This window comes from Carettochelys insculpta, chromosome 4 (genome assembly GCF_033958435.1).
Source record: "Carettochelys insculpta isolate YL-2023 chromosome 4, ASM3395843v1, whole genome shotgun sequence".
NCBI classification, from domain to species: domain Eukaryota; kingdom Metazoa; phylum Chordata; order Testudines; family Carettochelyidae; genus Carettochelys; species Carettochelys insculpta.
Window position 1 is genome coordinate 70,611,112 of NC_134140.1, and position 126,160 is coordinate 70,737,271.

Below are 126,160 nucleotides of genomic sequence, written 5' to 3' on the forward strand. Positions count from 1 at the left end.
TTGAATGTCTCCATGTAGGCCCCCCATGCCTCTTGGTGCCAGGCCAGCGCCCGCTCCTGCAGGTGGAGGCAGCGTTGCTCCACCCGCAGCTGCTGCTCCGTGACCTCCACCTGCCGGCAGTGGAGGGCCAGCAGCTGGGGGTCCGTTGCCAGCAGCTGCTGCTGCTGGGTCCACCATCTTGCCCGCCGTGGGGCCGGTCGTTGCTCCACCGAGGGGCTGGCCTGGAGCGATGGCCCCGGAGGGGATTCCTTGACCACTGAAGCCTCGCCGGCGCTCTCAGGTCCTTCCGATGGTGCAGCTGCGGAACACAGGAGGGGGGGAGGAAGAGTGGAGACAGGCGTTAGTGTGGGCCCCAAGCCGTGGCCCTTGTTCCCCCACCCCTCTGCTGCAGGTTCCCCATCCCTGTCCCCGGGAGATGCTGCTGTGATGAGGTTCAAGGGTCCCCCTGCACTGCACCCCGTCCCCTGGCGGGAGTGACACTCACTTCACTCAGCAGGTGTGACAGGAGAGGTTTCTTAGGCCACAGATGCCCAGTTTCTCCCAGAAGTGACAGTACAGCAGTCAGAGACAGTCCTTCCAACCCGTCCTGGGGAGAAGATCCCAAGGGGTGCCCCTCTGGGGTGTAGTTTTCCCCCCCCCTCAGGCAGACAGCCTTCTAGCTCTCCCTTCCCCTAGCCTCTAACTGCAGCCCCCGATTCAAACCCAGCTCGGCTCCTCCCTCCTCTTTGTTCAGGGCAGAGGTGTAACCTGCCAGTTGTAGCCCCAGGATCATGCTTAGCCACTGGGAGCTATTCATCTTGTTGCTCATATCTAGCCTGAGTCTCGCATTTGCACTCCCCCCACTCCATCACATGCTGCTGCTGCTGCTGCTGGGTGTTCCACTCCCTCCCCCCAGGGGACCCTAGAGGTTCCGCTCCCCCCTGCCCCGGGAATGGGGCATGGCACTGTCGTGCTGGGGGGGGCAGGGGCTGATGTACTCCTGTGAGGGACATGCCACTGCTGTCCTTGGGGCCATGGTCATCTGGGCATGTGGAGGGCCCTGGCCATATCTATTACCCCTGCCCCTCAACCCCGGGGGGGGTGCACTGGGGGGGTACATACCTGACAGTCCACTCCTATGGTCAGGGGACACCCAGGGGGCGGACACCCGGCTGCTGTTCAGGGATGGCAGAAGGAGGATCTGGAGGCCGGTGTCGGTGGAGGAGGAGTCCCCCTCCTCCTCCTCCTCCTGCCCCGGTGCCCCGGGGGGCCCTCGGGGTGCGGGGCTTGCCTCCGGGGCGGACTCCGCCTCCGGGGCCTGCTGGGGCTCCTCAGCCAAGGTGTCAAGCGTGGCTGGAGGGGAGGAGGTGTGCTGGGGGCCCAGGATGTCCCTGAGCTCCCTGTAAAAGGGGCAAGTGACGGGGGCAGCCCGAGATCGGCCGGCCGCATCCCGGGCCTGGGCGTAACCCTGCCGCAGCTCCTTCACTTTACTCTGGACACGGTCCGGAGTGCAAGCAGGGTGACCCCGTGCGGCCAGGCCCTCGGCCAGCTGAGCAAACACATCCACATTCCGCCTCTTGCTCCCCATTACCTGGAGCACCTCCTCCTCGCTCCAGAGCCCCAGCAGGTCCCGAAGCTCGGCCTCCGTCCAGGATGGGCCCCGTTGCCGCTTCCCGGGCTGGCTCCTGCCCTGGGAACCCTGGCTCCCCTTCGGGGGGGTTCCCTGAGGGCGCTGGGGGGGCTGCTGGGCAGCCATCAGGTCGGTTGGGGGTGTGGGTGGGTGAAGAAGAGCGTGCAGGCTGGCCGCGTGTTATTGCTGCTTCCTGCACGCTCTCTCAGCTTCCTGCACAGAAAGGGAGAGGGTGGGAACCTTTAAGGGGCTGCTCCATGCGGCCACCATTGAGCTGAGGGGCTGGAGAGAGCGTCTCTCAACCCCTCAGCTGATGGCCGCCATGGAGGACCCCGCAATTTCGAAGTTGCAGGACGCGCGACGACTACACGGTCCCTACTTCGATGTTGAATGTCGAAGTAGGGCGCTATTCCCATCCCCTCATGGGGTTAGCGGCTTCGATGTCTAGCCGCCTAACGTCGATGTTAACATCGAAATAGCGCCCAACACGTGTAGCGGAATCCGCACTGCGATTCGGGGTGCACCCTCTCGGCAATCTTCTGGAGTCTGCCAAGGATGACGTGAGCGAACAGTTTACCAGTGACAGAAGATGGGGTGCTGGGCAGTTGTGGGAAGAGACGTGAGGGGGCTCTGGGCGGTGGGGGGTCTGTTACTCCAGGGCAGGGAGGTGGTGTGGTGGACATACTGGCAGTGGAGGACTGGGGTGGGCACGGGAGGGTGGGAAGAGCAGGGGTTGGAGGTGAGGGCTGCACTGTGCAGAGCTGGGGGAAGGGGGCAAAACGCAGGGCTGGAGGACGGCGAGGCAGGGGCAGCAGGGGGTGCCCCCGCGGGCAAGGGAAATGGGGAGCGCCCCGCGGGGGAAGGCACCGAAACTCACGCTGGCCCCGGAGGTCCGTTTCCCCTGCGGGGGGTGGGAGGCGACACCGCACTAAGCGCCTGTACCTGCGCGCGTGCCGCAGGCGGGCTCCTGGTACCCCGCCGGGCAGCCCTGACCCGCTCCCGCCAGCCCGCGGAGGAGCCGCGCTTACGTGTGGCCAGAGAATCGAAACTTACCCGGGAGCCGGAGGAGGCGCCTCGCGCGCCGCGCCCGCCCGGCACAAGCTCCGCAGCCGCCGCCGCGGCTCCCAGCGCTCTGCCCGCCGCGTTCGCCTCCGGGCCGGGTAGGCGCCGCACAGCATCCCCGGGGCGCGCGGCAGGAGGGCCGGGCGGGGAGGCGGCGGAGCGGCAGCGGCTCTGGGCTGGGCGGAGTGAGGGGCTGAGGCAGGTTGGCGGAGAGGGAGCGGGGGGTCCTGGCGGCTGGGACGGGCAGGGACCGGACGGGACGGCGCGGGGCGCGAGGGGCTCGGTGGGAGGTAGTTTACAAGCCCTCAGCCAGTGCCTACCCCGCAGCACGCGCTATCTGCTCTCTCGCGGACTGCCTGCCCGGCAGGGCACTTCATTCTCCCTGGTGCAAGCCCCCTTCGTTCCGTACAGCGGAACCGAGAGGAGACTTTCATCAGTCAGTGGCTGGTGCTCCGTTGCGGGGGGGCGGGGGTCTAACATTGGCTTTCACGCTTAGTGCATCAGAAGGAACATCGATCAATTCTTTCTCTAATAGCTATTAAAGCCCTTCTCAGCTCTATCTTCTCTGTTGTTTCTGGGTCAGGTCCTCCGCCCGCTCCCACAATTCAGCATGTTGATGTAAGTTTCATTCTCAAACAACATCTGATTCTGCGTTGAGCGCCTGGGAATATTTAAACGCAAGGGTCTTGTTATGGCTCAAATTCTTGTTGGATTCAATGAAACATAGTATTGTGATGTGTACCCTTCCTTGTAGGTGTCAGGTACTGTTCTTTACGAAGCAGGCGCACCGGATTACCTTCAAGGAGATCCTGATAAATCTTAGGTTGTGTTTAGCAGATGCTTAATAATGCCATAAAATCAGGTTAGTATCAAAGGGTAACTTTCTGGTTTTCACCTGAAGGTTGTAAGCCAATGTAGAAAATGTGGTGTAAGTGTTAACACTTACTGGGGGTAAAAATTGTCAGTGCACTTAATTTCTTTATTTTACTCTGTATACTGTTGATGCAAAGAATCTTGGCTTTTAGTTTGTTGGAAGCAAGAAAAAAGTAAATTCTTCATTTGCTATTCTGAGATGCCCCCACACTTGAAACCCATTTTATATTCTGACATGGTAATTTATTATATTCTGGTCTTAAAATGATGGCATTGCTATCTTGCTGGATTTTCATTTGAAGTCACAAAGAGGAGAGATTTTGGCAAATGTCTTAATGAACTTTATGAATTCAGTAACAGTGAAAAAGAAACTGTTACTGGTGACAGTTAGATGATACAATGATTCTGCTCTTCAGTACTGGAGAGAACAGAGTCTGAGGTCCCCAGTGCACATTAATTTGAAATTCTTTTCTTTGTCACTAGCGGACAGTTAAGTCTCCATCATAAAACTACTGAGTAACTGGCAGATGAAGGGAATGAATTTCAGGATTGGAAGAACTGGGGTAGAATTTTGAAACAGAAGTAAAGTGGCAACAGAGATCCTATGATCTCTAGGAACTTGGAGCAATCATGAGGATTTTAAAAAGTGCAGTGTTCCTAAAATAAAAATATCTTTTACAATCACTTTCAATAAGTGGCATTTTTAGCCACTGTCTTGGAATCTGTTCCAGGAGATTTTACAGGAGCTTTCAACATTCCCTGCTGAGTAGTCTTCTTTATTTACACATGGTCATCTGATTAGTAAACAATAATATCATTAAGAGGCAGTTATATCTGCGGACAGCTATCCTGAATATAGTTTATTCATGGTACAGTATCAGATGTAGTCACAGTATTACAGGTAAGTAATAAGAGGATTTGATGGGAATTGTATGCAGTCTTTTTTTTTTAAGCAGAACTGTATAGTTTTGAACACATGTTCAATAGTGGAATTGTTATCTATAAACTAATAATTTTGGTTTAATTATCTTGGTTTTTATAATGTATACTTTCCTTCTTTTGTCCTATATCTAATATTTTATTTTCTTATGTTTAATATATGAAGTAGCTGAGTTAATATTGTTGGCTTGAGCTCATCACATTTTAATGTCCTCTTCCAAAAAGTTCAATGATTCTATAGAAATGTGTGCAGTTAATAAAGACAAAAATTTTTCCCTTTATGGAGAAATGTATGTTTCTTAACAGGTGTTTTGAAGCATACGTAAACTGAAGACTGACAGTGTAGAGTCATCATAAAGCTATCATGGCTTCTGGAGGGACTGATCAAGATTTCAGTGATGATGATGATGATCTCATAGCCCAAAACGATGAAGAAAAGTCCATGTCTTTTGAAGATCAAGTAGAAAATAAAAGTGGTTTCAGTGACTTTTCAAATGCATTTTTCTGGGAAACGGATAAACAGCACATTTCAAGAGCCAATGATTATAGCAGAAAAGACAGCTACGATTTCAGAAATCCAGGTGAGAAGACACCTTCATTTTTGTTCATGACCATATTGCTAGATCACATGGTATCAATAGGACACTTCATTTAAGATCCCATCATTTTCCAAGATAAGCACTCATTATGCATTTCTATGGTTATTTCTATGACTTACACTAGAGTGCATGATCCTGAGCTGTTTCTCAACATTAGAACAAAGTTCAGTCGTATGTTTATTTTACAACCTCCCTATTTGTTTCTAGCAGAGGCAAAATTAGAAGGAGGATATTTAAATGTGACAGGGTACATTTGAAGTAGAGAAGTACTAAATCCTCTCCACTTCTTTGGAAATTTACCATATTTTTTTTTCTTCTAATGCTTATGTCGCTATTGAGGCAGAATGGAAATCATCTTACATTCTCTGACACTCAGCTTGGTAGGATAAATAAATTATGTCACTCATTTGACACTACTATGATGTGTAGAATTCATGTCTAAGGTTTAAGAATAATTATATTAATCAAATACTTCAAGTTTGGGTTAAGTGGTAATAAAGAGCCCAGGGGATCTTTCAGATGAATGGTACTAACTCAAATATAAAATATTAACATTCTTGATTCTTGGGTCTGGCCAAGCCATATGCCACGAAGTTACATCCCTGTGGTACTCTGGGCACTTCATGATGCAGGTTAGGCCAGCCTCAGGTCTGGCTGAGGATCATTTATCATAGTTGTCTCTGGTTATGCCTGTTTTTGTTGCTGGCAGACTCACAAAGTGCTCCCCTATGCTGGCTTTACACCATGTCCACAGGCGTCAATCCAGATGCTGTATTAGTGCAGCTTTTTGGCCCCTTGTTGCCACTGGAGGATCTGACTTCAGCTGTTCAGGCAGAAATTTTCTATGCTTGGTGCCTACTTCAAACTGAACTCTTTTTTTCAAAGTTTCATGACTATAACAGCATAAAACTGCTCAATTATGGGATTAACTCAAGTGGAAGAGGTCTGTGCTGTGTACCTAAATGTCCCAGCTTTGCTGGTGATTTATAGTCCATCAATTTATTTCCATATGAAGAAATTTCTGTTTTTGCATTTTTTTAAACTTGGGAGATAACATTTAAGAACATTTACATTAAAAGAACTTCAAGTTTTAAAAATTGAGAGCACAAGACACAGAAAATGCCAGAATTAAGGTTGCCTCCCACCCCTTGTGCATATGCGTTATGATACAGTTTTTAATTACATGATTAAATGCTATTTTTCCTATGAAAAAACCTTAATTTGTGTATTTCTTAACTTCTGAGTGCTTGATTTGCAATTATAATGCTCTATTAACAGGATTTTTATGTGTAATACAATGGAATGATAAAGTGTTTAGATATAGGCTGACTCTCTGATTATATAATTCTTGCAACTGATTGTTAAGCCAAGTGTTTTATTAATTTTTTAGAACAAAAATATACAGGAATTCTGGAGGAAATATCTGACTTAATTTTAAGTGACATACCAAGAGCTCAGTAAGTATGGTGGCTATTACTTGAAATTAAAAAAAAAAAAAAATTATCAGTATGACTCAGATGATAGTAGTGCTACTGCACATGTTAGCTGCGTCTACACGTGCACGCTACTTCGAAGTAGCGGCAGTAACTTCGAAATAGCGCCCGTCACGTCTACACGTGTTGGGCGCTATTTCGAAGTTGAAATCGACGTTAGGCGGCGAGACGTCGAAGTCGCTAACCCCATGAGGGGATGGGAATAGCGCCCTACTTCGACGTTCAACATCGAAGTAGGGACGTGTAGACGATCCGCGTCCCGCAACATCGAAATAGCGGGGTCCTCCATGGCGGCCATCAGCTGGGGGGTTGAGAGATACTCTCTCTCCAGCCCTTGCGGGGCTCTGTGGTCACCGTGGGCAGCAGCCCTTAGCCCAGGGCTTCTGGCTGCTGCTGCTGCAGCTGGGGGTCCGTGCTGCATATACAGGGTCTGCAACTAGTTGTTGGCTCTGTGTATCTTGCACTGTTTAATGAAAGTGTGTCTGGGAGGGGCCCTTTAAGGGAGCGACTTGCTGTTGAGTCCGCCCCGTGACCCTGTCTGCAGCTGTGCCTAGCTCCCTTATTTCGATGTGTGCTACTTTGGCGTGTAGACGTTCCCTCGCTGTGCCTATTTCGATGTTGGGCTGAGCAACGTCGAAGTTGAACATCGACGTTGCCAGCCCTGGAGGACGTGTAGACGTTATTCATCGAAATAGACTATTTCGATGTCGCAACATCGAAATAAGCTATTTCGAAGTTGGGTGCACGTGTAGACGTAGCCGTTATGAGCTAGGCTGTGTGCGGCCAGAGGTCAAAGTTGGGTAGTGAGCCCATGTGCTACTCCAGTAAGAAAGGGATCAGTGCGTGCGAGGGTATTCCATAGCAAGTGGTGATATGCACTTCCAGCCAGGCTCCCACCAGCTTCTGAGGCTCGTCCCTCCATGCCATATTAAGCAGCTCACAATGAGGTTCCTAGTGGGGCATTCATGTTCCAGCCTGTCCTGCTGCCCCTCTCACTATGCTGGCTGGAAGCTGGGCAGTGCAGGCACTTGCCATCCCTGTGGTGACCACTGCTGTGGTCCCTCAGAGGAAGGTGAAGAGACTGATGCCTCTGCTGCTTGTTTGCTTGCATACAGTAGGTGCCCCCACACAGCCACAGTTCCCTTGGTGGGAACAGAAGCAGTGTGGGTAGGGACCACCGGGTAATCTGCAACTGGTATTGTATCAGGCCAACCCTGAGCTCCACAACCAGGAGTAGCTCTCCTCGGTACTCTCTCTTACACATACACACACAAAGCCCCTGCACTGACCTTCCACCCAAGCCCATGCCCTGAACCCTTTGCACTGCACTCCACACTTAAATTTCTCACGGGTAGTGTTATATTGCAAATGCCCACCCCAACTCCTTGTCTTGAGGTCTCGCCCAGGAAGGGTTGCAAGAAGACAGTGTGTATGAGAAATTTAAGTCACTTTCACCCTGGCATGGATGATGTCCATAGCCCGTTTGCCAGAAACTGGGAACAAGAAATAGGGAATGGATCACTTGATATTTACCTGTTCTGTTAATTCCTTCTGGAGTGTTTGGTGTTGACCACTGTCAGAAACAGGATACAGTTCTTATGTTCTTATATTCACTATGTACAGTCCAGAATGCTATATTTAGATAGTAGCACCCAAATTTGTAGGTCTGAGCACTGTATTAGACACCTGCTTTGTGTTCAGGGGCTGCACCTAGCTTTTCTATGTCTGATCTACAAACATCCTACATACTACTTTCCCTCAGATTATACCAACAAATCCCTAGACTATGATTCCAAGTAGAGCTAGATGATAATTTTCAAACTGATAGTTTTTCCATTAAAAAATGTAGATTTTTTTTAATTGAAACATTCTGTGGGAACATGTCAATTTCAACAATGTTTTGTTTAGAAAAATCTTAACTTATAGATTATGAAAGGAAAATAAAATATAATGTATACAAACATGAAATATTAAATGAAATATAAAAATAAAAAGTAACAAATGATAAATATATAGAAAATGAAAATACACGTCGAAGTCAAAGTCAAAATTAAATGTTTAGTTTGACTCAAAACAGTTTTTTAAAAATTGGAGTTACTAGCATGTGAAAAAAATCATTTTGATTTTGAAATAAACAAATTTTGATCTAAAAAAATTCAACAGAAAGAGAACTTCTGGTACTTGGCAGTGTTTCCTGTAAGCTGAGCACTTGGGCAGTCACCCAGCAGAGATTCAGGTGCTACCAGGTGATTAGCAGAGCACCCACAGCCACCCACAGTGGGTAGCCGTGTTTCTATTGGTGATGAACCACTGATAGAAACATATATTGCCACTGTGGACGGCTGTGGGTGCTCTGCTAATTAAGTCAGATGCCTTGGTGCACATAAACTTTATTCTGCCCACGAAAGAAAAAAAATAGAGGGAACACTGGTCCTCAGCCATCTCTTTTCATTGGTCATGTGACCGATGAAGCAACCTGCCTGCTGAATGGAAGAAATATCAGTCAGCAACAAATTAATCTGGCAGGGTCATTGAATATGGGCTCAGGGCTTTATTAATATACCTCCCTCCCAGATGAAAGAAAGGGCACATACTGCCTTGTGCAGAAATCTTTTGGAAATGCTGAGGACTTTATCACACTATCAATGCATTTGTAATCTCAAACCTGCTGCAATGCATTCTGGATAGGGTAGCATGTATAGAGCAAACAGGGAGCTACCTCTCTTGAGTAAAATGGACCCCTGTAAGCAAGCAATACCAGTGGTCTGAAATATGATGTGATACAAATAGCTTAAATAGGTGGATTAATTAGGTAGCTTTGGCATTGTAAAAGAAAAAGATTTCATTACTGTTGTGCTAGACACTTCAAATGGGGCCCTATGAAAATTAAATTTAGGGTACTTTGGAAACCTGGTTTTTAGAAGCAGGCATTTAAATTGTATCTTCAGCTCCTGTATTTGCATATAAAATAGTTTTGCTTTCAGTTATATGGCTGTAATGAAACAGTACGTTTTTCAAGCAAATATTGGCTATATGTAAGTGGCTCATGTGATTCACTTTTCTAAATTACCCCACGCTCTTCATCTTTTTAGCTTTATGTGAGTCACTCAGTTGATGATCTGGAAAATTCATAGGGCTGACGATGACATTTTCTGCTCTTTACAATTGTATAAGGTGTGTAGAAATACATAATCCCTATACATTCCTTATAGCAGCCAATAGAGATGTTGTTATAATTGGAAACAACATGGTGACACTGTTTTCACCAAGTTACTGATTTTTTTTTCTCATAGAGAACTGAAGTATTTTGTTTGTTGAAGGCTTTTCTAAGCAATGTTCCTTTTACATTTACTCAAGCACATGGTTTCTATTAATTGATGTTAAATTGTACTGTTTGTTGCCATATGCATTCTTTATTCTAGGTATGTCAGCTTACTTAATGATTATGTAGAGTCTGAGTTTTTTTTGATTGACGGAGATTCATTGTTCATCACTTGCGTAAGTGAACAGACATTACAGCTGGGACAGAACCTGCACTTCTTTTACCTGATAGAACGCTTTCTACTGGATTTATCAAACAAAGGCGCAAAATATGTTCTTGTTTTCTTCAAGGTAACAAATGCATAAGCTTTGCAATGAATAGCTGAATTGTTGAATGTTTCCACTGTATTTCTTCAGTAGAGGAAATTGTTAGTTCATAATATATTAGGTATTCTTTAACCAATAAGACATTAATGGCCAAGTTCAGACATGTAGCCAATATCATCCCTAAAAAGTGCACAATTAGTCAGGTAAAAGTAGTTGTTAGACTTTGTTGGAAGTTTTCTATTAAACAGTTCTTGATCAGACAATGCCAATTCATCAAAACCAAAACTGTTTTCCTATATGTACCAGATTTGATGAAAATTTTGTTAGGGAAGATTTCTTAGGTCCAGGATGGAGTGCCTGCATGAGCCTTTACCAGAAGAACCAGATGGGCTGGGTACTTACTTGAGATGTGGGAGGCGGAGATTCCATTCCCAGCTTTGCTGATTCAAATGAGAGACTTGCACCTTGGTCTCCCACATCTCGATTAGGCACCTAATTGCCAGCACACTGGCTATTTTGGAAGGTAAGTCTCTGGCTTTTGATGAAAAACTTCAAAAAGACTTGGTTTCTGATTTAGGACTGTAAACCATTTCCTGCTCAGCCCTAATATTTTTATTGTTAGCTTGAGTATGTACCCATTCAGATTACTCATAAGAAATGCATCTATGACTACGTCTGCACTACAGAAACCTTTCGAAAGAAGCTCTTCCAGAAGATCTCTTCCGAAAGAACTTCTTTTGAAAGAGTGCGACCACCCACAAAAAAAGTGGATCAAAAGAGCAACCTGCTATTTTGAAAGAGAGCCCCCACACTGTCCCTTTACTCTTTCAAAAGAATGGACCAGGGATTGAAAATGAAGACCGTTCTTTCGAAAGAAGGGCCCTTTGGAGCGTCTACACATGTATTCTTTCAAAAGAAGCTTTCGAAAGGGGCCGCTGTTCCTGAAATGGGAAAGGAAGAGTGATTTTGCAAAGAGCGCAACATTCTTTTGATTTTACTTTCAAAAGAATACTTTTTGTGTGTAGACGCTCCATTGGCTCTTTTGAAAGAGCCCCCTTCTTTCGAAAAATCTTTCGAAAGAACTTGCTAGTGTAGATGCAACTTATATGCCTAGCAGGGAGTTCCTAGATGAGAACAGGAGAATGTGATAAAATACATAAACTACTCCCAATCCCTGCTATTAAATATTCTCATGGTCCTCAGTCTTTATGAGGTCCATATATTTATGGGCAAGCAATTGTGGACAGATTTAGTTCTGAATTTGGGCCTGCAAATATTCTTTCTGGTGTTCAATTAGTCTATTGTTTCTTGTTTCTTACTTTTTCCGTAAGGGATTTGGTTCAGGTTAGTTTTAGTTTTCTGTGTTTTCCAGGGGTTGAAATGAAACATATGTACAAAATGGAGTACTGAACAATGATAACTGTTCATTTCTGCTTCTTGTGTGGACTTTGTTTTTTTTTTTAAGAATTTTTGAGAACCATATCCTATTTCCAGCCCATGGCAACAAAAATAACATGGCAAGATTAAGACAGATTGGAAACTAATCCTCTTCTCAGGAAGTATCAGTCTGAGTTAACTGGAATTATAGCTAAAAAAGGCATATTGTAAAAAGTGGAAGTTAAATCCTATTGCGGGAAATATAAAGGAGTATAAACTCTGGCAAATGAAGGCCAAAAAAGAATTTGAAGAACAGCTAGCCAGAGACTCAAAATGCGATAGAATACATCAGAAACAGGAAGCCTGCTAACCAATCAGTGGGGCCACTAGATGATCCTGAAATGCTAAAGGAGCACTCCAGAATAATAATATTGCCGAGAAGCAAACTGAATTTTCTGCATCTGTCTTCATGGCTGAGGATGTGAGGAAAAGTCATGAACCTGAGCCATTCTTTTTACATGACAAATCTGAGGAATTGGCATAGATTGAAGTGTCATTAGAAGAGGTGTTGGAACAAATTGATAAACTAGACAGCACTGAGTCACCAAGATCGATCCTATTCACCCAAGACTTCTGAAGAAATGCAAATGTGAAATTGCAGAATTACTAACTGTAGTTTATAATCTACAATTTAAATCAGCTTCTTTACCAAATGACTGGAGCTTAGGGCTAATGTGATGATAATTTTTAAAAAGGGCTCCAGGGGTGATCTCAGAAATGACAAGCCTTTAAGCCTGTCTTAAGTAGTGGCTGAAGTGGTTAAAATGATAATAACGAAAAAAAAAATTCAGATACAGAGATGAATATCATTTGCCTGGGAAGAATCAGCTTCATATTTGTAAAGGGAAATCATGCCTCACCAATCTTCTCTGAAGGGCTCAACAATCATGTGGACAAGGGAGAGCCAGTAGATATAGGCTATGTCTACATTACCACCTTCCTTTGAAGGAAGCATGGTAATGAAGCTGTTAGGAGTTTACTAATGAAGTGCTGCTGTGCATAGGCAGCACTTCGTTAAGCAAATTCCCCCCTGCCCTCCATGGCAACTCCGAAGTTTTAAACTTCCAAGCAGTGGCAAGCGTCTAGCTGTGGCGCACCTGCTGGTACTTCGAAGTGCCAGGGCATCTTCAAAGTCCACTTACTCATCAAAATTTTGAGGGGTGTACTTAGATTTTCAAAGTCTTCAATGAGGTCCTTCATCAAAGGCTCTTAAGCTGTCAAGTAATAAGAGAGAAGGTCATATCTTGGATTGGTAACTGGTTAAAAGATAGGAATAAAGGGTAGGAATAAATGGTCAATTTTCAGAATGGAGAAAGGTAACTAGTGGTATCACACTGGGATCCCACTCAACATATTTAACATTTTCATAAATCATTGGGAAAAAGGGTAAACAATGAGATGGCAAAATTTGCAGGTGATGCAAAACTACTCCAGATAGTTTACTCCCAAGTGGACTGTGAAGAGTTACAAAAGAATCTCACAAAGCTGTGTGACTGGGCAACAAAGTAACAAAAGAAATTCAGTGTTGCTAAATGCTTTGTAAACCCCTTTGGAAAAAGTAATCCCAACTTTAAATGTAAAATGGGAGGGTAACATTAGCTGTTACCATTCAAGAAAGAGATCTCGGGGTCATTGTGGATAGATTTCTGAATTCATCCACTCAATGTTCAGCAGTCACAAGAGCTCACAGAATGTTGTGAATTGTTAACAAAGGGTTATATAATAAGACAGAAATTACCATATTGCCTCTATATAAATTCATTGTGCTCCCACATCTTAAATACTGCCTGCAGACCTGGTCACCTCATCTCAAAAAGATATACTGGAATTGGAAAAGATACATAAAAGGACAACAGAAGTAATTAGGTGTACAGAATGACTTCCATATGAGGAAAGATTAACAAGACTGGACTTTTCATCTGGGAAAAGAGTCAATAAGAGGTGGCGAGGGGGATATGATAGAGGTCTGTAAAACCATGATTGGTATGGAAAATAGTAAATAAGGAAGTATTATTTATGAATTCTCATAATACAAGAACAAGGGGTCACCAAATGAAATTAATAAGGAAATATTTCTCCACACAATCCACAGTCAACTTGTGGAACTCCTTGCCAGAGGATGCCATGAAAGCCAAGATTATTACAAAGGTACAAACAAAAATTAGATAAGTTCATGGAGGATAGGCCCATCAATGGCTATTGGCCAGGATAGGCAGGGATGGTGTCTGCCACAAGCTGGAAATGGAATAAAGGGGATGCATCAGTGGATGATTTCCTGTTCTGTTGATTCCCTTTGGGGCACCTGGCATTGGCTGCTGTCACAAGACAGGATATTGGGTTGGATGGACTGATGGCCTGACTCAATATGGCCATCCTTATGTTCTTACATTATCCTTGGTGGGATTTAGGAATCTCAGTAGTTTGACAGTGTCCTAATGTTTTCGCTGAATAGATTTGCTAACAAAATATTTTTCTTTCTCTATCAAGATTCTTAAATGGTAAATTAATGATATTTTAAATTAATTTATTTCTCCTGTTCAACCTAATATATTTTATGTTTGATTATAAAGTTAGAAAAACTTGCTGTAAAACTAAAGCTTATATATCATATTGACTTGCTCACATAGGTCCTAGAAATCCCTCTCCATGAAATCTGAAAAATATTATGTGTACATTATAGTGCAAAATTGGATTAACAAAAAATAAAACCTGTAGAGTGTAGGCCAATTACTCTTCCAACTGTGAATCTGTAATTAATTTCTTTAGTCAGCATCAAAATGAAAATTGATGAATGGTAAAATTCATGTGCTCTTTTTCTAGCCTCTGTACAGAGAAACCAAGAGCTTTGAGTATTCTAATTCTACTGAAATATTGTACATCAGGTTATATTATAGAGAAAGCACAATTTTAAAGTAAATTAAAAAGGGGGTGAGGATAATGGTAAGAGACCCATGAAATGAGGAATAAAATAATGAAGCATCTACTACTGGTCATCATTCAAGATAAGACAATGAGCTAGAGTGGCCTCTGTTCTGATCCATCTTGGCAATGTCTAAGTTTTTACCTGTAGTGTGTATATTTCTAATTTATGTACATTTGGGGGATATACTGACTCTGCACCAATATACTGATGTTTTGGTAATGTGAATAAAAGGAAGAGAATCCAATTCTTGAATATGAGTGGTGTGGTTTCCACCACTGTCCCTGCTTCAAAACAGATTTAACCTCTATAATTCAGGCTCGTGGAAGATCTCCCAAGTATGGGTTTGCGCTGGTGCAGAGGCTCTCAGCCTTTCAAGACTACTACTCTATGTTTTCAGGAATCTGATTTGTCTTGTGTACTTGAAGTTTCACCTCACTTAAAACTACTTGCTTATGAAATCTGATATAAAATACAAGTGTTGTATCACACTGTTATTGAAAAATTCCTTATTTTCTCACTTCTACTATATAACTATAAAATAAATCAACTGGAATATTGTAGTTAGAATTCAATGTACAGCATAAATGAGTCATTGTGTGAATTTTAGTTTGCACTAACTTTGTTAGTCCTTTTTATGTAGCCTGATGTAAAATTAGGCAAATATCTGGATGAAAAATCCTAGCTGAATACTAATGCTCTAGTGGCGTCTGTTTTAGCATCTACAGCTTACGTAGTGGGAAGGGTGTGTGGCCAAGAAATACTTGCGCTCCAGTGATCCCCAGAACAAACCTGGCCAATGTACACCCAGCCTGAGGAACTGGCTCCAATGACTCACAGATAAATCCCCAGCTGCACCAGTTCCTCATTTGGCACAACCAAGAGTCTGGCCCACAAGCTTTTTCTTCCACTCTGTGGCTAAGTCTAGATTGTTGAGAATTGTTGGCAAAAGATATGCAAATTGTGCAACGTGTTTGCCTATCTCCTGCTCACAGTTCTGTTGGGAGAGGCTTTCCCGACATCTGGCCTCTCCACATGTGGCCAGATGTTGTGAAAAGCCCCTCTGCCAACACACCCCTTCTTCCTTGTGGAATGAGGGAGACTGGGAGTTTGGCAGAAGGTTCTGACAAGGCAGATTTCTGACAGAAGCCTGCAATTTGGACATAGCCTGTATGTCAGCAGAATCTTGTAAAGTCTCGTTATATCACCTAACTAGGAACTGATCCTGCCAATGCTTATCCACACAAGTAACCTTCCTGAGCAAGTTACCTCAGGGGCACAGAGGTAAACCCAGAGTAACTCCATAGCTGTGCTTAAGCAAATGGAGATTCTATGGATTTACACTAATGTAAGTGAGGGCATGAATGATCCAAGAAGATTATTTGTGTGGCTAAAGGCTAGCAGCACTGTGCCACCAACGTACAATATTTGGAAGTTACTAAAATTACATAATATAAAGCAGTGCTCAGCAATCTTTATCACCTCATGGAACACTTCACTACTCGTTATAATATCATGACACACCCAATGTAAGTAACCCAGTCCCCTCCAACTCCCCCAGAGCCAGGCACCCCCAGCTCCCCACTGTAACTCAACCCCCATCCCCTTCTCTAGCATCAGGCACCCCCAGCGTCCCTGCTTCAACCCAATCGCCCACCCCCCCATCAGAGCCAGGCACCCCCAGCCCTCATCCCTGCTCTAACTCAGTGCTGGCGACTCAGCAGAGCTGGCACCACCATTGCCACTGCCAAAAAAACGCCGCTGCCACTGCCCTAGAGCTGGCACAGCTGCTGCCATCAAGCGCTTTGCCCACCAAGCAGTAGGGTGCGTGCGCAGAGTGGCAGACGGCATGTGGCTCTGAGACACAATAAGTGCAGAGCACCAATGTAAAGAGTTATTTTTATGTTCTGTTAATTCAAAAGAATTGCTCCAAAGCAGAATCTATGAAGATGTACATGCAAAATATCAGAGAGGTAGCCGTGTTAGTCATGCATCTGATGAAGAAGGTCTTTGCCCACGAAAGCTTATGCTCCAAAATATCTGTTGGTCTGTAAGGTGCCACAGGACTGCTTGTTCTCATACAAAATATGTCATTATTAAGAATGAACATATTAATTTACTTGCAGCTAAATTAAATGGATAATCTGTATAAAAGTATGACAGAATTTGACATTTTTTTTGCAGGATGCAGAGCATGCATATTTCAGACATCCCACCCTCCTGTCTTTACGTACTGCATTGATTCTCCATCTTCAGCACAATACTGATGTTGTCATTCACACTGAATTTTCCAACTTTTTAGAAGGGAAGTGGCAATCTTTCCTGCAAGAAAGCTACCCTTATTTTATAATGATCTCTGATGAAGGACTGACTGAATTACAGACAAACTTTCTCAATTTACTTACCATTCATGCCTTGTCAAAACGAATCAATGTTGTACTTACTTCTGGACAAGAATCAGATATGATCAGAGTTTATGGATATCACATCCACAGCATGTACAAGCACAAGACATTTTTTTTTCAGGTAAACAATATAGGAAAATTTTATTGATATTGAACAGAAAAAAATAATGTTTAAGAGGTGCAGATCTTGCCTGAAAATGACAGGAAGCTAAGCCCTTGTCTATATTTGGAAAATTATAATAATGTAATGAAATATTGATTTAGCGATAGACTGTAAACAATCTGGGACAGAGACTAAGCTGCATATGCACACAGAACAGGACATTACATAAATACCAAATGAGCTGAAATGAGTGCATGATTAGATTATGGCATAGCAAAAATAATATTGTGTGTATCGTGTGATTTATGATTTATTCTTTCTTCTGTTTTGCATTATTAGTATTATTATTATTATTATTATTATTTTATACTTTGCCATTTGTAGGATTGCACGGGAAGAGAAGTTGTGAGAAGGGATTGAAGACACTATATTGCATGAAGGTTCAATGAGGATTTCCTTGGGAGCAGAGGGCACTGTGGGCTAAGGCAGGAAAAAGGAGACTGTGTGGGGGACACAAGGGGGTGGGCAATAGTCGACATCTAGAAGAATGGAAAAGGCAAAGCATGGAAGCTGACTGGTAGAGTGGCAGCTGAAAGGTGAAGAACTCAAGGCTGGGGCAAAGCGTCTACGTTCAGTAGAAAAAGCTACCTTTATACAATATAATGCCCCACATATGTGGAAAGCCCTTTTTTGAGCTCATCCACAAGGCGTCAACCCTCTCCATATTTAAGCACCTCTGAAAGTTCTATTTGTTGTTAATGCCTGTACAGAATGTACTGACAGACAACACCATATCTGAAGAGTAGTTTGTTTTTAATGTTTGTTAGCTAAATGTGTGGCACTTTTGCCTGCTCTTTGTGTTTAGATTGTGAGCCAGTTAGAGTAAGGATTGTTCTTTCTTTCTTCACAATAAATTGCTCACTTATGAGCTATGGGTCAAGAAATACCATATATCAATTCTCACATATTTGTGAATACATTTGAGTAAATCACAGTCTCTTCACAGAACATTCAAGAACAGAAAAAGGTGAAATTCATCAAGCACATTTTATATTACAAATAATTCACATCCCTTCTGCACTCTGAATACTGAGTTCTATAATATATGCATATTATAACTTTTTTGGCATGAACTGTATCAGTACCCAAATTGGTATCAATGTGTGTATTTTCCATTTCAGCCTTACTGAATGAGCAAAAAAATCATAATATTCCAATAGCATGCATATTGAAAAATAAAATGGCTGAGTTTAGAAGATTAAAAAACTTGATTTAAAATAATCTCTCTCTCTATTTTTAAGCACCAAGCAGAGGTAGAGTGTGTTTTCCACACACTAGTTAAAGACCTGCAGAAATTGAGTACAGCTGGATTACTTTTTCTTCCTGGACATTCAAGTTTGAAGGATATAGAAAAAGAGGTATTTCATTTTGTTACTTCTGTCAAAAACTTGAAAGAATTTCTATCAAAATCCTTCCTTCCTTCTAGTTCCTATAGAAGACATATAATTCTGGAAAATATTTTAGGAGTTTTGTAATTTGAAAAAAGTGAAAAAAATCCATTATGAGGCTTCCACTTTCAAAATAAACTGTAATGTATAAAAATGCACACAGTTATATTCAGTGAAAGATCTAAGTAGATCCCCTTAACAGCTTCAAAACTGAATGTATTTTATACCTTCAAATTTGCCCTGCTCTAAAACTGCAATATGTAGTATGGTATTGCTATTTTTACTAAAAATCTTTTTATGATTGGCATGTCATTATTTATTATTAAATACTACATATATCTTATTTAACATATATGAACATTTCCTGAGAGACATATCATTGCTAATGAGGATGTTTGATTTCTTTTTCTGTATTTGGAGAAACTACAGGTTGAACCTCTCTATTCCGGGACTCTCTTGTCTGGCAAACTCTGTAATCTGGCATGATTTTAGTTAGCTGAAAGCCATTTGTGATGAGCATGGCTAAGTACCTGTGGTCCCATAAAGTTTTTTTACAGCCACTTGTCCTGGCTCTCAGTGTTCTGTGCTGTTATTTAGCTGTAATTTACTCCTAAATGTCTTCTGAGAACCCAGTAAGCAGTGAAAGTGCTGGTAATGTGCTAGAAAATATTGACCTCCTGTCATCCAGCGAATTCTCTTGTCTGGCATCAGTTAGGTCCCAAAGGTGCCAGACTAGAGAGGTTCAACCCATACAAATGTAGATCCCAATCTTTTAAATATATAAGTATGCTAATAACTCTGCCTAAAGTTAAGCACATGGATAAGTCTTTACAGGTTTAGTGGAATCACTCCCATTGACTTCACTGGCATTTGAATTGGGTTGGATAATATGTGCATCTGATTAATAATATGATAATGATTCAATAAAAGTTGCTAGATCACAGCACTTTTAGACATTAGGCCTTAAAATCAAATGAGTAAATCTGGACTCTCCAACACTTAGAAATGCCTTTCCTCTCTCTCTCTCTATTCCTTTAAATTCCTTTCCTTGGTTAAGAACTCCTCATTCTTGCTTCAACCACGACACTTAGGCTATGTTTACACTACAAGATAGTATTGATTTTAAGACATATAGGCCATGTCTACACTAGCCCCAAACTTCAAAATGGCTATGTAAATGGCCATTTCGAAGTTTACTAATGAAGTGCTGAAATACATATTCAGCGCCTCATTAGCATGCGGGCGGCTGCAGCACTTTGAAATTGACGCGGCTCACTGCTGCGCGGCTCGTCCCGACGGGGCTCCTTTTCGAAAGGACCCTGCCTACTTCGAAGTCCCCTTATTCCCATCTGCTCACAGGAATAAGGGGACTTCCAAGTAGGCGGGGTCCTTTTGAAAAGGAGCCCCATCAAGATGAGCCGCGCGGCCATTTCCAAGTTTGGGGCTAGTGTAGACATAGCCATAGTGCGATTTTATCAAGTGTGTGTCTTCACTGTAAATTCCATTAGCTCAATTTATGGAGCACTAAAATTGACATAATAGCAATATCATAAAATTGTCATAATCTGGTGGGTGTAGCATTCAGTTTGAATCTAAAATTAATCTGAATGAAAGGTAGTAGGGAAGCGCCATGTCTGTAATTCAAATCCATTAGCCTCCAGAGATGTCCTGTATGTGCCTCACAATGCCCCACAACTCTCCGCTCTAGCCTCTTCCATCTCCACTGCTCTCAGGTGCGCAGGAATTAGGCAACAGGAAGACTATTTCAATTCAGCACCTGGAAGCCTGTGGCTGTAGGGTCATGCTTGTATGAGAGGCTTAAAAAATCTTCTTTCTTTTTCTTTGCTATTAGCGTGACTGTGGGGTCTGTGCTTCTGTGTCTACCTCTGCTAGCTGCCTTTTTTTTCTGTGTTGCCTGGCGCCAGCAGCTGCTCCCTCCCGCCCCCCGTTCTTTCCCCTTGGGGCAGCTAGGCTGTGAGTGGGGGTTGTGCTTGTACGATAGGATGAGAAACTTCTTTTCTGCCATTTACATTTTGTCCTGCCCCCAGCAACCCCTCCCTTCCCTCCCCTGGAGGCGCCACACAGCCTGGAACTTTTCCACGCCCAACTGCATCATGTGGCTTGACCCTGAACCAATAAAAGGATGTGCTGAACATGCTGCCAGGCATCTTGTGTGTGGCGAGGGTCCTGGAGCCACCTGGAAGAAGTCTCCCTTGGTGGCTAAAGTTACTTGGGGCTGGCAGCTATTCAGGGGCCTTGCAGCCGCTGAGGAGAAGTCTGCCACAGAATGTCGGTGAGCAACCAAAGCAGCCGTAACTGATTCAATGATCCATTGCATTTTCAGTGTAGTGCCCGTGTCTACTTACACATATATTTCAGGTGCAATTTCTTGTTCGGAAGATCTCCTTTGCCAGAAGGTCTAAACCCAGATCCAAGCCAACCATACTATGTATTCCTACATTGCTGGTACGGCTTGTGCTTCTTCTTTCCTTGTTTAGTTATTCCACTCATTGTCTAACCTCTCCCCTGTCACATTATGATGAGCAATATGTGTAGTGTAGATCTCAGTACTGAAATGGGGTTTGCAAATCATCCTATACCTCTGCAGGGAAGCATCAGTTGTATTTCCTTAAACCTGGTGACTAAATATTTCATTCGTATGATTTTGTTCCTTGTTAACTTCTTTACCTATTATGTTTTTAAAAGGTGAATAAACTCTTCTTTTAAAATCCTCCTCATATATTTAATGATGTATTTATGATACCAGATTTGTGAGACATTATCACAGCTCAAACATGTTTGGCCAGAAGTATCTGATATTCGACACATTGTCTGTGTTGTCACATGTGCAGTGGGACTGAGACTATACAGTAGGTTACAAGAGAAGCACCAGGCCACCATTCCAAAAAAGGTAGGATTTCATTTCACACAAATTCTTGGTTTTTTTCCTTTTCCTTCCATCACTTCTACAGGTGTGCTATTTTAACGGTATGCATTTTCCTTAAGGCATATATTCACTGTGTTATCCATTTACTCCTATAAAAATTATTATGAAATATTTCTATATAACAAAACTGGTAGAACAAAAAATATTTCCAGGAAAAGCAGCAATTGACCTACATAGAAATAAATATCACTGGCGCAATTTCAAATACAGAACTAGCCTGTTATAACAGGGGTAGCCGTGTTAGTCTGTATCCGCGAAAACAACAAGAAGTCCTGTGGCACCTTATAGACAAACAGATATTTTGGAGCATAAGCTTTTGTGGGCAAAAACCCGGTTTGTCAGCTACAACCTGATGAAGCGGGTCTTTGCCCATGAAAGCTTCTGCTCCAAAGGCTGTGGATACACTGCCCCTCCCTTTCAGAAGGGGTGTGCGAATGTAGTTGATTGGAAATGCAAATGAGGCACAGATTTAAATATCTCACACCTCATTTGCATACTCACAGGATCTCGATTCTGGAAGAGCTGTTTCTGAAAGCTAAGATAACAGCTGTGTAAACGGGATTCTTTCGAAAGGAAACCCCACTTTTGAAAGACTCTTCTTCCTAGTTTTTTTCAGGAAGAAGGGTGCTTTTGAAAGTGGGGTTTCCTTTCGAATGAACCCTGTTTATATGTCTGTTTTGGCTTTCAAAATCAGCTCTTCTAGAATCAAGATCCTGTGCAAGTATGCAAATGAGGCACAAGATATTTAAATCTGCTACTCACTTGCATTTCCTATCGGTTGCATTTGCATACGCTTCTGAAAGGGCAGGGCAGAGTAGCCACAGCCAAAATACCTGTTAGTCTATAAGGTGCCACAGCACTCCTTGCTGTTTTTGCAGAACTTGATTGCTGTATTCCATATAGGATGTGGAGCTATGTGCGATTACATATGTGCCTTTTTAACATTAAATTAATTGAGTCAGTACATTTAGTAAATGTTGCCAAATCTCACATTTTTATGGTTCTCATACTATCTGATGCTTTGCTTAAAAGTCTGAACTTTTGAAGGCAATGATTATGAGAGCTCTCTTTCAAAGCAAAGTGAGTTTCTAGCCCTCATGGTTTTATAGAAAGATTTAAAAATGAGACCAAAAAGTACAGTCTGAAAGCTCTAAAATTAGAAAGCAAATAAGAATCCAATATTTATTAAAATGAGGAGTCTTGTGGCACTTTAAAGACTAATAGATTTATTTGGACATAAGCTTTCATGGGTAAAACCTCCTTCTTGCATGCATCTGATGAAGTGTGTTTTATACAGAAAAGCTTATGCCCAAATAATCTGTTAGTCTTTAAAGTGTCACAGGACTCCTTGTTGTTTTTGCAGATACAGAATAACATGGTTGCCCTTCTGAGACTTCTCACCAATATGTACTAGTATTTAAAAATCTGATGTTTTTTCAGCCTATCTCTTGATTTTAGGATCTTAATTTTTGAGCATTTATGCATTAATAGTACTTTTATCCTGAGCAATGTGTATCACAGGGCAGTCGCAGCAATCTTAACTGTGCTCCAATGTATACATCTGGGGTAAGAAGTGCTGTAAGTCTGGCCTCGTAGGGGCAGAGTTAAAGTAGCAATGTGTGATTTATTATGTATGCTGGTTGTGTTGTTCATAAAGTCAGTCTCTTCTGGCAGAGTAGACAACTAGATTTCTTCACTTTTAATGTTCTTTTTTATGTCAGATAGGTTATGTATAGTAGTAGTAGGCATCCGTCAGTCCCAGAGGACTATGGTGTGTTGTTGCACCCGGGGTTGGATCGACAGCAGCATCTAGTGTGGCTGTAAAGTCCGATTCTTGAGTGACAGTCTTTTCCGCACAGGGTACAGGAGAACACTGAGCCCTAGTTGATGGACTGGGGGCGGGACTTCCTCAGGGTTCTTTTCTCTTCTGCTTGTTGCCTGAGGTTGTCTTCATACTGGGACAGTCCTTTTTTCACCCATTGCTTCCACAGGCATCTATCAGTGGTGAGTGTCTCCCAGGTGGCAGTGCTGATGTTAGCAGCCTTTGAGTCACGCTCGCACATATCTTTGTAGCGGAGATGAGGTCTTCGCTATGTATAGACCATCCTTTACTTATATATAATATGGTCTTGTGAACACCTACCTTTAACAAATACCTGAAAAAAATTCTCTTTAACCTCTGAGTATAGGACAAGAAGTAATGGGCTTAAACTGCAACAAGGGAAGTTTATGTTAGACATTAGAAAAAAATTCCTAACTGTCAGGGTGGTTAAGCACGAGAATAAATTGCCTAGGGAGGTTGTGGAATCTCCATCACTGGAGATATTTAAGAGCAGGTTAGACAAACACCTGTCAGGGATGGCTTAGATGGTGCTTGGTACTGCCCCGAGTGTAGGGGACTGGACTTTATGATCTTTCTAGGTGCCTTTCTTGTCTATGATTCTATGATTTTAAGTACTGGCTAAAGCTACATGGGTGGCCTTGCATTTTGCACTCACTCATTTTAGTCACAAGTAATTAGAGACAATGTTGTAGATGCAAAATACTTGTGAAGGGAACTGACCTCATTCATAAGTGCAGCTACTTGACATGCGTATAGATGAAGTCAAAAAGATTGAGTGCCCTCACAAATCAGAGGCTGTGTCTAGACTAGCCCCCATCTTCGAAGAGGGCATGGTAATTAGGGTGTTGGGAGATTACTAATGAAGTGCTATGGTGTATATGCAGCACTTCATTAGGCTAAATCTCCTCCAAGGCAACTTTGAAGTGCCAAAACTTCAAAGTGCTGGCTTGCATGTAGCTGCCAGTAAGGGACTTTGAAGTAGTGTGGGCACTTTGAAGTACCCGTGGCTACACGCAAGCTGGCACTTCGAAGTTTGACACTTTGAAGTTGCCGTGGGGAAGATTTAGCGCAATGAAGTGCTACATATGTGCTGCAGCACTTCATTAGTAGTCTCCCAACACCCTAATTATAATGTCCCCTTCGAAGTTGGGGGCTAGTCTAGAAACAGCCAGATAGTCTAAAAGATCAGTTCTACATGTCTCTAATTATGTCTGCAAAACAGCAGGCGCAAAATGGAAAGTTAGATGCAAGCTCTTTTTGAAATATGATTTGCAAAATAGGTTGTATGTAGGCATGATACTTTTTGTTTGTATTTCTACAGAAGAGGAATAGGAAAGTAACATCAGCAGAGGCTGAAGACCTAATCAGGATGTATTGCCTCAGTGTGGTTCTTCTGTCCCATGTACCTCTTCAACAACGAGCTCATACTAGATTAATCAGTAACAACTGGAGTAAACATGTTATCACATTTATAGAAACGGTAGGCATTTCATTTTCATAATTTCTGCTTTTAGTTGTTGTATATTAACAGAAGACACAAAGGCTGGAATTCATGAAAGGACTTAGGTGTTGTAACACTGAGAGTCATGATACTTAACTTTTAGCTGCCTAGAAAATCACAGGAACACCTCGGAGATCCACAGAGCTGAGTTTGGTATTATATTTCCAATAAAATAAATGGAGAAAGTGATGAGTTTAAAAATGTGATCCCCGAAAGCCAACTTGCTAGGTATGGAGACATGACAGATGCAGATGAGAGGGGTGTGTGCTAAGACTTGCCTCTCTCTCAAAGAGAGGTACCTAAGTCCAGACTGCAGGGACGTACCCAGCTTTGTTTACTGATCACTGAAAAGAAAACTGCTGCCTGGAATCAGGCAACTTAGATGCTTCAGATACTTACTGAGAGACAGACTGGGGTGCCTGCCTTATGCCACACAATATGGGGGATGGGAGAAAGAGGCCACCTTACAACTTTTAGCTCAGTTATGAGAATGCTTTTCTAGGTTCAGTTTCCCCCATGCTGTCAAATGGGGAGAAGAGGTTTTGAACAAGATTTTCTCACTGTTCACAAGAGTGGTCTAACCCCTAATCTGTGCAGGCCTGTTGACAGGGGGTGGGTGGACAGAGGGGGCAGTTACCCTGAGGCCTGGCATTTCAAAGGGGTCCAGAGCTCCAGCCTCTGCCACTAGTACTTTGGCAGTGGTGTCTGCTGGAGCTCCAGGCCCCTTTGAAGTGCCACGGCAAAGCTGCTCTGGCTGATGAAGTATGGGGGGACACAGCACCATATCTGGGCATCACTGACAGCTGACTGTCCTTAGCCCCTCCCCTTATGTTCTTGGCCCTGTACCTTGCAGGGCGCTGAGCCAGGCCCCTGCCACCTTGCCCCAAGGCCTGGGGTGGCAGTTGGTGTTGCTGGATCTGTGAGATAGTTTGAGGAGATGCTCTGTCAGTCTTTCCTGTAGAAGCTGAACCGTGATGGAGAAGCAATGAAAGACTGGATCCCGAGCCTCCCACCTCCCAAGTTGGGCTCCATTCTTTCACTCTTTTCTTGGTCTGTGCTTCTTTCCTACTGCTCTGCTTTACACTTACTTGTTTGTCCAAGCGGACTAAGTGCATGGATTTAACAGATATGCAGACTTTTATAATCATCAAAAAATCGTGTTGGGTAATTAAGAAAAAAACTTCAAGATTTTCCTTCTGCTGAGTACCTTTCACAGATGTTAATTTAATGTATTCATCCTATTTCCTTTTTCCTTGTAGCATAAAGTTTGTGAATTTTTTCTTCTGAAACACCTGACAACAGCAGAAAAGTTTTGCGAAGTGGATTTTGCTCACTTGCCTGATTTAAGTGATGACCTTTTATGGAGGAATGTTGTGTACTACTATGAAGTAGAAAATAAGCAAGGTATTACATTCATATTTCTTTCTTCACTTACTAGTTTTTAAACGTAAACTAAGTGTTACTGTACCATATTACTATAATTAATATTAGAATTTGTCAGCTATATGTCTCACAATTCCTCCAATGCATCTTCCTCATTCCTGGGGTAGATGAGTGGTGGGATACAAGTTCATTACTACCTAGAACAGCAGTAAACTACTGTCCTTGCCCCTACTCCCATCCTCTTACACTGATTAAGCAGTTCCTGCAAGCTACTGTTGGATTTAGTCATGATTCCCCTCTTCCCCTCCCCTCCCCTTGTCTACTCCCCATCTTCCTGATTCAAGAAGAAATAACTGGGCAAGTCATCCTGCTTGCTTCTAAATGCTTGCACAAGGCTTGGAAGCTTGTGTGAATGTGTATTTTGAGTGAGTATCTCGCCCCCTGGTGTTATTCTGTGAAGGCATGTCTATACCAGGCAACTAAAATCAAATGAGTGACTTCCAGAATAACTAAATCAAAATAGCATGTCAACACTATGGAGAAGAATCAAAATAAGGTAGAACTATTCCAAAATAGTGCATCCACACTGAATAGAGTCTTCTTCAGACTTGCAGCCCCATGAAGCTCTCTGGGGAGGGCACCAGAGGAGTGGATACTTCCTGTGGCTGCTGGGTTAGGCAAGCTGCAATGCATGCTGCCAAGAGCTCCTGTCCAAGGCTGTATTGCACAAGCCACACCACGCGTGCTTCCCTCCGTGGGACATCAAAGGACCACGGTGGGCACACACATCCCTGTGCTCCGGTTGCCCTTGCAGATGTCACTGTACATAAGACATGGAGCTAGAGCTGCAGCACGGCATTATCACTTTCATGGGCCACATGCTGCACCTCATGGCGCAGTACCACCAAGCTGCCCGCAAGTTGCTGCAGCAGGATGAACCTCAGCATGGTCTGCAAGCTCTGCTCATCCAGGTCCTGGCACTCCTGTTGGTGAGTGTGCCTCCCAATCCCCTGGACACCATGGAACACCCCTATTGGTGGTGTGAGATGAGCTCAGATTGGTGGGACCACATCACTTTGCAGGTATGGGAGGATCAGCTGTGGCTGTGCAACTTCTGGATCTGGAAGGCCACCTTCCTGGAGCTCTGCAAGTGGTTGCCTCTACCCTCAGCTGACAGGACAACTACATGAGACCCACCATTCCCATGCAAAAGTGCATGGTTATTGCCCTATGGAAGCATACCATATTACAGATCTACATCTCAGTTGGCAATCAGTTTGACATAGGGAAATCTACAGTCAAGGCTGTGCTCCTGAAGGTGCCCAAGGCCATCAACCACATGCTGGTTGATGGGTCGTCACTCCAGGAAATGTGGGTGCCATAGTGGACAGCTTCACCTCCATGGGCTTTCCGAACTGAGGAGGTTGGGGGATGACAGGAAGAGGAGGAAGACATAGATGGGATGCACATGCCTGTCCTGGTCCCTGACCACTGGGCCACAGACTACATCAATAGGAAGAGGTACTGCCAGCCCTTGTGGGTCACAAGAAACACTTCACTGACATCAATGTTGGATAGTCAGGAAAGGTGAATGATACCCACATCCTTCTTCCCTGACTGCACCATCAGTGTCAGAGAGGTGGACATGCCCTTCATCATCCTGGGTGATGCTGCCTTCCCCTTGCACCCAAGCTCAGGAAGCCATATACAGGCAGCCTGGACCCCAGCAAGGAGCAGTTCAACAGCAAGCTGAGAAAGTGCTGCATTGTGGTGGAAGGTGTGTTTGGTGGTTTGAAGGCGAGGTTCAGGTGTCTGCTCACCTGCCTGTAAGTAAACAAGTGCACCATCCCCTTCATGGTGGTGGCCCGTTGTGTGCTCCACAGCATATGCAAGAGCAAGGGGAAGGTGTTCCTTCCAAGGCTAGGGGATGAGGCTGACCATCTACCCAGGGAGTATGAGCACTCAGTGCTATCTGGAGAGCACATTGAGGGGCCATACTCATCAGAGAGGGCCTGAGTGAGGGTTTCATGTGAGACCAGTTCTCAGACCCTCCCCCGTTCTGCTCCACAAGGGGCCCTGCTTTACCTGTGCATGCCTGTCACCCCCACCCCTCCCTTCCCAGGCTCTCCCTTACCACCTTTCCTCCTCCCCAGCAGATCAAACAATAAAGCCAGAAGGTGTGGAACAAGAGGACTTTTTATTGGTGGGGGATGTACAAGCAGGGAGAGAATAGGGAGAGAACCTGGAACAGGGGAGGGGAAGGGGCCTCAGGGATGGGGTTGGAGGTGGCACCCACCCTGTGAGACAATGGAAGGCATCAGCTTCCCTAGGGATCCCACCGCCCCATGTTCTGGACCCCAGCAGGGGTCTAGGAGGGGAAGCTAGAGGATTGTCAGAGACAGTAACTGGTGTCCCACTGCATGCAAGCTGTCAGGTGCTTCAGCAATGTGGTGTAGCTGGAGCACATGGAGTTTTGCTGGCACACCAGCTCAGCCCAGGTGCATGCCCTCTGCTCCTAATTGGTGACCTGCTCCTGGCACTCTTCCTCGAGTCCCTGGACAAGGACTACAGGGAGGCCATCCGCTCATGCATCAGGTTGTCCTTGGTGAGTTTCAGTCTATGTATCTCTCATGCCTGGATAGGTGGCATGGGAACTGGGTGATGTGCCAAGGTTACAGATTGCACAGCTGTGAAGAAAGGTTACAACAGCCCTCATCACTGATGACACTGTATGATGATGACCTGATCTCCAAGAAGACACCATGGGCCTCAGTGCAGAGAATAGCACTGTGCTTTGGGCAAAGAATAGGTTGCCTAAACAGTGGGCATTGTCAGTGGGTCACAGATGTCCCAGGGGAACATCACAGCACCAACAGCCCAGGGATGGAACAGCATGGGAGAATGCCAGCCAGGCCAGATGTATGCAGGCAGGAAGTGGGTATGGGGCAACATGGTGTCCTTCTGTGTCTTGTGAGTGATGGACCCATCCCTTGCAGTGTACCACAGGGAGAGAACCGCCATCTCTGCCTACTGGGTGGGTGGGATGGGGTAGGGTGAGGTTTAAGGGAGAAGTGTGTGAGTGGCAGAGTCTACTTGCTGCAGGTGAGGCTAACAGGTTCCCCTCTGCTACCTCCCCTGCAGCAGGTTGCTGGGCACAAGATTGGTTGCCTCCGCATCACCGTGCTTGACCATGAGTGAATGCTGTCCTGGTACAGGCATGACCCTAGGCCATAGGCAGCACTGCTGTGTGGTTCCATAACCCCAAACTTCTAAGTGGTGGCTTGCAGTGAGACAGTGTCCCACCACGGAGGGTGGGATGGGACAGGTCCCTCCACGTACCCCATGGGGTGGACCAAGGGGTCCGCATGTGAGAACATCAGAGAGATGAACACTCTATGTGCAGACAGGTAGATGAGCAGTTTCGTGACCCTGTGGCTAGGTGGGCCTGGAGTGGTGTGTACTCCCTCCTGTGGCCCATCACCTGCCCCCACTTGTGGATAGGAAAAGTCATGGAACTCACCTGAGGTGGCCTCCCCTCGTCTTTGGCGTTAGGAAGGCTGGCAGTGTCCTGGGGGCAGAGGCCAGCTCCAGCATCAGGAGTGCCTTCTGGCTGGCAGGAAGGGTTGCCTGGCTGGCCTTGTCTTCATCATCATCTGCTATTCTGCCCTCCTGTAGACTGACACTGGGCATGTCCTGGCTGGACTTGATGATAGTGCGGGAGGCAGCTGGCCTTTTTCTCAGGTAGACATTGAGATGGTGGTAATTGCAGCATGTGGTGCCACCTCAGAGTAACCGCTCTGCTCTCTGGCCCTGTGGTAGGCTTGCCATAGCTCTTTCATTTTGAGATGGCCCTGGTCCAGGGTCTGGGTGTACCCCTTCTCAGCCAGGCTGCTGGCGATATGTCCATAGATGGCCGCCTTCCTCTTCTTGGTGAGGAGATCCAGAAGTTAGTCTTCTCCCCGCAGATCTTGATGAGGTCCAGAATCTCTGCACCTGCTCAGGCTGAGGCACTCCTGAATCCCTGGGCAGTGGCTGCCATGGGAGCTGCAAGACTGCTAGCAGCCATTGGGGGTCTGGAGGTGTGTGGAATGGGGTCAGTCATGCTGGCTCTGGGTAGTGGTGTCCTGCACAGGGCCATCACAGCTGGACACATTGTCTGAGGCCTTCTTCTCTTGGAGCCTTTTGGAGTTCCACAGGAGGAGGGGACCAGTGAAGTTGCCTGGTGCGTCTAGAGCAGTCAGGTCTGCAGCTGTGAGGGGCCTCTAGAGGCCAATTAGTTCAAATGAACAGCAAAAAGTGTTACTCCTCATGGGAAGCAGGAGTCCCAATTTAGAAATAAGCAGACCTTTGTTTCAAAATAACAGGCATGGCAGACTACCTTTGCACTACAGCCATCCTTTGAAAGAAGTTCTTCCGGAAGAGCTCTTCTGAAAAAACTTCTTTAGAAAACATGCCTCCATGCACAAAGAAGTGGATTGAAAAAGCAATCCGCTCTTTCGATAGAGAGCATCCACACAGCTCCTGCTCTTTAGAAAGAACAGACCAAGGATCGAAAAATCCAGCACCATGAGGGCTGTTCTTCCAAAAAAAAAAGAGTCCAAGGATTCTCTACACAAGCTTTCTTTTGAAAGAAGCTTTCTAAAGAAGGTGGTCCTCCTGGTCTGGGAGCGGAAGAGGGCTTCCAGAAGAAGAGCTGCGTTCTTTCGATTTTGAATCGAAAGAGCACATTTTGTGTGTAGACACTCCACATATTTTTTTCAAAAAAGGGCCAGGTTTTCCAAAAGGACCTGCTAGTATAGACGCAGCTGTAGTGTGGTTGCTCACCTTGTTATTTCAAAATAGGGCCTTATTTCAAAATTAAGCCCTCATATAGACCAGGCCAAACACACATAACCTCATTTGCTTTTGTCACTTTGATTCTGTCTTGTACTGTATTTACAAAAGTCCTCAATTCTGTCACTTATACTGAAGTGTGCAAAAAAATTCAAGAAAGCTAGTTTTAAAATAAATATTTTCTAGGAACATATTAGTTCCTACTCTACCTTTCTTCTTAGGGTTAAATTTGGAAATGGGTGAAAAAATTAAGAAAGAGTACGAATGCCTGTGGAGTACCATATCAAAACTAGCTGGAAAGGATGATGATGGAAAGTCTTTGCCTCTGAGGAGAAATTCTACATATTTTCTTGACCAAAAAAAAGGAAAGACCACTTCACCAACTAAAGGTACCATAGTAACAATCTTCAATGTATACTATGTTATGACTTTAACTTGTGCTTGTAAAATTGTATTTATTAAACATAAATAAAAATATGTCACAAGATTAAGAAGGCTGTTCTCTTCTGTAGAAAACATATGATTCCTGCATGAACAGAACAGCCTGCTTAATCCTGTGAACATACTTGGAAGAAATAATACCCATTAGAGGAAAATACTGAGTTGATTAAGCTGTTGCCTATATTTAACCAGAAGCATAATGAGACTTGGTATGGAGGATTCCATACATAGCTGGACAAGGGGCAGCCTCCTTGCAGGAAGGAGCCAGAGCGGGGACAGTCCCCAGAGCCTTCCCCCCAAACACCCCAGACAGCCACTGGACAGCCAGCAGACTGTGGAGGTGTAGTTGGCTGGAGAGGGGAAGCAGGAAAAGGGACAGCCTCCTGCAGCCTGGTCCAGCCCAGACAGCCTGCAGAACTCGGGGGCCAGCTAGAGAAGGGGCAGCCCCTGGAAGCCTGCAGACTACGGGATGGATCATTAGAGGCAGTGGGAAGCCCCTGGAACGTGGCCCTACCTGGACAGCCTGCAGGCTATTGGGAGGCTGCTGGAGGGTGGGAAAGTTGGAGAGGGGGCATTCCCTAGAGCCTGGTCCACCCAGACAGCCTGCAGACCACAGGGGGTGGGGGCAGCTGGTGGTCAGCATATCACCAAAGCCTGCCTCATTGACAGCCTGCAGACCATGGGAGTCAGCTGGAGTGGGGAAAGCCCCTTGGAGCCTGGACCCCCCCACCAGACAGCCTGCATACTGTGGGAAGCTGCTGGCGGGATGCAGTCCCATGGAACCTGGCTCCCTCCCACAGCCTGCAGGCCATGGGGGGCAATCCCTGAAGCCTGGCACCTCCCTAGACAACCTGCAGGAGGAGTAAAATTTTGAGGAGTAAGGGGACCTCGACGTAGCGCGGCAACTTCAAAGTGCCCACAGCTACACGTATGCTGGCACTTCAAAGTTTGATGCTTCGAAGTTGCCGCAGGGGAAAATTAGCCTAATAAGGTGCTCCGTATTCACCACGGCACTTCATTAGTAATCTCCTGTGGCCCTGATTACCATGCCCTCTTCGAAGTTGGGGGTCAAATGTAGACACAGCTTCTGTGTTCAATCAAGCAAGTGTAAATGATAGAGGACAACATTTTCAAACCTGAGTATCTAAAATTAGGCTCCTAAATTAAATAAAATAAAATAAAATAAAATTAACACAATAAAAATAGCCCAAAATTCTAAGAAGAGCAAAATGCCTTGATTATCAAAAGTGATAGCATCTACAACTCCCATGGCAAGCCAAGTCACTTTTATTTGGGAGCCCCAGTATGGACGTAAAAGTCTTATTTTGGATGCTTAGGTTTCAAAAAAACAACAAGTCCTGTGGCAACTTATAGACCAGCAGATATTTTGAAGCATAAGCTTTTGTGGGCAAAGACCCACTTGCACATGCATCTGATAAAGTGTGTCTTTGCCCACGAAAGCTTATGCTCCAAAAAGTCTGTTAGTCTATAAGGCGCCACAGTATCATTGTTTTTGCAGGTACAGACTAACACAGCTACCCCTCTGATACTTGGGTTTGAAAGTTTTGGCTGGAAGGAATGAGCTTTATACACTATAGAATCTTTTGTTAACTAGTTTCACAGAGAAATAATATTAACCAAAATTCCTCCTGGATAATTTGTTCAATAAATCTGAGTTATCAGTAGAAGCTTATTTTTAGTACTGCTTTCCCTTGCATGAAGGGCATTGTGACTGTGCTCTACTGAAATTGCATTTGAATATTATTCTAAAATGTTGAGGTAAAAGTGTTATTGCAGTTGACTTTTGAAGAACTGTCTTTTTTCATATTGAAAAGAACCCAAGAAGATTCCAAATGTAGGTCTTATACCCATGACTTCCAAGGTGGTGGATACATTTGCTGGAGATATTTTAAGTGACCTACCATTCTTAAAAAGGTATGTGTTTGTTTTACCACTTTCTTTTTCTGAATACGTACCTAAGATTAAATCATTGGGTATCATGGTTTTGTCATGTTATAGGAATTTTCATTGTGATGACTATTTTTGTCTCCATAATTTTGTCTGAAACAACTCAAGCAACATTTTCAAAACTCTAATTTAAAATATAAGGAATTATGAAGTGAAAATAGTATGTATTCAAGTGTAAAAACAAACAGAACAACCAACCATATTGATATACCAGAGTAGCTCATAGTGGCATTTCTGTATATTACAGTATAGTACAGGATGCTCTCCCTATTTATTTGTATCAAGTTATTTCATAAATAATTTTGAGTTTTATGTCTCTCACACACCCACACCCTCCTTCCACCCACCAATTTATAATATATACCCAAAATCTTTGGGATGAAGACCAGGATCAACAATTCTGCTCTTTAGGCATATTGGAATGTTCTACAACAAAGGCACAGCTTGTCTGTACAGAAGATGGAGCTTTGTTAGGGACTGACCTGAAACTGTGGAATGAATTCCCACAGAAATGAAGGGCCATCAGAAATTTCACCAACTTCCACTCCAAATACAAGACATATTCTTTGATCTGCCTTCTCTGCTATAAACACAAGTGCATTAAGCCCCTTCAAACTCTCCAAACAATAAAAACCACCCCTCCAAACCTTTCCAGAACAAATCACATAAATTACCCCAAGTGGGGACCATATGAGAAAGGGAACAAACCACAACTGGCAAATATTAGTCATGTCACTTAACACACTACTGGAAGATGCTCAGATACTGTAGTGATGAGTGTGATATAAAAACTGATATAGAACTACGTTACTAAAATGTGACACACAACAGGACCAGAGTCATTCATCCGCTGACCACCCAAGACACTCACTCAATTCAGTGTGGATTCAAAAACTGTCCAGTCAGGTTGCCCATGTAAACCACATTGGGACCTTTGGCTTGTTGCTCACATTTGCTCCCAAGAAGATACTATGGACGATGCCAGTGGCCAAAATCGTGTTTATAGTTGGACTCCCGTTGCTTCAAACATCAGTCTTTTTAAACAAAAGTTATCAACAAAAGGAACATTTTCTAAATATAAACAGATCTTGAGACCACCTGGTATCAGAAAGAGGCCGTTGGTGGTATGCAATAATATGTGTGGCACCATCACACTGGGGTGAATTTCACACATAAGAGGGATATGGAATCACCCTATTCAGGTGCTGATTAACATAAGCATATGGTTATGGATCTTTGTTTCATTGAAACTACAGAGGGAAGTCCTGGCCCCACTGAAGTCACTGGGAGTTTTTCCTTAGCTTCCTCAACTTCACCAAGATTGGGATTTTACCTACAGACTTAAGTACTTTATACTTTCACAACTGCATGTTCAAAATTTGATATTATTCCCATATGTTCTATCAGATCAGCAACCTACAAATGTGACGTATTTTAAAACCTGTATTTCTGAAAAATATATTACAAATAGTATTCATTATCAATGCTGTATCTTTTGTTTTTTAGTGATGACTCTGTTATTATTTCACTTATTAAACAAAAAGAATTTGATGAAATTCGACACTGGCATTCAGGAAAGCTTCTTAGTGATGATTATGACAGAACGAAGTCCAGCTCTCAAGGTAAAATATAAGACATCATGCAGATAAAGCTGGTGTATTCAGTATGAATAATTTTATAGTTTCATAAAATGATTTAAAATTTCACTAATCACTAATATAATGAAATAATGTGCATTGGGTAAAGGATAGGCTTTTCAAAGTGTATAGTATTTAACTCACTAAGGTTCCAGTCCCTGAGTGGAGCACACTGGTGCTATTGTAATAAAAACAGTGATAATTAATATAAAAAAGTGACTTGTGTTTGAAGTACTCTTTTCTCCATTCAGAAATAGTGGGGATTGCTGAGATTATTTTAGTAGGATTACTCATATGCCTTATGTTGAACATATCTTTAGTTGTTTATGGGATCAATACCATAGTTAATGAGCACTAAAAAAAATAAAATAAAAGTAACCATTACATAAAACTGTACATATTAGAAATTAAGCAACAGCTAAACACTTTTCTTCATATGCAAGGCAATCAATATTTGATTGACAAAATTTATTATTTTTGCATGAAAAGACATCATTATGTATGCAGACTTTGAGAAAAATTCTGCAGTATATTATTAATATAACTTTTTTCTGCCTTTTTTGTTTCCATTATGGCAAATAATTATTCTGAGTTCATCTTAATTTAAGGCTAAATTATGGCTGCTACTGCATAGGCATGCTAGAGGAAAGGCCTCAACAGGACTTTTGTGTCCAGCTGCGAGCACCACATTTCAGGAAAGTTGTGGACAAACTAGAGGAAGTCCAGCTAACAGCAACAACAACAATTAAGCACTAGAATAAATTTCCAAAGGAAGTTGTGGAAGTACTATCACTGGAGATTTTAAAACAAAAAGCAGTCAAGTAGAACTTTAAAGACTAGCAAAATGGTTTATTAGGTGAGCTTTCGTGGGACAGACCCACTTCTTCAGACCATAGCTAGTGTATAGACTAGCACGGCTTCCTCTTTGTTACTATTCAACATGCAAGGCACTACATTTGTAGATTTTAAGAGTAGGTTGCACAGGCACCTCTCAGGGATGGTCTTAGTCCCACCATGGCTGTGGCCACACTAGACCCCTCCTTTTGGAAGAGGCATGTTAGTGAGGGATTTCAGAAAATGCTAATGAGGCACTGCATATTCATGTCAGCACCTCATTAGCATCTTCCGAAATCTCTCATTAACATGCCCCTTCCAAAAGGAGGGGGCTAGTACAGCCACAGCTGTGGTGGGATTAAGACCATCCCTGAGGGGTGCCTGCCTACTGACATGAATATGCAGTGCCTCATTAGCATAATGACAGCCACCCACGATTCGAAAGTGCCACTTTCGAAACACACCCCTGCCCATGTAGCTGGCGGCCTTTCTAAAGGACCCCCTGATTTTGAAAGCCCCTTCTTCCTGTTAGCATCTTCCAAAATCCCTCATTAAAATGCCCCTTCCGGAAAGAAGGGGTGGTGTGCCCACAGCCCATTAGTACAGAAGACTTGGACAGAAAATCTCTCAAGGTCTTTTCCAGTCCTATTAGTCTGTGATCTTGACTCAACTGCAAACCTGTGGCTACTTGGAGGGAAAGCAGAGCAATGAATGCTGCTGCTTCACACCCAAGCTCTCTAGAACCTGGACTGTCCTGCTTCCTCCCTGAATTTTTGTGAAGCACCATCAGAAGAGGAAGTCTGCATACTCATAACCTTCTGAGGAGGACTCCTTGTAATCTTTCAAGTGATGATGTAACAAATTGTGACTTAGAGTGATGATATGCAAGGCTTGTATCTGCAAACATGACAGTACAACAGAGCCTTGGCACTTCTTATATGGTCCATTTGCTTTAAAGTGGCCTTATTGCTGCTCTGAAATGCTGAATAGGTTAAAAACAAATCCTCCATCAGAACCATCTATTTCTAGATAGCATCATTAGTTCTCTTTCTGGCAATTCCAAAGAACTGCTAGTGTCATTAGAAGCAGATGGCACCAAATGGCATGACATTTCAAAACACTTTTGCAGGGTAAGACAAAGCCTCCATACCTCACAATGCAAAAACTGAAAGGGAGATATGTAGGCAGGGAGATGAAGGATATTAAAATCATGTATGTGTGTATAACATCATTTGTGTACTTTGAAGCAATGTGCAAAGATCCATGGGCCCTTCGAAGCAATCAAAAGTTGCAGTCTTTTCTACGGTTTTATGGAGCATCACTGGAAGGCAACATTTCGAAAACAATTGTAACCCAACCGGATACTCCAAAGAAGGCTTATTCTGACATGAAAACCAGCAAAAAAAATCATGTAAGACCTATAAAGTATCTCCATGAGATCAGTCTATCTACTCTTTTATGCATATAGTGCACAGTAATGATTTTTTAAATTATGCTTTAAATTATGTAGTAAAGGAATTCCTACCATTCTTTTTCTGCCATTGTAAGAGTTCTGATTTGGGAGTTCCTTTTTTCCCCAGTAATTAAGGTTTCTAGATTTTCTCTTTTCTTACTGAAGGAGTTCTCTTGCTTCAGTTCTTTGTTCATCTTTCCATTTATTAATGGCATGATCTTGGTGCTACTGCAGTAAGCTGAGTTTTGCTGTTGATTTCCCAATCCTGCATTGAGCTCTCTTTGGCCTACAGCAGGATAAGAGACTAAGTAAAAAACTGGTAAGGAAAGACCAAATTTTGTCTTATTAAAAATGGATTATTTTACATTGTTGAAATTCTGCTCTCTGCAAAGGCCATAACAGATAGGTTTATAACAGGAGACAGATCCACTTGTGATCTCTGAATCAAATCAAAGTAACATTTATCCCACCGGAAGTACAGGCAGTAGGGAACATTAATATTTTTGAACAAGGAATCACACACGCAACCAGGACAAGAAGCAAGGGCAATATTGAAATAAAAATTTGAATGCAATAAATAATGGATGCTTGGGCAGGAGGTGGGTTGAATGTCTAAGGAATATGAACGAGTTAATAGCATATTATTAGTATATTATAGATTTTATTCTTTTACAAGATTGTTTACTCTGAACATTGTGAGGCTCCTAGAACTCTGGATAAATGCTGTAAAATATTCAAATCAATTAATAAATGAATAAGATACGCTTTTTTTTAAAAAAGATTTAATGGCATCATAGGAAAGCATGGAGAGGGTCTGATAGGGTGAGGAGTTGGAGCATAACAGATTTTTGGTACAAGTCTATTTAGTGGCCAGCAGGTCACTGGGGCTTGCCTGTTGGCATATCTGCCTACTGTGAAGAACTTGCACAGCCAGCAGACAGAACAGAAATCAAGTGCCTTACAACACTGGAAACATTTTCAGCTTTGGATCAAGATTAATCTTTTCAGACCATCACATATTAACTAAGGTGTAGCTGCACTGACTTCAGTGGAGCGAGGTCCATTTACACCAGCTAAAAATCTGACCTCCAGTCTTTAAATAATTACTTCAAGTGCAATCCTGGCTTCACAAAGCCATCAGAGAAACTCTCATTGTTTCTTTGGGGATGGGATTAACTGCAGGATATAATGTTGCAACTTTTACACAAAAGGTGTACTACTATCCACATTGTAATGAGTGCAGGTAAATGTATATCTAAAAATGAATGATATAGTCTGTAATCCCATGCAGTTCAGAGATACCAAAATAAAAAATAGTGGCTACTACTTTTTGCCCTACCTTGCTATTTTAGAGCCTGAATCGCACTCTTTGCATTCAGCAGAAATTTAGACACAGGTGTAATCCTGGTGTCTTCAATTAAAATATGGCAATGGTGTGATTTTATTGCCTTGCATCTTGTGTAGTTATCTATATCTGTGCAAAATGGGTGTAATATACTACTGTTCTGATCTGTTAGCATTACATTCACTTTCCCTTCAATGGAAAAACTGTCAGATTGCAAACTTTTTATGGATCCTGTCACAGGATTGGGGCCTTACGTGCTATGGCAATACAAATAAATAAATAGCTACATAAATTAACAAAAGAGCTGAGAATCAAGCAATGTGTTTGGTGTTCATGGCAATTGAAATACTAATATTTCCCCATATATATTAACTGTTAAAATCACTTTAAAATCATAGTGTGAAAAAATACCCATCCGATAAAGCTACTGATGATATCAAAAGATAAACTGAGCAACCAGAAAAAAAAAGTTATGCAATTTCCATGAGTCCACTGACTACTGATTTAGTTTGAAGAGGTTTTATATAAAAGCCAACTTATAGATGAATAATGGGTAATAAATAGTATTAAGCAGTGAAAACAAAAAGCAGTCAAGTAGCACTTTAAAGACTAGCAAAATAGTTTATTAGGTGAGCTTTCGTGGGACAGACCCACTTCTTCAGATCATAGCCAGACCAGAACAGACTCAATATTGATAATATTGATAAAATTGATAATATTGAGTCTGTTCTGGTCTAGCTATGGTCTGAAGAAGTGGGTCTGTCCCACGAAAGCTCACCTAATAAGCTATTTTGCTAGTCTTTAAAGTGCTACTTGACTGCTTTTTGTTTTGAAAGTGTATAGACTAGCACGGCTTACTCTCTGTTACTATTAAGCAGTGAGTTACTTAATGGTGGATACACATCAATGTTTGTTGTATTGTCAGACATTATGATTTGTTCTTTAAAATTTCACAAAATTGTAAAGTTTTATGTATGTAGTATATTTATTTAATTGACAGAAGACTAAAGCAGAAATAATTATTGAGGAAAACCAAAAAAGAATGAAAGCTGAAGAGGAAATAAAAGAAAAGAAACAATGGGACGCTCTTGCCATTGAAAAGTTAATGCAAGAAAATTTTAACTCTGGAATAAGTAAACTAGAGGATTTTCTGAAGAAGTGTCACAGTGATTCTGTGAAATGTACTGCAGAAATGGCAGTAATGAATATCTGTTTTGAAGTATGGCTAGAACAATGCAAAGAGCAAGGTATGTGAAAGTATGTTTAAGTCATTTGGAAGGGTTTGGTATGCATTATTTAACTGTAGCAAGACTGCAGAAGAAAATCCTAATAAACTTTACCTATCATAGTATTATTGGGCTTTTATTTTACGAGCACACAGCTAGCTGGTGTATGTGTTCAGGGAAGAGAGTGCAAGAAAACTGCCTGCAACCTTCTAGCACAATAAATATGTGCAACTGGAGTTTCTTTTAGGGGATTCATCTGGCGATGCAGAAGGGAGTATGTACTTGACATGTGGCATCTTAACTCATCATTTTGGTGTCTTTTTATATTATAATAATCTTCCATAATGAGAGTATTCCAGATTTTGTTAAATCAGTTTTGTAGCAGAGAGCACTGGGTCACCAGCTGGCTGTTGTTTCCAGTCAGATAAAGGCACAAAGGAATTGTATGAGTTTTGTGTTTTGTGTACCAAGCTGGGACTGCTGTCTGGCTTCCATTCTCTCATACCCTAGTGTGAATGCTAAACTTCAAATACACTGCAGTATTATATCCCCCTATCATATAGTGCAAGACCTGGACACCGGAAGAATATAGTAAACTCTTTCATATCTGCCAACCCTGGGACCTTGAGGTTCCTGGATAATAAAAAATGCACTTGATAGAGAGGCGTTTGCGGGATCCCTGGCCCGGAAATAGGGGTCCCCACCAGCCCCACAGCTGGGAGCTGGCTGGGGGAACAGCCCCTCCAGCAGCACCAGCCCCAGGGAGCAGGTGGGATGATGGTTTGGGGGAACTCAAAAAGCCCAGGAGTGGGAGAACTCCACGGGTGCACAGAACTCTGCCGGCATGTGGGGCAATGTTGAGGCATGGGGCTCTGCCATCTGGCCCAGGAGCTTCAGGCACATGGGGCTCTGCCAGCACATGGGGCAACCCCAGGGCACCAGGGCTCAGTCGGTGGCCCCAGGCTCTACTGGCACATTGGGCTCTGCCAGTGTGAAGGGCAATGCCAACAGCTCTGGGCTCTGTTGGTGCACAGAGCTCTGCTGGTGGCCTGGCGCACGGAGCTCTGCCGCTGTGCAGGGCTCTACCAGCGGCCCTGGGGCATGTGGCTCTACAAGAGTGTGAGGGTCTTCTGGTGGCCCGGTGTGTGGGGCTGTGCTGGTGGGCGGGGCAATGTTGGTGCATGGGCCAATTCCAGTGGCCCAGGGCATAGGGCTCTGCCAGTGGCCTCAGGGCATGGGGGAACTCCGTTGGGGAGTTGAGCTCTGCCAGGGCTGGGGGAACCCTGGCAGCCCAGGGGCTGAGAACTGTGAGCTCCAGCCCCGGCCAAGAAAACCCAGGGGTGGAGCCAGCATGGGCTGGTGCCTATTATCTGAGAGTTCCGGTTTCACAAATACCAGATAAGAAGGAGTATCCTGCATATTTTTAGAGCAATGCACATGTCCTAGAATATTAATAAGGTGTAAACAGCAAAGCATTTTTTTTTAAATTTCCAAAGCACCACCTACAAGCATCCTCCATGAAAGGAGGCAAATGTGTAAAGGCTCTGGGCATATTTTTGTGCATTTTGATTCATACATAACATTTATAAAAACCCATTCAGAACTCTACACAATTTTGCTTTATATTTAAAATATATATTAAAGTAATACAAACAAAAATATGTCATTTCCTCCCCTAATTCATCCCCTAAAAAAGGAACACTTTAGCCATAGATCACAACTCTCAGAGCCCAAGCCTCAGCTATCAATTCATATGTATCTGCATAAAAATATGGCAAGAAGTGGGCTTTGCATCACATCCTGAAGGTCCATAAAGTTGAACTATTTCGTATGTGTCCTTCATCCAGAGAGCCTGAAATTAAAACAAATCATACGGTGTCTGCAACAGTAACCCTTGATAGGACTGCTTCTTAGTTAGATATTTCATTCCGTTGCGTCCCAGAACAGTTCTACAATGTGGCTTTATGTTGTTAGCTTTTATTGGGAATTTGCTGCTACGTGGCTTTTCAAACTTACAACAAAATGAGAATCATTTCACATGGTCCCATAGGGTAAAACTACATTGTTATAAAAAGCTGAAGCTGGCCTGGACCAGCTGTTTCAGGCTTGCAGGGTTCAGGCGTTGCAGTGTTGATGTCTGGGCTTGAGCCTGAGATGTGGGACCTTCCCTCCACTTTGGACAGAGCCTGTGCATCTGTGATGATCATTTGGCCCTTGTGTGGAGGGTTTTGCCACTTCTCAAATGAACAAAAATATATTTTGAAATTAAAAATGAGGTTATCAAGATGGCTGAATATTTTGTTTTTCAAGGAAAGCAAGTAAAAGATATAAATACAGCTGTTGAAGTAATGAGAAGAATCCATTCCTTGCTGAACAAATATAAAAACATATTGGAGAAGACAGATTATCAAAAGATTGCAAAATGTCTTAGATACTTTGGATTTGACAATTTAGCATCGACTTTAGATTCTACTCAGGTAATGTCTGTGTAACGATTTTACTACTCAACATACTTATAACTTAATCTCTGCTGCAGTTTTTGTCATACAATTAGTATTTTTTCAAAATGTCTAAAATTGCATACAAAAACAATGTTAAAAATATCATTTAGATTGCAAAGTCAATTATTTCAAATGCAGGAGATACCAGCCATATGATTGCCCTGAAATCTTATTTCTGGCCCCCTGCATGTACGTCTTGTTCATCTAAGTAAAGCAGAGGCCCTAGGGGAAAAAATATGTGATCGTGTAAAGGCTGCATTCTGAGATACATATCCAGAATAGGGCCAAATTAAGATTGCACAGTCAACTGTAAATCTGTCATTTCCTGACTTTTAAGTGCTTGATTTTGCCACCTGAATACATTTTGAAAAATATTATTTCAAGTGTGTTTTTTAATGAAAAAGGTAAGGACAAACTCTATTATGAGCAACTGGAAGAAGTACAGTATTGTGAGTCATCAGTTCATATCTGAACTTTCAGCACAGCAGCATACTTCTACTACTTAACCTACAGGTAGAACCTTGCAAATCCATGGATTTATATCCATGGATGTGTGTCTATATCTTTATATCCACAGGTTTCTGCATCCACAGATGTGGATGCAGATTCTGTGGCCTGTTTTTGTGGATTCAGGTACAATTTTGCAGATACTAACCCTAACCCCGCTAATGTGCAACTATCTGCTTTATATCCATGAGTATCAGTGCAGGGCTCTACCCACAGGAATCCAAAATTATCTGGCAGTTGGAGAAGACAGTTTTGTCAGAGGGAGTTTGGATTTCCAGCGTGATCATGGAGGGAGCACTCTCATTTCTTCCTTTGTCCAAGAGTGGAAGAAGCTCTTGAGCTAGGTTCCAGTCTTCAGAAAGGATGAACTGCAAGGACTAAGGGTTAGGACCTAGGGGACCTATGGGTGAGGGGACCTCACTTAATTTTCTCCTCTCCCCCTACATCCACTACAAGGTGCTAGGTCTGGAAGGAGGAGTGAAGCCTGGCTATGTTCATCACCTACACCTGCTCCAACAGCACTTCAGCCACGCTCTAATTGCTTCCTTGCCCTAGAATGTTCATGTTTAATTGTTTTTCAGACTGACACAATTTTCCTGAGGTACAAATATGGGAAAAGGGAATTTCAGATTTTTAAGAGATTATATCTCAGCAAAAGTGGAAGCTTAATTGGCAAAAAAAGACATTTCTGCTCAACAGATCACCCATTGTATTATACCAAACCGTACTGCAGACAAAGCAAGTGTTAGAGATTCTCAAATATCTCAAGAGTCTTTCATAAAGAGAAATGTTAGACCACCTAAATATAGGACCTGCTACTGGCTCTCCCCTAATAAAACCAAGGCTAATAAAAGAGGAGTAAGAAGGGGAGCAATATTTTGTAATCAACAAGTTAAACCTTTAAAACAAAATTTAGAAACTTTAGTGCCATGTTATAAAATCTAGAACATCGCTCCTACTGTTGTTCCATGCATTGCCTTTGTCTGAGTGATGGTGAAGCATCTGATGAAGTGAGTCTTTGCTCACGAAAGCTCAGGCTCAAAACTTTTCTGTTAGTCTATAAGGTGCCACAGAACCCTTCATTGCTGTTACAGATACAGACTAACACAGCTATCCCTCTGAGGCTTGTTCTTGTGTGGCACTGGGTGCCTTTTGCATTCAGCACTATTTTCACCACCTCCTGAACTCTTGATTACTATTCAAACAATGTCGAAAAGAGTTTTGGGTGTCTTGATGCTACTGTTTAAGGTCCTGATCCTGCCATCACCTGGAGATTTCTCAACTCCTTGCTACTCTAAGACCATAATAATTTGATGCTTAGCTAGAAAAAGAAACTTCACATATTTTATGTTCATCCTTTACTGTAGGAAATGAATAACTAGATAGATTATTGATATTTGTCTGTGAAGTGAAAAAAATGTCCTTAATATAAAAAACAAGCTATGTGAAAAATTCTAAATGTTTACAGGTTCCGGGGGGTGACAGAAAAGAGAAGGCAAAGATTTCTAAGTATGCTGTTGGCATGGGAGCAGCTCGGTTTCAGCTACAGTACATGGGTCATTGCCTCTTACGGGACGAGAGAACAGATCGAGATCCCAGGATCCAGCATTTTATCCCAGATACGTGGCAGGTAATACTGTGAAGTCTGACTTAGTGTTTTCATAGGTAATCCTTGTGAGAAGTGCAAACATTCAAATATAACATGAAATTCTACCGAACCGCATATAAAAACCCCAAAAGATAAAAACCAAAAACAAAACAAATACTATTCACAGCCTCTTTGAAAAAAAGATTTGGGAACTTAATTTTCAGGGACCTCCAATTTCATCTACAGGGCTGTGTGAGGAGAATAATTTATATCAGGGATGTGCAAATTTTTTGATGGTGGTTTTCCAAAGGCTTTGTAGAAAGGTGTCACAAGATAGAGTGAGAAAACTTCATACCCAAAAGAATCACCTTTTGGGACCACAAGCCACCCGAAGCAAGAATGACATTGCAGAATCTCATCTTTTGGAGGTGAAGTGACAACAATGAGCATGTTACTCTACCTTTTCACCTGTGTCTCCATGAACCCAAAGAATTTCCACTACTGAGAAGTACTGAGCTAGCAGGAAGTGACTATATGTTCCTTGCTTCCAGTTCTAGCTCCTAGTCTACTATTTCTCCACAAAATTCTCTGGGTATGGAGGAGGAGTTTGTTCAGGAGGAAAAGGCCCTTACTGGGATGAGACAGAGGTCTATGTGAAAGCATGGCTGTAGGGAAGAAGGCACTGGAGTGAAGCACGTTATTTCCATAGCAGGGATGCATCAAATAATGCAGGGATAAAAAGAAAAGATGATTGTGTGCTGGTGAACTTAAATGGGTCTAATTTTATCATAATATATTAAAAAGTTTGAAAAAGATGTTGTCTTGACTTATAGCCCATGCCTCTCTTTATCTGCAGAGAGACCTTCTTGATGTTGTGGATAATAATGAATCTGCAGTAATCGTAGCCCCTACTTCATCAGGGAAGACATATGCCTCTTACTACTGCATGGAAAAAGTCCTGAAAGAAAGTAATGAAGGGGTGGTTGTGTATGTTGCTCCAACAAAGGTATGGCTTAAATGAGTAGATGGCAAAGTTTAATGAAAAGTGATGTACAGCAAAATAAAATCATATTTCAATCAAATCCTCAAAACATGAGCTACACTGACTTTGCTGGAGTCACTGATTTGCACCTGCTGAGGATCTGGCCCAAGTCAGCTAAAACCTTAAGCAACTAGTCAATGTTAAAATCAGTGGTTTGCTTAAGCGGACTTCAGAATTTAGCTTATTTGATGTTGTCTTCGTTACACCTGACACTATTTTTGTATGATGTTTACAGCTTTATACCTCGTACTGTGTCTGAGTCTATCATAATACTTGGTAATAAATATTCACTGTAGTTTGAATTCAGGTTCACGTTAATGAATGTGCACTGACACAAAGTCAGAATAACACAATGGTGAATTATGTTGTTTATAGTGTATATTTTCTTAGTTATCAAAATTTTATTAACATGTTACTGATGTGTTGCTTTTCTTTCATAATCAGGCTCTTGTTAACCAAGTATGGGCAACTGTTCATAATCGATTTAACAAGACGTTGCCTGATGGCATGGTAGTAAGTGGTGTCTTCACAAGAGATTACCGCCATGATGCTCTGAACTGTCAGGTATATCTATTATTTCAGATTTGTTTTTATTATATGCTACATTTCTTTATGTAATTCAAGTTTGAACTTCTGGAAGCCTGCACCTCAGAAAGTTCATCATAGTACTATTTTTTAAAGTATGAACTTCCAAAGAGATCAGAATATAATAGAAGAAAAATCTAATATTGTAGAAATCATCACAAACAGGTCTTTCCTAATGTCTGAATTTCACTCCATTTTATATGAAGTTCCAACGGAGATGATAGATCTTGTGTGTACAACAAACTGGTTTGTTTACTCGCCAATTTTGTAAATCAGAGTGTAATAATATACCCTGAAGTTAAGAATCTACACCACCCTTCCCCTGACCTTTTTTAACAAGTATGTTCTCAGATTCGTGTCTCTCTCTCAAGGTGTAAAGCCAATAAGCAGCTTAATTTAGAACTGCTCCTTCTGCAGCTGCTCCTACAAACCAGAGCCTCTGGTGCCTTCCTCTCTGCAGTTTTTTTCCCCCAAGGCCACATAGTGTGGGGAGGAAAGGCAGCATCTGGGACCTAATTTCCCAAAATGGGGGCTGGGCATCTGCCTTGCACAGTTCTGGATCTAGGAGGATACTGGGGTGGGGGAGAGGTGACAAGACCCCATTTTACCTCCTCCCTTCCCTACAACTGTCCCTGCTTTGTCTGTCTCTGAAGCTGCTGATACCATCTACAAACTCTGGAGTCTTGAACTATTTTCTGAAGTAAACTTACATCTCACACTTAAAACATAAGTGTATTAAGTGTTAATCACCAGACTAGCTTACTTTCTAAACATTGGAACAACAAGAAGTCCTGTAGCACCTTACAGACTAACAGATGTTTTGGAGCATAAGCTTTCGTGGGCAAAGACCTGCTATCAGATGCAACATACTAAACATAGGAATTCATTCCTAGCACAAAAGAGTAATTTAGTTTTGGCTCTTAATAGATAAGATTAATAGAATGTGCAAGAATGGGGATTTGTACTGTGGGGCCATGTACTCTGCAGCCTGGGGCTTTTCGGAGGAGATTGGGCACAGAATTCAAATAGAAAGTGAATAGGATGTATAATGGGTTAGCTCGTTCAGCTAATATTTAGATCATCTGACATTTTGGATTCTTATCTGGGACATACCCAGAATCCGCACCTTTGGCTATTCAGCCACCTCTAGCTGTTACACACTGAAAATAAAAAGTGTTTGTTATATGCTTTATTTGTCCATGGTATCCAGTACTTTTGCCACTTACCACATGTGGCAATTAGTACACTGCATTGTGGCGAATGCATGCATACCTAACTCATAAGAAATAATAATTCTTCAAATTTGTCACACATGCTCAAGATGATTAGTACTGGCGTGAAGTGGCAGGCAGCTTGCCAGCCGGCAGGGAACCCCTGCAGGCGCTAATGGCACCAGCTCTGAAAGGGAGCACTGCAGGGCATGGCAAGGATGAGGGTTTGGTATCATATCCTCTAAGGTGTTGGGGCAGCGCCACTGTCTGCATGCTACTCACAGGGAACAGCTGGAGCCATGGAACTTGCAGCCACACCAGGGGGTGGTTGTTGCAGGCTATGTGGGGTTCAAAGCCCTTCTGTAGTCAGCCTTTCTTTGCTTCAATGAGTTGTGTTGCCGTACTTGCGTCTGCGATTATTGTGTTGTATCAGTTTTGTGCAGATTCAAAGACCAAAAGGTATTTATTTTTCTAATATTATTTAATAAAGTTTTGTATAATATAATGTGGTGAATATGGAAAGATGACAATCACACAATCACAGCCCTGACTTCCTTTCCACTGCTTCTTTATGTTATAAAGCTATGTTTTAAAACAAAGGCATCTGTCAGCAGGTTTCAAATAACGGGCTGCAAATGTTTTTCAGGTACTAGTGACGGTGCCTCAGTGCTTTGAAATCCTGATGCTGTCACCTCACCGCCAGCAATGGCTCAAGCGGATCAGATATGTTATATTTGATGAGGTAGATTTTTACTCTCCTTCGCTTCTACCGGATTTATTAAAGAACGGTTAATTAAAATGCCAGTAGCTAAGTAAGTGTGACATATTTACATACACATATTCTAGCTACTTCAAAGAAGCTCCACTCCCTCTGCCAGTGGCACTTGGTGAGCTATCCATGCACCTTTTTCGTTTGATGCTGCCATGCTGCTCCCTCACTTTTTCAAAGTCTCCTGTTCATGTCGGTATGACAGTTCTCTGCTGGTCTGAACCACAGGAATTTCTTTCTCTCCAGGTCTTAAGCAAAGGCCATTTGTGATTCCAGGTATAAGAAATATTGCAAGTACAATATTAAGCTACCTTCTTTCACATGGACTCGGGCTGTGGTGTCCAATACATTCGCTACTTGCCACATGTGGCCAATAGGAAACTGCATTGTGGTGAATGCACGCAGGCGAGGTAGCCTGCCAGCCAGTGGGAAACCCCTGCAGGCACTGATGCCACCCGCGCTGAAAGGGAGCACTGTAGGGCATGGCAAGTATGGGGCTTAGGTATCACACCCTCTAATGCGTGAGGGCAGTGCCGCTGTCTGTACATTACTTGCAAGGAACAGCTGTAGCTGCACCACTCCCAGCTGCACCAGAGGGGAGAGTGGTTGTTACAGGCTGCATGGGGTTTAAAGCCATTTCGCAATTAGCATTTCTTTGCTGCAGCTTGTGTCTGTTGCCGTACTTGCGTCTGTGATTATTAAGTCATCTCACAGTTTTGTGCAAATTCAAAGGCCAGAAGGTATTTATATTTCTAATTACTTGTCTTCTTCAGTTCATACATAGGTAATAATTATTTACTTGCAATGTTATGTAATAAGTATGAAATACCTACCAATATTCTTGTGTTATTTAATAAAGTTTTGCATAACATAATGTGGCAAATATGGAAAGACAACAACCACAAGTGTGACAAGCTTTGAATACCTATTGGACATTGCTATACCAGTGTTCTGCTCACAGAGGAATCAGGAGCACATTGTATCTTGCTGTCTGGAATGGCTCACAACCGTGAGTGCTAACATCAGGGTAGATCGTCAGAAAACAAGGATAGAAACCCCAGTGTGGTGATTGTTCTATAATCAGGTTTCAACAAAGCAGTACTACATGTGAACTAGTGGATCACTAGACAATTTCTATCAGTGACAAAGGCATTTTCCTTAGGCCAAGGGTGGGCAGCCAGGAATAGTGGGTGGGCTGCATGAATGGGCTTCTATCAGCTCAGTGGGTCACAGCAGCCAATGCCTACTGGGGTTCCTCTTGTGCCCTTCAGCCCCCTGTCTGCCCTCCCTCCCCCATGTTCCTCTTGTGCACTGAGATACCAGAACCCTGCACTTCTTATGCTCTTCCCCTCCCTTCCAACATTTTGTGAGCACTCAAATTTCCTGATTCGCACTATGTCCTTTCTCGCGGAGCTGGAATGCTGCAAACCCATGATTCCTGGCACTCCAGCTCTGGAAGGGAGAGGGAGAAGTGGGGACGGAGCACAAATCAGGTGATTTGCACACTCTGAAAGTGCTAGGAGGGAGGGGGAGGCGTAAGTAGTGAGGGGCTCCAGTGCCTCAGTGTGTGAGAGGCAGATAGGGGAAGGAGCAACCAGGGACCCGGGGGTCACAGGTGGAGCCCCAGTGGTGCACAGGTGGCCCATTGGCTGCAGGTTGCCCATCACTGCCTTAGATTCTACCTTGCCACCCAGACAAACTGTGGTTTGTGATGACGGTCCCTTAAATAAAAAATCACACCACATCAGGTTTTTCCTAGTCACTTACCCCAGGTTAATTGGTACTTCAGATCTGACACCAAAGATTGCTGGCAGCCAATTCCATAGCAAACTAAGTACAGGTTTATTAGCTAAGAAAAGGAAATGAGACTTATTGAGGGGTCAAAGCAGGAAAAATGTATTAGCAGGTGAATCACAGTTTGTCAGTGCAAATTGTATCAGAGATGCAATAATCCAGATTTATAATATATTCCCACAGAAAGCAAGCTGAGGGTGTGTCTGCCCACATGGACTGCTCCTTTGATAACCATGAGTGAGGAACCCATTTTGATTCTCTGACCTCAGGTCACCACCATTAATGCCATGTGATTTGGAATTAACTGCTTCTGTTGAAGCCCTCAAGTCCTCTGTTAGCATTTCATAAGCTTTCTTTGGTGGGTTATTTAGTCACAGGGTATATAAACATTTGCTGTTACATTACAACCAGTGAAAACAATACAAGTAATTTTATACTGGTTTTCATGAAGTTTAAACATCTGAATATATATGTATATCCTAATTGCTTTGATCTACGCTAATACACAAGCAAATTGTCCTATGGCCAGGGCCTGACCTTGTCTATCAGCATCAAACCCTGTCTCTAAATAATATTTATCATGCAGAACTTTATGGAAGTACAATATGCTGCTGTTTCTCCATTTGTGGGCTGGAGGTGTCAATTTACTGTGTTGGGATTTGGAAAGCTGGAAGGACAGTGGGGAAAATACTGTAAATCTACTACATAGCATAGAAAGTAAAATTATGTTTATTCTAATGTTTAAAATCCATATTAAAAGATAAATATTATGTTCAATAACAGGTTCATTGTCTCGGTGGTGAAATTGGAGCCGAAGTTTGGGAGCACCTTCTAGTTATGATTCAATGTCCATTTTTGGCTCTCTCTGCAACTATTAGCAATCCAGAACATCTTACTGAGTAAATATTATTTTTCATTAAAGTGCAAAATTAGTCATCTCATTTGATTTTAATTTCTTTATTTTTTTAATCTCTGCATTTTGAAAACACACCTTTGGGGTGTTACCAAACTGTCAAGCATTTTACATGGTTTGAGCTGCATACCCTGCCCTCTCCATAGTGCCACACCACTTTTCACTAGAGGAAAATAGCAGAGGAGTTTTGCATATTGGATGTGGTTTCTGCAGTAACTTTCCACATCCTGGGTTATGTCATGGGAGGGGATGATTTAGGTGGTTTGCATTTATAAAAGGGCATATCCTTGAACGTACTGAATAAACTAAGAAAAGAGGTTATCTGGGTCAAAGAAGACTGAATTCACACAGCTGACCCTGGAGAAGCTTGAGAACTACTCTCCAGCTGCTGCATAGGCATTTAGTCTGTGCATCTCTTCTTCTTCTTCTTCCTCTCATCTGGCCAATATCCCATTTGCCAGGGCACAGGGAGTCCCTACAGAGGTCCTAGCCTATATTATGTGTTAAGACCTTAACTGTAGGCTTCCCCCTGCCTACCATCCAACAGAGTGATACTGCATTCAAGGCTTTCCTGACGCATAGGCTACGGTTACACTACAGTGATCTGTCAAAAGAAGTCACTGTCGGAAGAGATTTCCTGACAAAACTTCTGTCGACAGAGTGTTGCCACACACCAAAGCCAATCAGGGGAATGCTCCACTCTGTTGACAGAGTGGCCGGACTGCCTGGCTGCTCTCTCAACAAAACAGGCACCCAGAAGCAAGCAGACAGGGCTGCCCATTGTTCTGGATGCCCTGTCTGTTGAGAGAAGGTCCCCCAGAGCGTCCATACAACTTTTTTGTCGAAGGAATCTGTTGACAGCAATGTTATGCCCTCAAGGCTGAGAGGCAGAACGCTGCTGGCAAAAGTGTTGAGTTTTGTGGACAATCTGTCAACAAAATGCATTTTGTTGACAAACTGTTGACAAAACGCATTATGTGTGTAGACATTCCACACGTTTTGTCAACAAAACCAGGGTTTTGTCAGTAAAACTCGCTAGTGTACCATAGCCATAGGGAATTTAAAAGGGAAGAATGTATTCCATAATGACAAAATGTATTCTTGGTACTGTTTTACAAAAAAGGATATTTTTCATAGAATTTCCAGAGTATCAGAAAAGTTTGCAGCTTGTTTTTGCTAGATTTAAAAGTTTATTATAAGTGGTTTATTAGAACATCAAAAAAGAATAATTTATGCATGTATGTTACATTGCACTGCTTTTCCAGCAAAGGTGATTTTTGTTTTTGTTTTTGTGTTTAGGTGGCTACAATCAGTAAAAAGGTACTGGCAGGGTGTTGACAGCATAACAAAAGAAAGTCCTGGTTCTTCTACAACTACCAAGAAAGTCACTAAAAAACAAAAAAATATCAAGACAGTAAATAAATCATATAAAGTTAAATTGGGTAGGTATCAGCATGCAACTTCAAAAATATCAACTTTATATCTGATTTTAAAAAGCATATTATGAAAATTATCAAATATAAGTGTCTAATAAATTGAGATTTTTCTAGGTTTCTGAGTATCCACAACCTCTCCTGACTACAGTGACAATTGAAAGTGCTTGTCTTTGATGATAAGATGGTTTACTTAGGTGCATAAATTTAGGTACTTATATTTTGTTTTTAGTTTTCAATTGTTATGAGATAATTTGCTTTAGTTTTATAAACCTACTGCTCTCTTTACAGTGCTTTATGGAGAGAGATACAATGATTTGGAAAAATACGTGTGTTCCCTAGAGAAAGGTGACTTCAAAATTCACCACTATCACCCATGTGCTGCACTAACTGTGGACCATGTAAGTTTAATGGCATAGTTAACAGAACAGTTTTTAAATGAACCATACAATTGTTTAAAAATACCTTAAGGTCACCTTGGAAGAGATGCAGTTTCCCTGCCGAGGTTACAAAAAAAGGCAGGGATGATGCAGAAACAGGGATTGAACTCCTGTGGAAAGAACCATGTTGTGTCATTTTTGCATTGGTCACGTTCAGAAAGAAATTTTGTCCTGTCTTTTCTAAGCAATAGCTGCTGCAACACGAGATCCTAAGGAAAGGCAATGTAGAATAAGATGGGTAACAGCTGTCCAAATTTGAAAAGGGCAAAACCTCCTGACTCACAAACAAACCATAATATCTTCTCTGCTTTCCTTTTTCTGGTATGACAGATAGATAAATATGGCTTCCCTTCAGACTTGGCTTTTTCTCCACGAGAAAGTGTTTCACTGTATGACACCATGGTAAAAGTCTGGGAAAACTGGCCAAGAGCTGATGTAAGCACTCACCACAAATATTTTTTCATAACTAATCCGAGCTGTTGCTTGTTTGCCAGATGACATTGTACATATTTTGTAACAATTTAGTTTTTCTGTTACCTGTTTTTAAGGAACTAGATCCTGAGAAATTTGAACATTTTAAAAATAAAATTGTAATCACAAAAGCAGATGCAAGAAAATATGAAGAAGAATTGAAGAAAGAGTTAAAAAATTGGCTTGTACATGACAGCCAAAAGGAGGTAACTACCATGATCAAGTTATGTTATATTCTTCTCAGGTATGACTAGAAACTTAGATTTAATACAAAGAAGTTATAGCTCCTTCCATTAGAGAATTAATGCATATAACTTTTAAAGCAGTTTTAGTGTTCAAGCATTCTAAAAATATGAATATGACTGCAATTTTTTAGGTTTGTAACCTCCAGGTATCATATTTAGGTTTTTCTGAACGTGATGACTTGATCTTAATCTAAGGCTGTGTCTACACTACAAAAATAACCTCAAACTAGCTACACACACCCTACTTCGAAGTTAAACTTTGAAGCAGGGCACGACTCCGTCCCCAGGAATAGAGTAAGGGCTTTGAAGTTGGGCTCACTACTTCAAAGTGAGGGAAAATGTGTGTAGACTCTGCTGGCTACTTCGAAGTAGGGCCTAATTTCGAAGTTAACTTTGAAGTTAGTTCCTAGTGTAGATGCACCCCAAGTATCTGACAAGTTATGGACTAGAATTTATAGAAATATTGATCAATGATGATCTTGATGGTCCTCTAGGTTTTAGAATAATCTCAGGGTTTACATTAACACTAAACATGGTTATCAGGAGACTTCTTGGCAAAAACTCAGGAAAATGTATAACACAGTAGAGTAGAATAAAACATTCTGGGCTTGTCTACACTTGCCCCCAACTTTGAAGGGGATATGTTAATCAGCGCAATGGGAGATTACTAATGAAGTGCTGCGGTGAACATGCAGCATTTCATTAGGCTAATTCTCCCTCGTGACAACTTCGAAGTGTCAAACTTCAAAGTGCTGGTATGCTTGTAGCCACGGGTATTTTGAAGTGCCCCTGCTACTTCAAAGTGCCTTTACTCCTCAAAATTGTGAAGTTTTGTAGTTGCCGTGGGGGAGATTTAGCCTAATGAAGTGTTGCATATTCACTGCAGCACTTCATTAGTAATCTCTTGTCACTCTAATTAACATGCCCCCTTCGAAGCTGGGGGCAAGTGTAGACCCATCCTCTCTGTGTACTAGTTGGTAGATTTGAGAGGCAGTTATAATTTTGTTTATTTTGAAGAATTGCGGTAATTACTTTGTTGACAAGGTCTGTACAATAAAAGCTTGGTACAAATCATACTTATATTTGTGGTTTTTAAGGTGCTTCTGATTAACTTGCATAATTACGTATCTTCCTCCTACCTTCCAGTTCTCTTTTTTTTTAAATATTTCAAAATTTCTCTTTTTAACAAAAAGAAATATAGTAATATGCAGTCTGTTATCACACCTACAACATGCTGAGGATGCAATGTAATACTACTACTTACTGAAGGCAAGTTTGTGATCAGAATAGAGCTGATAATCATTTTAAATAAGAGAAATTTGTAGCCTTATCAAAAAGATACTCCAGAATGAACTTTGTGTACTCTTTTTCTAATCTAATCTAATCTAATCTAATCATTGGCTCTGTTTCTAGGCTAACATGGTGCTGAAGTTACTCAAACCCCATCTTACCAGTTGTTCAGAAGAAAAGATGAAGGACAATTTTCCACGTTTTGTTGAGAAACTAAGGCAGATGGATAAATTGCCTGCATTGTTTTTTATGTAAGTCACACAAGTGGAATAAAAAAAAGTAGTTAGCTTAAATGGGTCAGGAAATCTCATAGCCTATGCAACATCATGCTTTGAAACTGCACTGATGTATGAATTTCTGCATACATTCAGTGTTTTGGGAATTTTTTGTATGTCTGCCACCAGATCTCAAAACGTTGTTGTTTTGAATAGATTTCCAACATTACTGTTTTCAAGCTCTTACTTTTCTCTTTCAGATTTTCACTTGGATATTTCAAAATATTAAAAGGAGAAAAAATGTTTTTGGTTTTGCTGGCTCCCTAGACAGTCGTACAGTCAAAATGGTTAATGACATGTTGGGTTATAAATTCAGCTTATGTCCTCACAGGATCTTTCTCCTGAAAAAGGTGTATGTTGGTGTAGGATGAAAAAAAGACACACTGATAAAGAGAGCTTGTTCATTACCTATCTGAATATGGTGACCATGGCAATATTCAGTCTTCACAGTCAGGATGCATAAGACAGATGGCAAAAGTTCTCTTAAAATAGAAATAGGTCTTGACTTTTATTCACAAAGCCTTGACTTTCATTCTTATTGTGGGTGACTTTGGCTTTATTGCCTTCTTGGTTTTCTGAACTGTTGTCTCAGATAATATGATCAAATATGTATCTGCCCTACCAGTTCTGAGACACAGAAAAGAGAATGAAAGGGTTTTTGCATCTAAAGACTCAGCCATTGAGATCCAGTTTCAAGGCAGCCTGTGTGCATCTATGGAGCAGCAGCTTTCACTGCTATCACTCCTAGTATCACCACTTTCAGTTTTGAGGTCATACCCTGGCACTGCGGTCTAGACCAGCACTCTGCAACTGGTGTGCTGCAAAGCAGTGCTTAGTGTGCCATCAAATTTTGAGAAAAATATTTAATATTAATTGCATAAATCAGGGTGGCCAACAAAGAGCTCTTGAAATGCATGAGGCTCTTTGAGCCATTAAATGTGGCTGGCCGCCACTCTGTGCACGCGCCCCACTGCTTCCTGAGAGGTGCATGTGGTATCTGGTTGTGGCACCTTAGGGGTAGCAGCAGCTCAAGTGAGTCACTGGCATTGAGTTAGAGTGGTGAGGGCTGGGAGTGCCTGGCTCTGTGGGAAGGGAGGTGAATTGGGTTGTAGTGGAGTGGGGGCTGGAGGTGCCTGGCTCTGGGGGAGGGGGTAGGATTAGGTTATATATATTGGATGGGCTGTGAAATTCTAATGAGTGCTGAAGTGTTCTATAAGGTGATAAAGGTTGCTGAGCACTGGTCTAGACACATGGCTTCTGTGAGGAGGGGAGGGTCTACAAATGCCCACAAAACATAGGCAGGAAAGGACTGAGAATCCTCCCTGTCTGCAGAACCAAACTAGTCATTCCTCTGCTCAGCTGTGAAAAAGTGTTAGTTACGGGAGGAAATACCAACAAATGTGATGGCTAATGATGGCAAACCCATAGCATGAAACTGCCTCTGAGAGACTGGTAACACCTACAGAAGAGCAAGGGAGGTGTAGAGATTAAAGCTGTGAGCATCTTTCAACAATTTTTTATGTTGCCTTTGCCTTTTCCTTGATTATTTGATTTGAATTATTGTTGTCTAGGTGAAAGAGTGACAAGGTCGCCTGAATTGGGCTTTCATTACAGATCACCACCCCCCTCCAAATTAAGCTCTTCATTTGTTTGGAAATCACTGCATATCTTGGAAAGCCACATAGATACATAATAAAGACTTTCTGTGCAAGTAATAACTATTACACTTTGCCCCTCTAGGGTTTCATTTTTAACAAGAAAATTATTAATTTGACGAGTTTCATCAAGTATTCAAACAGCCAAATCCTCAAGTTGCAGCTGAACTGCATGAGCCAAGGTTTGGTGGCAGTAGCAAAGAAAGCTAAAAGCCATCTTTTTAATGCCAAGAAGCCAGGACTTGCTGGGGAGTAATTCCCGCTGTCCAGAATCCTTCTCACTTCATCAGGCACCTGGAGACTTGTAGCTCTTCAGCCTCCATTCCCAGACTCCCCACTCCTACAAACTCATCACTCTGCCAGTTCCCCTAGAAGGCACCAGTAGTGACGCCCTGTCTTCAGTCTGCAGCGCAAAGAGCTTCCTCTGGGTTCTCTCCATTAACCACCCTTGAGTGGACTGTGCTTCATGATTAGGACTAGTTTTTTCAAGGAGGACATGAAAGTCACAGAATCACAGACTTCAAGTTACCTATATGAATTTAACCACAGACGATGGGAGCTGCAGCTCCCCACCCTCACTTTCCCCGGGAGCTCCTGGCCACTGCAGGTGACAGGGGAACCCCCAGAGCTCAGAGGAAGCTCCCACAGCAGTCCAGCCTCTGCCAAACTCCTTGTTTTGTCATGGATATCTTTAGGAAACATACAGACAAATCATGGGTACAGATAGAGCATGAGCTTCCATGAGTTTTTTCTTTATTGCCCGTTATCTGTCAGTGAATTTTACTAAAAATATCCATTACAGCATCTTAGCCTCATGACGTATCCCCACTTTCCAGGATGACTCAACTTTGGAACTACGGTATTTTTTCACCATTCCTCTGGCAGGGGGATAGATTCCTTAGCAGATTACATAAATTGAAGAGTCCAAGACTAACATGATTAGTATAATTGGTACAGCTGTCCAGTGGTGTGACACATCAAATCTCTAAAGTATACTTAGCATGCTAGTTGTACCATGATTCAAAGGACACATGCGTAAGTGAAAGATGGTGTTCTGGGGTTGGCAGAAAGTGGAAGGTAGCTAAAATCCCAGAGACAGGTGTTAAAAAGTTGGAATTTAAAGTAATCCAGGGGAGAGTGATGGGAATAGTAATTTCCTGTTTAGCAGGCTCATCCTAATGTGGATAGCATGTTCATCAAATAGAACTGCTTAGACACTGATATGTCTGTCTTACAGACAAAGGTCAAGTGCCACTATTTCTGTGCAGACATTGGCCTGGGTTAGAAGCCTGTTTCTTTCTACGGAAGATATTCCTTACATTTTCCTCTCGTCTCTTTCTTTCTTGAATGTCAGCAATTAAGGATTTAGATTGTGTGTGATTTTCAAGACATACCCAGTGCAGAATGTGTAGTGAGGTTGCACAACATTTAATACCTTCACATTAACCCAGCACTTTTATTTGATTTGGAAGCTTATACCAGACACCCTTCTCAGGGAGGTGTAGTGGATTGCCTTTTCTGTTTATTCCAAAGGTGCAGATCTCTGGCAGCTGTTCATAGTGAGAAAACTAACATGGTTTACCTACAAGTATTTGGTATTCTCTGGGTATGTTTCATTTACAGATTCATACTTACCGTTCCTCCTCTCTGTATGTGTCAGAATCTAAATTCTGGGTTGACAGATAAGAAATCGAGGTGGCAGGTGGTCGATCTTGCATCTCATTATAACCTTGTTCTGAGTATGGATTTGCACATATGACTCTATCCAAGATAGCTGATCATCTTTATATATTAAGAAGTGGAAACAGTATAAAGATGTGCATGAATGAAAAGTATGGTATGTAGAGGCAATATATGTGAGACTGGTTTTAGTTACTAGTAAATTACCTAGAGTTTAAATTCTTTTTTTAAGATTTGACATTAAAAAAGTGGAAAAATGGGCTGAAAATATAAAAACCTGTCTGGAACAGAAGCAAAAGAGCCAACAAATACAGAAAACTGAAAAGCAAATATTTTTGTTAACAAATAAACTGAAAAAAATTGAAAAGTCCATGCAGAAGAAGCAGACTGTGTAAGTATTAACTCCATTTGTTTCTAGTGCAATTATTTATATTAGGTACATTGTTTAACTGTTTATACCGTATCTTTATGAAAGAAACCTTTCTAAAGTAAAAATACTTGATTTTTCTCTTACACTCCCTTCTTCCTGTAGTCTTTCTCTATAGCTACGTCTACACGTGAATAAAGTCTACATGTCCTCCAGGGCTGGCAACGTCGATGTTGCACGTCGACTTTGGGCAGCACCACATTGAAATAGGTGCTGCGAGGGAACATCTACATGCCAAAGTAGCACACAACGAAATAAGGGTGCCAGGAACAGCTGCAGACAGGGTCACAGGGCGGACTCAACAGCAAGCCACTCCCTTAAAGGGCCCCTCCCAGACACACTTGCACTAAACAGCACAAGATACACAGAGCCGACAACTAGTTGCAGACCCTGTGCATGCAGCATGGATCCCCAGCTGCAGCAGCAGCAGCCAGAAGCCCTGGGCTAAGGGCTGCTGCACACGGTGACCATAGAGCCCCACAGGGGCTGGAGAGAGAGCGTCTCTCAACCCCTCAGCTGATGGCCGCCATGGAGGACCCCGCTATTTCGATGTTGCGGGACGCGAATGGTCTACACGTTCCCTACTTCGACGTTGAACATCGAAGTAGGGCGCTATTCCCATCCCCTCATGGGGTTAGCGACTTCGACGTCTCGCCGCCTAATGTCGAAGTTAACTTTGAAATAGCGCCCAACACATGTAGCCATGACGGGCGCTATTTCAAAGTTGGCGCCACTATTTCGAAGTAGCGTGCACGTGTAGATGCGGCTTATGACTGTCAAAAGAAAAGTTAGCCAAGGTTTCCAAGAAAATTCTTTAAAGAAAAGGTTACTTGCCTACTTCTCCAGAGAAACTATGAGCACAGCCTAATTCCCTGATTGTGGAAAAAATACGTTTTTATATTTTTCCTGGAATGCCTTGCTAAGGTTAGGACTATAGTCTATCTGATCTAATGCACTAAATATGCCAGGTTCAGAGAGAGAAAGTGGGATGGAGAGGTGGGAACTACCAAGAGGCTGTTGGAGCCAGTCTGATCCCTCATCATTAGGGCTACACAGTGCTTAATTTGTAATGAAAGATGGGCCCCGGCTCCAGCCAGGGCTCAATCACCATATGAGTAGCAGTGTAACCTTTCAGGGATGTTCCTCTGGCAGCTCTGACATTTGAGTAGAAGCAGAGTGTTGTGCTCCTGCTTTAATTTCTGCATGAATAAAGGAACTGATGTGGCAAGCGATGCTGGGGCTATGAACAGCAAAGCCCAGACATTAGGCACGGAACATGTGTCTACCCTACAAGAGTAGAGGGTAGATCTAAAGTAGGGAACTAAGTTGACCTCAGATACACAATTCTAGGAGTGCCGTTAGCGTAGCTAGCATTGACATACCAGAATCGACTTTCTGCTCTAGTGTAGTCCAGGGCTCTTCAGGCTCATGTCGATGTCCCTTACTACACGTGATAGCTTGGAGTACAGTGGTTGATGGCCAAACCCAGAGAGGTCGATTTTGCTGCATCTTTACAAATGCAGCAAAATTGAACTCCGGAATATTGACCACAGCGTGTTGATCATCCAATAAGTACAGATCAACTTGTAGTTACAGTTCTACCATTGTAATCTGGTAGAATCTTCCTTCATTGATGAAAGTTGTTTTTCTGACAGTGTAGTTAATCCACCTCTCGTTGAGGTGGCACAGGTTGAACCTCCTTGTTCTAGCACCCTTGGGACCTAACTGATCCTGAACCAGGGGATTTGCTGGATCAAGAGAGGTCAGTGTCAGCCCCTTTGCTGCCATGGGCTGCAACAGAGCGGGGGTAGGGGATGCTCAGGGGAAGGTGGCTATCAAGGCTCATGGCTGGCTGCAGAACCTTGCTGCCATTTGACTGTGCTGCACTCCCAGACTCCACTGCTGGTCACGGGTCTGTGTCATCACCTGCAGAGCTCCACTCCTGTCCCCCAGCCATGAGGCTGCACAGATGCCCTACCTCTTCCTCCAAGCACTCCCCTTCCCCACTCCTCCTGCTCCCTCTCTGGGTTTGAACACTGCGAATCAGCTGTCTGTGGTACTCTGGAAGCTTTGGAAGGTTGGGGGAGGAGTTGCTGACTGCTGAGCACCTGACTTTTCCCATAAGTGCTTCAGCCCCAGACCACCCATGGATATTGGACAATGGAAGTCTGGATTACAGAGGTTCATACTGTAGTTAGGATAACAGAAAACTTTTTTCCATTTACTTAGCTGTAGAAGTTAGATTGACTTATCTGTGTTGCACAGGGCATGACATTTTTCACAGCCTTGAGTTATGTACCTAGCATAATGTAATTTTTACATATAAACTAGCCCTAACAAAAGAGAAGACTAAAGTTCCAGCTCACCCTACTCTGAGCTCTGTTCTTGGTCCCTAAACCAGAGCTAGTAGTTTAGATTTTCTCAGACTCCATGATATGTGTATTATGATGGCATATTATGTATAATCCAGCAGAAGGACTGGTCTGGTCAGAATATCTCAGAGCGAAAACTAATAATAAAATATAGTGAACTTTTAAAATGTTGATGGTAGATTTCCTTAAATAAAGGATCAAACTAATAATTAAATCTGTTGTTTTTGTAGTGGCATGAAAATCACATCAAATAAAACTGATAAAATGATACTTGAGGAGGCTGAGCATGGTGATTTGACGGAGAAACTTGCAAAGGCTTCTGAAATCCCTCCAGATTGCACCTATGCCAATAGCCAAGCTGTTGATTCAGAGGTGAGAAAAACAGCAAAAGTCTCCATTCCAATAATAAATGCTGGGCCTTGAGATGAAACTTATTCTGTAAAAGGCTTTTCTATTGCTCTCCTCAGCGTGGAATGTAAGCACCCTGGAGTAATTCTTAAGAGATGTGACTAATATCTATTATGTGTGATTGGCTCTCTCTTTCATTGTCTTCCCGGGAGAAACTGTGCACAGTGTAACATTTGAACTTAGGTTTCTTTAAATGTACCTGCTGCTGTGTGTTTGCTAGTGAAGACAAGGTGAAAGCAGTTCACCTTGCACTTGGAATGGAATGCAATGAGGTTTGTGATAGCCCATAGCAACCTTTGAGAGTGTGTTCCATAATCTCAGACTGGCTTCTGAGAAGGTTCCATGTCCCACACAAATCAGCTTTATCCTCATGTTAGAAAGTTCTATTTGCCTTAGACCCAAAGCTATGAGCCATGGTCCTTATCATGAAGATTTAGATGATTTTTTGGATCTCAGGTCTAGATTATTCCACTAATGATTAGCACTGAGACCTTAAATTTGGCTTGATAGTCTATGGAAAGCTAATGTAGAATGTGGAAGGCAGGTCTCACTTGCTCAGAGTAGCCCATGTGGCTGATATTTTCTACTAGTTGGAGTTTTCTGTGGATGATAGCAACATGTCCAAATATATTACATTGCTGCCTTACATTTATTGTAAAACTGTCACTAAATATTAACCAAAATGAAATACTGTACCTAAGATCAATTGCCCCTTTTACTTTGAAGATTAATATGTTTTAGAGTTAGGTTTATATTTCAGAAATACATCCCAGGCTGTGAAATTCTTTCCACCATTAATTACTAACATTAAAATCAATCTGTCTTGATTGCTATTAGATAATAGCTTCATTAGACTTGAAAAATATCTACTTACTTTAACATTATATATATATTTGCCTCTCAGGGACATCTACTTATCTCCAAGTTGGTTTCTTGCAGACCATGATTTCATTTCAGGGGCTAAAGTTTGACTCTTTTCCAGATACTTGTTACCTTAACTCTGGTCCAATTTTCAGATATCCATATCCATGTTGGGTAGCATTGTACATTCTTGTAGTTTTAGTGGCACTAGCAGAGGAGTAAGGTACAGTTCAAATGAATAAAAATGGCAGGATGTAGCTTTTTATCTCTGTTATTTCTTGATTTTCTGTGCTGGAAAAATTTTAGAAATTTGTTCGACTTTTACTCACATCAAATAATACCTGAAATCAATTAAAATTTCTCAGTTAAGTTTTACTCCATGTAAAGGTGAAAGAATCAACTGCTTGAACTGCAAGAAAACTTATGACTAAATTCAATTAATCACATCTCAAAAAACAGAGATGAGTCTTTTGGTTTGAAAGGTGTGCCTGACAGCACACAGTATTAGCTCACAGACCACACAGTGTTTTAGGCTAGGTCTGTACTTTCAGCACATTGGTGGTAATACACTCCCCACTGACAGCACTGTTGGGCCAAACCAGAAACTTTTAAGACAATGCATTAGTCAGTTATAGCCCATGCTGGCATTATCGTAAATTAATAAAAATAAAAATATCTAAAATTCTTCATTTCGTTAGACTTTGCAGAAAGTAGTTGATCGAGTAAAGTTCATGAAGACAAATACATCACTGAAAACACTGGCACTGAGAGGAATTGGATATCATCATGCTTCTGTGTCATACAAAGGAAGACAGTTTGTGGAAATGCTCTTCAGGATGGGATTTATCCAGGTTCCTCATTTTTCATAGATTTTTTAAAAAGTATAAAATATTAACTGCTTTGAAAATTAAATAATTTTAGTATGTAATGGTCTCCTTTTAGCATGTGTTCACTTATTGAAGGTAAATTTAAATGCAGGCGCCAACCCCACAAAATGTACATTGAATGCATGGCCTATCTATGCAGTTTACCAAACTGACAACATTTTAGAATGTCTAAGAGGGAATACAATAGAAACTTAGGCCCTAGTCTTGCAAATATTTACATATTTACATGCCTTTGTGCATATGAATAAAGTTAAGCAAAAGTATGAAAGTTGACGTGATTAGCACCCCGTTTTGCATGTCTTTCTGTATAAATTGTTTAAAATGCAGTGTTTAATAATAAAAATAATAAATAAATAATGGATCTTCCATACAAATTTATTTAAAAATCCCAAACTACTACTATAAAATATTTTAAGCTAAAGATAAGCAAGACTGGGGTATCGATAGTCCATGTCTACACATGCCCCTCCCTTTTGGAAGGGGCATGTTAATGAGGCCCTTTGGAACAGGTTAATGAGGCTCTGACATGCATATTCAGCACTGCATTAGTATAATGGTGGCCAGTCACACTTCAAAAGTACTGCTTTCAAAACACAGACTGCCTGTATAGATGCGGTTGCTTCAAAATAGGTGCCACACTTCAAAATTCCCTTATTCACAAAACAAATTGGGAGTAAGGGAATTTCAAAGTGTGGTACTTATTTCAATGCACCCGCATCTATACAGCCTGTCTGTGTATCAAAGCAGAACTTTTGAAGCGCAACCGGCTGCCATTATACTAATGAGGTGCTGAATATGCATGTCAGTGCCTTATTAACATACTCCTTCCAAAAGGGAGGGGCACGTGTAGACACGGCCATATAGAAAAGCCAGTTGACTTGCTGTGAAAGCCAGGACAATTCTTCCCTACCTCACCCTACAAAACAAACAAACAAACAAAACCAAAACCAAACCAAAAACAGTTCACCAGTCAGGGTAATTTCTCTTCCTTTCTTTTGTTGAGCTACAGCTTGTATCTGTTTTACAGTACTTTGTTTATAATTCCATCATTTCAAGTGTAGAGTTTGTTATCTTCTGTGCCTGGAAGTAATAAAGTATTTTGTTTATTTAGCATTCCTATCCTTAAGACTATCAGAATGGAAACACGTTTATAATTTTCAATACACTTGTATTTATTTTCCTAGGTAGTTACAGCTACTGGAACACTGGCTTTAGGAATCAACATGCCATGTAAATCGGTTGTCTTCACAGAGAATTCTGTGTATTTGGATGCTCTGAACTACAGACAGGTATTAAAACACACAGACTGTTCAACTAACACACGTGCATATATTTAGCATGCATATGCATACATTTTGTCAGAAAAATTTTGGCCAGCCATATGTATCTATATCTAAAAGGATGGCCAAAGTATTTCTGTGTACATGGTCATAAAACCCCTGCAGCTTCCCAGTGTCAGCTGATTGATCTCAATCAATCCACTCTGTATTTTCTACATAATACAACTTATGTGGCCCCCATCAATATAGTCTAAGTGCCTCACAATTTGCAACACCTGGGACAGTTAGGGAAGATGGAGAAATTAGGCACATGCCTATGTCTGCACTGCAAATAAACACTTGTGGCTGGCCCATGAGAGCTGACATGGGCTCAGTCTATGGAGCCATTTAATTGTGGTGTAAATGTTCAGGCTTCAGTCGGAGACTGGGCTCTGAGACTCTTCCCCCATGCAGAGTTCCAGAGCTCAGGCTCCAGCCCACACCCAAATATATCTACACTTCAGCTAGGCGGCACTGTAGCTCAGAACCTGCAAGCCTGAGTCAGCTCACACAGGCCAGCTGCAGGGTTTTTACATCCCCAGCTATGGCAGTGTAGACATACCCTGTCCGGCTTCCCTAATATCACACAGGAAGCCAGTGGTGGAGCCGGGATTTTTACATGGTTCTCCCAAGTTCTAGGTTAGTGCCTCAAACATTGGACCATCCTCCTTCTCCTTTGACACCCTATCTACCATCTGTTCCCTACTTTATTTCCCTCTAGATGTCTGGACGTGCTGGACGACGTGGTCAAGACTTGCTGGGAAATGTATTTTTCTATGACGTCCCACTGCCAAAAATAGACAAGCTTATAAAATCCAATGTACCTCAGCTGAGAGGCCAGTTCCCTCTGAGTATTTCCCTGGTACTGAGACTTATGTTGTTGGCTGGAAAAGCTGATGATACAAAGGATGCAGAAGCAAAGGTATATTATGAAATTGTAGGCTATCAGTACTTGGGTAGATAATGGAATCTGTGATGTATTTTTAGATCACATATTGAAGAACTTTTGGTTTGACACTGCATTACTAAATATATATATTTTTGCTAACCTGAAAAGTCATGTTTCTACTAAATGGGGGCATGTTAGATGTCTAATACAAGTTAAATGATACAAATATTTATAAAGTTTTCTTTTCCCTACACTCTTCCCATTGTTTTCAGTGGAATCCAGTTTTATTAAGATACATATGTATTTGGATCAATTATATATGCAATGAGCTCTTTCATAGATCTTACCATTACAGAAATTAGATGGACAGTCTCTACGAAATCCTCCAGTACATTTATAGTATTTTGTGTAATTTAGCTTTAAATACATCAAACAACGATCTTAATAGATCTCAGTGTCATGTTTTCCTGATAGTAATTCTAAATTTTCCTTTTGTTAGTTTTGGCCTATTATTTGCAGGAAACACTTTGTGCTAAACTCAGCAATTCCTTTCCCTTGTTTGTGTTTACACCATTCAGATATTTGCAGATTATTACATTGTTTCACCTTTGTCTTCCCTTAGGCAAGCTATTTTATTTAGTCCCTTTAATCTTTCATTCTCAGTTGATTCCTCTAGCTCTGACAAAATTTGTGGGAGTTTAGAGACGATTAAAAAAATTAATCTGTCTCTGAGTGAGGTATTCAGAAATAAATTCAATAGGAACAAACCTGCACAAAGGGGCAAGGACAGATTTAAGGGATGACAGGACAGCCAGGCTACATCTACACTTAGGAAAAACTTTGAAATGGCCATGCTAACAGCCAAATTGAAGAATACTAATGAGGCATTGACATGAATATTCAGCACCTCATTAGCATGCCGCCGGCCACAGCACTTAGGAAGTGCCGTGTTTTGCTTGTACAGCTGATAGGAATAAGGACATTTTGCTGTTGGCAGGGTCCTTTCAAAAAGGACCCCCATATAGATGAGCCAAGCGTGACCGAAATGCGGCACTTTCGAAGTGCCATGGCCGGCAGTGTGCTAATGAGGTGCTGAACATTTCAGCGCCTCATTAATATTCTTCAGTTTGGCCATTAGCATGGCCATTTCGAAGTTTTTCGTAGTGCAGACACAGCTCAAATGTCATTGCTTCTTCCGCCAGTGTTCCTGGCATGGTTTAACCAAAAACCAGTCTCTGAAATTAGTGAGAAGGTAGAGAGAAGGGGGCTCTCCTGCCAAGGAGGAAAGGAGTAAAAAGAGGACTCAGCTGACCTGGGAGATGAAGTAGGGTGGCCATTCTCTCCAACTGGCTGGGAGTACACCAAAGCAGCATTGATATCTGACTATTGAAAGCAATCAGGGAGATTGTTAGGCTGCTGAAATTCCCGTCCGGGGCTCCCTACTTGCCCTTGCTTCCAGAAGCAGCCAGCATGTTCAGCTCCCTAGACACAGGGGTAAACAAGGGATCTCTGTGCATTGTCCCAGCCCTGAGCATCAGCTCTGCAGCTCTGACTGTCCAGGAACCATGGCCAGTGGGAGTTGTGGAGATGGCACCTGCAAACGGGGGCAATGTGCAGAGCTACCCGGCCACCCCTGAGCCAAGGAGAGAGATGTATGTGCTGGTCACTTCTGGGAGATGCCTGAAGCAAACTCTGCCTGGCTGGAGCCCACACTGAAATACACTGCCCCCACCTGGAGCCCCCTCCTGAACCCAAACCCCTCATTACTTGCCCCATTCCAGACCCTACACACACATCTAGAGCCCTTATTTCCTCCCACACTCAAGCCCCTGTCCCAGCCTAGAGTCCCCTCCCTCACCTTAAACCTGTTTCTGGCCCCAGCCGGGAGCCTGCCCAGCAGTAGATCTCACCCCCTCCTGCATCCCAAGCTGCTGCCCCAGCCCAATGAAAGTGAGTGAGAATGAGCAACAGAGGGGTGGGGATGGAGTGAGCAGAGGGCGAGCCTCAGAGAAAGGGTGTGGCAGGAGCATGATATCAAAGAAAGGGCAGGGCAGGGAGTGGGGCAAAGGTGCTCAGTTTTGTGTGATTAGGAAGCTGGCAACCCTAAGAGGAAGTTTATCTTATTGTCTTTATAAAGAGACCTTCACCTCTTCTTTCCTTTTCTCTTTCTTATATATATTGCATCCAAGAGTAATTTTGTCCCCAAAGTACAATGGAGAATGAACACACAGCTTCTGCCCCTGGTACTCTGAGGCCCCCTAGTAGAATAATCCCCCACAGTATTATTGCATCATAAGCAAAGTATTCCCTAGCAAGTCACCAATTTAGATAATTTAGCGATTGATAAACTAAAGTATTTTTCTTCCTAAGGTTTTGTCGCTGTTGAATCATTCGCTTCTCTCCTTCAAGAAGCCAAGAACTGTGAAGATGTTAAAGCTCTACTTTTTATTTTCTTTGCAATTTCTTATCAAGGAGGTAAGATTCCACCTTGTCTTTCTGTTAATGAAATGGTTTGTCTCTACATTTAGCCTTTGGCCTTGATCCTGCAGAGAGAGAGGGATCCATATAAACTCATGGACACACTAATGAACTGTCCTTGCCACTACAGTTGTCCTTGGCATTACTGCATGTGCTGCACATGTACTTCAGTTCTTCTAAACAAACCTGAGGTTTTCACTGAACATTACACATATATAAAAAATGCTGAATCATTCTTTAAGAAAAAGCCGATTGTGGAAAAAAAGACATTTTACATGATTCCATCTTTCTTTTTTTGAAGTGGGGGGAATCTTTATCTCATTTGAGATATTTATTACATCATACATCATTTGAAGGAGGCTCTCATATTTTGCCATTGATAGGTTGAGAACTGAGCCTAATAGTCAGTAGGTAGGTAACACATCCGATGCCACTGTACTTAACAAATGCATCCCAGTACAGCTGATACACTCCTCTGATTTTACTTCTTATCACAGTTTTAAAGGGCAGTATCTCGTAGTTATAAATGCTCCATTGTAATTACGTTTGTATTACAGATAACTCTCAAAATGTGCGATTTTGACTTGTGCTTAACTTGCATTAAGCAACTCAAAATCCTGCGCCCTCTGGCTCTGGCTCAACCCCTCCCCCTGACTCCATGTGGCTCCAGTTCAACCCCCCATGGCCCAGCTCACCACCCACGCGTGGGTCTGGCTCAGCCCCTACTTGGTACACAGCCCCCAGTCACACCCCTGCCCAGGCTCAACCCCCCCCGTGTGTAGCTCTGGCTCAATCCCCCCACCCCAGTTTGACCTGCCCCCCCATGGTGCGCGGCTCTGACTCACCACCACCCCTGGCCCTGTTTCAAATCCCACGTGGCACGGCTCACCACCTGTGCATGTGGCTCCAGCTCAACACCACCCCTCAACCCCCTGCAGCCCTAACCCACACCAGCTTAAACCCATCCTCCTCCTCCCATGGCTCCAGCCCATTGCCAGGCTTAACCCTCCCCAACTGACTCCCCCAGGACTCACCATTTCACTGGGGAAAAAGCTGCCCTCCGATTGATGCAAAATTTGAGTTATGTGAGAGTGAGTGAGAATGCAACCCTCATGTAACTCGAAGGGCTACTGTATATTGCACACTGCCAGAATCTTCTGCCATACTGCAAGGCATGGAACAGAGGAGAATGATTTCCCAAGTAACTCACCCAGTCACAGAACACTCCATAATGCTGGCAAGAGCAATATTTAATGTTGAACAATATCATGGTCCAGTACAGATCACAGAAATGACAGTCATAGATTGCTCAATTGTTTAATTCTTTAGGGATATTTGGATCAAGAAGGCAATACCATGGGATTTGCTGGACTTGTAACCCACCTGCATTATCACGAACCTTCCAATCTTGTCCTAGTCAGCTTTCTTGTGAAGGGCTTGTTCCACAGACTGTGTCAGCCAAGTAGGAAAGGTAAGGTCACGTTCACTATCTTTTTGTGCAATTAAGAAACTGACACTAACTTTAAAAATAATTGTTAAAGTGTAGAAGATAAGCAACTTGTGACAGGTTATCCCTGTGACTGGGCTACCACTGCCTGGGTTCTACTCACACTGTGCTCTTGTGAAACTTGGAAAGCCCTCCGAGCTTGCACTTGCACCTGTATTCATACAGGTATGGGCACACGCAGCTGCAGTTGCATGAAAGCTTTCTGACCCTGCAGGCTCCCAGCCTGACCCCAGAGCAGTACCATTCTGTCCTGGTGAGGAAAAGGCTTAAATACTTCAGTAAGGAGAGGACCGTACAAACTTGTGGTAACCAAGCTGAGATTTTTGTCCCTAGACACTTTAGTCAAACACATAGGCCATGTCTACACATGCCCCCTCTTTCCCAAAACAAATTGGGAATACTGGAATTTCAAAGTGTGGGGTTTATTTTGAAGCGCCTACGCCTATACAGCCAGTCTGTGTTTTGAAAGCAGCACTTTCGGAGTGTGCCTGGCAGCTGTTATGCTAATGAGGCACTGTATATGCATGTTCTGACTGCATGAGGTTTCTGTTTTGAATAGGCTCTAAGGCATTTTCTGAGGAAGTGATGGAAAAGCTAGTACTAGTACTAGCAAATCTGTTTGGAAGAAGATACATCCCAGCCAGTATTATTAAATCTAAACAGAAATTTTACCAATCAAAGGTAAGGTGAAAACTCTTCTTGTATTTAATAATATTTAGCAAAGAATGATAAAATAAAACAGAAGTAGGCTGAGTGGTTTTGACAATTTGAACAACAGATGTGCAGGAGAGCTAAGCTCTCTTTTGATGTTAGAGCAGAACATTATGGCTGTGTCTACACTAGCAAGTTCTTTCGAAAGATTTTTCAAAAGAAGGGTGCTCTTTCAAAAGATCCCTCGGAGCGTATACACACACAAAGTGTTCTTTGGAAAGTAAATAGAAAGAAAATGGCACTGCTTTCAAAAGCACACTTCTACTCCCATTTCAGGAAGAGCGCCTACTTTTGAAAGCTTTTTTCAAAAGAAAACACATGTAGACACTCCACAGGGCCCTTCCTTTGAAAGAGCAGTCCTCATGGCACCTGATTGTTCAATCCCTGGCCCATTCTTTCGAAAGAGTAGGGGGCTGTGCCGATGCTCTCTTTCAAAAGAGCAGTTCACTCTTTTAATCTGCTTTTGTGTGTGTGGACACATTCTTTCTAAAGAAGTTCTTTTGGAAGAGAACGTCCAGAAGAGCTTCTTTTGAAAGATCTCTGTAATGTAGACATAGACAAACTGTTTTATGTACCACTGCCCCTCCCTGTCAACTAACATCCCTATTGTGATTAATTGCTCACCTGGCAAAATAGAATACATTTTTAATATACCGCCCCCTTTATTTTCACGCTGCTTGATGAACCACAGTTTGGGAACCTCTGTTCCATTTTAATTGAGTAAAGGAAGATCATCAGACGTTTGTGTGTTGGGAGTAGCCTCTTTCCTACGTAATCAATAATTTGTACAGAATAAATGACTGATTTATGCCTACCAGAGCTGCTATTTCAATCTTCTTACAGGCTCAGGAAGAAAAGAGTTGGCACTTTCAAACGCTAGAAACTTAAAACTGAAAACTTAAGATTCAGAAAATCAATTTTGTGACAATGGGGTGATCACCGAGCAAATTCTGCAGCTGCAAAATTGCAGACAACAACATAGGGCTTGACTTGTTATGGAGATAAATTGTTCTAAAATCTTGCTTTTAAAAACAATGATTTACATTGAAAATGCCTAACATCCTTTATCTTTCATCTTTTATCACTGCAACATCATAACAATGTAAAAAGTATACCATATATTTCAGCTCTTCTGTTCCCTTTTTGTGGCTAAGAAAACTTTGGTAAAATTCTAGAATGAGTGCAAATGTTGCAGCCCTCAACATTTTTATTTTATTTTAGGTGTTCCTTGAAGCTCTCCCAAAAGATTTTGCTGCTGCTTTAGATGAGTATAACAGCAAAATAAAGGAGAATTTTGCCCATTTTTTACTGATTATTTCCAAGATGGCTGACATGAAGCAAGAATACCTACTTCCTCTTTCAAAAATTGGTAAGTGAATAGTCACTGTGCTTTGCTTCTTTGAAATACTGTATTTTAGGCTATTGCAGTCTGTACTAGTGGCAGTGTAAAGTGGAAGACAGGAGTCCAATTCCTTGTTTGTAAGTCAACATGTGCTAGTCCAGTTTGAACCTCTTTAATCCAGCAAGCTCTAGTCCAGCAACATGCATTGTCTGCCAAATGTCCAATATGATGGGTGTGGCCAAGTATCCTGTGATCCCATAAAGTTTGTTTACAGCCACCAGTCTTGGCTCTCGGTGTTCTGTGCTGTTATTTAGCTCTAATTTATTCCTAAATATCTTCTAAGAGCTCAGTAAGCAGTGGAAATGTTGATAGTGTTGTTAGAAAATATTGACCTCCTGTGATTTGGCAAATTCCTGAGGGTGTCCAACTACAGAGTTTGAACCTGTATCTGTATGAAAGCAACTAAGGACTCTAAGGACTCACATTAATGTCTTACTGTTTTCTTGCCAACAAAAGGACCTACTCTGATGGACTCTTAAGGATTTTGTCAAATCCTCATTAGAAGGAAAGTAGTAAGAGGGGTCTCTAATGGGAAAAGAGAACAGAAGGAGTATGTGTGGGCTCAGACTCAAAAAAAAAAGTTAAAAGACCCTATGAGTAGGAAGAAATATGTAATAATTTAAGAGGTTGGTGGTGTTTGCCCGAGGCACCTGTCTTGTTTAAAAAATCCTTGCTGAGCTAGCTGAGACTAGAAATCCAGTTCCCATAGTGGCTCCCAGCTCTGTACACCTACAACTGGGCTAAAGGATATACTACTAACGCACATATGTCCTATCCAGAGCACTTGCTCAGTGAACACCACATAGTAATTGGGGGAAGGGGTTGGAATGTGCTCAGTATAGATGGAAAGTTTACACACTGTGCCTGTAATCAGTGGGTCTAAAAGACAGTGCAGGCCTGGGGCAAGGTGGGAGGGGGTCCTGGCTCCAGGCCCGCCAGAAGGGGCAGGGCCAAGGGTGGAAGTGATGTGGCTCAGGGCAGCCAGCCGTTAGTGCCCCCTGGATTGCAGTGCTGGACTGTCCCGCCCCCTCCCCACCTCACAGCCATGAGGGCCAACAGATCAGTGCTACCACAGTAATTCAAAGGGGCCTGGAGCTCTGGCTGCCACTGCTGCCAAAGTAGCTGCGTGGTGGTCAGAGCTCCAGACCCGTCTGAAATGCTGGGCCCTGGGGCAACTTCCCTTTCCCCTGCCCTGTTGGAGGGCCAGGCTGTAGTACTCCAAATTCTCTTAAGCATATGCAAATGGTGATCAGGTTCTTTAAAGTCAGCAAAATCTGGGTAGATTTTTTTCAGAAACCCCAGATGGTATCTCTGAGATTATCGTTTCAGTTCCCCTGCTGAAGATATTTCTTCAAAGAAACTGATGGAAAATGTTCTAGAATTGGCTATTTTCCCCTATACTCGTTTTCAGAAATGGCTAAGTATCGTCTCCTGAATCTTTTAAAGTAAGCCTGAAGCAGAAATTGATCATGGAAAACTTCAAACCTAGTAGTTAAAATCTGGCAAAATTTTAAGCAGCTGAAAGCAAAGACTTTTTTATAGACAATGAAATGCATCTCTAATTATAAACATGTCTCAAAGGACAGTTGTGTTGCACATGTATTCCTATCTTTCACTTTTTGTTCTGCTTAGATTTTTCAGGTGAAGAATGCAAAGACTCCATGGCATCTCACTTCACGAGTTGTAATGAGGGAAGGACAGTTATTTCACCTTTTGCATGTCTTTCTGGAAATAAGGATAGTGATTTACTTTGTACAGAGACTGTCAACAGCGTAAGTAGAGGACATTTATAAAGTATTAATACAGGTTCATTATGTCTATACTACAGAATAAATATATTTGGATACACAGTGGGTGCATCTACACTTGCATTCCTCTTTCATAAGAGGCATGCAAATGAGGTGTACATTTGCATATTTGACACCTAATTTGCATATTCTAATTTCAAAAGCGCTTCTTTTGGAAGAGGAAAGCCAGTGTAGATGCTGCTCTTTCGAAAGTAAACCCGTTTTCGAAAGAATCCTTCTTCCCTTTATTTAATGGAAAGGATTCTTTTGAAGAGGGGGTTTACTTTCGAAAGAGCAGAGTCTACACTGGCTGTCTTCTTTCGAAAGAAGCTCTTTAGAAATGAGAATATGCAAAAGAGGTGCCAAATATGCAAATTTATACCTCATTTGCATTTTCAATTTACCTCATTTGCATACCTCTTTCAAAAGAGGAATGCAAGTGTAGATGCACCCTTTATGAAAAAGGAATCATCAGTCTAGTTACAAACATTAAGGAATTTAACTTCACAATAGCTCTGAAGTTGTCTCCTAATCTATTTTATAGGTATGGGGAAATTTAAGTATCATTCTTTTGCTAAAAGAGAAGACAGTGATCTATTTCTATTAGAGCAGAAGCCTCTATCCTCTTTTTATAGAATCAACATCTACCTGACCTAACTTCACATGGATTATACTAGAGGTGCACAGAACTTATGCTCAGGCAAAATTTGCTCCACATATTTTATTACTCTCAAGGAGTATTATTCCAAACTAGGGTTATGCCTACACTAGCCCTCCCTTTTCGAAAGGGGGATGCTAATGAGACACTTTGGAATATGCTAATGAGGCGCTCCAATGACTATGCAGTGCCTCATTAACATAATGGCAGCCATGGCACTTGGAAAGTGTCACCTTTGATCGCATGTGGCTCATGTACACAGGGTCCTTTTAGAAAGGACCCTGCACACTTTGAAATCCCCTTCTTGCTATAACTAAATACAAATATGCAAAAAATGCATATATATGTAAAAGTATCTCCTTATTCCCATAACCAAATAAAAATAAAAATATATATGCAGTGCCACATTAGCATAATGGTGGCCACGGCACTTTGATCCCCCCCGAGTGATCTGACTTGTTTTTTCTCCTCTCTTGATCTATACTACTGATAACGGGCCATTTCCACCCTGACTAAATAGACCTTGTCAGCTCTGGCCCACCCTTTTAATACTCCTCTGAAACCTGACCGACCCCATGCATCTGATGAAGTGGGTCTTTGCTCACAAAAGCTGATGCTCCAAACTATCTGTTAGTCTATAAGGTGACATAGGACTTCTTGTTTTTCTCAAATATATAGACTAACACGGCTACCTCTGTGATACCTGTCACTACATTGTTCAGCTACTACATGCTGTATCTCAGTTCTGGCTTGGTCACTTTTGTGGTGTACTTCTTGAGCTTGAACTTGAATTTTATTGTGACCAAATGGCAGTCTGAACCTACATCTGCTCCTCTATTAGGCCAGACGTCCTGCATCAATCTTCTGAAAGAACTGCTAATACATATGCGATCAAGCTGTTTTTCTTTTTTTTTTTTGACTGGTGGTCTGGTGAAATGCAAGTGACCTTATGGATTCTTTTGTGTGGAAAAACACATCTATCACCAATCTGCTGAAGGAACAAAAGTCACTGACGTGCTCTCTTTTTTCATTCATGTTGTTTAGACCTTCTTTTCCCATGGTCTGTTTGCTGCCTGTATTTATGCTTCCAATTTTCACACTGAAGTTGCCCATCAAAATCAAGCCTTGTTTGCTTTCTGGTTCACAACACTTTGTAGTTTCTGATAGAAGTGTGTTTTACATTCCTCAGCTGCTTCATTGTCTGGTGCATAACACTGCACAGTCAGTACCTTCCACACTTTGATGTAGAATCTGGCTGTGATGATGCATGATGACACTGCTGTCCACTCCATTACAGCACCAGGTGCCTCTCTTGAGAGCATCAAGCCCCCACCTTCTGTGTGTGGTGTGCCATCTTCTACATGTCCTGAATATGTGAGGGTTTCACCTCTTGCCAGGTGTAGCTGCCCACATTGTGCCCATCTTGTCTCACACAAGCCCCAAACTGCAAGCTAGTACTGTTCCAACTCCACTGCAATCTGTGCTGTTTTCCCCAATTGATACATACTTCAAATGTTCCACGTACCGGATGGGGTGGTTGTCCTGGGTGAGAGAAGGGTCATCTGTGGGACAGCTTCCTTTCTGCTTTCCCTACCTGCTTCATACTCAATCAGTGGGGATTGCCAACTGCTTCCAATACGTGTGTAGTTGTAGATTTCTTTGTAGATGTTTCTGTAACTTTTTGTTTTTTATGGATAGGGTTGTTAACCCTAAGACAACCCCTTGTACTTTGGGGAGAGGCAATCCAGTTTTGTCTGGTCTCTAGCCTTTCATCTGTCCAGTTTGGGTGACCCTTTCAGGAGCTGTAGCTCCTGCTGGTGTGTGTCGCAATGACCCAGAGAGCTACAAGCCACCTCACCATAACAAGGAAAGGACCAAGGGTAGAACAGAATGACTACTATTATTAATATTTTTACTTCCAGCAAGAGTGCTGTAAGGGCATTCATAACTAACCAGTGATGTCAATGGCATTTCTGCTCTTGGGCCCCAGTTCAGCAGGGCCATGCGCCCGACTTTAAACAGACCATGTGCCTGACTTTAAACACATGAGTGTTCAGACCTTGCTGAATTGAGGCTTGCAGGATCAGACTTAAATATGGCACCCAGACACAGAAAGCAAAACTGTAATGTCCGTGTGAAACTCAAATAGGTGGCAACCCTACTTAACTGCTAAGGTGATACGTAGATGAGTAACATCAAGTGGGGCCATCCCACAAAAGCTCACCAGCTAATAAATTATTTTGTTAGTCTTTAAAGTGCTACTGGACTGCATTTTTGTTATGAAAAACCCTAATTTACATAGTAAATCTGAAATATTTTGAAACTTAAAAGTAAGTTGTACTCTCTCCTCAGGTCATATTGCGTACAATTGGTATTACTGCCAGAAATATTCCTGTGCTTTGCGCAAAGAAACTGGATAATCAAGGGAGAATAATGCCACTTAATGCTTATGCACTTGATTTCTATAAACATGGATCTTTGAAAGCAATGGCACAAGACAATGGGTAAGCAACTCATGTTTTGTTGTTCGTTTAATTTTTCATCTTAACCATGATTATAACCCTCAGGCTACGTGTACACTAGCCAAAAACTTCGAAATGGCCATGCAAATGGCCATTTCGGAGTTTACTAATGAAACGCTGAAATACATATTCAGCGCCTCATTAGCATGCAGGCGGCCACGGCACTTCGAAATTGACATGGCTTGCTGCCACGCGGCTCGTCCAGACGGGGCTCCTTTTCGAAAGGACCCCGGCTACTTCGAAGTCCCCTTATTCCTATGAGCAGATGGGATAAGGGGACTTCGAAGTAGGCGGGGTCCTTTCGAAAAGAAGCCCCAACTGGATGAGCCGCGTCAATTTCGAAGTGCTGCGGCCGCCCGCGTGCTAATGAGGCGCTGAATATGTATTTCAGTGCTTCATTAGTAAACTTCGAAATGCCCATTTGCATGGCCATTTCGAAATTTTTGGCTAGTGTAGACATGGCCTAATAGTTTAAAAGGTTAAAAACATTATGCAAATTGCAATATCTTCTTCCGATCCCTACTCATCCATTTCAATGAATAAAGAACATACAATCCTAACTTTTGACTGTGAACACTTCTTTGTATTTACGAGTGGTTCTGACTTCCTTAGATCAGAGGCAGCTCTGGTAGGCTAAGTGTTTTAATTATATGTATTGCTCATATATAATATTTTTATGAATCACTCTTTAAACTCTAAGCGGAAACTACAGTTCAGTGCACAGGCTACAGTCTGTTAATACCATTGTGTTTCACAGTAGTCTTTCAACAGATTCCTTGGTAATCAATGTGCTGATATAGTCTTACTTAGGGTGAAATTGAGCCTGGAGTAGAGTTCCTCCACCAAATACTTTGCACCTCTTAAGAAGGCAGGTAAAGTTTAAGTGCAAAAAGCCAGCTGCCCTTCTGTTTGCTCTAGGTAAAAGTTGCCCTTTGTCAGAATTCAAATTACATGGGTCAGTTAAGCCTTAAGGACTTTGTTGGAAATTAAAAGGTCTATAAGCCTTCTAGGACTACCTTCACAAATATTTATTTCATCCGATAAAGTCTAAGAGAAACATTTTGCTTTTTAATTTTGATTTCCCTGCCTTTGTCTGTCGGGCATGCTTAAAAAAATTGAGTTTGAAATCCTGATCCTATTAAAGCTTGAGGTAATTTTGCCATTGACTTCAGTGAGGCTAGGATTACCCTGAATACATGAGTGAAACATCATCCTGTATTCAGGTTGCTGATTGGTGGGGGGCGGCCAGGGAAGACGCAATGGGAGCAACTGCCCTGGGGCCCGGAGATTCAAAAGGGTCTGGAGTTCCTAGCCACTGCCGTTGCTACTGCAGCAGCAGTGTCAGCCAGAGCTTCAGCCTCTGTAAATCTCTGCCAGAGCACCATGAAGCATGCTCCTCAGCCCCGGGTGGTGTTGAGGGCAGGGGTAAGAGGTGGCACACTGCCTTCAGGTGGTGGTGAGGGCTGTCTGCCTTGATCCTGCCACTTCCTGGAGCATGTAGCTGACGCCCCCCCCTGCACCCTGACACACATCTTGCCCAGGGACTTGGCCCATCTGTCAGCTCCCCTGCCTGTATTAGATACACTTGAAATACTTCTGGCTATTTATATTTGGAAATCTTTTCTTTTTCTAGTATACATGAAGGAGAAGCTTATCTTCTGCTGAAAGATTTTATGCTCACTATTAAATCCATCAGGTATACAAATTCTGGCGATTGTTTAAGCAAGAAAATGGACTAGAAGGGAAGTAAATTTTTGTATACAATTTAAAATACTTTTTTAAAAAGAGCGGTACCTGAAATGAAAACAAAAATCTGTTTACACTTGTCTTTAGAAAAATGTGTGATTTTTTGATAATACTGTCTTGTAAAATATTTTCTTACACTAGTAAATTACTGGGTGAATAGTAAGAAGGAGGAATTCACTAAACATCTATGGGATGATGCTACCATGTTAATGAGTTAAGGACAGCATAGTTTAGAAAGGTTAAATCTTGGCAAACAAACTTAACCTTTTTTTAGATAGACCTACATCAATAAGTCAAAGGAAGACAATAGATGAACTAGCTTTGGGGCCAGATTCCACGGCTACTGTAAATCCGTAAAGTTCTATTGAAGTAACAGAGTCAATGGAACTACACTGACCTTAGTTAAGAATCTATTCCTTAATTTTTAGTACCACATTTAAACACCTTCTGTGAAATCATCTTTAAAAAATTAACTCAAAGTAGCATTGTTAAAAACACTATTATGATGACTGATAACTGACGGCAAGATTATAAACAAAGGATAATGATTACTCTCAATAGAGTCCTTTTTTTCTGGGGAAAAAAGCTGAGCGCTCTGATACAGTGAAGCACTTGACACATGCTGCATTTTAAGCATGTCAGTAGTTCCAGAGACAGAGAGGGGACTCAGGCTCCTCCCACATCAAGAGACTAATAAAGCATAGCATTCCATAGCTTCTTGCAGTTTGATTTAACGGTCTACCTCTGTTCAGTGCAGAAATTAAATATGTGTAAACCTTTAAGTATGTTGAAGTCCTGTTCACATCAATGAGGTGAAACATGATTAAGTGCATTGCTGAGCAGGGATAAACTTAAGCATTTGAATAATACTTTTCTAGGAGGCAGAGTAAGGAACTTCTTGTTCGAATAATGGCGAGCTGTAGGTGCAGAATCTAGAACAGCAGAATCTAGAATTGAAGAGATGCAAATTGTAGTATCCCCATTAAGTGAAAGTGACCTTAAAACACAACCAAATCTAAGAAAATTGACATCAGAAAGTAAACTGTATCATGGACATAACCTTACATGCTGTACAGGTCTTCTTACTGATTAATTTTAAAAAACCAGCTCTAAATATAATACAATTGCTATAAAATGTTTAAATTCCCAAAGTCAGAGCTATCTTAAATTTTAAACTTAGAAAATGCTCATTTTTATATAAAAGCAACTGTACATTTAATCACTTTGTCTATTTTGCAGTGTTTCTGTAAGTGAACTCTGTGACGATGAGGAGGACAATGTTGTGAAGGCATTTAGCCAACTCAGTGAAATTTACTGTGCAAAACTGCAAGCAGTCTAATCATCTATGGACCGAAGCAGTAAAATTCCTCAACCGTATTTCTTAATTTGTTAAAACTTGGAAAATGTATTCTTTTCACAACTGTTTTAAAAAATTAAATTAGCTTTAATTACATAAATTTTTAAATCTGATAGCAATTTGGTACTTCAACAGCTCAGTTTCATTCCTATTTTACTGGTGTCGCTAAAGGTGTGTATATTTTACAGATTTTGTAACAGGTATGGTACTTCTGGCGCTGTTGTGCATACCAAAACACTGTGCCATGATATAGCTTTTTTTATTCTCAGAAGTATCTAGATGTCTACCTTCCACTGAAGTCACTAATAATTATATGCCTAAATATTTTTGAGGATCTTGGATCTATTTTTTTATCCTAAAAATGGGCCCCAACCCATCTTAATTTTAAGTATGTGAGTAAAATAGAACTATTCCCTTGTTTAATGTTAAGCATATGCTCAAGTGTTTTATTGCATTGTGATTTGGGGGAACCAGATGTTCCTTCCCAAATGTTTAGCTGCAAAAGAGATTTACTGGAATATGTAATGATTTATATAATTAATTTAAAAAGATTAACTGTTTTATAATGTTTAATTTGCTATGTAGTGATTAATAATATTAATGTAAACAAGATTTAGTTTCAAGTATGTCTTTAAGAGATTGTCAAAACAGTAAGAATTTAAATTCAGAGATTATGTACAAGAACAATTTGTGGGCTATGTTTCTTTTATTAGTATATTTAAAAGTACCTTTGATTCAGGGATTAACTTTTGTTATACTTTGACAAATTAATGTTAAAATTAATGTAATGTGTACCATGACTTTCTTCTTCAAATGAAAGGATTACTTTTCTATTTTTTAAATGTCAAACAGCAAGTTTTTAATAATGAATTAGTAGACTGGAGAAGCCATAACTAACACAAAAATCTGGGTCCCCATTTTTGAAAAGCAAGTTGAAAACACTGGAGAGAATGGTTAGAGGAAACATAAAAAAATATTTCAGAACTAGTGAAAACAATGAGAGAGCTGAAGAACTGAACTTATTTTGCTAAAACAGATCATGTGTGACCTGTTTAAGTGTGTAAGTAACTTCAGGAGGAGAAACAGTTGTTAATGAAAGACACTCATGAAGCAAAGAAAGGCCTAAAAGAACTAAAAATTGAGTCTGTTCCGATATGGCTATGTGGGTCTGTCCCATGAAAGCTCATCAACTAATAAATTATTTTGTTAGTCTTTAAAGTGCTACTGGACTGCTTTTTTCTTTTGATAAGTGTGGGAGAACGAGCACCTGGTGCCCGGGCCTCACTCGCAAGGCAGAATGACCATACACTCCAGCCTGGAACGCTATCATACAACTGTGGGAAGGTCTGAAGCCAGGCCAGGAGAAAGAAATCAGAAAGTTGACAAGTAGTTGGAGAGTCCCCAAAGAGAACATCCTGACAAATAGATAGTAAGTCCCCAAAGAGAACAGCTGGGGCAAGTAGCTGAAAGCCCCCCAAAGAGAACATCTTGGTTGTGCAATATCAGAGGGTCCTGGGGGGAAGGTTCGGAAAATGACCAAGGACAGAGGAAATCTTGTAACATGTTCTGACAGGCCGGGAGGATAGAAAGCCCAAATTAGGTAACAAACGCTTTAATTGACTAGGTGCTGAATCCCCACTTAAGAAACAGTATAAAAGGTGATTTAGCAGGGACAAGGGGGTGGGCTCCTGAACACTAGGCGGAGGCTAGCAACTTCCAGTCCAGACAGCGGACCTCGGCCTGATCACCCGGACGTCACCACCACGAAAGGTCCCAACCAAGCCGTATCTCTGACTTGAAGGGCCGCTGTAACGTAGCTGTTGGTAAGATGTGGGAGCATTGGATGTTAGTGGTAAGTCACATGTAATTATATACAGCTATATGTAACCTAGTGTTTAGCCTATGCCAAATAAATAAATTTATATATAAGACAAGTGTTAAGTAGTTGTCGTTACAAATAAATGAATCAGTCACTATCGGCAAATAACACTAGCTGGACTAGCTGGGGCTGTATAGAGAATTATTGGGACTTAGAACAGCCATAGGGCATTGTGGTGTTCACAGTCGGAGTGTTATTGTTCCTGGTACTCATAATACTGTGGAAACCCAGGTTTTAAAGTAGATACACTGAGTCACATATTGCTGCTACACTATATAAGACTTCTATAGAGGTGGGGTGGTCGGTCCCGGGCCACCTGACTCCCCCTGCTGTATCAAACCCCACGCGCACCCACAGGAGCCGGAACAGGTCGGCACCTCGTCAATAAGTATATAGACTAGCATGGCTCTCTCTCTGATACTGAAGACTAAGTTAGAGTCAGACAAATTCAAATTAGAAATAAGGCATATATTTTTAAGGTGCGCATGATTAAATTTTGCAACAAGCTACCACAGGAAATGGTGGATTCTCCATTTCTTGATGTCTTCCTATCGAGACTGGTCGACTTTCTGGAAGATATGGTTTGTAGCCTGACCAAAGGTCACATTTTTAAAGGAACTATCTTGTCTCCAATCCTCTTGCAGGTGTCCTTGTTCTTAAAAATGGGCAAATTGTCCTGCATTTTCTGTCTTTTCTCTCTCCGACTTCCACCCCCACATCATTACTGTCAGGTCCTGCTGTTGACTAGATACCTGCTTGCCAGTTACCAACGAACAGTGGCTAATAGCACCTAGGCAGTGGCTGGGTATGCAAGGCTGGCAACAGGGCAAAGATTCAGCATGCAGGTTTTGCTGGTCCTTCAGGACAGCCCCTTTTACATGCTGGCTCTTCATGTGCTCACCCTCTTACTGTCCTCTCTCTGCTTTACCAGCTCTCTCCTCCACCCCACTGGTACTCCATAGCTCTCCCTCTTGTGCCTCCCTGCAGTGTGCATCCTGCTCCCAGTGCTATCAAAAGAACCAGCCCCTGATCAGACCACTGAGTTTGCTAGTACGGTAGGGTCACAATACTTGCGAGGGTTCCGTGCTGAGAACCCTCGCCAATGTTGAATCTTGTGAATGATGAACATCATGTGCCTGTAGCTCTGGCACAGCGCCACCCGCCGCTGCTCCCCACCCGGGGTTCTGGAGAAGCTGCAGCTGCTGGCGCTCCCACCCTGGGAACCAGCAGCCGCATGCGAATAACTGAATTCGCAAAAATTAAACTCGTGAATGTCAGGACCTTACAGCGCCACCATGTCCAATTACGTTCCCTGTTTGCGGCGAATGGGGCCGCATAGCGTGGCTCAGGAAAGCCGCACACACGAGGCGCCCCACGACATGGTGGAACAAACACAGAGCAGCAGTGGTTGAGGTGGCTCCTCAGGCCCTCGGCAGCTCACGCAATGGCTTCAGGTCCAGGCCCGGCGGCTCCGGCACAGGCACAGCTCTGGCCCTGGCTGGCTCCTGCGTGGGCAGCAGCTCCAGGCCCGGCACTACTTACACCACCTGAGTAAACTGTCTCCAGGAGGGCGGCCCGTGTGTGGGAAAGGGGCCTGGCTGGGGGTGATGGGAACGACTGTGGCGACTGGGTAAGTTTCAGTGGGACACCACGGGCCTAGCAGGCTCCTTCTTTCCCCGCCTGCCTGTGGCTTGGCCCAGAGCCCAGGAAAGCCGCAGAGCCCTGCACGTCACACCCCGCGTGGCCCTGGCATTGGAGCGGCGCTAGAGAGGCAGTTTCCAGCTCAGCTAATGAAGCCCGTGGCCTGGGGCTGGTGGCTCAGCGCGACGTGCCAGGCTTAGCCGGTACTGCGCCCTGCTCATGGATTGGGCACGACACGAAGCAAGTGGCACAGTTTCCATCCAGCTTTTTGTGCTCCCAGTGCGGGGGCTGCGGCTCGGACGCCGTCTGCAGCGGCTCCAGGCTGGCTGTGCTGTCAGGGCCCGTCGGGCTGGGAGTCCTGGGGGCTCCCGCGGGCTTTGTCTGGCTGCCTTACCTGCCGCTGCTGCAGGAAGCAGTCCTGGCACCTGGCAGGAGGCAGAGGCCGCATTGGCAGCGTGAGACAGCACAGCGGAAGGGGACGAGACCTTCGGGCTGCAGATGCTGCAGGTGGCGTCTGGCCCGTCCCAGCGCTGCGGCAGGCAAAGGGCCTGGCCTTGCCCGGGACTGGTTCCGAGATGAGACAGAGACACTGGAGTTTGATCCAGGAAGTCCTGTGTGCCCAGCACTCTCAGGCACTCGTCAATGCAGATGCTGGCCAGGTGCAGCACGCGGGTCCCCCACTTGATTTTCTACCATATAGCTGCGAAGCTGTCCGGGTCGTCCTTTCCCTGGGCTGAGTGGTGCTGCCTCATTCTTTGTTTACTTGAAACAGGTGAGATTACATCAGGGTGTCCTCAGTTCCTTGGAGCTGCAAGAAGGAGATGCTTTATTTGATGAAACTTCCTATCCTGGACTATTGCTAGGAGTCAGAGAGGTAGCTTTGTTAGTCTGTATCTTCTTAGTCCATGTGTTGTGAGCAAGACACGAGAAGTCATTCTTCCGCTCTACTCTGCACTGGTTAGGCCTTGGCTGGAGTATTGTGTCCGGTTCTGGGCACCACAGTTCAAGAAAGATGTGGAGAAATTACAGAGGGTCCACAAAAGAGCAACAAGAATGATTAAATATCTAGAGAACATGACCTGTGAAGAAAGGCTGAAAGAATTGGGCTTGTCTATTTTGGAAAAGAGAAGATTGAGGGGGGGACATGATAGCGGTTTTCAGGCATCTAAAAGGGTGTCATAAGGAGGACGGAGAAAACTTGTTCTTCTTGGCCTCTGAGGATACAACAAGAAGCAAGGGGCTTAAACTGCAGCAAGGGAGGTTTAGGCTGAACATTAGGAAAAAGTTCCTAACTGTCAGGGTGGTCAAACACTGGAATAAATTGTCTAGGGAAGTTGTGGAATCTCCACTGCTGGAGATATTTAAGACCAGGTTAGATAAATGTCTGTCAGGGATGGTCTCTAGACAGTACTTAGTCCTGCCATGAGGGTAGGGGGTTAGACTCGATGACCTTGCGAGGTCCCTTCCAGTCCTAGTATTCTATGATTCTATTATTCAAAAACAAGAAGTCCTGTGGCACCTTATAGACTAACAGATTTTGGAGCATAAGTTTATATGGGCAGGTCTTTGCCCATGAAAAGCTTATTCTGCAAAATATCTGTTAGTCTATAAGTTGCCACAGGACTTCTTGTTGTTATTACTGGGAATGGAGGTTGTTTGTAACTCTGAACAAAATATTCTGGGTGTGCTTTCAAAAACACACAACTGAAGGCTGACTGAATACAGCTTTGTTCTTTATTATGCCCAAGGAAAATGCTGCTTGTTATCATCTTAACTTGAATGAAATCAGACTGGAAAGTGTCCTGTCCTTGTTAAGTGGTTGTTTTTAGTGGTTTACATTTAACACAGTACTGTGGTGTCCGGGATTTCATTTTTATTTGTTTATTTGTTCTCTACTGCCTCTTTGCATACTTCTGGTTCCGAACGAGGCAAATGATTGACAGGCAGTTTTTAACTCTGGTGTTCATAACTCTAAGAACCTATTGCGTTCAGGACCTCTGACGGGAGTGGGGCACAGGTATAAGGAGGAAATGACCTAGGGTCCCAGCAATTTCAAAGGGCCTGGGGATCCTGGCCTCCGTTGCCCAGAGCTGTGCTGTTCATTGGATGGTTTGGGGTGGCTGCTCTAGGCCCTGTGCTTAGAGGGGGGCCCCCCCACAGTGGCTGCTTCAACCGTCCTAAAGCCTGGGTAATTACCTGGGGCCAGAGCTGATGCATGTGATGTGCACAAGGAATCATGTGCACCCCAAGTGCCCCACTCCCACACTTACCCTTAGAACTGCACTGCTTCCAATGATAGCATGGGTGGTCCTGCCCCTCTCCCAGCGCAGCAAGGCCCGAGAGTAGTGTGAGCAAGAGCAACTCATATTGCTGTCTGGGGCTGCACCACTCGGGGAGCAGGAAGGTTACAGGCATGGGGAGGAAAGTGCAGGGAAGAGAGGGGCTTGGACTGGAGCGAAGCTGCAGCGGGGCATGTGGCCAGTAACCCCTGAGTTCTCTCACCAGTTGCTGCTGCCTGGAGTGGGGAAGGTTGGCATGGGAGGCAACTGGGATCAGGCCCCAGATACGCTCACCATGGGGGAGGGAACTGGAGCTATCCAACAGCCTGCTCGGCTGTGTTCTACTGCCCATCTCCCAGCCCGCTCTGCCTCCCTGCATGGGTGGGAAGCAGTGCATTCCAGCCCTGGCCTGCTCCCCTGAGCCCTGCCTTGTTTGGGGGAGCAGGCTGGGGCCAAGTTGCTCTGCTTCCTACTGGCCATGATGAGTGCAGGTGTGTGTGGTGGGGGGGGACCTTTGCTGCCACCCTGCACCAGGGTCCCTGAGAATCATCCAGCTTGTATAGCATGGAGAGAGGGTTTGGGGCAAAGGGTGCAATGGGGGTGGGAAAAGGTGGGGGGGCAGAAGAGGAAGAGCAAGGGCTGGGCTTGAGAGATGGGGTGGAGTGGGATGGAGCAAAGGCAGATTGAGGGGGTTGGGTCTGTAGCAGTGGGAGTTGGGGAGGTTGCTGAGAACCCTATGCCTGGGGCAGTTTGGCTGTTTCTACACTCCAAACAACGTGTAGAAGCGCAGCCCCTGGGAAGAAGGGGCCTCCGGAAGGAAGACCACCCCCGGGGGCCGCGCTTCTGCATGTTGTTTGGAGTCCGGAAAAGCATCTTCCGGACTCCAAATCATGTGACCTTATGCTAATGAGGTGTGGGGAATTTACATCTGTGCCTCATTAGCATATTTCAGGCCATTTATTAGCATGCCACTTTCAGAGAAAGTGGTATGTGTGTAGAAACGGCCTGTGAGGGGGAGGTTCTGCAGGCCCTGCACCCCTGTAGGGATGGCCCTCCTGCCCCCACTGCTGTAGCAACTGTGATAGCCAGAACCCTGAGCCCTTTAAATCACTGCTTCAGTCTAGCCACAGCTCTGCCTGTTTGCACTATCCTGCCCCTTCCTGGAAGATAGAGCTGGAGTCTGGCAAGTCTCCCAGACCCAGTGTCTGTATTATTTATGACTGAATATCATATTTTTATTTATATTTATTCCACTTTAAATGGAGAGTGAAAAGTATGCTCTCTCTTTGTTCAGTGGTGCTAAGCTTTATACATCTACTGCACACCAACCTCTTTCTGTGGTATCATTTTCATTTGGGTACACTAGTGATTAGATGGTTTTTAATCATGCGTGATTTCTGATGAGAAAGCTTGGTGCAGGGTACAGTTCTGCATGCCATATATACTCAGGCAAAAGTTCACTGCCTAATGGTTTTTTTTTTCTCTGTAAACAGTAGATGGGCCCATAGTCTAAAGACATAACATAAAATACCACATTTGTGGAGTCAGAATGTTTTGTGGAGCTGTTGAATACTGGAGGCTTTGCTCACAGTTAACCTAGTTCAGTGGGTAGGTACTAGTGTTTTGCATGTCAGTGAGGCCCTCTGATGGGGTGGGGACAAAAGGATCAACTGTCTTGGGATCCAGTGATTGTAAGGGGTCTAAGGTCTCCCGGCTGCTGCTGCTACTGTACCAGTGGAGGTATGGCAGCTGGAGCCCCGGCCCCCTATGAATCACCACAGAAGTACCACACCACGCACCTTGCAGGGCTCTGAGGACTGAGGGGAAGCAGTGTATCGATCTGGGTGTCACTGAGGACTGGCAGCCCTGGCCTTGCCCCTATCCCTGAGGCCCCACTTCTTCTGGAGCTGTGGAGATACCCTCACCCACGCTTTGTCCCAGGGACCACGAAGGCTGTGGGCACCTTTGATTTCAGTTGCACCCAAAGTCCTAGACAAAAGTGGGGCTAGACACAGTACAAACAGTGACATTTTACAGGAAAGATTGTACAGCGGGGGGGGGGGGGGGGGGGGGGCGGTACATACGTGTCAGTCCACTCCCACGGTCCAGAGATCCCTGGGGAGCGGACGCCCGGCTGCTGCTCTGGGAGGGCAGGAGGAGGATCTGCAGCCTGGACTCTGCAGAGGAGGAGCCCCCCTCCTCCTCCTCCTCCTCCTGCCGCGATGGCCCGGGGGTGGGCTCCAGGGGGGGCCCCCGGGGTGCGGGGCTTACCTCCGGGGCGGACTCTGGCTGCAGGGCCTGCTGGGGCTCGTCGGCCGAGGTATCAAGGGTGGCTGGAGGGGAGGAGGTGTGCCGGGGGCCCAGGATGTCCCTGAGCTCCCTGTAAAAGGGGCAAGTGACGGGGGCGGCACCAGATCGGCCGGCCACATCCTGGACCCGGGCGTAACCCTGCCGCAGCTCCTTAACCTTAGGCCTGACGTGGTCAGGAGTGCAAGCAGGGTGACCCCGGGCGGCCAGGCCCTCGGCCAGCCGAGCGAACGCATCCGCGTTCCGCCTCTTGCTCCCCATTACCTGGAGCACCTCCTCCTCGCTCCAGAGCCCCAGCAGGTCCCGCAGCTCGGCCTCCGTCCAGGAGGGGCCCTGCTGCCGCTTCCCAGCCTGGCTGCCCGCCTGGCTGTTCTGGCTCCTCTTGGGGGGGGTCCTCTGGGGGGGCTGCCGGGCAGCCATGGCCGGTCCTGGCCCTGTTCTGGGTGGCTGAGGGACATGCAGGCTGGCCGCGTGTCTGGGCTGCCACCTGCACGTTCCCTCAGCTTCCTGCACAGGAAGGGAGGGGGAGGGGACCTTTAAGGGGCCGCTCCACGCGGCCACCATTGAGCTGAGGGGCTGGAGAGAGCATCTCTCAACCCCTCAGCTGATGGCCGCCATGGAGGACCCCGCAATTTCGATGTTGCGGGATGCGCAACGACCACATGGTCCCTACTTCGACGTTGAACATCGAAGTAGGGCGCTGTTCCCATCCCCTCATGGGGTTAGCGGCTTCGACGTCTCGCCGCCTAACGTCGATGTTAACTTCGAAATAGCGCCCGACACGTGTAGCCGTGACGGGCGCTATTTCGAAGTTAGTGCCGCTACTTCGAAGTAGCGTGCACGTGTAGACATGGCTAATAAGAGCCACCGTGGCTTAACATCCATGTAAAAGAAATAGTAAGAGATAAAGAGGCATCTTTTAAAAAGTGGAAGTCAAACCCTAGTGAGGAAAATAGCAAGGAGCATAAACACTGCCAAATTAAATGTAAAAATGTGGTAAGAAAAGCCAAAAAGGAGTTTGAAGAAGAGCTAGCCAGAAACTTAAAAAGCAGTAACAAAATGTTTAAGTACATCAGAAGCAGGAAACCTATTAAAACAATCAGTGGACCCACTAGATGATCAAGATGGAAAAGGGGCACTCAGATATGACAAAGTCATTGTGGAGAAACTCAATGAATTCTTTGCTTCAGTCTTCACGAGGGAGGATGTTAGGGAGATTCCTCCACCTTAGCCATCCTTTGTAGGCGACAAATCTGAAGAATTGTCCAAGATTGAGGTGTCATTAGAGGAGGTTTTGGAACTGATTGATAAACTCAACAGTAACAAGTCACTGCTATCAGATGGAATTCACCCAAGAGTTCTGAAAGAACTCATGTGAAATTGCGGAACCCTTAAGTGTGGTTTTTAATCTAGCCTTTAAATCAGCTTCTGTAGCCTATGGCTGGAAGATAGCTAATGTAACACCAATATTTAAAAAGGGCCCTAGAGGCGATTCCAGCAATTACAGACCAGTAAGTCTGACATCAGTACCTGGCAAATTAGTTGAAACCATAGTAAAGAATAAAATTGCCAGACATAGAACATAATTGGTTGAGTGAAAGTCAACAAGGTTTCTGTAAAGGGAAATCATGTCTTACTAATCTATTAGAGTTCTTTGAAGCGGTCAAACAACATATGGATAAGGAGGATCTAGTAGATTTAGTGTACTTGGATTTCCAAGTCTTTGACAAGGTCCCTCACCAGAGGCTATGTAAATTGAGCTATCAGGGGATGAGGTAAGATCATTTCAAGGGTTGAGAACTGGTTAAAAGGCAGGAAACAGAGTACAAATAAATGTAAGTTTTCAGAATGGAAGGGGTAACTAGTGGTGTTCTCCAAGGGTCAGTCCTAGGATCAGTCCTTTTCAACTTACTCATAAATGATCTGGAGAAAGGGGTAAACTGTGAGGTGGCAAAGTTTGCAGATGATACTAAACTGCCCAAGATAGTTAAGACCAAAGCAGGCTGTGAAGAACTAAGTGACCGGGCAATAAAATGGCAAATGAAATTTAATGTGGATAATTGTAAAGTAATGCTCATTGGTACTGGGCCAGGGAGGTCCAACCTGTACTAAACCAAGAGCCTTTTTCCACAGTGTAGATCATTTGCCTAGAGACAAAACAGCTATTTTTTACTTCTTTCTGTTCTGCCTGTAAACAACATGGCCGTGTCTACGCTAGCAAGTTCTTTTGGAAGATTTCTCTTCTCCATCAGGCTCCCAGCCCACTGCTGTGCTAGCCTGCCTAGCTCCCACTATGGCTGTCAGTCCCCCTGATGCTAGCCAGGTCAAGAGCTCAGCCACCAGCTCCCTTGCCCCAGGCAGGCTGGGGGTCTCAGCCACCAGCATTCCACTGGGACACTCTGGTTCAAGAGCATCTGTGGTCCTGCTTTTTGTGTGTCCACGCTTTGCCCCCTTCTTTTGAAAGATCCCACAGAGCATCTACCCCGCAACCCCCAACCACACAGACTTCCTGCGAAAGTAAATCAAAAGAATGTGGTGCTCCTTTTGAAAGTGCTCTTCCCCTCCCCTTTCATGAAGGACACCTTCTTTCAAAAGAAAGTGTGCACAGACACCCCTCAGGCCCGTCTTTTGAAAGAGCAGTCCTCGTGGCATCCAAATTTTGCCCCCAGGCCTGTTCTTTGAAAAGAGCAGGGGCTGTCTGGACACTGTTTCGAAAGAGCAGATCACTCTTTTGGTCCTGCTTTTTTGCATGTGGACACTCTTTCGAAATAAGTTCTTTCGGAAGAGGCTCTCTTGTGGAGATGTGGCCTGTGAGTCTGAATTCCACCTTTTTAGAGTTTGTTGCAATTGCTGTTTTCTATCCAATAAAATTTTCACAAATGAATTAAATAACTACTTTCCCCAACTGTTTTACCCTTTTCTCATGTGACTGTTGAATATTTTAAATGAGCTAAGCATTAAGGAAATATGTAACCTTATTGTCTGTGTGGCAATGGTGCTGTGACCCAATTCTGAGCTCTCAGTTCTGAAATTAATTTCCTATTAATCAATCTGTTAAAGTTAGACAGTGTTGCTTGTTGTGGCCTTGTATAACGGTTGTCTGTTTACTCTGATCTACCTGGGGGAGTTGAGAAATGTATAGAAGTGGTGTAATACACCAATCCCTAATCTGATAATACAAATGGTATGGAGGAGGAAGTTGCTCTGAGCGTTGCTACTCACTCTTCATCCCCAAGATCGAGAAAGGGCAGCACAGCAACATGCTTTCTGAGGCTTTTCCTGGCTGCTATAGAGCACTGTGGGTGGACAGGGCCAAAGAGCAGTAGGCGGCACCAAGCCATATCCCCGCCCCCCCCCCCCCCCCCCCCAGGAGTGGGGCACCAGGTAAACCCTCCACCCTACTCCCCTCATGCCCAGAACCCCCAGTGCCCTTTCTGGTCCAGCAAATTCTTTAATCAGGCATACCTTGTTTCCGAGCAGATTAAAGAAGTTCTGGTGGAAGTGTCCTTTTAATAACCCTTTAAAATAATTGGACATGTTTTTCCTTTACTAGGTTAAATGAAGGAGATGCTTATAATCTACTCAAAGATTTTTCACTCCTTATTAAAGCAATAAGGTATGATTATATATTATACACATACACACATGTAACAAAACAATTTTAAATTTTTTATATCAAGCAACTTTACCATGTTAAAGTTTTTTGTTTTTTTTAAAAACAGAATATCATTAGGTGAACTCTGTGATGATCCAAATGACAACGTTGTACTTGCTTTTCAACAACTAAGTGAGAGCTACAGTGCAAAACTGGGTGGCAGAGCATCACATACTTTGTAAAGCATGAAGAAATGATCTTAACAGTCTTCTTACCTGGACAGAAAATAGTTTTAGCAGCTAATAAAAGTTATCAAAACACACTAGAATAAAAATTACAATAAATAGATTGGATTTTAGTCAGTGAGGAATCAGCCCGTTTTCTTTTAATCAGAAATATAAATCATTTTAAAGCTTTGTAGTATACTTGAGATATTTAAAGCATGTTTAAAATTCAACTGTTTTTTGTAACAAAGCATTTTACTAGACACTTGTATCAGAATTTTCAAATTAAAATGTTTTAACCAATGAGGCTTTTTTGAAGCATCTGTTATCTGGATATCATTTTCTATGCACTGTGTACAAGTTAAGCATAAAAATTAATTAAGAGCAATCCTTAATCCCAACCTCAGCAGCAGCAGCTGCTCTTACGGATGCAGACAATGCAAACAGTATTCTATTAGTATCAGGTATAGCCTAGATCATGGATGAGCCAAGAACTCTCTCACAAAATGGCCACATGTCAAATGGTACTGAAGACAGAAATCACTGCTTTGTTGAATCTGTCAGTATAAACCAGATTACAAAAAAACCCACCAAACCAATGGTGGTACACAAACATACTAGATATACAAAATAGTATCTGTCGACAGAAGTTACTGTCAGAAGACATCTTCCAACAAAACTGTTGACAGACTGCAGCCACACGCAAGTGGATTGCTCTGTCGAGCCTCTCTGACGGACAGCGGCCAGAAAGCCTGGCTGTGCTCCTGACAGAATGGCAAACCAGAAGCGTAGACAGGGCTGCCCAGTGACCCAGAAGCCCACTCTGTCAACAGAGGGGCCCCCCAGAGCATCCACACAGCTTCTCTGTTGATAGATTCTGTCAAGAAAGGTGTTCTGCCTTGTCAGGGAGAAGCAGAAGCTGTTGAGAGTAACTCAACAGAAAGCGGCACTTTTGTCAACAGAACACATTTTTAGTGTGGATGCTCTGTCTGTTTTGTCGACAAAACTCTATAGCATAGATGTAGACAATAGGTATAAACAAACGTTTGATGTTCTCTGGTAATTAGTGACAAATACAGTAACTAAAGTACTGTCTTCCACAATGCATTAAAGTATTTGCTTCCTCTATAAAGGCCAGTAAATAGCAGAGCTTGGGGAAACTGATTAGAAGATAAAAATCACAAAGAGGACACATCCAAATACCTGGTTATTGGCAGACATGACGACAAAAGTATTTGTTTTCATGAAATGTTAACACACACAAAATTTTAGACAGTACAGACACCTTCTTGTCACCTAGAAACTATTACAAAAAAATAACTTGCCACACTTGATTATATGCAATAGACTGCTCAAAGGTCAGAATGAATAGTTTGTCAAAACTAGATGTTTCTCTTTTTAGAAAGGCATACACTTTATTCCAGTTCTGTTTTAGCTGGTTGCTGGTTTCAGAATATACCCTTTCAGAGTGTAAAAGGTACATTTCACTAGTCTAAATATCTGGAGATAAATATACATTCTCATAGAAATGCAACAGACTCAAGAGATCACAACCAGTTACAATAAACTTCAGAGATTTGTCCAAGACCACTGTTTATAGAAAACTCATTTACATTTCTGAATAACTGTTCTGTCTGAATTAGGGTCACCATATCTTCCTATTCCAAATATGCACATGGGACAGGGAGATATGGGTGGGGGAGGTGCAGCTCCTCCAAGACCCAGAGAGCTGGAAAAAAGGCAGCAGCAGCCACTGCCGACATTCCCCAGGAGCCTCGGAAAGCGGCATCTGCTGGCAATCTGCCAGAGCCCCAGGGAAGCTACAGCCGCTGGCGATCCCCAGCTGCCCCAAGGGTGGGGCAGCGGGGAACCAAATACACAACCATTGGTCCATATAAAAAGAAAAAAAAAAAATCAGGATGCCTTTTTGGTGTCCCAAATATGAGATGGATGGTCACCTTAGCCTGAATGTACAGTTAATTTTCTGTATAAGTCAGAGACACAGCATGGTTACGTCTACATGAGAAAGTGACTGTCAGAGGGGATTTTGCGGCAAAACTTCTGTTGACAGAATGCATCTACACATAAAAGTGGATTGACATAGCAAGCCACTCTGTCAACAGAACGGCTGACCAGAAGCTCTGCAAACAGGGCTGCCCTGTCTGTCGACAAAGGCCCTGGAGCATCTACATGGCTGTATTGTTGACTGAACGCTGTCGAGACAGGTGTTATACCTCAATGGGGAGAAATATAATACTACTGGTGGATGTGCTGGGTTTTGTTGGCAAAGCACATTTTGCACGTACATGCGCAGCAGGTTTATCTGATGAAAGCCCGTTTTTGCCCAAAAAACCCTCTTGTGTAGATGTGGCCTACATGTTTAATTTTTTAAACATATGTTAGAAATATTCTGAAGAGCAATCAATAAAATATATTGATTTACTTTGTAAACATTTAGGTCCATAAATCACATATGTTGTTGCAGTACTATGTAGTTTCAAAACCCTATAATTTGAAGAACTCTGTCTAATATGGGGGACTTAGAGCCAGCAGTCTCCATATGTACATAACCCAGACTATCCATGATTTAGCTCCATGATCCGTGCTTGTCCTGTGGCAATTTCACTGTGCAGCTTTCATGAAGAAAGCCAGCAGGTGGGTGCAGTACTGGTCACCCCATCTCAAAGAAACAATATTGCAGAATTGGAGGGGATCCAGAGGACAAGAATAATCCACGATATAGGGGGTAAACTTTCATAAGAGAAAAGAAAAAAAAGATGAGTTTGTTATGGTAAAACAGGAATTGCCATGCTGGACTGGACCTCATGCTCTTTGTGATCCAGCATGGCAAATTCCTATTCTTCTTCGAGTGGCCCCGTGGGTGCTCCACAATGTGTCGGGCTCGCCCGGTGCCGCAGATCGGAATTCTTCCAGCAGTTTCTCCCGGATCACGCATGCGCTGGCGCGCGCCGCTCCCCCGCCTGCGTGCGCGATCCGGTCCCCGCCAGTTCCTTTTCAACCGCCATCGGCTGCAGACAGAATCTGCTCAGGCTAAGGCCAGAGTCAGATAAGATAGCTGGTTTTCGTGTAATTTGTCATTTTTGCCACCAAAACAAAAAAGCAAAACCCCGGCACCGCAGTCCATCTCCAGTCAGGGCTCCGCTGCCCTTATCACCTAGCCCTCCCCCCGAGATACACACGCTGCACCGACGGGCTGTGACTCCACCAGCTTATCTGGAATCTCCCTCTCCGTTCCTCCAATCAATTTCACCATGGCTTGTGCCACCTTCACCATTTCTGGGCATGGATCCCCTGGAGTACTATCACAAACCAGTTTCACCTCTATCTGTGTCGTCGTGGAGGTCCCGCTCTCCCAGACATTGTGGGTACACTCTCCGCTCGTGGCCCAGGTCTCCACCACCGGGCCCTTGCCCATGCTGCTATGGTCGTCTGCATCACGCTGAACACAGACACTGCAGGCCTAGATCCAGGGACAGGTCCTCCCCTGCTGCTCAATACCCCCATGTGCACTCTTGCTCTGGGACAGAAACACAGTTGTCTCAGGGGGAGCGAGGTCCAGAACCCCAAGACTTTCCTTCACAATCCTCCAGGGAGCAAGTATATCATCGACCGTGGGAGCCTGAGGTTTTGAGGGAGGTTTACCCCAGCGGTTCCTCCTCAGCCTCCCCAGATGAGGCCATGGCCCCCGGGGATGTCTCCTCCCCGGATGACCTTAAACAATTCCAGGAACTGTTCAAGAGAGTGGCTTTCACGCAAGACATTCAAATGGCAGAGGTGCAGGAGAAACATCATAAACTCCTCAAAAATTTGAGACCCCCGGCTTCATCCAAAATTGCTATCCCGCTAGATGAAGCCATTATGGAGTCAGCCGCTACCACATGGCAGACTCCGGCCTCTATTCCGCCTACGAACAAGAGAGCAGATAAGTAGTATTTCGTCCCAGCTAAGGGCATGGAGTTCCTCTTTAGTCACCCACAACCAAATTCTTTGGTGGTGGAATTGTCCCAGCAGAGGTCAAAGGCGTCTCAGTAGAAAATCGGGGGGGATGGGATAAAGATGCTAAGAAACTAGAGCTGTTTGGCAGGAAGGTATATTCCTCCTCTACACTACCATTGAGAATGGCAAATTACACTGGACGTGGCGGACACAGCGGCACGTTCAACAGCTACAGCAGTGGTCATGCATAGGGAGTCCTGGCTCCAGACGCCTGGTATCCCCAGGAACCCCCAGGTGAAGGTCGTGGATCTTCCCTTTGATACACAAAAGCTGTTTATGGACTCAACCGACTCAGTCCTCCACTCGAGCAAGGACTCGAGAGCCACATTTAGAACCTTGGGCATTTATACTCCCCCATACAGGAGGAAGAAATTTTATCCTCAGCAAAGATGCTACGTTTACCAAGCGCAGTGTGCTCAATGTCAAAGAGACTACGACCAAGGGCGCCATCAACAGCAGCAGCAGCACAGAACTCCCAGGCGACATTCCCAAAAAAGCCGTACGCCCTCGGGGCAGGCCCAAAGACAACAAGTTTGACGGGTATGTGGGGGGCTGCACTATCAATACCAATCGCTCAATGCCACTCATCTCATGTTCCATCATCGCCTCAAACCATTCCACTCCCAATGGCAAAAGATCACCACAGACAGCTGGGTGCTAGAGCTTACAGCCACGGGTTACATGATCCCCTTCCAGTCACTTCCACCAACGAAGCCTCCCGCCAGGCCTCATCTCAGAGACGCTGCCCACGAGGCGAGGCTCAAGCAGGAAGTGGATCACCTTCTGTTCATGGGGCGGTGGAAAGAGTGCCGGAGCAATTCCAGGGGAAAGGTTTTTATTCATGCTACTTCCTAACAGAGAAGAAAACAGGAGGCTGGAGGCCCATCTTGGATCTACGGAGCCTCAACCGTTACTTGCACAAGCAACGTTTTTTGGATGATCACAGTTGCCTCTATACTCATGGCACTGGACGATGGACACTGGTTGCAGCCCTCAACTTACCAGATGCTTACTTTCATATAACAATCCACCCAGCACACAGACACTTCCTCCGCTCCACGGTCGGCAGGGAGCACTTCCAGTACAGGGTTCTTCCGTTCGGCCTTTCCCCGGCTCCCGGAGTTTTTACCAAAACCCTGGCAGTGGTATCAGCCTACCTGCACAGACGGGGTGTTTATTTCCCATATCTGGACGACTGCCTGCTGAAAGGGGCCTCGAAGGCAGAGGTCTTATGCACGATACGCGTCACAGCGGACACGTTTTCTTCGTTGGGCCTAGTTATCAATCTCGCAAAGTCAAAGACCGAACCCACACAACATATAAAGTTCATAGGTGCACGCATAAACTATCACAGCTAGCGTATACCTGTCTGACGCCCGCTTCCGTGCCATCAGTTCACTGGTGCAAGTCATGACATACAGCCCCACGGTGCCGGTCCTAACGTGCCTACAGCTGTTGGGCCACATGGTGGCAGCGACGTTTGTGGTATAGAATGCCAGGTTACACATGCGAAGCCTGCAGCATTGGCTGGCGAGTGTTTACAAACCGTCATCTCATACTGTCCACAGAGGAGTGTCGCCCACGACAGAGGTGCGCAGATCCCTAGCATGGTGGGAAAATCCCAAGAATCTGCTAGTGGGGGTGCCTTTTTCACCAACCACAAATTTCTATTTTTCTTATTACCGACGCCTCCCACATAGGGTGCGGAGCGCACATCGGCAACAAGGTAACGCAAGGGCTACGGTCCCCTGCGGAACAGACACTGCACACAACCATACTGGGGCTCAGAGCAGTGTTCAATGCCTGCAAACATTTTCAAGATTACCTGCATGGCAAAGTAGTCGGGATCAATACCGACAATACCGCCACTATGTTTTACATCAATCGACAAGGAGGAGCACGATCCCGTGGTCTATGTGCAGAAGCAGTCCGATTGTGGAACTGGTGCATCGCCAACAACAACATTGAAAGCCTCATACTTGCCAGGAGCTCACAACGTGAAAGCAGATCAGCTGAGCAGGCACTTTGCACTCACGCATGAATGGCAGATCCGCTCTGATCTGCTACGGCGCATTTTTCGTACATGGGGAGTTCCCCAGATCGATGTGTTTGCCACCCAGTACAACAAGAAGTGTCCCCAGTACTGCTCCAGGGCAGGAGTGGGGCGGGGGTCCCTGGGGGGACGCATTCATGATTTCATGGAGGGGCCCTCTACCTTACGCGTTTCCCCCCACAGTGCTTATCCACAAGGTTCTGCAGAAAGCCAGAAGGGACAGAGCTCGCATGATACTCATAGTCCCAATTTGGGATCGGCAGCAATGGTTTCCCTTGCTTCTGCACGTCGGACCGCCCACCGCTTCCTCTGCCGGTGGCGCCGGACTTACTCACGCAGGCTCAGGGGTCCACAGTGCACCCGCACCCTCAGGGTCTGCGTCTACAAGCATGGTTAATCCATGGCTCAGCTCCTTAGAGAGCATGTGTATGGAGGGAGTACAACAAGTCCTGGAATGTAGCTGAAGGACCTCCACCAGGAGGACTTACAAGCAGAAATGGACTCGATTTACAGCCTCGTGTTCCGCCAAGCAGTTAGCTCCCCTTGACGTTCCCATACCTGTAATATTAGAATACTTATTGGACCTCAAAAGAGGCGGGTCTTCTCTATCCTCACTAAAGGTCCACCTCGCTGCTATATCAGCCTTTCGGCAAACGGAGGAAGGGCCCCCTGTATTCGCCCATCCTATCGTCACAAGGTTCTTGAAGGGGTTGGTAAGCCTGTACCCCCCTCGGAAACCGCTTCCATCATCGTGGAGTCTTGACTTGGTGCTCAGCACGCTATCGGGTCCACCTTTCGAACCATTAGCCACAGTTCCCCTCCGTCTCCTTACGATGAAAACGACCTTCCTCCCTGCAATTACGTCAGCCCACAGGGTGAGCGAGCTCGCAGCAGTGATGGCAACGCCGCCCTGCACAGTATTCTCAAAGGAGGCGGTAGCCTTAAGGTTGCACCCAGCCTTTGTTCCAAAAGTTTCTTCGGAGTTCCATCTAACGAGCCAATAGTTTTACCCTCGCTTTACCCGAAGCCTCACAGCTCCATCAAGGAGGCACGCCTGCATCTCCTGGATGTGAGGAGGCCGTTGGCCTTCTACATAGACAGAGCTAAGTCCTTCCGGAAAACAGACAGGCTTCTAGTCTCTCTCGCTCCCAGGTCAAAAGGAGAAGGTCTCTCTTCACAGAGAATCTCAGAGCACATTGTGTCCTGTATAAAAATGTGCTACAAGCTTCAAAAGACCCCTTTGCTGGCCCCGCCTAGGACTCACTCCACCAGGGCGGTGGCGGCGTCAACAGCCTTCTTCAAGGGCATCGTGTTAAAAGACAACTGTAGGGCGGCGACCTGGTCATCCTACGACACCTTCGCCAAGCATTATGCCCTACATCGGGTATTCAAAGAGGATACCCGTCTGTCGACAGCAGTCCTCTCGGGGGCAAGCTGCACATAAACTGGATTACCCACCTCCTTACTTGGGTTACTGCTGGGTAGTCACCTATTGTGGAGCACCCACAGGGACCACTCGACGAAGAAAGAGAAGTTACTCACCTGTAGTAACGATGGTTCTTCGAGATGTGTCCCCGTGGGTGCTCCACCACCCGCCCATCCTCCCCGCTTCGGATCTCTGTCTAGTGTTTTTCAGGAGCATTCGAGGCGGTTGGTCAAGGAACTGGCAGGGACCGGATCGCGCATGCGGCCGGGGGCGCGCGGGGGAGCGGTGCGCGCCGGTGCATGCGCGATCCAGGAGAAACTGCTGGAAGAATTCCGATCTGCGGCGGCGGGCGAGCCCGACACCTACTGTGGAGCACCCACGGGGACACATCTTGAAGAACCATCGTTACTACAGGCGAGTAACTTCTCTTTTTATCATAATTACCAAAAAAAAGTAATATTCTTTTGAAGGTGGCAGAATTATCCAACAACACGCATCAGATGCAACTGTGGACTGATTTTCTCAACTCTAGTATGTGTCATATTTCACAATATGCAAATTCACCCAATTAATCCTTCCTCAGTAGGAGAGTCAATGCCGCATAGACATTGTTACCTTTTTTAAGAGTCTTATTTACCTAGTTTATAGGTATTCTAGAACAGGAAATCTATTTTCCACAGTATTTGATTGCTCTTTAGATGGAACTTTGCCCATCACGCAAAGATTCAATACCACTGACCCACTCAAAATGACTGATTTAGGGTTGTATGTCATAAAGCTTAAAGCAATATTCTCCACCAATATATGCAAGCAGGAAAAATAATTAGTTTTGAATACTAATTTTATTTTTAAAGTGTGGAAGAAATCTTATTTTCTCAATTATGGGAATAAAGTGGCTTACAACTGCTTATGTGCAATATGTGCTAAACAGTATCATGGACAATAGTCAAGCTTCAGTCAAACATTTTACATCACTACGCTGAAACTAGAGTTCTAGCTTCAACCATCATTTTCTTAATGATATAGAACTTAGGATTAAACATTTCTAGCACAGGAAGACATTTTGGAGGTTGATACTCAATTTTGTTAGTTTATACTACAAAAAACAACAACCCTTTCTTTTGAATTCTAGTTGATGATGATAAGCTGTTCCCATGGACAGACAGAGACCCCATTTAGGACTCATTGCAAGACACAAGAAAAGCTCTTAACAACAAAAACATGGTATCTCTTTTCAAACTGGTTATGTATTTCAGTAGGAACATTTACAAGTTCCAGCATATCTTAATTCCCCAAATATTATTTGCTTTGAAGAAAATTCTCTTCCATTTCATTCTCAGCGGTGCATATTGTTGTTTTTTCACTAGCTGACATTTTTGTCTTCTGACACAGAAAAATATTCTGATGCACTGCTACAGTCACTAGACATTGATGCTTGACTTAGCTCTTCTATATCAGAGTCTGAATTACTTAGTATTTCACCTTCTTTACCTACTGCCTGTGATGAGCTTTCTGAAAATGTTTCACACGTCACTGGAACAACACAAGCTGCATCCTGTAACTGCAGGGTCTCAAGTTCATTTTGCTTCCTAGAAATCTCTCCTAAATCTTGTTGAAACTGGTAAGTCACACCAACATTTGCCTGGTCTTCAACTTTCACATCTGTATGAGATTTAGTTGATGCAACACTAGGATCAATGGAAAATATATTGCTTCCTTTACTAGGCAGGACTTTTGGAAATAGGGAGTTGAGTACAGCTGGATCAAACAAAGAATTCTGTTGAACAAGAGCATCTTCCATTTCAGTTTTTACAGATGTGTCCAAAGAAAAAAAGGAATTGGTATACTGTGGATTTGTAAATTCAGGCATGGCCTCCACACACATTGGAGGTATAGATTTTTCTGCAACTGGATGTGCTTTGTCAATTGATTTGGCCCCTGTACATAGTGGAGGTGTATATTTTTCTACAATAGGATGTGCTTTGTCAAGTGACTCCATTTTCATTTTTTCCCTTTCATTATTAGAGAACAACAACATTGAGGTTACAGGTAAAGATTTGCATTCCGGAATACAGTTATTAGATGAGAAAAACAGGTTATTACAGGAGAGCGGCTGTGTTTTGGATACATCTTTTTTCCCAACGTCACCATTAGATGTTTTGCTGGTCATACCAGCAGTGGAATCTGAGGCACTGGCACGTTGCTGCCGTGGAACTACTGTAGATTTTAGGTCGTTACATTCTATGTCTTTGCTTACGGAAACAGTCTCATTTCCTGTTTGAAGTACTGAACTTTGTTCAGCTGGTTTCTCAGGTTGGCTGGAAGATGGTGAAATCTTCAATGAATTGCTGAATTTAGAGACTGTAAAACAATCTCTTTCTGATTTGCTGAAGGCAAATTCAAAAACTGGTTTTCCACTTTCTGCTGGACCTAGTTCAGGACTTACAGAGACAGCAGAAATGTTAGCATCAGTTAGAGAGTTAAGCGCTGCATAATTCCCATTTTGATTATCCATTTTATCTTGATTATCACATCTTCCCATAAAAAAATTGGGGAAAACCAAATTATTGAAGGAAAACATAGCTGCAGACTTATTTAAATTTGGTAAAGCTGAATCCATACCTGACATGGGGATAAAATGTGGAGCACAAAGGCCCTCTGCAGGAGTATCTAAAAGGGTTGAATTTGAAACAGTAACTTGTTTCATTGCTGATTCTAGTAAGCCAGGGGAAGTGTTGGCACTTGCTAGTGTTTTCACAGAAATGGGAGCCAGCGATGTTTGAGCCATTTTTTCTTCATTTTTTAATAACAGGCCACTGGAATTTTCTGACGGGGAGGTCACTTTGCTTACTTCTGGACATATTCTTCCATTAAATAACTCTAAGTCACTGTTTAATTCAGAGTGCACAGCTGGAAAGCTCAATCTGTAACTACTGGAATTGTTAAAACTAGTGTTACTGAAGCTTCCTTTTTGTAATTTTTGTGTTTTTATTCTCTGTGCATCTTTCACTTTGGGAGATGAGAAGAGAAGAGGGACTGCTGAAAACACACCCTTCAAAGAATCATCTATCACAAATGCAGGCTTTGTATTTGCAGGTGAAATCTGTGTCTTCAACTGATCGGATTTTCGATGAGCCATATAATAATTATAACGTATCTCCTACAATTATAAAAAACCACCACATTTAGTATAAGCAAAAGCAGTCACGGAAGTTGAAAGTTATTTAAAATATACAATGGCAATTTGTTAATCTATTGTGTTCTTATGTTCTCGGACTACTCTATTTACTCAATATTTTGCCAACGCTATTACAAGGCAACAAATAAATATGCCAGCTCTTTAGATTAATCTTTCTAAAACAAAAATCCATAGATACTTCAATGACACTAGTGTAAGGACAAACTACACACAAATAATATCTGTTAGAAGCATCAAGCAATACATTTAGCAATTATTAAATGTTGAAGATGCGACACACCTCTACAGTTCTTCTGTGAATACAAAAGCCTAAATCCAATTTAGTATTTTTTAATCCAGGGCCAATGAATTTTTAAATTGACATTTTTCTTAGTCACATAACAGTCACAACTCATTTCTGGCGGGGTGGCCAACCTGCAGCACTTTTAACAATGAAATAAGGCTCCTGCTCAGAGCCATGCACGGCAACTGATTATCGCCACTCTGCACACATGCCCCAGCATCTGGTGGGAGAAGCGCATGGTGGTGGCATAGTGCCTGTGAGTCCCAGGCATTGGGCTAGAGCGGGGTGGGGGGCAGAGGCAGCAGGGGGCGCCTGGCTCTGGTAGAGTGTAGAATTATATATTCATTTTTATACAGCTATGTGTGTAGATAGAATAGATAATATATCTACATTTAGATGATGAAAATATATAGTGTGGCTCTGTGCACACTATATATTTTGGCTATTTTGGCTCTTTGTCTTTATCTGGTTGCCACCCTGGATCTATGGTAACAACTCAAAAGAGGATTATTTTTATACCTGCAATAGACCAAAGCCTTCAACTCTCAACAGTATGGAACTGGAGAGGCAGTGGTTATAGAAAGCCAAAACAGCTTTCAAATGACTTACAGAAGACCTTTTCAAACCTTTTTCTGCTAGAGAAGGAAGATAGACATGATACAGTGCAGCTAAAGCCTGAGGCAGTAACTCAAATATTCCTTCACTGACTGCAGTCAAAAGAAACTGGATATGGAATACTAAGGGACATACATAACCCATCACTGGGCAAACTGACATATGACCTACTGGGACTGTTTACAAATTCACATGAGTTACCATGTTGAAGGCACACAGAAGCATAGGTCCAATATCAACACAGACTTTACTTCTCAGGAAGAGATGAGGCACGCATTCATTCTTAGCTTTGACCACAAATCCCTCTTCCACTGAAACTGGGTCTTATCCTATCTTTTCAAGTATGGACTGCTTGGACTTGAAATGTGGCCAAAAAAAAAAAATGTAAGCTTCTCAAATAAGTTTAAAAATTACCCACTTGTATTTTTAATGGTAAACAATCCACAAAAGCTAGTTCTTATAAAACCAACTAGGTTGTACTCTAAGTTCTATATTTAACCTAAGAATTTAAAAAAGTTAACGTGCAATAGGACTGAATTAAAGTAGTCACTGACTATCAAGCATAATGAAAAAAGGAAGCCCCTTGTACATTTCACGTGAAAGAAAACATTGTGATGATACAAAAAACAATATTTGGAAAAAAACCAAGTTTAATAGTAGCTGAATAATATTTACACCAAAATACATTCTTACCTCATGACTCATGTCCTGAAATGCTGATATTGACATCAAGCGAGTATAAATGTTACCATCATCAGTCAATGTTTCCTCATGTCCTACTAGAGGCTGAAAAAAGTTGCATCAGACATTGTTAATTTTGGATTGGACAAAGCTAAAACAGCATACTTAAATAATAAAAATTGTAGTAGGTCTTATAAACAGGAACATACATAAAACGTTTTGTGTATTTTTTTCTGAACATTCCATTGTTTTGCACAACTTTTATGCACAGTGTTTCCAATTAAACTTTCGTTTTCTCCAGAGGAAAGTTCTGTGAGAAAAGAGGAAGAAAAAGATAAAGCTGGTTAAAAAAATACAAATACCTAATGACCATTTAACATTCAGACTCAGATGTACACTTAAAACAACATTATGTAAGAGGGGCAATTAAAAGGAAAACCTTTCGTTTTTCAAACCAAGTACTGCTTCAACAAAATTTATTGTGATAGGATAACTGATTTATTTTCTATATATGTGCTGCAAAATTATGACCTGAGCAATGTTAAAAATTTAATGCATCTTTTTTCCTACCTTTAACAATACATGAATCAGTTGAAGTCAGCTGCAAGGCCAAGATTTCATTAACCACAGATTTTATATCCATTTGCTTTTGGATAGATTTTGGTGCCTTTTCATAGCTAGATGCTATGTGCATCAGATCAAGCTGAGTCTTCACTCTGAGGGATGGGGGGACGGGGGAAGTGAACAAAATGCCTTAGATAATTATTTGTTTCTCTGGGACAAAATAGGAAAACAAAAACAAATGCCACTTAACATTAAAAAAAGTCAGTAGATGGCAAAAACACATCTGAATAAATATAAAGTCAAATCTCTTACAATTTCTTTTCCTAGAAAAGGACCATTTGAGAATGTTTGCTGTTTTGACCACAGGACTTTAGCTCTGACAAGCAAAGAAGCTGTATTTCACGGCCTAAAATCCCCAGCTGGACAGACAGGAAAAGAAGTTTGAGAAAGGTTCTCTTTTCTTTTGGTAGTGTGAGGGAGAGGAAGGAAGGCTGGTGCGGACAAAGAGGAGTTGAACTGATCTCATTACTAAAGCACTTGTTTTGTTTGTCCTGAATGTAAAGGCCCTGGATCCAGCATAATGAATCTTAAAAAAGTCATAGGACATGAATCACTGCCAAGGCACATTACTGAAGTAACTATTCCAAGCACTTAATTGTGTCACACCACTAACCAGCGAAGAGGCAAATCATTTCACTGAGAAGTTTTAAAATATTAACAGGGGAATAGCAAAAAACTTTGTTTTATTGTTGAGAATTCTGCACAGATAACTAATCAATCAGAAACAATTTGATACACACACATGAAAACATAAAAGATATGGACAAATTACTGTTGCCAAAGATTCTTCAATAAGAAAAGAAAGTACTGGTTGAACCTCTCTAATCTGTAACATCTGGCAACATGCATAATCTGGCATGATTTTAGTTCGTCAGGTGACCACTTATGGGTGTGGCAAAGTTTCTCAAGGACTGCATCTACACAAGTTAAATTTGAATTTATTTATATCAATTTTCTAATTCTGGAATTTATGAGTTCGATTTTGACCATCCTCACTTCCATTGTGCTCCCCATAAAGTAAGTCATTGCTGCCACACCCAAATTGGGTAATCGACTGTTGCAGTCGTAGTGCATTGTGGGAAGCTATCCCACAGCTCCTTCATCCCCAAAGCTTTCTGGATATGCTCCATGGTCTTGATATCATCTTCCCCCACTGCATTTTCATCATTTCCCTCCCGATCCCTGAAAATATGCCCATCCCTGGAAATAATGCAGAGACCCACAAAATTAGAAGAAAGAATTTTTGGTCCCCGTCCCCCCACAACAAGACATTGCCAACATGGGCGCAGCAACTGTATTCTCAGCTGGCCATCCATTTGTCCCACTTCCTAACATGCGTGCATGTGATCCCTGAAATGAGTGCAGGGGCCCCAACTGTTTTTTCAAGTGAGAAGAAAGAGGACAGGGAAGTGTAGGAAAAAGAATTTTTGGTTTCCCCCTTCACTGTGTGTGTGTTTGGGAAGTCTTTGGCTTCCCTGTGCATTATAAGGCTTCCACGCAATGACTGTGTTCTCAACTGGCCATCCACTGAGTGTCCCACCTCCCATCATTGCATGCATGTGATCCCCTGAAAATAGTGCAGGGGCCCAGACTGTTTTTAAAGTGAGAAAGAAGAGGATAGATAAGAGCAGGCAAAAAGAATTTTTGGTTGCCCCCCACCGGCAGCAGCAAGCCCCGGCATGGGCTAAGAGGGGTGGTAGTGGGGAGCCAGTTGAAGTGGTCCTTCCCCACAGCAGCAGCCAAACCCCGAACTTCTCAGATGCCAGGGGAGACACTTCCGGCAGCAGCAGCAAGCCCTTCAGCTGCCAGGGGAGAACTTTTCCCTGGCACCAGCAAGCCAGCCCGGTATGCTCTAAGGGGGTGGTGGCAGGGGTGCATTCAGTGGAGGGAGGGCCAGTTGATGTGGTCCTTCCCCAGTGGCAGCAAGCCCCTTAGCTGCCAGGGGAGACTTCCCCACGGCAGCAGCAAAGCCCCCAGTATCTTAACTGGTGTTGGAGCCCTGAACGAACGACTGGCAGCACCCAATGGCAGGCACATCCTTTTATTGGGCTGGGGGCTACCCATGTGCTGTGGCTGAGGGCGGGAAAGACCCAGACTGTGTGGCACCTGTGGGGGAGGGAGGGGGTTTGCACACAACTGTAAACCACTGAGAAGTTTCTCAGTGTGTTATGCAAGCACGACCTCCACCATGGCATTGCTGACACATGGTACGGTGGGGCATGGGTTGTCCCCAGGCAATGTAGAAAAAAGAGTAGCAAGTGTACAGTCAGCACCACGAATTCCATGCAGGGGCTATTTCAATGGGTGGATGTAGTCACAGTACTAATAGCATAAATGGCTTCTATCTCTCATGCTCTCATATTAACATGAGCCCACAGCTAAAGGCTCACTGCTTGGAAATTCACTGTTCTCCAGTAACTTGAAAGCAGCAGCCAGAGCGGAGCACAGAGAAGCATAATGGGTTACATACAGGACACCGCTGGAGGCTAATAAATTTGCTTTTAAGACATGGTACTTCCACACTTGCCTTTAACTGAACTTCTGAATTTGAGCTTGACGCTGTGTGGTCTTTACAAGTGAAGACAGCTTGATTTTACCACATGACTAGCTGAATGAAATTCTAAATTTATCTCGTGGTGTTGATGCAGCCACCATCTCAAAGTTTGTTTACAGCCACCAGTCTTGGCTCCGAGTTTTTTGTGCTGTTATTTACCTCTAATGTATCCCTAAATGTCTTCTAAGACCCCAGTAAGCTGTGAAAGTATTGGTAATCCTGCTAGACAACACTGACCTCTCCTGGCTTGGCAGATTCTCTCAGTCTACACCAGTCATGTCCCGAGGGTGCCAGGCTAGACAGGTTCAATCTGTATTGTTAGTCCACTGTGTTTGAACCCAAATCACACTTGTCTTCACATATTATTCATAAAGGCCTCAGTTTTGAAAAGGAATTTTACTGTTCTGTTCTCACTAATAGCCTTTTTTTTAAATTGCCCAATAAACACTAGACAGTTGAAATGCAAAGCCATAAAAAAGCCAAATACGTTGCTGTGTATGTACCACAGCAAATGTTTACATCGGTGGCGGGGGGGAGGGAGAGGGAAGTACTGTACTTTACTACTACTAATAAAAAAAACCCACACAACACCCTTACGGCTGAGTAGCCAAATCTGCATATGCTCATTCTTGATTCCATTTCATTAAAGTAACCAAAAATATAGTTTTGGAAACACAATGCTTGTGAACTGGATTTCTTCCTTTGCTCAGTGAAGCTTACAAGAATAATATAAAGGTACAACATACTAAATTAGCTATAAAGAATGTACTGTTGGTAGATCCCCAAAGCATAATTCCTGAACCACCACCTTTGATACACCCCCCAAAAAGCAAGATTTTTTACAGCCCCTCAGCAGCATGACACCTGGTAAACTAAAGCACATATATACTTAAGCCAGAAAAAGGTTAATATATTTAAATGGGCTGCTTTCAGACTGGAAATGGTATATAGTGGTATCCTCCAGAGCTCAGTATGTGAACCAGAGCTCTTCAACATATTCCAATTACTCAAAACAGATAAGTCCAAAGGAGACCGAGAAGAGTTACACAAAAGGATCACAGCAAACTGCATGACTAGGCAACAAAAAAGCAGATGAAATTCAAAGTAATGCACTTTAGAAAGACAGTCCAATGACATACAGAATGGAGCTGAAATTAGCTGTTACTACTCAAGAAAGGAGCATCATGTTACTGTCTATTCCAGGAAAGTGTTCAACAGGATTCTCTATTGGAGAGAATGAGGACAGAAATTGACAGACAGCTCAGGGAAGAACAAGCCAGCTTCCGAGGTGAGACCTCGCACTGACCAAGCAGCAATCATAGAACAGCCACTTGAGTGGAACTCCCTGTATGTAACCTTTATACGCTGTGTCTGCACTACGAGATAAAATCAAATTTAAAGGAGGTAGCTCAACATTAAAACATCGCTGCCTTCACTGTAAATGTCATTAGCTCAATTTAGTCTGCCCCAATATCGATAGCAAAAAGTCAATATTAATGGACAGGTGTAGCATCAACTTTGAATTTAACATCTCAAATAAAGGGTAGTGTGGAAGTGCCATGTCCTTAATTCGAATTTATTAAGCCTCCACAGGTGTCCCATATGTATCCCACAGAGCTACACACTGCACCTCTCTCCCATTTCCCCACTACTAGTGGGGGCCAGCAAACTGACCAGGGCTGCTGCACCACCAGTTTCCCAGGCCCCACAGCTTTGTTGGAGCTGGGAAATTGTACAACACTGCTGTGTTCAGCTTTCCAGGTCCTGCAGCTTGGGAAAGCCAGGAAATTGACCAGGGCTGATGTGCTGTCAGTTTCCCAGGTCCTGCAGCTTAGTTGGAGCCGGGAAATTGACCAGAGCTGGTTCACTCTCAGTTTCCCAGGTCCCCCAAAATGCAGAGACCTTGGAAATTAACAGCACTGCTGAACCTGGCTCCTGGCTCAGAAAGCAGGGCTGAGGGAACTGAGGGATAGGTTCCCACAATGCACTGCTGCAACAGTCACTGTTTGGTGATTTCTGTGCAGAAGTAATATGCTGAATTTGTTCGGAGCCTGTGGGAAGTGAGGATACTCAAAAATTGAATTGAAAAATAATGGCATTATAAAAATCAATTTTAATAAATTTGAATTTATCTTGTTGTGTAGACAGAGGCATAGACTTTGAAAAAGCCTTTGAGAGTGTTGATAGAGACACTGTTTGGAAAATGCTGCAACACCACAGCAACCCATCCAAAATAATTAACCTGACTCATTCAACATAGGAACCTTTGACATGCCAAGCTGATCACAATGCTGTCTTAAAAGAATCCTTCAGCACACTCTTATGAGTGCAATAAGGATGCCTATTGTCACTTTTCTCATTCTTGATCACAGTGGACTGGATTGTGAGCAGGACAACAGATGGCCATCAACAGAGCATTCAGTCAACACTTTTCAAATGGCTAGAGGACATTGATTTTGCTGACAATGTTGTCCTCCTTTCACAGTAACATGAAAGCAGGGAAGAAAAGGTCGCAACACTAGACAAAACTGCCTCAGTGACTGGACTGATCATTAACAACAGAAAGACCAGGATAATGAGGATCACCCAGTCCAATACCCTCACCTCCTCCTCACTGGGAGGGTATGACCTGGATGATAGATGTGGAGCAGTTCACCTACTTGGAGTATTATGGGAGGGCGGGGGCGGGGGGGGGGGAAATGGAGGAAAAGACATGAATATCAATGCCAGGAGAGGGAAAGTAAGCTGCAGTCAAGATTCTTTATTCCATAGAATTCAGATATAATATCTGCAAAGATGAAATTGCAGATCTTCAATACAGATATTCATAAACAGACGCCTGAGGTACATCCTTCACATCAAATGGCAAGACTGTCACACATGAAGAGCTTTGGAACAGAGCAGGACAAGAACAACTTGATGTTCAAATCAACAGAACAAAGTGGGGGTGGCTAAGCCACATTCTCAGAAAATCACCATCCAGCTTAGTCCATCAAGCTCTCAAATGGAAACTGCAAGGAAAATCCTGAAGAGGAAGACCTCAGACAACAGGGAGAAGATCTACTGAGACTGAAGGACAACAACTGGAGTCAGCCAGAAATTCTGTCTGAAGACAGAGTGGAGAAGACGTGTAGTAACCTATGCTCCACTTGGAGTACAAGAGTTTAAGTCAGTGAGTCAGGTCACTCAAGAAAGGGATCTTGGAGAGTTATCAACAGAGGCTCCAACACATCCACACTATGTGCAGCAGCATTCAAAATTAAAAGCTAACAGAGTGCTTACAAAAAGTGATAGATAAGACTGTAAATACCATAATGTTGATTTATAAAGTCATGGTTCAGCCACAGCTTGAATACTGTGTGAAGTTCTGGTCACCCTATTTCAAAGGTACCAAAAAACCTGCAACAAATATGGATTATGGGTATGGAACAGGTTCCAGAGGAAGAGAGATTAAAAATACTATTTAGCTTGGAAGAAATACAACTGCGGGGCCGGGGGGGGAAGAATACAGTACGTGTCTATAAAATCATCAGTGCTGTAGAGAACGTGATCGAAGTGTTATTTACCTCTTCACATAACACAAGAACCAGCAGTTGCCCAATGAAATTAAACAGGCAGACAGTTTAAAATGAACCAAAGGAAGTACTTCATACAATGCAGTCAGTCTACAGAATTGGTTGCCATAGACTGTTGTGAAGGCAAAAAACTGAAACTAGATTCAAAACAGAATTAGTAAATTCATGGAGATTCAATGATTATGAGCTAGAATTGACAGGGATGCAACATCATGCTGCAGGTGTCTCTAAGCCTCTGACTGACAGATACTAGGACTGGAAGACACAGAAAGGATCACTTGATGGACTGTCCTGTTCTGTTCATATCCTCTGAAGCACCTAGCATTGGCCTGTCAAAATACAGAATACAGGGCTACTTGGGCCACTGGCCTGACACAATATGGCCCTTCTTCTTATTTTCTGAGACAACACAATATTAAAGCTTTTCAGGATAGCTTTTACTTCATGTTCCACAACAGAAATACAGTAATACATGTCTAAAGTAACTACTTTAAGCTCACTACTACAGCTATGGAATTAGACATTAATTTCAACAGCTCAAGAAGAATTTTAAAAGTTAGATGTTAGAAAATAATGTCAAATAAGATTAGAATGTCTATCATTATTCAAAGTCGTTCCGTGTATCTCTCCATATTAACTAATCCAATGCATTCCCTGGACACTTCTCCCAGCCTCCCTTTCCATCTATGAATATTAACCTAAGCTTACTTCATCTTATCTAATTTCCTTACTGAGCTATACACTAACAAATCACAGAAATTAGAACTCATTAAAATGTATGTACCTTTTATTCAAGCCACATGCCACCTGTAATCAAAACAAGACTGTATTAGAGTTAAGGATGCTATTTAAAAATCAAATAAAATTACTTAATTTCTGTCTGATGTTCTGGTAACCAGTTTAACCTGAAAAAAAAAAAAAAAACCTTTCAAATTCACTGAAAACATAAATCAGAGCTTTTAAAACTCACAGGAGTAAAAAAAAAAAAAAAAGCAATAATCACATAGAAAGGACCTATGTCCAGGAAAATTACTTACCATGTAATATTTTGTTATGAGGTCAAAGGGGATCTGTTTCCTAAAACTCAAATCCAAGAAACTGTGCATAAGGCACAATTCACATGACTGTCTGAGATCAGCGTATCTGAAATATTTCGAGAGGGTTTTCAAATCTTGGACTTTTGCTCCTTACTGAAAGACTAAGAGCTGTCTGCACTTGAAACACCACCATGAGAGGTAGCAGCTATGCTGATAAAATAATTTTTCCCACTGACACAGCACCATCTACATACGGACATAAAATCAGCCTAACTACAGTGGTGGAATTTTCATACCGAGTGACACAGGTAGGTTTATCTTATTTGCTAGCATAGTCCAGCCCTCAGTGACTTTTTCTACTTGACAAGCAATGCAGTAACCATATGGGGGAGATTTCTGGAGTGCACTATGGTTCACGTAGACCCTGCTGGCTCCCTATGGCACTTCAGCATAAAGGAGCTATAAAACAACCGTGCTAAAGCACACCAAAAGTATTTACAGAAAGCAATGCACATGTTGGGGCACTGGAACACACCCATAGAGTGCATTACTTCATCATGTAGATAAGTCCAGACAGAGTTCCTAAAACCATAACTGGTCACTGAAGCTGTGTCTACACTATAGAGAGTTCTGTCACCAGATATTTCCCCAACAGAACCTTTACCTACAGAGCACGTCCACATCTAATACAGGCTCCCCTTGTCAAAGCCCTCTATCAACAGAGAACGGCCAGACTGTCCAGCCCTCTGTTGGCAGAACAGCCAAGCTCAGCAAAAAGGGCTGGCCAGTGAACTGTAAGGCCTCTCTGTCAGAGGGCCCCTTGGAGCATCTATACTACATTTTTGTTAACAGCTTCTGTCAGAGGCACTATGCCTCATATGGTCCAGACAGAACTCTGCTGAGAAAACTGCTGCATTCTGCTGACAGATTCTTGACAGAACACATTTCTATTGTTGATGCTTCGCAGTTTTGTTGACAGAAGGCCTCTTCTGTCCAAGCAATTCTGTAGTGTAGACCCAGCTTAAGGGTAGGCATGGTGTTTTATAATGCAGCCATCAGCCTCACCACATTACTTTAGAATGCATGCTTCACAGGACTTGAACCACAACGAATTTTCCAATCAGTTCCTGACTGAACCGGAAATGAACAATCTCCAAAGACAGTAAGTCAATCGTCTAAATTTAAGTGATTTAAAAATCAGTGCCTCAAAACAGGCTGTGCAGTACAAAGGAGGGGAACAATAACCTACCCCATCAAAATAAGGTTGCCTTCTAAACTCTCAATAGAAGTAAGTGAGAATCCTGCCAGAATTACACCTTTATAGAAGCAGATTACCAGGTAACATCTAAACAGAATTTGCCTTGAGAGTAAGTAGCTCAAGGGATGTTCCAAAAAGCTGAGATGGAGTGCTCTATTCACACACAGTATTTTAACGTTCTGCTACCAAGAAGTAAAATAAAAAAGTTACCACCTCAAGGAAATGCTCAGGATCGCATTCATCTACAAGCTTTTCATAATCCTTCAGGAAACTCTCAATGGTTTTCTTGTGAGTTTCCTTCATTTTCTTCCAAATTTGATATTCCTTCTCTTTCTTACTTTTCTGCCTTTCAATGTCTTCTAGCAATTCTTTTTTTCTCCTTTCCAGAGTTTTGAAAATTTCTTCAAATGCCAACGTAACTGTCTCTGCTTCTTTGTTCAGGATCTAGAAACAAAGTATTTTGCATGAAGATCTGATAACAGTAGGTCTTTCCATTGTCATTAGAACTGCTGTAGGGAAAGTGAAAAAGTTAAAATTTGGCTTAAGGATTTTTTCTTGTTGGGGCTGTTAAGAAAAATATACAAATTATCAAATAAAAGAAGGCTGTGAGAATGAGTAATAAGATCAGCATGTGATGTGGCACAAGCTAATAAAACAAGAACATTAAACAAAAAAAAAAAAAACAAAACACAACCCAAAATGAAACTGTTGAAAAAAGCACAAACTTTCTCTTTGTTCTTTTGCTAAACTAGTCGGAGGGAAGGAGTAAGATGCAACAGCCTTGGAGGAAGAACACAGAGAACTTCTTTAAACTGGGCTTTTGCTGAAGCTTGCAAATAAGCAGTACAATCACCTGTTAGCTAAAAGGTAAAAAGGGGGAGACATGAACGTGAACATTCTTTATCAGACCTAATGCAATCATGCTGTGAAAAAAATCTAAAAGGTATGGTAGCATCTGATGGTACTCCACTTTTCTAATATTCATTAAAAAAATTCCTCATATTTGCTGGCCATTTCAACATAGGAAGCCTCTAGCAACAGATATAATTGTCGGAAGAGATTTCCCAGCAAGACCTCTGCTGACATATTGCGTCCACATACGAAAGCAGATTGAAACAGCAATCTGATCCGTCGACAGAGAGCAGCAAGGGTGCCTGGCCCTCTTGACAGAGCAGCTGACTGCTCTGCAAACAGGGCTGCTCAGTGAACCAGAAGCCATCTGTTGACAAAAGGGCCCTGGAGCCACTACATGGCTGTTTTGTTGACATAACACCTCTCTCAAAGGCGCTCTACCTGAATGGGGAGCAGTATAACGCTGCTGAGAGATGTGCCAGGGTTTTGTCAAACTGTCATGAAAGCACATTTTGGCTACGTCTACACGTGCCCCAAACTTCGAAATGGCCATGCAAATGGCCATTTCGAAGTTTACTAATGAAGCGCTGAAATGCATATTCAGCGCTTCATTAGCATGCGGGTGGCAGCCGCGCTTCGAAATTGACGCTCCTTGCCGCCGCACGGCGCGTCCAGACGGGGCTCCTTTTCGAAAGGATGCCGCCTACTTCGAAGTCCCCTTATTCCCATGAGCTCATTGGAATAAGGGGACTTCGAAGTAGGCGGCGTCCTTTCGAAAAGGAGCCCCGTCTGGATGCGCCGCGCGGCGGCAAGGAGCGTCAATTTCGAAGCGCGGCTGCCGCCCGCATGCTAATGAAGCGCTGAATATGCATTTCAGCGCTTCATTAGTAAACTTCGAAATGGCCATTTGCATGGCCATTTCGAAGTTTGGGGCACGTGTAGACACAGCCTTTGTGCGTAGATGCTCTGCAGTTTTCCAACAAAAGCCCAGTTTTGCTGGCAAAAGTGGCTTGTGTAGATGTGGCCGCTCTGAGCATTGTTAGCAGAATAGTCAAACATACTAACATCCATAGGAACCTTGCCTCTTAGGCTATGTCTACACTACAGGGTTCTCTCAAAAAGACCCAGGGAATGTCCAGATTCCCAAGGCATCCTGTCAATAGTAACTCGACGGAAGACAGCACTTTTGGGGAACACAAGACTGTCAACAGAAGGCATAACACTTCTGTTGACAGAAAGCCAATTCTGATATTGCAGGGGGGCCTCTCCGCCAGCAGACAGAGCTTCCCAGACACTGGGCAGCCCTATCTTCTGTGCTTCCAGTTGGCCAGTTTGTTGAGAGAGTGGCTGGGCAGTCTGGCCAATCCCTGTTGACAGAGTGCATCGCTCTTACGATCTGCTTGGTAATTTGGCTGTGAACTGTTGACAGAAGTTTTTTTGGAAGATATCGTCCAAAAAAACAAAAAACTCAACAAATCACTGTAATCTAGACTTAGCCTTAGTGATTTACACCGCTGTTGATAGCAACAGTGATAAATGTCAGGATTAAAAATAGTAGCACATACCTAGCTTCAATACTGGAAAGGAAAAGGCATTATAACAAATTGAAGGAACTCTGAGCACTAGGCTTAATTACAAGTTAACAGTACTGCATTTTAAAGCTCTGGAAGGTTTTCTCCTCCCCCCGCCCCAATCAGGGAATGTGAAATGGGACTCAAGTGTCACACAGTTAGAGGTGTCAAGCAAGGATATTTCAGAATAAATTGATAAATTAAACAGTATTAAAACCACCAAGATTAGATGGTATCCACCCAATGAGTTTCTTCAGAGCTACAAGAAATTGCAGAACTACTAAGTGTGCTGTCTAACTTATTTAAAACAGCCTCTGTACTGGGTGATTGGAGGATCACTAACGTGACACCAATTTTTAAGAGACTCTACAGAAGTAATCTGGCAATTACAGGCTGGTACACCTAACTTCAAAGTTCCAGAAAAACTGGCTGAAACAAAGAAAAGACACAGAATTATCAGACACATAGATGAATATGATTTGTTGAAGAAGAATCAATGCTGCTTTTGTATAACGAGATCATGTCCCACCAATCTATTACAATTCTCTGAGTGGGACAAACACATGGACAAGGGTAACCCAATGGGTATAGTGTATTTGGACTTTCAGAAAGCCTCCGACAAAGTCTTAAGTAATATAACTGATCATAGGATAAAAAGTGAAGGTCCTATCATGATTCAGTAACAGGATAAAAGATGGGAATCCAACCGTAAGACTAAATGGTTAGTTTTCAGAATGGAGAGAAATAAATAATGTCCCCCAGGAATATGTCCTGGGATCAGGATCGTTTGACATAGTCATAAATGATCTGGAAAAAGGAGTAAACAGCAACAAGGCAAAATTTACAGACAATATAATATTACTTATGACAATTAAATCCAAAGCAAGAGTGACACACAGATTTAACAAAAAGGGTGACAGGGCAACCAAAGGGTCAATGAAATCCAGTGTTAATAAATGCAATGTAATGAACATCAGAAAACATAATGCCAACCATAAATACAAATGCTGGGATCTAAATCAGCAGTTACCATTCAAAAAAGATCTTGGAGTCATCAAGGGTAAAATCTACTCAATGATCAGAGGCAGTATATTACATATGAATAAATAAAAACCCTAATAAAATCTCTCTCTTGCTTAAAGGTTCCTAACACTACCATAAATATCATAATGCCACTATATAAATCCATGATACACCCATAGCTTGAATATCACATGTAATTCTGATCACCCCATTTGAAAAATAGAGGTATAATAACTAAGGTACAACAAATGGGGGAAAAAAATTCTAAACATCTGGGACAGTTTCTATACGAGGAGAGATTAAAAACCCCAGGGCATTTTTCCACTTGGGAAATACACGATTAAGGGGCATATGACAGAGGCCTATAAAATCATGAACAGTTGGAGAAAGTGACTACCAAAGTGTTAATTATCCCTCTAGATAATGCAGACACCAGAGGTCAAAAAAAGAGAAAGTACTTATTAACACAATGCAGAGTCAGTCTGCAAGACTCCTTGCTAGGGGATGTTGTGAAGGACAAAACTATAACAGGATTTTAACTATAACAGGGATAAAAAAAATGAATTATGTAAGATCAAGGCGGGTAGGTCCCTCAGTAGCCAAGATGGTCAGGAATGCAATCCCATGCTGTGGGGGTTGCTAGTTGGGAGTGGATGAGAGGGGGATGGACAGCTTGACAACTGTCTCTTCTGTTCACTGGCAACTGTCAGAGATGGGCTAGATGGACCATTGGTCTGACCCAATATGGCCATTCTTATGATGCTGCTGCCCTGGATGAGACAATCTTGGGAGCTGCTTGTTCCAAGTCTTGAGAGGTATGTGTGTCAGTGTGCTGAGAACCGTTCCCCAGCGCAGAGGAAGGGGTCAAATCCTTCCCACCGGGAGAAAGGAGGCCCTGGGATGGGACTGGAGCCTGCCCTGGGGGGCAGCATTGTGGCATAAACCTTCCCTGTATTCAGCATGCTGCCGCATCTCCTGTCACACAGGGCTGGACCAGCAGCATAGGAGATGCAGGAGCAGCTTCTGCAGGGTTAGTTTTGTTTTATAAGTATCTTTCATTTTATTTCATGATATTCTGCATTTGCAAAAAAAATCCATGGTGCCACTACACATGTAATTTTGTCCAACTTACCTCAGTATCTTTTGGATGATTCAATAGTTCCTTCTCCAAGTTCTCATTTATTGTTCTCAGTTTCTTCAGGCTGCTAAAGAAGGTTAACTGCAGGAGAGAAGTTTTACAACCATTTAATCATATCCTGTCTACAAACTGTACAGGGTTTGGACTACAGAAAACTCTTGCATATCTGGCAGCCCCAGGTTGGACATTCCAATATTCTGGGTAATAGAGAGGTACATCCAACAAGGTATAACACTGAAGAAAAACAAGATTAGATATTAAGAAACAAACAAAACAGTATGCAGAGTACTTTATTTACCAACAACAGTAGTATTGTACAGTACAGTCTCAATATCTGCAAGGGTTCCTTGTTCAGAACCCTCGCAAATGTTGATTTTTCACAAATATTGGGGATACCTGGGGTCCAGGAGCAAAGCGGTGGCTGTAGGTGCTCCTGCCCAGGGCCCCAGGGGAAGCGGCCACTCATGAGTCGTGAGACCCTCCTGTACCCTGTTAACTTATCTGTTATGTATCTGCTGTATTTGTATTTACTTTCACTATACTGTACGGAAAACATAATTAAAGTTTACTCATGGTTAAATTGCCGGTTCCAAGTCCTGAGGGGTATGTGTGTTGGTGTGCTGGGAACCGTGCCTCAGGGCAGAGGAAGGGGTCAAATCCTTCCCACTGGGGGAAGGGAGGCCCTGGGATGATAGGACTGGAGTCTGCCCTGCGGGGCAGCACTGTAGAATAATCCTCCCTTGTATTTAGCATGCTGTGGCACAGAATGCTGGATACGAAAGAATTTACTGTAGTAAGACATTACTTATGCAAAAATACCTGCACGTTTTTGAAAGGGTATGCAAAGTGGGTGGGGGCATGGCATTTTGTAAGAGGGGCACAGGGGACTTGGCTTTCCCTCCAGCCCCTGTGGCTTCCGCTGCCTGCCCAGCCCTGTTACCTTCCTCACGGCCTCCAGCACTGCTGTTGCCAAGTGAGCATGGTGACCCATGGGAATGGCCAACCCTGCCACTGGGCCAATCAGAATGTTCAGAGGCCGTGAGCCAAGTGGTGGGAACAGTTGGTGAGCACCCAGCTCAGTAAGGCAACCATATTGGTCCCCGCAGCCCACGTCACACTGATACCCAGGACTCCCCCAGAGATGCCAGTGGGGAGCAAGTGCTGTTGCCTGCAGGGGTGTACAGCCACCTTCAGCCTGGTGCCACCGCTGCCCATCAACACAGTGCAGCCGGGGCTCGCCACCTCCCTACTTTACAGGAGCAGCAAATTCTGCGGCCAGCAGCGCAGCAAGGGAAACACCTATGAGGTGGTGATGCAGCTGAGCCCCTGGGGTCCTCTCTTTGAGACATCCCCCAAACACCACTCCCCTTTGGTGCACGCCCTGGAGTCCTCCAGCATCCCCTTCCTTAATGTCCCACCCACTTCCTGAGGTCTGCTCACAGGTCGGGGGAGGGAATGCTGGCTAACTGAAGGGCCAAAAAGTGAGGTCTGATGTAAACAGCTTGTTCACCCCTGTTTTAGGGCAAGGAAGAAACTGGCATTTTTCCCCTCTCTACAGGGGCATTCTTTACGCTTGTCTGCACTAGAAAGAGTTTGGTTTAACTATAATACATATTTCATAGGGCTGGAAGGGACCTTGAGAGGTCATCAAGGCTAGCCCCTGCACTCAGAGACTTTATTTTATTTTTTTGTTTTTAAATCTAACATGCCCTTTCAAGGACTGACCTGACAACTTTGGGTTTACAAAGACAACACTAACTACTGAGGTATCCCTCCCCTCATAATGCTAATGCTTAGCAGCTAGACTAGACTGTGCATTCCTCCTTTCCTGTACTGAAACACACTGCACCCCCCCTCTTCCAGTTTGGGTTCCCATAGTTTAAGCTGCAACAGCAGTACAGATCAGCCACAGTGGCATATGCTCTGCTATGTCCCACACACATCCCAGGTACCAGGAACATTCCACAAGGGTATGTAAACTGCAACATAAAGTGATACAATCCAGCTCCTACAGTAACAGGGAGGTAGCCGTATTAGTCTATACTCCAACAAAGGTAAGCAGCAGAAATGTAGCACTTTAAAGACTAACAAAATGATTTATTCACTGATGAGCTTTCATGGGACAGACCTGATGAAGTGGGTCTGTCCCACAAAAGCTCATCACCTAACAAATCATTTTGCTATTCTTTAAAGTGCTACATTTCTGCTGCTTTGTTTTATCCAACTCTTAGTTCAGATGGAACTTGAAGAAAGTGTTTGAATATCCACTACCTTAGCAAAAAATCCTTTGCAGATAAAGTACTGAGAGACGTGCCTTCTTCACACTAAGATATTCCAGGCTCTATTTCACCTTGGTTTTCCTAAAACCGCTATCCACATGCAAAATGTCAAGCCAAAGAGCAGATAAACAACCTGACAGCCTATAAGCAGCAAACCGGATGACCAGATTAGCAAAGGGCTGGTCTAGAGTTTCAACACCACATCTGTAGTGCAGTAGATACTTGCCATAATGATAGAACATTTTTAGCTCCTTCCATTCATTCTCTCAGGAGGCCATAGGGAGAGTGTTATCAAAACAGCATCTGTACTGGACTTGGGTCAAGCCCAACTACATCTTTTACGGTGTGAATTTTTCACAGCCCTGAGGAACAGCCTAAAATTATCAACTCCAGCTCCCAGCACCATTCCCCAGGCTGTTCAGTTAGAGAAGTAAGGCCACCTACAGCTTGTTAGGGCACTTCTGTAAGCGGGTCAGGGCGCTGCCATCTTAGCTGGGCAGAAACAAACAGGCACGACCAGGACTTGCTATTACAGAGTCCCGGCCCTGCAGCCTGTCCAAGAACACGCTAAGCCATTACAATACGCGGCCCAGTGCGGACGGGCAGGTTCCCCAGGATGCAGACAGGCCTGCAGCGAGGGGTGTGCCCGGGCTAAGGCTCAGGGGCGGCGCTCCTGGGCTCCCGTTCCCCCCGCCGCCAAGGGGCCCGGCCTGGCTCACCTTCTCCTCCTGGTACACGGTCTCGAGGAGGTTGACGGCGTGGAAGACGCCCTGGTGCTCCTCGGACACGCACTGCCCGCAGCCCGCCCGGCGGCACATCCGGCAGTACAGCTGCATCAGCCGCGCCGGGTGCTTCTCGCAGGCTGCCCCGTACGCCGGCAGGGGGCTGAGCACCGCCCCTGCCTCGCCGGGCCCAGGCCCGCCCTTGCCCCCGCCGGCCCGGTACAACTTCACCACCTCCGCCAGCGTGGTGTTGACGGGCAGCGCGGAGCAGCCGCCGCGGGGCAGCGAGCAGAGCTTCCTGCAGAGCGGGCAGGAGAAGCGGGCGGCGCGGGGCGGGCCGGGCTCCCCGGAGGCCAGGTAGTCCCGCACGCAGCCCTTACAGAAGTTGTGGGAGCACAGCGGCAGCGTGACCGGCTCCTCGAAGAGGCTGAGGCAGACAGCGCAGGTCAGGCTGGCCTCCATGGCGGCGCACCCCGGAGCCGGCTCCGTGGAGAGCCGCCTTCCCCACCGCCCCGCGCTTCCTGCCTTGCCGAGGGCGGCTGTGATTGGAGAAATGCGACAGATCGACAGCTGTAGCAGCTAGTCAAAGCAGAGAGCTGAGGAGAACACTGACAGACTCACAATCAACAGGGCGGGACTAAAGCGGACTGTCCTGAGCCGATTGGAGGGATGAGGCGGGGCGGAGCTGACGTCGGCTCTGGGTATGCAGCTGGGTACGTGGCGGGCGGAGCCAGGAGGTGGGGTTTGCTTGGATGCGTTGCGCGGTGGTTGGGGGAGAGGGACAGGGACACGGACAGCCGAGGTTCCCTTACTTTCCTCTTCCCTTTTTGTTACCATGAGAACCTGGGGAACACTGGAGGAATGGATGACTGACTGTAACTTAGCTCTCAACCCTTCAGCTTGCCTGGAAAAGCCGTCCTAGGACTTTGGTAAAGCTCCTGACATGACTCCTAACATTCTGCCAAGAGCAGTACTTCATAATACCGAAGCTTTCTTAAAGTCTTAAAGTCTAGAGAAAACACACTTCTATTTACCTTACAAGATATGGCTTCTCCTGTTATTTGTTATTTCCCAGATTTATGCCTTCCAGCATTATTACATGACTGTTAATAAACCAAGCACTGGCACTTCTGGTGCTAATCAGTCATTCAGGACAAAGGGACTTCTCATTCTTCCACCTCTCTCCAAACATAAACCAAATAAACCTCTCTTCTTTTTGGAAAGTGAACCAAAAATTAGAATTCAAAGTGCCATATTCTGTTCTTGGTCTGTTCAGTTTAATATCAATGGGATTTACACAAGATGGCCCATTTGGTTTTGGGAAGGAGGGGCTTTTGAAATCCAAGGGATCCTTTCAAAAAGCCCCTGTCTACACTAGTGTCAGGTGTTTTGAAAGCAGCACCTTTGAAACGTGCGTGGCTGCCATTATGCTAATGAGGTGGCGCCTCATTAGCATCTGCTGAAGTGGCTCATTAGCATTCCCCTTTTGAAAGGTAGGTGCTAGTGTAGCCACGGCCAATATGTTCATAGAAATAGAATACCAGTCAGCAGAGCAGAAGTTTTAATTTAATATTCTATTTGCAGCATTTGTCATTTCGACTGACAAATGGCATGTTAATATGCTGAATATATATCTATGTATCTTAATTCTTCCTAGAGGCACCCCTCCATGTACTGTCTGATCAGATGTGCAAGTGAGTAACAGATATTTTGCATATTCAAATGACCATGTAATGATCATTAATAGAATAGATCCCATAACACCAGTGGGATTATTTTGCCACAGTGAATTCAGTGTGACTCTATATAGTAAGGTACTATGCAACAAGAATGTAGGTGGAATAATCTGACCCTAAATCCCTTTGGCGTAAATTCAGAAAAGCACTTAACCATGTAATTTCTTAAGCACACATACTTCAGTGCTTTTTATTCCTATTGAACTTTATGGGGATATATTGTGCTCATCAACAGAAGAAAAAATGTACAGTATTATGTAGTCAAAACATGGAAAAATAAATTCATTGTATGAATGAAAAAAATTAAAATAATGTAAGACAAGGGAGTGGAATTGCTTAGGTTACTGATAAGTGGCTAAGGAACCTTTTGCCTGTCTTCTCTTGACTGCACTGTGGTCAGCAGTGCTCCAAAGTCATTACCATCTGACAGATTTAGAATAGGAAATTGATGGTCTCTCTCCAGTTCCCACTGGTTAGATATGGACAACCCCAAACTTACAGCCACCACCAGGGATATTAAGGACTTAACGGGCCTGAAATAAAGCAAAGAGAAGCAAATCTGGTAAGGAAAGGTGACAATAGGCTGTGGGTCATAGAGAACGTATGCTAATTATTCCGTGCTGGGGCCTTTGCACTATGCTCTGTAGACAGGCACATCTCTAGCCTTTCAGATTACAAGAGCTAGGGCCAGCAGGGCCAACAACCACCCCAGCCCTGGGGCAAGGTGTTGGGGCTGTGGCGTGCTCTGCTCTCATCACAGCCGAGGCCATGGTATGTCCCACCCCACTGCTGCTCAGAGCTGCAGGGAGTGTGGTGTGTTTCCAGCAGCAATACTGGGGTCCGCGGATCACGCCACAGCCCTTTGAATCTCGGGATCACAGTACAACTGTTCCCTTTGCCCCCGCCCCACTGGTGGCCTGGCTCGGGACGCTTGTGACTTTGGGCACATGAACGCTCCTGCCTGGCGGGCGGCCTTGGTGCTCTCCCCGCTGGTTTCTGTTGCCACCAGAGACACCCAGGGGCTGGAGCGTCACGGCCAAAGCACCACCTCCACTGTGCGGCTGCGGGGCTGTAGAAAGAAGAGGTGGAAGAATGAGAGGTCCCTTTGTCCTGAATGACTGATTAGTACCAGAAGTGCCAGTGCTTGGTTTATTAACAGCCATGTAATAATGCTGGAAGGCATAAATCTGGAAAATAACAAATAACAGGAGAAGCCATATCTTGTAAGGTAAATAGAAATGTGTTTTCTCTAGACTTCAAGACTTTAGGTCTTTAAAAAAGCTTCGGTATTATGAAATACTGCTCTTGGCAGAATGTTAGGAGTCATGTTGGGAGCTTTACCAAAGTCCTAGGATGGCTTTTCCAGGCAAGCTGAAGGGCTGATAGCTAAGTTACAGTCAGTCATCCATTCCTCCAGTGTTCCCCAGGTTCTCATGGTAACTAAAAGGGAAGAGGAAAGTAGGGGAACCTCGGCTGTCCCTCTCCACCAGTTCCTGACTCCGTACCCAAAGGGGAAAATGTTGAAGAATGTCTCAGTTCCTTCTGGCAGGTACACCAGACCAGCCTCCCCTTCTCTTCTGTTTCAGGTATGATCTTACACTGCTTTCCTCCCAGCAGAGCATTGTTCAAAAAGCCTCATCAACTCAGATAGTCATCCTGGGACTTCCCAGCTCACTTCTCAGTGTCCAGTTTTTCCTCCTTGTCGGGAAGAACATAGAGGAGAGAAAAGCAGTGAGTAACCTGGTTTCATAGTCAGTTATTATCCACACTAGTCATACCCATAGCAGTCCACCCTTACTATGGATCCCTCTGTCTCAGAAGCTAGTGCTACAAATGGACTTGTTTGTTTCGTTTCTGCAGACAGCCTCTCCACTCTCTCACACTGCATTTATACTATGAGATAAATTCAAATTTATTTATATTGACTTTCTAATTCTGGAATTTATAAGTTCAGATTTGACCATCCTCACTTTCCTTGTGCTCTCCACAAAGTTGAGTCATTGCTGCCACACACAAATTGGCTAACATTGACTGTTGCAGTAGCACATTGTGGGAAACTATCCCACAGTTCCCTCATCCCTGTAGCATTCTGGGTATGCTCGCTGGTCTTGATGTCATCTTCTCACACTGCATCTTCCTCATTCCCCTCCTGATCCCTAAAAATATGCCAATTCCTGGAAATAATGCAGGGACCTTCAAAGTTAGAAGAAAGATAATAGAAAAGTCTAGGACAAGAGAATTTTTGGTTTCCCTCCACATTACATTGCCAACACAGGTGCAGCGACTGTATTCTCAACTGGCTGTCTACTGAGCACACCACCTCCCATCACTGCATGCATGTGATCCCTGAAAGTAATACAGGGGCCAGGGCTGTATTTGAAAGTGAGAAGAAAGAGGCTGGAAAAGTGTAGGAAGAAAATTTTTGAAAGCGAGAAGAAAGAGGATAAAATAGTGCAAAGCAAAAGAAATAAGAGCTGAGGGCGCAGCTGACATGGTCCCTTCATGGGGAATCCGCCCCCTCAGCTCATGAGACTTTCCCCTGTCGGCAGCCAGACTCTTAGCCACTGGGGAAGACTTTGCCCCGGTGGCAGCAAGGCCCGGTGTGGGCGAAGGGGGTGGTTGAGTGGGGGGCCAGTTGAGGTGGTCCTTCTCCACGGCAGCAGCAAAACCCCGAATTTCTTAGCCTTCAGGAAAGACTTGTCCCGGTGGCAGCAAGCCCCTTAGCCGCTGGGGGAGACTTTTTCCCAGAGGCAGCAAGGCCTGGTATGGGCGAAGGGTGTGTGTGTGTCAGTGGGTGGGGGGACCAGTTGAAGTAGTCCTTCCCCACGGTGGCAGCAAAGCCACCCAGTATCTTAGCCACCAGGGGAGACTTCCTTAAAGCAGTAGCAAAGCCCAGAATATCTTTCCTGCCCTTAGAGTCCTAAACGTGCAACTGGCAGCATGGTCAGCACCAAATGGGAGGCACGTCCTTTTATGTTGGGTTGGGTTGGGGGCTATTGTAGCCAGACAGCCAGCCCCCTCTCAGACCAGCATTGCTGGGAACACAAGGGAGCCAAAACAACAGGGCACTTAACATAAATTCCAGCACAGCCTTTGAAGCTGTGAGAAGCACAGGTGTGCTGCTACAATGTGCCTCTGGGAACACATACAACGATTAGGCTCACAGCAGACAGAGAAGCTGTGACAGACATGGCTCTTAGCTCCTACTAAATAACGTGATGCACACACACCAACATCCTAGGTGGGAAAATATTTACCCTAATAAAAGGAATGTCCAGTAGTCGAAACTTATTGTTTCTCTCCCTTGCAAGTGTAAACTACTCTTGCGAGAGCTGGCGTCGCCCAGACAGACCAGCCCCAATTTGGCAGAAGAAAGGAGAAAGAGAATAAAGGAGTACAGAGGTATAAGGATGGGACCTACAGCACCATGATTTTTGAGTGCTTTTCACTATCTATCTGCTGGTCAGATAAGTGACAGCCTCCCAAGGCTTCTGCAGCTAAAAGGGTCCCTAAGCCTTGTCCCTTATTCGTCTTTCCGCGGAATTGAGTGACCGATCCTGGCTTGGCACCGCTGGAATCGAGAGATGCAAGGAGGGTAAGAAGCACCCACACCTGATCTCCTATCTTTAGTGTACACATATTTTGAAATAGAGCTCTATACTTTGTTTTCTTTCTTTGGGATCGTGGCTTCAGTTTTGTAACTTGTTTGTGTGTGTAACATCTATACATTTAAATAAGTAGGCACTAGCAATTTTGTAACCACATGATTAGAATCTAGGTTAATAAATTTTGGTAACCGTTTGTGCATAAGCCTGACTTGTTTCCTTGGTTTACTGTAAACCAGCCAACACAATTAAAGAACCTCAGCCGTTTTGGCTATAAAGCCTGGCCATTAGGTGAGAGTACTAAGAGCCTAGTGTTGAGTTGTGCCGCCTCCACGGGGCAAACTCTTGGGGCGCCTGTCAGTCAATCCTG

General features: G+C 43.5%; 2 protein-coding genes across 2 annotated transcripts; one reads left to right on the forward strand and one right to left on the reverse strand.

Annotated features, from left to right (window-relative positions):
- Nucleotides 1-2,683: 2,683 nt before the first annotated feature.
- On the forward strand, nucleotides 2,684-95,842 carry DDX60 (DExD/H-box helicase 60). Its single transcript, XM_074993062.1, has 39 exons — nucleotides 2,684-2,769; nucleotides 3,426-3,533; nucleotides 4,790-5,064; nucleotides 6,473-6,539; nucleotides 9,998-10,187; nucleotides 16,705-17,046; nucleotides 18,330-18,446; nucleotides 21,244-21,387; nucleotides 24,588-24,746; nucleotides 26,027-26,171; nucleotides 31,205-31,372; nucleotides 33,260-33,359; nucleotides 34,899-35,014; nucleotides 37,111-37,274; nucleotides 39,662-39,908; nucleotides 42,198-42,364; nucleotides 44,364-44,525; nucleotides 45,340-45,489; nucleotides 45,970-46,089; nucleotides 47,968-48,063; nucleotides 50,668-50,783; nucleotides 52,097-52,239; nucleotides 52,522-52,631; nucleotides 53,001-53,105; nucleotides 53,219-53,347; nucleotides 54,800-54,927; nucleotides 58,519-58,677; nucleotides 61,316-61,457; nucleotides 63,053-63,205; nucleotides 64,426-64,530; nucleotides 65,282-65,482; nucleotides 67,820-67,924; nucleotides 69,257-69,398; nucleotides 69,994-70,115; nucleotides 71,367-71,514; nucleotides 73,180-73,319; nucleotides 76,345-76,496; nucleotides 91,277-91,339; nucleotides 91,446-95,842. The coding sequence occupies exons 3-39, from the start codon at nucleotides 4,848-4,850 to the stop codon at nucleotides 91,558-91,560; spliced, it is 5,349 nt and encodes a 1,782-aa protein (XP_074849163.1). The 5' UTR covers nucleotides 2,684-2,769; nucleotides 3,426-3,533; nucleotides 4,790-4,847; the 3' UTR covers nucleotides 91,561-95,842.
- Nucleotides 95,843-95,991: 149 nt separating this feature from the next.
- On the reverse strand, nucleotides 95,992-120,941 carry LOC142012576 (uncharacterized). Its single transcript, XM_074993064.1, has 8 exons — nucleotides 120,447-120,941; nucleotides 117,443-117,529; nucleotides 113,078-113,308; nucleotides 111,354-111,376; nucleotides 104,387-104,532; nucleotides 104,026-104,126; nucleotides 103,829-103,921; nucleotides 95,992-102,198 (listed from the first exon to the last, which is right to left on the reverse strand). The coding sequence occupies exons 1-8, from the start codon at nucleotides 120,909-120,911 to the stop codon at nucleotides 100,402-100,404; spliced, it is 2,943 nt and encodes a 980-aa protein (XP_074849165.1). The 5' UTR covers nucleotides 120,912-120,941; the 3' UTR covers nucleotides 95,992-100,401.
- Between the last annotated feature and the right edge of the window lie 5,219 nt (nucleotides 120,942-126,160).

Excerpts from the sequence above, each read along its gene's own strand:
- DDX60 (XM_074993062.1), top strand. The coding sequence starts at position 4,848 with ATGGCTTCTGGAGGGACTGATCAAGATTTCAGTGATGATGATGATGAT. Across the intron at positions 52,240-52,521 it reads ATCATATAAAGTTAAATTGG|TGCTTTATGGAGAGAGATAC; the intron begins GTAGGTATCAGC and ends CTCTCTTTACAG. Across the intron at positions 71,515-73,179 it reads ACTTCCTCTTTCAAAAATTG|ATTTTTCAGGTGAAGAATGC; the intron begins GTAAGTGAATAG and ends TGTTCTGCTTAG.
- LOC142012576 (XM_074993064.1), bottom strand. The coding sequence starts at position 120,911 with ATGGAGGCCAGCCTGACCTGCGCTGTCTGCCTCAGCCTCTTCGAGGAG. Across the intron at positions 111,377-113,077 it reads ATCCTGAGCATTTCCTTGAG|GTGGCATGTGGCTTGAATAA; the intron begins GTGGTAACTTTT and ends TTTTGATTACAG. Across the intron at positions 102,199-103,828 it reads TTCAGGACATGAGTCATGAG|GAGATACGTTATAATTATTA; the intron begins GTAAGAATGTAT and ends TTATAATTGTAG.